This window comes from Sprattus sprattus (genome assembly GCF_963457725.1).
Source record: "Sprattus sprattus genome assembly, chromosome: 10".
Classification (NCBI taxonomy): Eukaryota; Metazoa; Chordata; class Actinopteri; order Clupeiformes; family Clupeidae; genus Sprattus; species Sprattus sprattus.
Window position 1 is genome coordinate 26755323 of NC_137908.1, and position 126582 is coordinate 26881904.

Sequence of the window (126582 nt, forward strand, 5' to 3'; positions counted from 1 at the left end):
AGGGTGGGTAGTATGAAATAATTTATCTTGCTAGCCGACAGCTAGTCAGGCTTACATATAGCCCCTTTAAATCTGCTTTGTGCCATTATTCTTTTTTGGTATATTCTCTAGGATTAGTGTGATGATGAGGAAAGGGACCATACAAATAAAATAAAGGCAACATAAGAGTGATCAAAATCTATTATATTATCTTTGATACCAAAAGCTATTTTTAATTTTCTGTATGACTGACACATTATTAAGATGTAATTGCAGAATCCTAGCAATTAAGGCCATAGTTCACAGCATGCATAGTGCACCTTTAATGAGAGCCACTGAAAAAGAGGAAGGATCACAGGCTTCACACATCACATGCCCATGTCTTTGATTGACTTCTCAAATGTTGTCATTTTTGTCTCTAATGATTGTGAATGCGATCAAAAGCCCTAATTAGACTAGCACAGCAGAGATATTATGCAGCTGAACAACCCCCCCCCCCCCCTCCCTCCCCCAGCCCCAAAACAAAATAATAATCCCATCCACCCACGCATCTTTAAATGAACCAGGATGACAGACGCACTGGCTCTAAAGTGACATGGCTGTATGTACGGTGACTCGCTCATGCCAGGGGCAGCCTTGGAGTGGCTGCATGGAAATCTCCCCCAGTGCCAGGGGGGAGCACTGAAAGTGCTACACTAATTAGCCAAAGGTCCGCAGGGTCTTGGGGAGTAGAGGGGAGAGTGAAAAAGAGAGAGAGAAGGAGAGAAAGAAAGAGAGCGAGGCCGCAAACAAATGAGTAAACAAAGTGGTTGCGGGGTATAATGGAATAAGCAGAGAACATTGACGGGATTAAAGTGGCTGAGGGTTAAATCTTCCCCTGAGAGAGAAGGGATAATGAGCGCTGATGATTTTAAAAGCTCCCCGTCTTTTCACGCCGGGACTGCCACACAGGCAAATTATGCAAGGCAGGAGAAATCAGCTTTCACTCAGAGGAACCAGTGAGATAACCAGGGAGAGAGCGGTGAGGCAGCCGTCCCAGCCCCTCCAAATAGCGCACACGTCAGCCACAGTGGAGCAAGGTGACAAGGGAGCTGTCACTTCCACACACACACACACACACACACACACACACACACACACACACACACACACACTCTCCCGAGCTGTGAATTCAGCTGTGCTTCATCAGACGCTCGCTGAAGAGGGTTGGAGATGCTGGTGATGAGTTTGGGAAGGAGCATGTCACAGCGGCTGAGGAGTGGAGGGACTTCCTCTGGGCACTGTAGCATAATACAAATAAAGATGTAAGAAAACTGAACAGATTAGAGCTTGACTTACTAGCACACTGTGCTTACTGTGACCACACCTGCCTGGCTTTGTCTTCTGAGTCCTGGGCAGACCCTGATAGCTGCCAGGGCAGATATATAAAATATATTTCTCTTTAGAAAAGGGGTTATGAAAAATGTAAAGACAACACTCAATTTCAGGGCAGGTGCAGAGGGCTGTGGAGGACGAAAGATGGAGGGATGGAGAAAGAGAAAGGAGTGACAAAAAATAATAATCTGAGATGAAATTAAAAACATCCCAGGAATGAAATAAAGATGAGTGGTATGTGGAGCTCCACCGTCTGAATATAAAAGACAGAAGTATGAAATATATATTTAGAGAGGGAGCCAGAGACGAACAGAATGCTAAGCTAGGTCTACCTGCAACACAGAGGCTTCTTTCTGCTTGTTCATTATTGTGGCATATTGTGCAGGATCAAGCCTTGAGATGTCATGAAAGAAAAAATTAAACCTCAACCTTTTCCTCTGATTCTCCTAGGCTAGGGCAGGAGGGATGAGAAAAGATTGTCACCCATATTTTAATAAAACAGAATGTTATTTTTCTCTCCTGTAATGCATTTGTTATTGCAGCTCTGGCTGTGAGAGGTATCGATTATGAGATCTATTCTCCATTGCTTCTGTGGTAGAGAGAGGAATAGAGGGAGGGAAAGAGAGAGAGGGGGGAGATCTGGGAAGAAAAGAGCAGGTGATGGATGTCAGCATGGCAAACCAAAGGGTTGGTTTCGGTCCTTCATGAAAAATGAAAGGTTGACAGAATGCGCAGCGCACAATGCAATCAACAGCACTTAATCATTTACTTCACTGAATATCCTCAAGAATGCCTCATAACCCCTCTCATAGAACATGTCCCCCTGTAACTACTCTGCGTCTTCATGCCATGGAGGTTCTCTGAACCTGTTTTCTCAACCTGAGCTATCCCTAGTCAAAATCTCACAAATGAATAAGATTTAAATATTTGGCTTGCTTCACCAGTTTTCCATTTTGTTCCTTCTCTTTCAAAAGAAACTCTGGGCCTCTGTAATGGCTTCTTACAGTTGGAGTTGGAAAAAAAAAATACCACACATATCTTGATCTGTTTTTGAGGACCCAGTTTCAATAGAAAGGGCCTATTTTGGGCCGTGGCATGTAACTAAAAAGAGGGAGAGTAATGATGGGACCTCACACTCGGTCCTGAAGGTCACTGGTCTCCAGGGATGCATCGCAGGGTATGTGCTTCAGTTGGGCCGGGAAGCTGAGCTGCCAGAATGAATGTCTTGTTTGTCTTTGACTTTGCCCCAGAAATCATCACTCCCCTCTCTCCCCCACCCCCCAACACCCCCTGGCAGACGAGTTGGAGGCCCAGGGGATGAAAAGTGAGCTTTTCGAATTTCTCCACCAGAACACCTCCTCACACCCTTATCTCCTCACCGCCACAGTCTCATGCTGCTTCCCACCTCTTCTGTCTCCAAACGTTTCACTTTAGTGTACGATAAGACAGGCTGTACACATATGCTTAGTGTGCTGATGTGTGCCAGGATCTCTCATGTGGGTGAGTGACGGGAAGTATAGTGAGAGGCAGAGAGAGAGAGAGATGTTACTGTAAGAACGAAAGAGAAATAGTGAGAGACAGAAAGTAAGAGTGAAGTAGATGGCTGCCTCCCGTCATTAACTTGTGATCTAATTAAGAGGCGTGTCACTGCAGGACCGTGAGGAATGTGTCAGGGCGAGGAGAGACGCTGTCCTGCGCCACTGACCTGCCCCCGCCTCACTGTCTCACAGCTTGTTAGCAATGACAGATATGCCTCATCCCACTTCCCCTCCCCTCTCCTCCCCTTCCCCCGCCTCTCCGCCATCCATCTGGCCCACAAGCAGAGCTGGCATCCGCCCAAATCATGTGCCCACATTTGCTTATATATCTGTGTGTACATGCGCAGCAGGTAAAGGTGGGTTTCTGTTGGTTTGTTTGAGGAGGTAGCAGTGTGTGCATGTATGTGTGTGAGTGTGGGGAGGGGGGGAAGAGTGTGTGTGTTTTATTGGTTTTACAGGTATGAATGAGTTATTCAAGATGTTATGTTGTTCACTGTCAGATTAAGGAGGGCTTATTGTAAGCTTTAAAGGAAAACATGCACTGGTACAGAGCACAAGTTGTCAGCTTTATGTAGTTTTTTCCTCTCCTTGTACTTTTTATATTTATGTATTGTGATGATTTTCAACCAGAACACGCATTTGTGGAGACCAAAAATCTGTACAAATTTGGTTTACATTCAAAGGACTTTCATTCAAATCAGCTATGATGTCCTTCTGAACCCCCAGACATTCAAAATGTAGTTCTTTTAAACATGGACCATGGGAGTATTTGATGCATGATATACTGGTCTGGAAGCTTTTAGCAGAGCCTTGTTGGTTGGTCAGCCTGAATAAATTAGCTACGGTTGTCCTTTGGAAGGTCGATGCATAAACATCATATTTCATTAGCTTAGCTTACATCTCCTTGAGACAAAAAAGGAAAGAAAGAAAAAAGAGTGATGGCAGTAAACGTCATCCAAGCCGTATCATGACAATAAGAAAAATGATTGAGGACATCGATACCCATCTGCTGTCTCTTTGTTTATCTTGCCTGGACGTATTATTTTGAGGAGAGTGAAATATGGTGGACACTAATGCCTTTTGGCTTTGCGGTTTATTATGCTGGATATTTACTGAGGCCATTATGGGTGACCATGTTGCCCACGGCAACAGAAGTAGTGTCACATTCTGTGATTGAACTAAAAAAGAGGATTTTACCGGTTAAATGTCTTCGTTTTTACACATCTCATAAGGTTGTATCCATCTAACATCAAAGCAAGGAGTGAAAAGGGCATACTGTGTGTGTGTGTGTGTGTGTGTGTGTGTGTGTGTGCGTGTGTGTGCATCTGTGTGCGTGTGTGTGTGTGTGTGCATGTGTATTGATGCCTCTGTGTCTACATGTCTTCAAATGGATATTTGTTTGTGTGTGTGTGTGTGTGTGTGTGTATGTGTGTGTGTGTGTGTGTGTGTGTGTGTGTGTGTGTGTGTGTGTGTGTGTGTGTGTCTGGTGTGTTTGCGGTTGCTGGTGTTTATCGAGCTGCCAGCTGCTGCAGCCACACGTCAGGTCCCTGCCCTGCAGGTAAGATGACCTGAGTTGAGACAGAGCAACTGCTCCATCTGGCAGACACACACACACAAACACAGAGAGGGAGATAGAGAGATAGAGAGAGAGAGAGAGAGAGAGAGAGAGAGAGAGAGAGAGAGAGAGAGAGAGAGAGAGAGAGAGAGAGAGAGAGGCAGAGAGAGGCAGAGAGAGGCGCAGTCTCATACCAGCACATCCATGAACTTCGTTTAATCACATAAACAGGCACAGGTCTACTGGTTCCTTGTACAATTACAGAGACGGTAAGGTGATCCATGGAGTGTTGGCAGAGGAAGAGAGAGAGATGGAATGAAAGGAAACAATTATCCGAGCAGTGATGTTCTGAGCCCCTCATCTGGCCTCATATCTGCTGTGATACTGCGCTCCGAGTGGGGAAGACTGATAGAAGCTGCTAAGCCTTGGGGGCCCTCCACTCTGTTCTGGCTGGCCCATCCTGCACCATTTCTCATGTCTACACTCGTGCTCTCCGTGGGAGTCTTCCTTGCTCTCCACCCAGCTCCTTCACAGTCCTCTCGTCATCTTCTCTCTCCTCCGTCTTCTCCTCAAGAAGTTTGAACATGACTACATGCTTACTCTCACTCTCACCTCCCAGAAGACATTCTCTTGCACCACCTTCTCATCCATCAGATCAGATGTCAGCACACACCTCTCTTTTAATTCCCCTTACCTCACCTTCTCAGCTCCATTCTCTCTCTCTTTCTTTCTCTTTCCATTTCTTTCTCTCTCTCCATTCTTCCACTCTCTCCATTCGTATATAGCTCTCTCTCAATTCCTCCTCTCTCTCTCTGTTCCTCCTCTATGTCTCTCTCCATTCTCTTATCTTTCTCTCTCCATTCCTCCTCTCTCTCCATTCCTCCACTCTCTCTTTCCACTCCTTCATCTCTGTCCCTGTTCCTCCCCCCATCTCTCTCTCCATTCCTCTTCTTTTTCTCTCTTCCTTTCATTCCTCTTCTCCTTCTCTCTCTCTCCATTACCCTTGCTTGCCTTGGTAATCCCTCGCTGCTCTGTCCTTCTCTCTTCTGCTTTCTCCAGTCTTATCTCCTCTCGCCTAGCATGCATACACACTGTCTCCCTTTACTCTATCTACCTACTGTAAGTGTCTACCTGTTGCAGATCTGTTGTCTTTCTATTGTATCCCCCCCACCCCTCTCTCTCGCTGCTCTCTTTCTCTCTGTTGCATCCTTCCTGTGTTGACCTGCACTGCATTGATTACTGTTGCTCCTGTGTGCAGTGCAGTATGTAGCCATGCTCCAGGAGACAGGGGAAAGGCATGGTCAGCACTCTGCTTTTGTTAGCAGATGGTGGATGTTCCAGAGCCCTGTAAGGGGTCTCTGTGCTCTGTCCTTGAACAGGGGTGATTTATCCAGATCAGCAAGGTATGGCTGCTAAAAGTAGCCCACTTCAATAAAGAAACTACAGTAGAATCAAGCCCAGAGTAAATTCTGTAGAAGTTTTGAGGCAGGGCCCAGGGTCACTTTGGTTGCACCCAATGTGATTAATGTGGTTTAAATGCATATTGATTCCATGTCAAATAAAGCAAATGTATTTTCCGTGTTACGAGCTTTAAAGTCCTCACAGATTCTCAGTGCACCATTCCAGGTGCTTTTCCAAGCACAGTGTGTGAGCGTTTTTTTTTGTATTGTCTGAGTGTGAGACAAAGATGGCTCCTAACAGAGAGGCATGCCACGAATACAACGGCTATCAAGACTTTATGGAGCCTTCCAGGAACCTGGAGCTGTCAGCTTTCGGAAATTGTGGTATGGAGGTATGGCTAAGGACCAGGAGAAATAGCGTGAGTCTGAAACGCGTGGCCAGGTACAGGTCCAGGTCCAGGACCTGACTTTGGGTCTGACTTTCAACTGAAACAGTGGTGTTTCAGACAGACTGTCGCACTTACAAAGCTGACTCACAGACTCACAGGGGTGGAATTGCTAATATGCCTTAAGACACTGCAAAACCATCTTGCCATTAATGTGTTGCAAGTTGCAATGTCATCATGGTAGATGTTCCTTTGGTGTATTGTGTATTGTGTGTTGTGTTATATGTAGTTACCTTTCTGATAAGAAATAATAAGCATTATTTAGTTGCACCATTATTTTACTTTTCTGAACAAACATTCTATAAACACTGGTTTAAATTAGATTTAAATACAAGGTATGACTTGAAATGTTATAATTCATTCAAATGGCAACAATGTAATCCCTTTGGAAAAAGTCTGTTGTGGAGGAAGAGTGTGAAGTACTTACAGGCTGTGATATTTTAGTGTTTTTTCAGGCTGATTGGATAACCCACTAAAAGCCATAACCCTTCAGCGCATGTTTTTGGGAAACTAATTGATAAAGTGATTGGTTCCACTCTGCCTCTCTGTCTTTTCAGTTTTCACTAATCACCCACTTATAGCCCAGTCCTCCCTGATGCATCCGCCTAAAATATATCTAAAAGGAGAGATGGAGAGAGAGAGAGAGAGATAGAGAGAGAGTGCGTGTGTTTAAGAAAGAGAGTGAGCCGGAAAGCACAGTTGCAGGTGAACAACACACTTTGACATATGTGCACAGCATCCAGCGCCATTGCATCCCACTGCCCCAATTATCTCCATCAGTGAAAAAGAAGGAGATACGAGGGTGTGGGCAAAGCAAGGAGCTCTCCTCTACCACCTCCCTATCCTGAGCCTTGGGTTTCCATTGTCTAAATGACGGCCTGATCACTTACATCCTGGCCGATCATCCTGACAATCTCACTCTCCTTTTCTTTCTCGACATCCCCCCCCCCTCCATTCCCCCTCCTCCTACTTGTTTTCATTACACGGGTAGGTCGCCACCCCCCCACCCCCGCACCCTTGCAGCTTTATGTTTATTTGTACTTTTTTATTTATTTCTGATATTGCCGCTTGTTTATTTCTCTTTTCTCTCTTTCCAAGCACTCTCAGGTTTTGCGCTGGATAAGTTGCAAGGAGCGTGTGCATCAATCACTGTCACTTAGTGTCATTCCTCCTGCTCTGGACAGGCTGGGCACCGCTTTCTTCTCTTTCCACTATAACTGCCATGAATTTTAAACCTCATCCCAATACATAAATCTCTTGTTGGTGTGGGGGGATGGGGGGGGGGGGGGGGGGGGATGCGGTGTACTGAATGTGGTGGGGGGCAGGGTTGTTGCATCTGCAATCTGAGTCAAATATATGTTTACACGTTTACAAATGAGAAATTCGCCGACACTACGTCAGTTCTTATTCTGCTGCTCTGGCAGGGTGCCCTGCCCAGCCTCCTGTGCGCAGAGTTCTGCAACACTTATTTAGATGAATGATTAAAGTTAAGGCAGAGCCAGGAGTCTCGACACTCTTATTTAAAGAAGAATGGGAAAGCTGTCATCTTTTGATGCATTGCCTACCGTCCTGCATGCAAAAGAGATGCTTTTCCTCTCCCCTCCCCCCTCACGATACACATACTCATAGTGACACACACACACACGCACACTTACTTCGATGCAGCCTACACACTGCCTACCCCGCACACACACTTCCCTGAGTGATTGATCAGGACAGACTGGCATCAGGGAGGAAAATGCCGTCCACCTGGTAGAGCGCGCCTGTCTGAGAGACACCGGACCGGGTGGAGCATGCGTGATGTATGGACCCCCAAGTTCCCTTAAAAAGTGAAGTTTTTCAGCCCCCGAAGTGAATTCTCATTATACCCCTCTGTTTCCTGCAAGGACGTGTCACAAATACAGAATCGCGGAGGCCTGCGAATCGCCCAGAAAATGGGCAACATTTGGTGGCTGATCTCATAAGTAGGCTGCATGCCGAGCAATGAGGCAGCGCTCTGAGATACCTGCGTCCGCCGCGGATGTTGAGAATGACTGTGACTAAATGAAACCCCGAGTTCATTTATTACCGCGATGACAGTCGTTTGGCCCGAGCGTCAGCCCATTTCATCTGACTTCAGGAAGCTAATAACCAGGTAAAGCAGAGAAGCTTTGATGTAGTCCTGAGAGCAGTCGTTTTCACAAGGAACCATCCCACTGCAGAGTATTCCACTCAAGTCTTTTACCATATTGGGTTACATTAAGACCTATCCCCGTAGAGACATTAGCCATGAAACAGGAAGTTTCAGCGAACAGTGTGGAGGATCCAGAATGGCCTTGAATTGCATTACATCTCCTTACAAGGTTCATTTCACATTTGACTGAAGCAGTTGTAGTGTACTGTGAGAGTCCATGGTAAGTATGTCATATCTAAATTAATTATGGGTGGGTTTCTCAAAGGCTTCATAACACTACTTAATTTATTTATTCTTAAGTTATACCTTAATGTTTCGAGGATTTTTCCAGAATGTCCCAGAAAGTTAACCTACTGTAAGAGACATTTTCGTGAGGATGGTCTGGACTAGTCTAAAGTAGAGCCTAACAATGTTGTGTTAGTGTCTGGACGTATACACTGACTGTGATAAAAGACCATGCATTGTGTTGCATTACATTTTGTGCTACATTAAATAGCAAGAAAAAACATTGATATAAATGAATTAGCCGTTCATTTGTAATCCCTACAATCCCATACAAATCTATGAGTAATATCTAGCCTAAAGCCATCCTGATTTGGATTTATTTTATTTTATTTTGACTTGCATAGTATTTCTCGTTGAGGTCCTTTCTAAGATTGATTACCTGCGCTACAATCTGAGCCATGCCCATCATACTAATCTCACACACGCTCAACACATGGATTTAGCCTATTAAGGAATAAGTAAGAGATGGGTTGGGAAGCGTACATAGAACAGTAAACCACTTTAGTTAAGGTATACCTTTCAAGTCTTTGTAAACTAAGTCGCTGAGTAACATAACAGGAAACCCTCCCCAGATGAAATGTGAGTACCTCAGTGATAATTTGATACATAATTCTTCTAGTTTTTTTTACCATAGTGAATGGGCTTACCATATCCAAATTCTTCCTCACACACTAATCAATCTGAGTGAAACATTGCCTAGACGGCCCACCTGACCTATACGTGGCCCACCTGACCTATACGTGGACTCATAATTTCATAAAATCTGTGTTAGCGAGTTATGCTCGGTTTTGAAATCAGGTCAAACCCTCACAGTTACAGGTTAGATGTTCTGTACAAGCAAGGCTGTGCATGAAAACTAGTGCTAGTGGAAAAGTATGCTCAGTGCTCAACATTTGAATTATAAATCTATGTATTTTTATTACATTTATTATTTATTCTGTATATTTTTTATTCTGTGCAGCCAGTGCTTATACAACCACTCCTCTTGGCTACATCAGGAGATGATTGTGAGGTGTTTATACTTATTTAATGATGAGCATTGCTTTTATTGATTACTTCTCCTCTCCTCTGGAAGAATACTCACCTCTAGATAAAAGCTGTTGAACTTATTCCAAGAGTTCTTGAAACCCCACACATATAGCAAGGCCATCACGTGGCTGAATTACCCCTGAAAATAAAGTATCACAACAAAAAAAAGACCTGCGCCATGATACAATACATATGTCACGATACTATACATCATGATACGATATCACAAAAGTATCACAATAATATTACAGAATATAATTGAATGTGTCATTTAAAATATATTTTAATAAAGCTTTAAAAAGATCCAATTCAAAACATTATTAATATGACATATTAATAATAATATAAGGTTGGAATTGGCTGGATCAATGGTAATTTAGTGATTTGGTTTCCGCCTTCTCTTTGCTCAAGATTGGTGTGCCTAAAGAACCAATTTAGGAACATTAGTTTATGTTGTGGTTTAACTGCCAATTGTGTTGACCTTAATGCTGATCCTTTATTTCATGTGTATTTCAGGCCATTTCTGAAACCCTGTTTCTTGTTTTTTTTCAATTTTATTTATTTTTTGTATTTCTTATTTTATAACATTATATTTATTATTATTAATTTAGTTTATTACTTTTTAGTATTACCAGGGTTGTTATTGGTGGTGTATTGTGCTGTCTTTGTTTTCTTGTGTTTTGTATCTCCTCACTCCGGAGGTGCTAGACAAATCCACACTGGCAGTATTTTCAGGGGCCAGTTGAGTCTCTTCCCCTTCACTACATGCTTCATCCGACTAGAGTTTCTTGATGTCTCTTGTAACAACTTTTCATATTCATCATTCCCCAGCCTTCATTACTTCATCAGTTATTAGTCATCCTTCATTACTTGTTCAAAAAATTTAGCATGAAACTCATTTCTCTGTATATTTTTTGCTAATAAGAAAATAATATTGGTTTTGCATCAGTTCACAATGGTATTTCAAACACCATCAATATAAATCTGCCACATAGATATGTACCCATAGATAAGTAGCTACCTGCCCCATATAAATGTATGTTTCACCCCTGTAAATATAAAGTACTGAGCCAGGCTATACCCTTCAGTTTAACATCCTGGCTGAGGCTGAGCCCAGTCTCGTTCACAGCTCCACTCACTCTTAAAATAGAGGACCTTGGCCCGTTGGGTGAAAGTCACGGCATGCTGTTCTGTTTTCACCACACCGCCATGGCATGCTCAGGTGTGTCCACTCTGACCCTACCAGGGTGTGGGAGATGGGGTAGGGGCGGGGGTGGTGAATAAAGGGTTTGGGTCCCTGTTAGTCTGGAGCATGCTGGGCGGCGGTGATTGAGTGATCCGTCCATGGGGCCGGACAGGTAGGAGCTGGAGCAGGCAGGTGAAACACCAGGAAATTGGCTCCAGACTGCAGGATCTTACCTACTGCATCTCTGAATGCTGACAAGCTGCCAAAACCAGCCTGTGGAGATAATGGACTTATGGCCCTTGTGCTCGTATGTGTGTGTGTGTGTGTGTGTGTGTGTGTGTGTGTGTGTGTGTGTGTGTGTGTGTGTGTGTGTGTGTGTGTGTGTGTCTGCACGTGCATATGTATGTGTTGGTTCAAGTCAGCTGTTAGGTCTACGTTCCTTGTGGCTTTAGATCGAACCTTTCCGAGATGATCTATGTGTTAATTATGTAGTGCATGGGAGTTGAGTGTAACATTTCTTTGTACAGAATAGTATCGCTTTTAATGAACAACAAGCCCATGTTTTGACTGGTCTCAACACAAATCACAGAAGTGTCTTTTCCCCACCTATGTCTCACTGCCCCTGAAAGCTACAAGGCTTTGCATGCAACAACCACTCAATTAGAGAGGCTATAAGAGACAGGATACACTTCCAACGGTTCTCTCAAATACGCCCATGGTGCTGAATGGGGCCCTCGAGAATCATTATGTGTTTTGTCGATGTTTGTCTCCACAGTTCAGTGTTACGACAAGGGGCTGCTGCAAACAACTCAAATAATGAGGCGTTTTTCGTTTTCAGCAGGAAATAATGAGAAACGTGCTTGGCATTTCTCATTCATCATATATCTTCATTTACCAGTTACGCTTTCATCTCTCTTTAGCGTGTGGTATTTCATCACAAACACCACGAGGCGCTACCCAACTAAAAGTTCGTTTTGTCCTGTTGTTTTCTACCCAGTCACTGAAGCTTATTTCCCCAGCACAGGCAGTGCACTGTCTTGTGCGGTTTCCTGCCTCCATAACAAAGCCCAGTCTTCCTCTCAGTCTTTTCACTCACACTGTTTTAGCCCCCTTCTTTCCTTTCATCCGCATGTCTTTCTCTCTCATTCTCTGCATCCCCCTTCACTGTGTTATCAGTCTCAGCTCCATTTCTCTGCTCCCTGATACTCCCTGTCTCAGTAGCTTTCATTTTCATGATAATCCAGCGACACCAGTGGACTGCGAAATCACTTTTACTGTCTCTTTTTTTCTTTTACTCTCTCTCTCGCTCACTGACTTCCTTTCTTCACTTTTTCCCTCCCTCTTCCTCCAACTGGTTTATCTCTTTTCCTTTGGGCTTTTTTTTGCTCTGTGTAATTAAATGTCATTTTCATCCATGCCGTTTTTAGAATAAAAAAAAACTGTATTATGTGATCATTGTCAGAAGAAGGAACAGATTTGTCACCCAGTGTTTTCTTATGCTGTTGAATATGTCTGGATGACCTCGAAAACAAATGAATCTTCCACTGTAACCAAATGTAATAACACTATCCAGGCTAATTCATGTGTGACTTATGCATATTAATATATTGGGTCTTTTTCATGCCTCTCAGGTGAAAAGACTATGGCAGCATCTTCATACTACCTATGCACGGATTGCTATTTAAACAATTTAAACGATTGCTATTTTGCAATTTGTTGTTGGAACATTTATCTTTCCTATTTCAAAGTGTCAGGATTAGTTTCACCAAGACGTTTAATGGCCTTTGATTCAGGAGAGCTCGATGACAGAAGCAGGGCCTTCTTTTTTATGCCTCCCTCGAGACTTATACTCTGGAGATTAGTCTCAAAATTAGGAAGCTAGAAAGACACAGAACACATGTCCGAAAGCCCGAAGTTGAAATTGATAGTTGAAAGTTGAAGTTAAAAAATAAAATGCCACACACTGTGCTTCAGTATTTGCTCAGTGGGCGGTGGACTGGGCGTCCAAGAGCTCCCGGTGATAGAGGATCAATGGCTCTGACACAGAGACAGAAAATAAATTGATTGTCACAAATAAAACTCCAATTAGCTAGAGAAACAGCCCGACTTGCACGCACAGACGGCAGGCTCTCATCATCTCATTACTCCTCAGGGTAAGGGCATCCGTGTCAGGCGTGGGCCGACGGGAAGGCCGGGCGGTCTGGATGCGCTCGAGTGAGATAAGTAAAGCGACTAAATATGACAGCAGGAAGAAGTACCGCGACTGTAGATGGAGAGGATCAAGTCGTGGAGAAGCCAATCGATCCCGGGCTTCATAATGATGAAAATACATCTTAATTGTGACTATCTTTGGGCGAATCTGACGTCGCTGTTGGCCAGTGTCTGACCTGTGGATTGATAGTGGATTGTCAAGGACCTCCGCCCAGCTCACACCACGCACCGTGCCCCACTCGCCCCTGAGTGTCTGACTGAGAGCACTCAGCACCCAGCTCCACTCACTCTCTCATAAGAGGCACCTTATGATGCTTTTTGCTCACAGACAGCCAAATGACTTTAAAGATTATTAATGTTTCACATCCTTAGCATAGGGCTGACATTGTTGCTCTATTCTCCTTTCATCTCCTCTCCTCAGTAATGTCATTTTCCTTAGCTTCTCCATTTCCAGTGGGCTGTAATCAAATATTCTTTAGATTAAATTCCCAGAGTGAGAAAAAAAATTACATATGTATACATGATCTGACCAGTAACATCATTCTATCTCCGGTTTCAGCTCCAGCAGTTAATATACTGCCTTGACTGAGAAAGAAAAATGACAGCTTTGGAGTCGAAATTGCTAGAGTGGTATGAAATTCAGAGAAAGACATATTTTATTCAGTGCATGTTTGTGCAGGGCTGCATTTTTACCGGTAATATGGCTTTGGCTGTTAACGATGATGTTTTTCAGTGGACATGTCACAGAAATACTTACTGCATGGCAAAAATGCAGTGCATTTACAAATGGCACCATTTATGAGAGAAAAAAAAGAGATGCATCATTCATTTCACCTAGTTATTGTACACATATTCTGTCAAATGATTAATTGTGTGGTAGAGCTTATTATGCTAAGAGAACTGTGCTTGTCATAGGTTAATTTTTTTAGGTTTCTATGTTTTTTCTCTCTACTATACAGAGCATTACACTTGTTGGTATGTTAAGCAATAATCTTGTTTGCCTATAAAACAATAATCTTGTTGGCATTACCCACTGGTGTAAACACATAGCATATGTTTTGTGGATTTATCTATCTCTATATAGACTAGAGGATGATAAAAGATTTTTGCTGTCCTTTGACATTTGAAATATGTGTTGCTAACTGAGAGAATAGTCCTTGATATGCGGCTAGCCCAGGTGGTGTTTATTGGTCACGTGGGGCTCTTTAGACAAGCTAATCTGAATATTCATCATTGATCAGCCATTTATGGGTCACTGTATCAAACAATGCTTGTTGTTGGTAAACAGCATTGTGCATCTTAAAACATGACAGCACATATACACATGGAGGTAGACATGAAATATCTTTGTTTTTTCTCACCGCTTATGCCCTTTGGGGCCCCTGTTTAAGGAAGAGGGGTTGCCTAACTACCACAGCAAATGGCATGTGTTTAATATGTCTAGTTTACTATGTAAAACACATTCAGCTACACACTGCTGTGTTCTAGATTTATTAACGTGTAACAGTATCATATGGTCTCTCTATCTCTCTTTCTCTCTCTGTGTATCACCTTTGGCATAACCTCTAACAGAAATGTGCTTGTGTGGTGGCATAGAAGGTCCATTTGCCTGGTGCTCCCTAAAAAAACTGACAGACCACGACCAGACCTGACATAGGCTTCAGGTTATTTCTGATTCTATTGTTCCTTTTTTAAGGTATTGACTGAGCCTACATGCACATAGACACAAATGATCTCAGATCAGTATGCCACAATTAGAGGAGATACACCGTGGCAAAACTTAATTAGGAATGAGAGCCTAAAAGAAGCTGCACCTCTCAAATGAGAGCCATTTGGGAAAGGAGAGTAAATTAAGTAAATTGTCCTTGAATCATGACAATTTTAAGTTGATTGAAAAGTTTATTAGGAACAGCAATTTCTTTAATTTCTTTACATACAATAAAGGCATTTCTTTAAATAACACACCTATAGTCCAACACCTACCTCTCCAAATAAAGCGAACGTTATATTCATGTGCCTGTTAACTAAAGCTGACATGGGCATGGGTTGATGTTATTAAGATGTGCACTTGGAGCTGGAATATTACTGACAAACTCGCATCGGAAATGTGCACCCTCAGACAAAAAGGCAATACTGCAAGGGAAATCTGCTTTGGTGATTTCTGCCATTTGCTCCTCCCGTATCTCACAGAGTGAAATACCAGCCAGATAGATACTATGCAGACTATACTGGCCCATGTTCTTATTTTTCAGTCTTGTTTGAAGATAACTAAATCCACATCTGACTGGAAATGAAGGGGACATAATCTATAGCTTGTATAACTAAAACAGCCAGCAGCTTGCACATGGATTGGTCTTTTACTCACATCGAACATTTTGGAAATAATGTATGAAATAAACACATTTTTCTTTTTCATTTAACCTAATCTGATGCCTACCATTGTTTGATGCACAATCAACCAGAAAGAAATGTGACACCTTAAATATAAATATTACAGATTATATTTATATATATATTTTTTCTGCCTTTTTTCAGTACTTAATTAAGTAACCTGACATTAGTATAAACCCAGTCTTGCCTGTCATGCTTCTTAGCTAGTGTTGCGCTTTCCACTCTATCCTGTTGTTACCACTCTTGTGTCTCTGCTCATTCCAACACACAGGGGTTAAAACAGACTGACAGGTGTGGCCTTAACCCACGCCACCTGCTATGACCGGGCACCTTTACATAAAGGACCGCTCCACTCAGGCATCCGATTGTCCTGTTGGGTAGGGTTGAATGGGAGAGCTGGTGATGTGGAGCTGGTGTAGGGAGGCTCATCTGTGCTGACTAGGCAGTGGATCTGAAGGACCAAGACTACATCGGGCCCATAATGAGAATGTTGCTCTTCTCATGGGAGGTAATGAGGAGGGGGGGGGGGGGGGGGGGATAGATAAATAAAAATGTGACGGAGTGTCAGCAGTGCTTATTTACGGTGGCCATAACCTTCAACCCAAGGTGAAGGGCTGGAGAGGCAGCGGTCACACACTCTGCTGTGCGTGCCCAGAGAATACACCAGAGATATGAAATTGTTAAGTCTCGTCATTTCGGGAGTGTTCAACACACAGTCTGTCTGCCTGACGCAATAAAATGTGTCTCTTTCAAGATCCCATACGTAATCTCAGGAGGTTATGAATTGCAATTTTGTAGCGCAGAGGAAATCAATATGTGCCTCGGTGCTATGAGAAATTGATCGAAAACATTTGCTGGCATTTTGGATTGATCAGTGCGTATCTCTGCCCCTCTTCGGCACTATGCTTCAGAAAGCGCTTCAGAAAAAGAAAGGCACTTGCAGGCGCCTTTTGAGTTGTAGACGAGCCTTAATGGAGTGTGTCGTGCCGGTGGGGGGTGCGGGTTTGCGGGTCAGAGAGGCCAGCACTGGCGAGGTGACCCGCTGGTGCTGATCCGATCCTTGCTGGGTGCCCGTGACAGATGGCTGCATCAGTAGACGCTTCAGGGCAGTGCTGTGCTGACTTGGCAGAGCATCAATGCGAAGGCAGAGGAGATGATGATGAGATGTGGCCGCGCTCTTTGCACGTCTCCTAATTGTAATGGTTGTCTGCAGTAACAGGTCTGGGTCCACGCAGTCGTTGTCTCTCTCCCGACCCTGTGCTTAATTTTTTTATGCAGAGTATCCACTGCACGGAGCCTCGTCAGGTTCTTTCACCTGTTTAAAATCCTCATCAAGTCATTAGCCAGTCAACAGCCATTCATCACCAGCTCGTTTTTTAATCCATACAGCCAGCGATCGATACACTTCCAGCAATTTCACCCCAATCAATTCACCTTAAAATCAGCCTCCGAGCCATGTAACGGAATGACCAGTGAAATAGGTACATTAATTGAATGACTGAATACATTAAGACCAGCATTGATTAATGCTCTTACAAATGGCAACATGAATTTGTTATTGGTTACAGTGATTGATGGTGCACATATGGGCGGCACTCTCTGTCACACACACACATACACACACACACACCCACACACAGAGACACACACAGACACACACACACACACACACACACACACACACACACACACACACACATGCACATACATACACACAGAGACATGTGAGCAACCAACCATACAGCTGTTTCTAAATTAGACAAGGAAGACGCAGATCATGCATAACTATACACACTCCTGCAGCTGGAGGAGATAATTGTTGAGATAATTTTATCCCTTGTTTTTTACTAAAATGCTTTTTTTTTAATGCCCTCTATTTTGCGCTGTACCAAAGGGAATGTTTCGGCGGCTTCTGTAACCCTGACGAAAAGCTGCAGTTGGCAGCATCACCTTTTCATGACAGCTTCACAATTGTATATGTGGAGGAGAGACAAGCTTGAAGTCTGAAGTGTCAATATGTGTGTGTCTGTGTGTGTCTCTGTGTGTGTGTGATAGAGAGAGAGAGAGAGAGAGAGAGAGCATGCTACTGTATGTGACTGAATGTCAGACAGAGCAACATAAAATATGTCAATGTGTGTGTGTGTGTGTGTGTGTGTGTGTGTGTGTGTGTGTGTGTGTGAGTGTGTGTTTGGTGCCTGTGAAGTGAGATGAAACAAAGCAGGGAACATTTCTAGTCAGTCAGCTCTGTGAATAAGTACCCAGACTGTGGATTAAAGGACTGAAGAGGGGGGAAAATGACATGAGAACAAACCACAGTGGCGTGTACAGTGTACAGACATCTATTACCCCACATCCCAATCCACTTTGCTGTGTAAAAACAACAGTGACGGCTGAATTAAATGCATTATAAAAATAGAATTGTTACAAAGTGCCTGAGATCAAAGTGTGTGCCTTCAGACAACCTGCATACAGAATGCAAAAGCTATTGTCACCAGCTGCTGCCATTGCAGCTGATGTCAAGACTCGTCTCAGTGGAGCTTCCATGTTGTGTGTCTTAATAGCTCCTCAGCTCATTGCACTCTGATTGGTATTTACTTAATTAAGTGTCAGCGTTCTTATTGTGACTCCGTGATGATGACTCTGATAAATAAATCAATGTGGACATTAAAAGTAATCCTGCCATTCATCAACAGCGACTGTAGCAATACAGTAGAAGCTATAGAGTGTATTTTTTAAGTTGCTGATAGCTTAGCCTCTGCAAATGGAACCTGATACATTTTAACTCTATTGCCAGGATTTAACTTTTGATTTTGTAAATTATAAATCTGTTGACAGATAAAGTGCTTTTAGTAGGCATATTGTAATCAGCTAGTAGCTCTAAGAGGTACCGGAGAAGCATTAGGTTAGTGTTTCACTAAAGCTCATAAATGGCAACACATAATAATGGCCCTTGTATAATGAAAAGAAAGCTTCAGATAATTATTTTCTATTAAAAAGCTATTCTGTTGATTGACCTTGTCCGTGTCTGTTTCCTCAGGTACATGGACTGGAGAAACAAGTGGCCAAATCGCTGGATTACATGGATCTGGTACCGGCCAGTTCTGTGATGAAGCCGCTACCATTTGGGGTGGGTGGAGCAGGAGTAGGACCCCCTGGGGGCGTCAAGCCACCTTACCATCCCACCAGAACCTTCTCCAGCATGGACCACATGCCGGTAAAGCCCAAACCACCAAGCTACAGCCACAACCCGTACGAATGGGCCAAGAACCAGTCCTTGCTCATGGACCAGACAGGTTACCGCCCCAAACGCAAGCCCTCCCTTAAGACAGCTTTGAAAGCCAAGAAGATATTCGGCTGGGGGGATTTCTACATCAACATCAAGACCATGAAATTCAGCGTGCTGCTTACCGGAAAGATAGTTGACCATGTCAATGGGACGTTCACTGTCTACTTTCGCCACAACTCGTCCAGTTTAGCCAATGTGTCTGTCAGCATCGTCCCCCCATCGAAAGTGGTAGAATTTGAAGTGCTCCAACAACATCCACCCCTCCACACCGAGTTCCAGGTCTACCAGCCCCACCAGCCCCACCAGTCCACCATAGACCCCAAGGAGATTAAGACCTTCAACTGCCGAAATGAGTATGAGAGGTACGACAGGTCCAAGAAGCCCAAGCAGTGTCTTTATGACCCATCGCAGACCTGTTATACGGAGCACACCCAATTTTACTCTTCCTGGCAGTGTGCCAAGCCCTTCAAAGTCATCTGTATTTTCATCTCCTTCTTCAGCAATGATTACAAGCTTGTGCAGAAGGTTTGTCCGGACTACAACTTCCAGAGTGACCATCCCTATTTTGGATGAGAAGGGATGCATTGGGCTTGGCTGTTATGTCTTTTATTCAGGAAGGTTTTTTTTGTGTTAAATAATGTGGATTTGAAGGAAATGTGTCTACTCCAAGGTCTGACATATTGAGGAGTTTTCAAATATCTAATGCATTTTTGATGTTCATTTGTTTTGAAGGTTCTTTGTAAATACAGTATTCAAAACTTTAGCTCTGATCCAAGGATAGTTCTTTTCTCCCTCTCCTCTACTTGCTCCTGTCTATTTATGGTCAGGTTTTATTTAGTAAAGAATTGAAAGGGGGAGAGAGAGTGAACTTTGTTACTGTTTCTTCAGTGTGACTAAACACCAAAAAAAAAAATCAACTTGTCAACAAGTCATTGTGGCATTTGATTGTATGTTCTACATTCATTTAAGCCCCTTGCTTTGAAACTTGGAAATCAGAGCGGAGTCTCACCATTAAAAGACAATAGCTCCCCAGATCAGAAGACTATATATTACTTTTATCAGAATGTATGTGAAATGTTTAAGATAGAATATGCACAAAATATATGGCAACCCACATTCAAATCTGTTTGGTTTCATTCTATTCTTTGTAATCGCTGTTGGTGAAAATGTCATAATGGGCAAGGCCATTTTCAGATGTTACATTTCTCAGACCTAAAAGAAAATTGCACTGTATCAAATCTAATTGCTCCTTTTTTGGTATAAGAGGGCCAAAAAGTGTTTGAGTGAAAAGCTATATAGTCTATCCACTAGGCCAGTGCATTACCAAAACAAATCTATACTGTTGTTAAATGTTTATCACACCAAACCAGGATACACCTGATATTTCACATGGGTTATTTTATGGTTACAGAGAAAGAACATATACCAGTCTGTAAAAGGGTATTTTTATAGTATATAAAGTGCTACCTGAAACACACATCAACATTTGTTATTTAATTTATTCTGTTTTTGGTGCATATGTATAAAAAAAAAAAAAAAAAAAAAAAAAAGGTTATGGTTTGCTTGGTGATATGAACTGTGTGAGACTTCCGATAAATCTTGAGGATATCACCAGAAGATGAATTTCTGCAGTGTTGCTTGATATGACATGTAAACAACGTAAAGTTACGTATGTAAATACTCAACAACAAATAAATCTCTAAAACCACCCTGAATTATTTTTCAATTAATTTCCAAAATCTTTTGGCAGTAATAATGAACTTTAAAATACTGTCATTGCACAACATACAATAGATTTTCAGACATTATTCCAAATATGGAAATGCATGTGTAAAGTTAGTCAGACTTTGGACTATTTGCATACACTTTGGCCTCTCTTGTACCTCAGCTGCTGATCATCATAGAATCAACCAATCACAGACAGTTGATCTGGTGTGTGGTTCATTTCCAAATTAAATTTCTCAAATTCAATGAATATGTTTTGGTCCAGTACGCCAATTGCACTGTGATGAGTTGATGTACAACATGCCAAGGAACTCTGAGTGAAGTGGCGTCTTTTCTGATGCTCTGAAAACCTGTTCATCCAGTTAGGTATGAACATCCCTGTCACCGCCATCATGGACATCCAGAGAGAATATAATGAAAGGCCACAACTGAGACTGAGGTTAAGATTAAGGCAAGGGGATCACTGCCCACTGCTAGTTTACCTCAAGTATGAACTGGGACAGTATCCAAAACAGATTTCACATTTATTTGTACACACACTTTCCAGATCTTTCCCTTCGCATTGTGTCCCACGTGATTATCCCTCTTGGCTACATTTGTAGAGTAAATGTATGTGTTTGTGTGTGTATACAAACATATATGTGTGTCTGTAAGCATGTATTTCATGAACACTGAGTACTGAGTGACAGCTTTACCCAAAATCAGAAAAAGTTGGGATGGTATGGAACATGCAAATCAAAAAAGAAAGCAAATTTACCTTCACTTGTATTTCCTTGCAGACAGTAAGAACACAAGATATTTTTTCTGTATTGTCTGGTCGACATTTGATTTGTAAATATACTGTACATCCATTCCTGCCATTCAGGCCTGCAACACAATCCCAAAGTGATGTGATTATACAGTAAACTAGTAATGACAACAGGTCATTGTAATCATGATTTGGTACAAAAGCAACATCCAGGAAAGGCCTAGTCTTTTAGGAGCAAAGATGGACCGAGGATCCCCAGATTGCCAACAAATGTGTGAGCAAATTATTGAAAAGTTTAAAACAAATGTTTCTCAAAGAAAGATGGGAAGGGAATTTGGATATTTCTCCCTCTACGGTACATAACATAATTAAAAGATTCAAGGAATTTCAGTGCGCAAAGGGCAATGGCGCAAGCCTAAGCTGAATAACCTTGATCTCCGATCCCTCAGACAGCACTGAATCAAGAACCATCATCCATCTATAAGCGATATAACCACATGGGCTCAGGATTACTTTGGCAAACCTTTGTTAAGCACTACAATACGTAGCTAACTCCACAAATGGCACTTAAAAGTTTACTGTGACAAAAGAAAGCCTTATGTTAACCATGTCCAGAAGCACTGTCAACTTCTTTAGACTCGGAGACATCTGGGATGGACCATCACACAGTGGAAACACGTATTGTGGTCAGACAAATCAGTATTTCAGTTATTTTTTTGGAAGAAATGGACGCTGTGTGCTCCAGACCAAAGAAGAAGGACCATCCAGATTGTTACCATCAACAAGACCATAAGCCAGGGTCTGTCATGGTATGGGATGTATAAGTGCCCTTGGCAAAGGTAACTTTCACTTCTGTGATGGCACCATTAATGGCGAAAAGTACATAGAGATTTAGGAGCAACATATGCTGCCTTCAAGACGACATCCTTTCCAGGGAAGCCCATGCATATTTCAACTAGACAATGCAAAACCACATTCTGCACACATTTCAAAGGCATGGCTGAGGTAGAAGGGTTCCTGGTAGACTGGACTGCCTGCAGTCCTGACTCATCCCAAATAGAATGTGTGTGGCATTTTGAAATGCAAAACGCGACAACGAAGACCTCATGTTGCACACGTTAAGACTTGTTTGCAGTAAGAATGGGACAAAGTCACACCTTAAACGCTTTCTAACAGTCCCTAAACGTAACGTCTTTTAAGTGTTGTGAAAGGGAATGACAACATTATATAGTCATAAATGCTATACGGTCCCAATTTTTTTTTTTAAATATGTTGCAAGAATCAAGTGTTTATTTTGAAAAAACAATCAAATTCATGAGGTAAACATCAAATAATGTTCTGTTGCATTGTTTTAAATGTAATACAGGTCAAAGAAAATGTACAAATCACTGTTTTCAGTTTGAATTTGAATTTAACATACCGTCCCAACTTCTTCTGATTTGGGGTAGTTGGGCGGTAAATTTCACTGATTTTATCTCTGAATTGGCACAACATATTTATAGTTTATTAAGGTAAAGTTGCCAAAAACTAGAAATGCTTTTAGAGCTGCGATTATATTTCTACCCAGAGGTTATAGTGAAAAGACAATATTCAAAAATTCTACACATATAGCAATGATCTAATATTGCATTGTGTTACCTCTGTGAAATGCACCGTACAAATAAAGTTTGATTTGATTTGATAAATAAAATGCCTGAAACAGAGAAACATAATTACTGTACGTTTTTTATTATTATTATTATTATTATTTGTAACAAAAAAAGCAACCACACCTTGACAAAATATTGTCATCAGTTGTTCATACCTACCACATGTAAATCAATGTAGATGTTACATCACTACACGATTAGACTTCAACTCCCAGACTTCACTGCGGCTAGGTGCTTGAACCTCATGCAAGGGTCATCTCCGTGTTACATATCCCGTTTAAAGGCAGGAGAACAAGCGTGGCCAAGCCTCATCAGTGAGCTGCCTTGCTGTCAAGAACTTCAATCATGCTTTCATTCACAATACGACAACTGGCTAGAGTGAGTATCCAATAACCGATTAATACAGTGTTGTGGACTCTTCTATGGAATGGAATCTGAGTTGTTCAGGGAAGCTAACGTTTGAAGAAGCTATCTTAGATAGATAGCTTACTAGCAGGTGTTGCAGTATCCCTGATATAATAATTTGTCTACAGATTTATCTGGTAATGACAGATATTGTTTTAGCTAAGCTGACGTATTTTCTATCATGAAAACTGCAATATTGTAGCTAAATGACAGGAGTTAACGGTAGGGATCGCCACAGCTACTTGTTAGCAGCGATGCTAGATAGCGTCTGTCAGACGTGGCAAGCAAGTTACGGTAACATTAACTTCAGTGATAACTTTTTGTCGCCTGGTTGAGAGAGACAATGACGTTTCAGGAGGGAACATGTATTTGTACAAAACATTTTAAACGCTGTTCTCTTGTTTGTGGAAAAGGTGAAATCGCCTTATTTGACAAGAAAACTTTAAAAACCCGGTCATGTATGACCGGTCATTGACAGGTAACATTTAATTTGGCTCTGGTTCTAACAGCTACCGTTAAAGTAACTAGATGTCTTTGCATGACTTCTGAATGAAAGTACCAGTGTCTTCGTCCTAAAGTGTAGTTTAACTTAGTTACTAATGCTTGGACACTAAAATGTCCACTGTAACCTAATTGTGGGTGAAAGTAGCTTCAAGCTTCTGAAATATGCGCTTCTAAGTAAAGAGTGAGAGTCTGGATGGAGCAACTGCTCCGGGTCTGTTTCATCATGCCAGCCAGTCAGGTTGGATCTTAAAAGACCAGGCGTGTTTTTTTTGAGGGAAGGTAAAGGTCACAATTTTCTCCCCGAGGTTTTGACTAACGTGACACTTTAAACTGATTAGCAGTGCAGCAAGTTTCTCTAATGGCTTACAGGCGTTAAAATAGCTTTATGGTCTATGGCCATACAATTACCTCGACTAAATGTGTGCTTATTTGCACTATCATCTTAATATATCTTAATATTTAAAATACATTGTCTGTATACACCCTGACAACGTTTGCCAGAAAAAGTTCTACCGCACCAACAGAAGTTTCAAAGATTTGCAAGAGTCCTAAGTTCTGCATGCAAAGTAGCTTGCAGTGCAAAGTACAATACAAAAGCAAGCACGGCAAATATCAACCTAAAGGACACAGTAACTCCAGTTATAGTCTGTGGCTAATGATGATGAAAGGTAGTGGTCTTCTGAGATTTGAAACTTGAACTATCTTTGTATGTGGAGTTCTTTCACAACATGCAGCATGTCTGAAAACTACTTTTTATGAGAATGGACTAACTTATGAGAGGTTGTAGTGCTGTGTCAATTTGAACAAACAAACTGTGTATTTGGATGTGAACTTAAGTATGTTATATTATACCATCCATATTAAAACCTTTTATCCATATTTCAGACACGTAGTTCTGTGTAAATCTTCAAGGATGACATTGCAAAGACCCTCTCTCTACAACGTTTCAACCATTATACTGGAGAGAAAGAGCCTGTTGTGCTCAGAAAATTCAATTTGAAAAAGTTCCCTTGTAGATGATTTGAGGTTCCTTATTAGGATGTTACAGGTTCACATGTCTGCATGCTTGACCCATTGTGTAAATCTGTTCGGCGTGCTCCCTATTGCGACGTGAAGTAACCACTTAAGTGGTAGGCCTCCCTCTGAACAGCTTTCTGCTCTCTCGCTCCCAGGATTTTTCACACACGGTGGAGTTCTCTGAAAGCCGGACACAGGGAGCCTCTGGTATCTTTTGTCCTGGCCTTTCGCAGGGGGTTGGGGGTGGGAATGCTAAAACAACAACACTCTCACGGCAACTTTGTGCAAATCGAGAGAAATCGTTTTTAAACATTTGTCAATTCATCATTCTGTAAAATGTATGGATCAAACTTTAAGGTTAATATGCATTAGTCTTTCACCAATCCGATCCATGGATTGGTATCTGCGCCGATACTGAGGGTCGGGTATTGGTTAGATGTCACCGAGCCACGTCCGATATGGTTACATTTAATGAAATGGTAATTGCGTTATTATGTTAATCTTCATCTACAAGCTAATTTGAACAAACCTAAAACAATGCCAATGTCTGAACATGCTTTGCCTGCTATGGGAGCATGTAAACTGGGGGAATCGATAAGATGAAAACAGTCTGCTAGCTAGCTAACAACAGACATGTCTGTGATTAGGTGCGTGATGAGATGGATTGTCGGCGCAGTGAAGTTAGTTTGCTATAGGACATTTACTTGACGACATAGCTGGATTGCACAACTGCATTGTATACAGCTTGCAACAGCTTGCACATTTATTTTTTTAGCATTTACTTTTCAGCCAAATGCTTGGCTAGTGTTGTCTTTGTGCTTTTTAAAAAACAACTTTATCAATGTGTGCCTAAAATAAAACGAATTTCTTTAGTGGTTTTGACCATCCGTTTGCATCCTTTTCTTTTTGCATTTGAAAATGTGTGTTCTCTTCAGAGCTGGAAAGCTGCTATAAAGTATTTAATTCCTATCGAATCAAAATTGAATACGATTGAATCAAACTGTTGGCTTTGAGTGGGAATCAGGGCATTATAGCTGACTATAGAAAGTTATTACCTAGACCGAAGGGGCTGGATCTGGCCACCCTCCCTCCGCCTTTCTGCCCTAAATGCAGCCGGTTCAGACAGGTCCAGGACCAGCTCAGCCCCCCTTTCACTCCCTCATGGCCCTTATCACACTGTTTCCATAACAACATGACTTAAAAAATTAAATAACTGTTTTATTTGCACCATGCAACTTTGAAGTCAAAGCTCACTAGAGGTGCCCCAGCCAATCAGCAAGACTCTCTCCACTCACACCCATGCCTCCACCTCCTGCCTGGCATCAGATGCCTGAGCCCCTCCTTTTTGTTTTTACGAGCTCAAGTCCAAACCCACTCAGATAGTCAACAGGCAGTTTCACTCTTATTGCCCTGAAAATCTATCAATCTTGTTCTGCCAAGGTTAATAGTTATGAAACCATTAGTTAACTGGCTGCATGCTATAAATGTGCACAGTGTGGAAAAAACATCCCTTAGGTGTTTATCATAGAAGATAGTGTGGAAAGAAACAATATTCGGCTGTTCAACATTTATCTAGTGTATAGTCCACAGTCTTCTTTTATCTTGTTTTTTCAGTTTTTTAGAGGGGTGGTTAAAATATTGTTGATTCAGTTCGTCCTTCTTTTGCTTTTGAAACCTAAACATCCATTTCTAAAAGCAATGGACAAATAACAAATATGCTGACTACACAAATCCTGATCTTCTCAGAATTAATCAATAATTGGAACCTGACACAAATGTTGAGCAAGTTGTTGTGAGACCACATGAGCTTTATTTTGCATCCTCGACAACGTTTGTGCACTGAAAATAACATAAATCTACACATTTGCGTATTCCTTTTCAAATTCTTGTATAAAGTTTCATTTAAGCTCAGATGCATGACCCCATTTTGTGACCCCTTTCTAACCCAAAGCAGGACTGCCTCCTCGGCTGCCTTTGAGCGTTGGTGCTTAAGAGAAGTGCATGCTGTATGCCTATGTCTATTTCCTCTGGGTCCACCTTCTCTGGCAGCTTCAAGTTTCAACAACAACACTGCTTTTAGGCTTCAAAGCTGTTCAAGGGAGTGTTCAAATCAAAGCGTCAATCAAGCATTCAATGGCGTTTTCGAGCTCAATTTGAATTAAACAAAATATTTAATAATTTATCAGATGATATATTTATACTGGAATCATTTCTAATCTGGGGCTTGGTGTCCCGATTTTGAAAATAGATGGGGAGAAGGGGAGGGGGCATTAGATCACATGGGCATGAAGACTCTGTCAAAAGGACTTGCCAAATAAATTGATTTTGCATCTGTTAAAATATGCAAGCATAATCTAGATCCATATTAATTTTTTCCCCCTCTGAAGCTTTAAGTCTCACATAACTTTCAGCCCCATAAAAGCTGTTTATGATTTTTCATCAGTTTAGTTCTGCATTGTAGTGCTTAACCCCTTTAATGCTATAAGACAGGATACCAGTGCTACCATTGGTGAGTTTTTCATCTCTGTTGTCCAGTAAATACAGGGTGACCAGGGGCATTTGCCGTCACAAAGTGCTCCTCCCTCCCGGCCACACCCGGTGGAAGTATTGCCGTGGTAATGTCACCCATCTCTCAGGAAATTGCCTTTCCCCCCTGGCTTGATTGTTCCATGACTCCCTCTTCCTGGGCTCTAAATGGACTCAAGTCTTGGGGAAGCTGAGGCCGCGGTCACACTTCACCCCTTCACCCGCACCCATCCCTCTGGTTGGCTGTGACCCGGCCCCCTGCATCAGGAGGCAATTTGTAACGGCAGCCCTCCCATTAGTCAGTGACCGAGCCGGATGGAGCACACTGTCAGACTGAGTGATATTTCTGGCCTGTTGACACTTTCTCTGAAAGTCCCCTCCATCCTCCTCACTCGTTCTCTGTCTCTTCGTCTCACTCTCTCTTCCCCCCCCCCTCGTCTTCTGTCACCTGTTGTTACAAGGCTGATTGTTGTTTCGCGCACAGCTGATGGACAGCAGTCATCTGTAAAATTGACTCTTTCTTCAGAAGCGGGAGGAGATGGCAGAAATAAGTCAAATTAAATGATTCCCCCCCCCCCCCTCTCTCTCCTCCATCCTCCCCCTCACTCTGTGTCAAGCTGTAATGCTCAAAAGGTTCCCCCCAAATAATGACAATCCTGTACTTCAGTATCAGCTGGCCAAATTGCTAGCCTATCCGCCCAAATTCTTTTTTCATTTTTTACAGTGTCATGCTGTAGTTCAAAAGTTTTGGGTGTGTTTTCATTACACGAGAGGCTCAGTCATCACTGAGGTCCTGTGCTTCAAGAATAGATCTGTGACGAATCGGTCCCCTCTTCAAAAAACCTTATCTCTCTTTTGATAATCATCATTCTCATGGCTGCTCAAGGAGGATTTGTTTTGTGCTGCTGTGCTTTCCTGGGAGGTCCAGCCTCTTCCTCCTCTGCGTTCAGGATTAGCCGTCTGTCTCCTGTCAGCGGACAGCTTGACTGAGCGCTGCTAAACACTCGCTGCCGTCACACCCTGTCGGGATAGTTCCAGCCGAGCGCTCGCTGTGACTTCGAGAGGTGCCTCCAACACACACACACACACACACACACACACACACACACACACCAGCCAGAGCTGTCGGCAGTGGCTCCGCGTGACCAGCCCCTGCGTCCCCAGCAGGCAGAGCCGACAGCAAAGGACGGGTCCCGTCAGCGCTCGGTGACCCGTGTGATTTTCCGGCGCTGCAGACGTGTCTCCTGCGAGGCTGTGAGTGGCCCGTCTCAACAGGCGAATGGCCCTGGGCCCCAAGACTGACAGGAGACCAGGGGACTGGGGCCACTTCGGCACCCATTAATGTGCCAGCTTGTGTCCCCCCAGTGTCTCTCCTCTGACCCCCCCACCCTCACCCAACCCCACCTTCTCGTGTCCTATCACTCCTCGTAGGAATTAAAGAGGCCAAGCTGCTGCTTTTAATCGTTTTTTTTTTTTTATAATTTTGGGCTTTAATTGAGACGCCATCTTCCTCTGCTCTGCACGGAGATGGTGCCAGGTCACATACTTGTTAGCTTAGCCTTCATCTTGTCCTATGGGAAGAAGTGGCTTAAGGCTTTGTCCATGCAAGTTGCAGGTGATGCTGTGATGCACAGGCTTGTTAGGAGTTGTTTATTTGTTTGTGTTGTTATTCTGTGGCGTTAGTCCTCTTTAGTCACAGACAGAAGCGCTCAGTATCTGTTTACTTTCGAAAATTACACTAATGCGTTCATGCATAATTCAAACACTAACGCACTCATCTGTATTATTTACTTCTATGATTTCCTTATTAATATTTGCACATTATATCGTTAGCAACTCCCCACCCTTCCACTTAAGAGGCGCATGGTTTTCCATGTGATGGAGTGAGCGAGGCTAGGGCGTGTCTCTCGCGCGCAGGAGGGGGGCGCAGTCTCCCGTTCACAGAAGCTTTAATTGTTCCCCATCATTGGCCTAATTGGATTTTAATAACGCCATTAAAATGAAGCACGGCGGCTTCGCACTCGTGCACACCCGCAGCGCTTTTAGTGTAAATGCCTCGGGCTCGGAGGTGACTGATGGTGTTTGTGGTTGCGGGCGGCGATGGAAGCGTAACCGTCTTTTTTCGGGTTTTGGCCAGAAGTGGCAGATTAAGAAGGCACCTCTGGACAGCTGTGCTGTCCTAGCAAACTGTTGTTTCCAAGGCTCTTTGAAGTTTCTGCCATATCTGTGTACCACAGGCTGTATAGAGCAAAGGAGGGCTAGGAAAACAGAACTGAATAAAGGAGACCGTGGCAAAGCAACTGAACAAAGGTTGTTAGAAGGAATAGGACAAAAAATGGAGGCAGAGAAGAGAAGAGCTGGCTCTGCCCTCAACCCCTTCTTCCCCTTCTCCCCGCCTCTACACTACCCCACCCACCCACCCCACCCCCCTAAACAGCCGGAGAAATGAACGAGGGAATGAGAGAGAGGGAAGGAGGGAAGGAAGGAGCAAGCAGTTCAGTGCAGTGAGAAAGGCAGAGATTAGATAAGAGGAAGTGCTGAATAGGGGCTCTGTGTTGGCACAGCGCAGCTTAAGAAGCTCCCCACAGAACTGCTGATAGAGGCATAATTGAACAAGCACGCTGATTATTGATATCGTGCAAACATGCAGCTGCCGCTAATTATATTACATGCTAGAGAGTGGGGGAGAGACAGGCGAAACAGCACAAGACGCCCCATCATGGATCTGTGTGGGAATCTGGGAAATGTCACTTGCGCCCTTTGAAAATTCCAAAGAGTGTTTTTATTGAAAAAAGCAGTCATACATGTCATAAATTTGTATTTGCGCACATACACAAGCAACATGTAAGCTAAGGCCTCCATGTCTAAGTGAGTGCAGTAGATTATTTTATTTGTCTTTTGTGTGACCTCTTGAAGTTTCACAAAGGCAAGTATGGGTGTAGTGTCTCTAAGAAGCTGATATCACCCTCCATGGTGGTTTACAAAACCGCAGCAGCAGTGTTAACCACCTTGTGAAAACATCTTTCTGCGTTGTGCTGAAACCTGACCTTAAAAAATTGGGGTCACCTTATTTTAGGAAACGGCGAGATTGAGCTAGTCACGTGTCCCAAAGGCTACAGTGCTGGAAGTCAGGAGCCATAGCACAGGCCTCCACAGTCCAGTGATTATACAGACACTGCGTTGACTGCTATTTTCTGATTTGACCTGTTTGCTACTGCATGCAAAGAAAGAGGTCTTTGGTGAAACCCCTGATCATTTACATTCCCCTGATCACACACACACACACACACACACACACACACAGCACTCGCATGTAATCAGACACATTATTGTAGTAACAAGCTGTAGAAATGCGCTTACCGTGGTCCTATAAGGTTCTGCCTTTGAACCCTCTGATTAGCCAAACCTTAGTTATGGTTTCTCACTCAGTTTGATGTACAACCTTGTGTTCCACAAGACAGTTTTTATACAAGACTAGTAAAAACCAGTGTCCCAGGTTTATATTCCCATAGTGTATGTAAATATTTATATATACATACAGTGTATATATATATATATATATATATATATATATATATGTATATATATGCTGAAGCGCTTATATGCCCTAACCTCACAAGCAGGGTGGCTGAAGTTTTGAATTGAATATATAATTAGGCCTATATGTTTTATTTGATTTTTTTGTTCGATGATGCGTCTGCTTCAGTCTGAAATGTTGGCTTTAGCCGCACTGCTTGTGAGGTTTGGCTGATGCGCGCTCCAGCGCCGACTCTCTCTGCCAAGCCAGGTGTGGGCACGGCTGCATTGTTATCCTGCCGCTCCAAGGCCCCGTCCCTGGCGCGGGTCATCATTAATAACATTTCATAGTTTGGATTGAGCTAATTAACTTCCGCCGTGCGCGATAAATCAGAACGTCTCCCCTAGCCGCACAGCCCCGTAGCATTTGGGTTTGTTTGTTTTCTGACCAGGTGCTCTCACGCCCGCCTCTCATAATTAAGTGGGCACATTACACAAATTAGTGCAATATCTTGCAACTGCTTTGCCCACTGCTCATTTTTTTTTTCTTCTGGTTGGTGTGGTTTTTGGTTTTTGTTGGATATACTCCTCTGCCCTCTAACACACATGCACACACATACTCACAAGTGCACACACATACATGTTTCTACTCCATGTAGTTATTTTAATTATTACAAGGCTCCAGTCTGGCCATTTTCTCACTCTCTGGCTATCAGGAAGAAGGTTAGGTAAGTCCACCTGAGTGGCATTAATCATTAACACAGGACTTCTGTTCTGTTTTGAGTTATTGGATGGGTTTTACAGTAATGGTGCAAAGTTTATTTATTTATTTTCTTATGCAAGCATCCAGGAGTGAAGAGATTCTACGCATGTCTTTGAGAGTGCAGCCCCTCCTCTAGCAAGCTGTTAATTGCACTCTCCAGATGCCAGGATGTGTTACGTTAGCTACACCATGGGCACGATTGGTGCCTGCTAGTAGGAAAGCTGCTCCAATTGATGAAACTAGTTAATTACTTATGGTCAAAAGACTCAAAAAGGCCAAGCGTTCACTGCGTTGCATTTGTGTGGGGTCATCCGCTTAAACCTCTTGTCTCTCCCATGCCAGCCGGTGTGCCAGCGCTCCCCAGCAGCAGCGGCGGCAGCGGGCAGAACGTGGAGGGGGCAGCACTCCCAGCCGGCGTCCCGCAGCCTTGACCAGTATGAACAGCCCTGGACGGGCCAGGACAGCCTGGCACAGGACGACCCCGAGATGTGGCAGCTGCTGACCAAGGAGAAGGACCGGCAGTGCCGAGGTCTGGAGCTCATCGCCTCCGAGGTATGGGACACAAACAAACATGAGAGATAGCAGCTAGCATTTCTATAGTACCTGTCCCAGACAGTTGACTCACTTAAGAATATAAGTCATTTTAGGAGCACAGATGGGTAGCTAATTTGTCCCTCCTTCATACACAGACCTGACAGTCAGATATCCTCATCTGTATCATCAAACTGGATTTCATCCCACTTCACGTTTTAAACTTACTCCAATAATATAGATAGGTAGTTCTGAACACGTCAGGCCTTAAAGTCAGCCTCAGCATTCGCTCGCTTGTGTATTACCACAAAGGTGTATGGTGTGGAGTGATCATGTTTAAACAGCCGTGACTGGTGACTGTGCTGGCTACTGTATGTGTGTTTGGCCAGAGCATGCAGTGAGCCTCCCTCCCTCAGCCTGAGGCTGCTCTAGCTGAAGCTGAAGTAGAGGCAGTGCGGCTGCTCCTAGCCTTTATTATTCAGAGGCAGCACCCCGTATCCACTGTTGTTTTAGCCGTTCTCTTATTCCCTCCCTCCCTCCCTCTCTCCTCTATTTCCACCGGGCATCTCTCTACCTCTCCATCTCTCCTCTCCTCCCTCGCCCGCTGCTCAGTGAGGTATATCAGGCAGCTCGCAGCACTAAGCCTGGCCACTCTAGTGTGAGATAAAGCTGATATCTTCATATACCCACCCACCCCTCCCTCTTCCCTCTCTCTCCTCCTTCCCCACCCATCTCTTTTTCTCCCCCCCCCCCCTCTCCTTCTCCCCACCCAGGCTCAGTGCACTGTCCAACTGCAGGGCCTCTCTTCAACTGCCAGTTGTAAGCCTTTTGTTTTATGGGGAGGGAGGGAGGGAGGTAAGGATAGGATAGGTATGTGTGTGTGTGGGGGGGGGTAAAAAGCATGAGAAAAAGCGGCGATTGCATTTCCAATTCTAATGCTTCGAGGATCTCAGCATGACAGAGCGTCGCGCTAGAAAGCTGTTACCTGAGCCTTTATCGCCCCTGATCTGAGACATCGTATTAGCATAGCCCCCGTGGGGATCTGCGTGCGTGTGTGTGTGCGTGTGAGTGCGTGTTTGTGTGTGTGTGGTACAAACCGCTCGCCAGGTTGTGTATGATGACAGCAGTGTCACAGAAAGCCTGGGAGGGTGAGCCGCTGTGATACTCCAAGAAGAGGGAGAGGGGGGGGTAGTGTCAAGATGCTGTGTGTCTAACCTGTCTCTCACTAACCCTCTCTATCTCTCACTTACTCTCTTCTTTATCTTCCTCTCTTTCTGCCTTTCTGTCCCATATTCTCTCTCTTTCTGACACATTCACTACCTCACACTCTTTCTCTTCACATTTGGTCCTGATTACTCTATTTCCTTCTCCTTCCTTGGCTCTCACCCCCTAGATAGAGAACCTAAATAAAATGTTCTGTACACCCAGCCCCCCCCTCCCCCCCCCCCCACCAACCCACTAGTGGAGGTGTCTTTCCTGCTGTCTCTTAAGTCCACTTGAAGTGAGCCAAGTAGGAGTCTATAAAGACTGGAGCTCAATAAAGTAATGATCAGCGCTGACTGGAGGGGCTTTCTGCCCTAATGGCTTAACAGTGCTTAATTCTCTCCTCTTGTCCCTCTGTCCACTGCATTGATCCACTCACTTTGGCTTTTGGTCTTTTTCTTTTTCCTCACCAGAACTTCTGCAGCCGAGCAGCGCTGGAGGCCCAGGGCTCCTGCCTCAATAACAAGTACTCTGAGGGCTACCCCGGCAAGAGGTGTGTGTGTGTGTGTGTGTGTGTGTGTGTGTGTGTGTGTGTGTGTGTGTGTGTGTGTGTGTGTGTGTGTGTGTGTGTGAGATTGTGTTCCTGACTATCTGTGTATGTTTGTGTATGTATATGTTTCAGCGTGTGTGTGTGGTCTTGTATGTGTCTGAATTCCTGCATGTGTGTGTGTCTGTATCTTAACGTGTCTGTGTGTGTTTTATGATGTTGATCTGTGGCTGCCCACTGATGCCATTTCTCCATGTTGATGAGTTTGCATTTTTTTCAACAACAAAAATAACTGATGTTGTCTGTCTCTCACACACAAACACACACACACACACACACAAACACACACACACACACACACACACACACACACACACACACACACACATACACACACACACATACACACACAAACAGACACTTGGTTTGAGGCTTTTCTCTGTGTGTTTTGTTGGAGATTGATGATAAGGGGATTAGAGCCGAGGCAGTGTTTCATGCGCTCTACTGTGCCTCTTCACATGAAAGGTGTCCTACATTTCCCAGATGGCAGTTTCATCTGGGCCGGTTCTGGCCCACATCTGGCAGATCCGTTCCAGAACTGGGACAGATCAGTTCAAGTGTCCATTGCTGTCTTCGTTTTCAAAGTTCTTATTGTGCCTTCTATGGGTTTTGTGAAGGTAGATGCTGTCTAGGTCAAGGAGCAACCTCAATACTGATGTTGCTGTTTTTTTCAGCTGGATGTGAGATTTTGTTTTGAGCTTTTAGCTTTTAATAATAAGATATTCAGTGTTTCAAAACTACTAGTCCTTGTCAGTTCTTCAAGCTCGGGACGGGAAAGGCAGAACCATGAGAAGACATTTCTTCATGTACCAATAGGCCAGTGTACCTAAAAGCCTATCAAGGCTCATCCATAGTAGATGGGGTTAGGAGAAGGTTTCCTGAATGGGGCCGGATAAGTAATGCTATTTTGGTTCCAAACTCTCAGAAGCTCTCATTCTCCTGGTAAATTATCTTTGTTTGTGCTTGTGTGTCTCTCTCTCCCTCCCTCTCTCTCTCTCTCTCTCTCTCTCTCTCTCTCTCTCTCTCTCTCTCTCTCTCTCTCTCTCTCTCTCTCTCTCTCTCTCTCTCTCTCTCAGGTACTACGGCGGCGCTGAGATGGTGGACCAAATCGAGCTGCTGTGCCAGAAGCGGGCTCTAGAGGCCTTTGACCTGGACCCTGCGCTGTGGGGGGTCAACGTGCAACCTTACTCCGGCTCCCCAGCCAACTTTGCTGCCTACACAGCTGTGCTCAACCCCCACGACCGCATCATGGGCCTGGACCTGCCCGACGGAGGACAGTCAGTACCCACACTACCTATATAATGCAGCTTATATAATGCAAAGGCAGAACTTTCTAGAACAGTGAAATCCAAACTTTGGTCCCTATTCCATTTGTAATTTCTGGTTTCAGTGTCTCATCTGATAGCTCAGTGGTGAGCAGGTTGTTGGTAATTGCAGTCAATGAGATTTGCTGGCAATTAAGCATCTATATATTCATACATCATAATTAGTCTCTAAACCTTAATAGTCATCTACTCCGTAGTCATCACGTCATATGTTCTAACCCTTCCCTCCATAGCCTGACCCACGGCTACATGTCTGAAGTGAAGCGCATCTCCGCCACCTCAATCTACTTTGAGTCCATGCCCTACAAGCTGAACGTAAGTAGAGTGTGCTGGCCGCTTGTGGGGAAAAGAGCTGGTCCTGTTCAGTCCTGTCTCAAGTCACTCTATTCACTGATAAGCATGCCAGATTTAGTGTTTGCCAGGCTCGTAGCAGGAGTTATTTGAGTCGGTGTCAGGGGTGAAGTGCCGTGCAGTTACCAGTCGTTCCTGAACCCCACCTCCTTCCTCATATTGCCTCTGCTCACTCACTCACTCATTCATTCATTCATTTACTCGAGTTAGCACTTACTCTTGGACTGGTCACTCACTAGGTAACACTGCTGACCAGCACTGCTAAAAAGCTTTATGTAAATGCTGTTTATGCAGTTTGCAGTTAGTTGTTATTACAAAAGGTATATCGTCTTTTATTTTTTCATATGTTGAATTTGAGTGTCACCTGCAGCTCAGTTATTTTGCACTTGCAGAGGTTGGATTGCTAATTTGAGTTACTTTTAAAACTTTATTTGCACTTTCTCTTTACTTTTAAAAGCATATTTGCATTTTCAATTTGTATTACTATTTAATATATTTATTATGATGATTACATTTATATTAACTTGTTACTCAAATACATTTGAAATTCAAATTCCAACATTTTGAATCATTATTTAAATGTATGGAAATAATCGTTAGATTAGTCGATTAATCGAAAAAATAGTCGATAGATTAATGATAGATTTAGCGTTCTTTATGTCAATCTTGGCCTTTAATGATAATGTTGGTGTGTTTATCGTCAGCCTTTGTGCACAGGTCTCTACCCCTGTCCCAGCTGGCGGTGGGTTGAGTTGGGCCTGCTGCACTGGTGGTTTGGTGTGTTTGATCCTAAACTGGACCAGTGCCAGAGGCGTGCGACTTTGTGTTGAGATCTGTTCATCAGTATATCAGTGAAGGCCATTCTCTTGGTGTTCCTCCCCTTACCCTCCTTCTCATACACTCACTTCATTAAATCACTCTTTCTCTGACCTGCCCTCACACATTGTCTATGAAGTTTTCTCTTTCTCTCTCTCTGTCTCTCCCTCTGTCTTTCTCAGCTCCTCTCGGTCTCTCTCCCTCATGCTCCCCATGTGACCGTGGCCTCTTTGTGTTGCCCGCGGTGATCAATTTGGTCCTTGCTGTGCGTGAGGTGATCAATGTGTCCTGGGCCGTGTGTCTGTGCTCGTCGTGGTGGGGGAATCGGGGGGTGGACGGGTCTTTGCCGGGGATCGGGGGGATGGCGGATGGTGTTGGTGTCTTGATGGATGAGGGGGCAGACCCCCACTGCGGGGAGAGATAATAGGAAATCGACAGGCCGGCGGGGTCCACTCTGTCCTCCCGAGCGCAGGTAGGGGAGGGTGGGGAGGGGTGGGTTGGGGTGGGGGGGGGGGACTGATGGAATGGAGGAGAGGAGAGGAGAGCAAGGCGTGCCCTGGAGATGAGGCCTAATCCGCTTGTCTAAATAAAGCTTTCCTCACGCAGGTGACACAGCCACTCACTGCTGAGAGGGGAAAGAATAGGAGAGAAAGAGTGAGCAGAGGAGGGAAGAGAAAGAGAGAACAGAGGAGAGGATAGGAGAGAAAGAGAGAGGAGAGGTTATGAACTGGTGAGAAGATGAAAGGCAGGACAGGGCTGGTGCGAAGCCCAGCGAATGTGTGAGCGAGATGGAGGCGAGATGATAAGATGGAGAGAGTGTGAGAGCGGAGAGAGAGATACAGAGAGAGATAGACGGAGGACTGGAGGACCTGCGCCAGACTGGGGAAATTGGAATGGCCAGAATGGAAGTGTGTGTGCAAAGGTGTGTGAGGTGTGTTCACAGTAATAAACATCATGAACCTGGCTAATTTGAGTTTTTCTTTCTCGCTCTCTCTCTCTCTCTCTCTCCCTCTCTCTCACAGCCTAAGACTGGTCTCATAGACTACGATCAGTTGGAGCTGACCGCACGTCTCTTCCGGCCGCGGATGATCATCGCCGGCACAAGCGCCTATGCTCGCCTCATCGACTACGCCCGCATCAAGAAGGTACCTCCTCCATCCATCTCTCCTTCCTTTTGTTCTGTCTCTCTCCCTCCCCCTCCCCCCCACACTCTCACATACTCTCACACACACATACACACTCACACACACACTCTCACATACACTCTCACATACTCTCTCACATACTCTCACACACACATACACACTCACACACACACTCTCACATACACTCACACATACACTCACACCTGTGAATCAGAGGTGACCTTTCCCAAGGATTATTTTGGTCTCTTTCACACGCGTTTGTTTGTTTGCCACAACAAACATTGCAAGCCCACTCTTCCGCTCTCACTCTCACGTGCCAGCATCTTCACACACACACACTCGGACACACATACATAAACTCGCACACACACACACACGCACACTCACACATCCACACAAACACTCACTCACACACCTACACACACACACACACACACACACACACAAACACATCCACCACCCGCCCCAGCCCCTGAAGGAGGCTGTGTGCCTCCCCTGTCTGTGTTCTCTGGCATCCCGTGGACAATCCTCTTCAGGATGTAGCGCCATAGCCCACCTGATACATCACGTCATGCACAGTCAACACATTCACTCGACCACAGCCTCATGCTATATGCCCTCCTTACACGGCTCTGTGGGCAAGCATTCGGACACGACTGTTTCGTGCCCTTAAACACTTCTGCAAGCGTAAGCACCGAGCTGAAGGTTCCATTGGATGTGTGCTTTGAGTTTTTCCAAGTAGTCACTACATTACTCTTGTCAATCTTCCTTCCTGCCACCTGCTCTGACACTCTGTGTGTCTGATGGGATTACAGTGAACTTCAGCTGCGTTCACATGAAAGCAGTCTGTCAGGCTGGCAGCTGTATTGCTGTAGTGACATTGTAATCGGGTGAGATAATGAAGAGGATACCCGAGGATAGGTACAGGTCAGAAATGGAAACGGATGGAAGTAGCATGTCCTCTACACCATTCTCATTTGATAGTAGAATTAGCCGAGGTAATATCTTCAAGGGCGTGTTTTAATCTTCCCCTCGTTTCTTCTCAAACTCGTCATCTTTCTCTCCACAAGTAACTCCCTCTCTCGGTCTCTCTCTCTCTCTCTCTCTGTCTGTCTCTCTCTCTCTCTGTCTCTCTCTCTCCTTCTCTGTTCAATTCAATTGTGCTTCATTTGTATTACAAATTACACATTGTATTGGCAAAGCATTGACAGTAGAACAAAAGGAGAAGAAAAAGAAGAAGAGAGTACAAATAGATCACAAAACATATATTGTTACACTCTGTAAATACACTCATGCATGAGGCTGCATGTGAGAGGAATGTTTCATTTCTGTACAGCCATGGAGGTCTCAGAGAGAATGTAAGTGTGTGTGTGTGTGTGTGTATATATATATATATATATATAAACACTCTCTTTCTGTCTCTGTCCCTCTCTCTCTAGCTCTGTACTGAAGTGAAGGCCTTCTTGCTGGCTGACATGGCTCACATCAGTGGGCTGGTAGCTGCCCGGGCCGTCCCCTCCCCGTTTGAGTATGCTGACCTGGTCACCACAACCACGCACAAGTCCCTCAGAGGAGCCAGGTATTGATGTGTGTGTGTGTGTGTGTGTGTGTCAGAGCGTGTGCTTGTGTGTGTGTGTGTGTGTGTGTGTGTGTGTGTGTGTGTGTGTGAGAGAGAATGAAGAAAACAGAGAGATGAGCAGGGGGGCAAAAATAAATTACGAAGCTAGTTCCTTCATGACGGAGTGAGTGAGAAAGAGAGCTGCAAGTACGTGTTTCTGTGATGGAGAGAGAACAAAATCTGTGTGTGTGTGTGTGTGTGTGTGTGTGTGTGTGTGTGTGTGTGTGTGTGTGTGTGTGTGTGTGTGTGTGTGTGTGTGTGTGTGTGTGTGTGTGTGTGTGTGTGTGTGTGTGTGTGTGTGTGTGTGTGTGTGTGTGTGTGTGTGTTTCGTGTATGTGTTGTGTGTCTTACTATGATATATAGTGAATGAGGAGAACGAGAGGGAGAGATGAAAGTGTTCACTGAATTAAATTTCTCTCTCGGTGAGTGATTCACTGCTCTCTCTGGACAATGATGAATGGCTTTCCAGTTGATGTTGTGTGGGGCAGAAATCCAACTGGAAGTCAACTACTGTGAGAGCAAGGCCTAGCAACATGTCATCTCTCAGTGAGGGCACCAGAATATGGAGCTGAATGGTATCTTAAGTCTCTCTTTCTTTCTCTCGCTGCCTCTCTCTCTCGCTGTCTCTCTCTCTCTCTCTCTCTCTCTCTCTCTCTCTCTCTCTCCTCTATTCCAGGGCTGGTATGATTTTCTTCCGTAAGGGTGTGCGATCAGTGGACAAGAAAGGCCGTGAAATCATGTATGACCTGGAGGATAAGGTCAACTTCTCAGTCTTCCCCTCACTGCAGGGTGGCCCGCACAACCATGCAATCGCTGGGGTGGCTGTCGCCCTCCGCCAGGTAAGCTCAACACACACACACACACACACACACAATCTCCTCCTCCTCCTTCTCACATCAGCTCATTTTAAACCCTCTCATGACTCCAGAGTGCCTCAGATGACAGCTTGGTAGAGTGGGGGAGGAAATGTGTGATTTGAGGCTGAGTCACCTATCCACCTAGTCACTAGTCACCCTACTTTTGAAAACCAAAGTGTTTTTGGGTGTATTTTACTTTGGGGAATTTATGCAAATTTGGCCTTCCTTTGGTTATTACCATCGTCTGAATGTTTCAGGTTGACATACAGACATCTAAGCTCAGGTTTAGGAGGGTTTGTCTCTTGACATTTGCTAATCCATGCAACCTTTACCCTTTCCCCTCAGGCCAACACACCCATGTTTAGAGACTACATTGCCCAGGTGATGCGCAATGCAAAGTCCATGTCTGATGCACTGCTGAAGAAAGGCTACACCCTGGTCTCAGGTACCCCCTTACAAGAGGATCTGAATACCTCACCTTACATTTGCAAGTTGTTGGCGGGGGGGGGGGGGGGGGGGGGGGGGGGGATAGCTGTTGGCTCAAACTTTTGTAGTCAAGACTAAGGTTCATTCCTTTCCATCTTACAAATGTGCTTTGTCACGGAGCCACCTGCTCCCCTGTTTCTATGAGGGCTCACTGAAAACACACCTCACTGCTCTTTACATTAACCTCAATTCCCTTCTTGTCCCCCCACCCCACACCCTCCCCCGCAACGCTCTCAGGTGGCACAGACAACCACCTGGTGCTGGTGGACCTGCGTCCACAGGGCATGGACGGGGCCCGGGCTGAGCGCGTGCTGGAACTGGTGTCCATCACGGCCAACAAGAACACCTGCCCCGGGGACAAGAGCGCCCTGACCCCCGGCGGACTGCGGCTAGGTCAGTCCCAGTCCCTCCTAGCTGCCCTGCTCTCCCCACAGTTAAGGGGGAACACACCTCCTGCCTACCCTTTATGTAGCCAAAGAGAAAAGGGCATGTCATCATTTTTGGCTTTTAATTGTTTGGGTGCTACTCTCTCGCAGGTGCACCAGCCCTCACCTCTAGGCAATTTAAGGAGGCAGACTTTGAAACGGTGGTGGGTTATTTGGACGAGGGCTTCAAGATCGCTCTGGATGTGAAGAAGAAGACTGGTGAGTGTTTCAGTGCAGAGCAGTGACATTTCGAGCTGAAGGTGCACGATTCCCACGTTTAAATAGTAGAACATGTACATTGTTGTCACTGTATTCTAGGAAGCGCAGTGTAAGAAGCAATGTTTAGTGATTTTTATTGGTTGTATCCATTTGATCTCTCTCAATGTGATTCAGCTCCGTAAACCCCATGCATAACCCAGTGTGCAGTTGTCTCATTTTGTAAGAATCATTTTTTTAAGTTTTTTAAGCAACCCTAGACTAAGCTTATGTCAGTACTGATGGTGCAAACGCCAACAGCAATACACCAAGTGATACATTTAACTCCACATATTTGGCTCAGTCCCACAGCAATATCTGCCAGAAATAGGAAATTAAATTGACTTGCATTCTGCATAAGAAATTGGGAGAGTTCTGATGCCACAGTCTCATGCATAGCACATATGTATAATATAAAGCCGCGGAAAAAATTAAGAGACCACTTCAAAATTATCAGTTTCTCTGGTTTTACTATTTATTGGTATGTGTTAAAGTAAAATGTACATTTTTGTTTTATTCTATAACCTACTGGCAACATTCCTTAGCCTGACGATGTCATACTCATAATTCTAGTCAGAATATGAGTCTGAGATCGGACAATTGGGCTGTGATTATGGGGCGTGTTTCAACGAACCAGGAAAGAAAATTCCTCTTCGCTGAATTGGATACCTAGAACCAATCAGCGCAACGTAGTATTACCATCTGACAGATTAAACTTTTACCTGCTCCCGTAGGAAGGACGGCAAAAACATCTTTTCAATCGACAAATGCCTTGATCGCGTTTCTCTGTTCCTCTTTCAAAATGAATGCGCTGTCAATATCTGCTGAGAAATGCCTGCTCACGTTACTTAATTAGCACTCAAGGCTAGAAGCTACCATTAGTTTCAACGATTATTTTGGCCAACGCGTTAGCATAACCGATCAATAATGGTCTAGAGTGCTTTAGTTAGGACCTAAAATCCTCGGCAACACTTGTTTTGCGTATACACAACTAACCGAGTCAATGTAGACATAAAAAAGTCATGTAGATAGCTTAAATCATATAAAATATGTCCCACTAAGCTCCCGAGACGGCGCCATCTTTGTTCGATGTATATTCCGGTATATTCTATCTATATCTGTCCATCAACGTATAAAGCCCGCCCTTACAATTTGATTGGTTTAGATTGCGTTTCAACCTTTTTGAAACGTTAAATCTCTCCCAACTAACTCGATTCCAGACTGAATCTCCCAGCCCAAAAATTTTGTGGGCGGAGTTCAGGCTGGTATCCAGGCTAAACATTCCTACCAAATTTCAAATAAAAATATTGTCATTTAGATTTGCATTTATTTGCTGAAAAATGACAATTGGTCAAAATAGCAAAAAAGATGCAGTGTCTTCAGATCTCGAATAATGCAAAGAAAACAAGCTCATATTCATTTTTAAACTACACAATACTAATGCTTTAACTTAGGAAGAGTTCAGAAATCAATATTTGGTGGAATAACCTTGATTTAAAATCACAACTTTCATGTGTCTTGGCATGCTCTCCACCAGTCTTTCACATTGCCGTTGGGTGACTTTATGCTACTCCTGGCGCAAGAATTCAAGCAGCTCGGCTTCTTTTCATGGCTTGTGACCATCCATCTTCCTCTTGATCACATTTCAGAGTTTTTTTATGGGATTCAGGTCTCGAAATTGGGCTGGCCATGAGAGGGTCCTGATCTGGTGGTACTCCATCCACACCTTTACTGGCCTGGCTGTGTGGCATGGAGCATTGTCCTGCTGGAAAAAACACTTCTCAGAGTTGGGGAACATTGTCAGAGCAAAAGGAAGCAAGTTTTTCTTCCGGGACAACGTTGTACTTTGCCTGGCTGAGGTTTGTAAAAGACCATAAGGATTGAACCAAAGCGGACTGGAGGTCATCTTCTAAGTTCATCTTCTCTGAGTCCAATTTTCAGCTTTGCCCAACACATGGTCGTCTGATGGTTAGACGGAGACCTGGAGAGGCCTACAAGCCACAGTCTTGCACCTACTGTGAAATTGGACTCATCAGAGAAGACGAACTTAGAAGACCCTCCAGTCCGCTTTGGTTCAATCCTTATGGTCTTTTACAAACCTCAGCCAGGCAAAGTACAATCGTCATTACCTTGGTAATAATTCTGGATCCTTGAACATGTTGAAATGTGCAGCTTAATTGTGTATCACGGCTATTGTGTATCAGTCATTTTACATCAATTGGCGAGGCATAATTGTTCTTTCTTTTCAATATAACTTGAAGATTTCCAATCGGGTTGGTTTGTTAAACATCTTACATTATGATTTCGACAGGAAATTACTGACTTTATTGCCAATGAAGATGCCATAATTTTGTGCAGCCTGCTGTATTGAACGCTCCCTTGAAACGAGACCTGTCAGAGACCTGTCAATGTTATTTTCATATGAAAACCCATGTTTATAATTCTTCATAAGTATGTAGTGCCATAAGAAATATCTTACATTTATAACAAACCAACCCGTTTGAAAATCGGTTGAAAATTGAGCAAGTTCTGGTTATTTAAAAAGTGCCACTACCAACACAATGTTAAGGGGGAGTGAGCTATACTGTCCTCAAAATGGCCAAAATGTGCGGACATCCGACTCCGTCGGCCAGAAACGCAGGCAGGATATCTAGCCTTTATCTAAGATATCTATGGCTGTAAAGGTCCACCAGTTCCGTGGGACACGAGAGCTTTCTTCAGACTCTGCAGGAAGTAAAGGTGCTGTCGCACCTTTAAGTTCAGGTTCAGGGACCCTGTGAGATCATCAGAGATGTGGACACCAAGGAATTTGAAGCTTGATAAACGCTCCACTAATGCAGATGGGGTCATATTTACATTTAGTAATTTAGCAGATGCTTTTGTCCAAAGCGACGTACAAGGGAGAGAACAGCATGTGTGTGGCTCCTAGCTTACTTGAAGTCCACAATGATCTCCCTGGTCAGGGCCAGGTTGTTGTCAGCACACCATGCAGCCAGGTGCTGGACCTTGACGGAAGTCATCTCGTCATCCCCTTCTAATCAGACCTAGCGCTGTGGTGCGAACTTGATTATGGTGTTAGAACCACGTACAGGAACGCAGTCTTAAGTGAAGAGGGCTCTCTTGTGACACGCCAATGTTCAGGGTGAAAGTGGAGGAGGAGATGTTGGCCAATTTAACAGATTGGCATCTGTTAGTCAAAGTCCTAAGTCCAGTTGCAGAGGGATGTGCTAATACTGAGTTGGCTAAGCTTCAGAGATCAGCTTGGAGGGGATCACTGTTAAATGCTCAGCTGAAGTCAACGGCATTGTGATGTAAGAGTTTGGACTGTCCAGGTGGCTCAGTGCAGAGTGGAGTGCCGTGGAGATAAGATCTGTTCACCTGTCGGGGCGGTAGGCCAGTGGTGGACAAAGTACACTAACTATGTACTTAAGTGAAAGTATAGATACCTGGTGTAAAATATTACTCCAGTAAAAGTAGAAGTATGCAATTTGAATTTCCACTAAGTAGAAGTATAAAAGTATTTGCCTTCAAATATACTTAAGTATTAAAAGTAAAAGTACCTTAATGAATTATTGTTCTAATGGCCTTTTATCATTTTCACATCAAAGCTCGGGCTCAATCAACTGATATAAGATGAAAATACTAATGCCAATCTTTAAATAGTGTCTTACATTTGACTATTTAAAAGTGTATAAGCACAAAACATTGAAAGCTATCTATTGCCATTAGGTAAGGCAAAGTGGTTATGAAATCCAAGAGAACAATTATTTAATTTTACATTTATTTGTAACTTAGTTGCACATTTAATTATACAAAAATGTGAAGTTAAACATATGCTCCTTTACTATATCACATCTGTCGGTCTGTGTTACCCTTAAACTCATAATTCCTGTAAAAAGTATGATAAATACCATTACAGGAACTAGTTCCACAAAATCAGAGAATGTGGTGTTGTAATAGTTTGTGCTGGAGACTAGTGTTAGCAGTGATATTCCCTACACAACCCTAGGTACAAAAACAACAACACTTGACCTAGTTATGCTAGTTTGTGCTGAAGACTAGTGTTAGTAGTGATACTACCTACACAACCCTAGGTACAAAAACAAAACAGTTGACCTCAGATCAAACGTGAAGAAAAAAGTTGCACAAAATTTCAGAGCATACCAGTCTGCACCGAAGACTGTAAATAAGTATGTAGTGATACCTTTACCGAGGGAGTTTGTCAAGAACTGCATGATAAGTTTGCGACATCTTGTGCCCTTATAAAAGACAAGCATTTTTTAATGTAAGCCTGAGCAGAAACTCTGTTGATTGTATGTTTCTTCCATCATTTAGTGTTACGTAGGCTAAGCTTGAGCATAAAACAGCCCCTAAAATGCAGCAGAATTCAACGTAGCTCACGCTCAACGAACGAACGAACCAAACTGACAAAACCGAAAGGACTGCAGACCAAATAGCGCTAATCCCTGATTGGTGTGATTGTGAACTCACTCTGACCTTTCATTATTTGATTCGCTTTGGGAAAAAGGAACGAGAGGCTTTACTAAATGTAATGGAGTAAAAAGTACGAATTTTCACTTTGAAATGTAGTGGAGTGAAAGTATAAAGTCTCACCAAATAGAAATACTTGAGTAAAGTACAGATACATAGATATGTTACTTAAGTACAGGAACGAATTACATTTACTTCGTTACTGTCCACCACTGCGGTAGGCAAACTGATCCAGGGTCAGGATAGTGAGCAGGCAGGATTTCAGATATGGTAGAACCAGTCTCTCAAAGCACAGGGGGGTGAGTGCAACTGGGCAGAAGTAATTCAGGGCCACTGGTGGCTAACCTAACGCTTGAGGGGACAACTGCCTGGTCCAAATTGAAAATTCTGTGAAGACCCGGTTAGCTGTTCTGCACAGGCTCTGAGCACACGGTCAGGTATTCTATCCTAGCCAGCTGCCTTCCGTACATTCACCTTGCACAGGGTGGCGCAAACATCAGCGCTGGAAAGTGAGAGAGGCAGTTCACCAGGTGGGAGATGCACTTTGAGGGTGACCTACTTGTTTGTCCATTCAAAACAAGCGTGGAAGTAGTTGAGCTCATCAGGGAGGTAGGCAGTGCTGGATGGGGGGTTTGAAGTCTGTCATGGCCTGTATGCCTTGCCACATGCGCCAGGGGGCCGATGAGCTGAAATGCTCTTGGATCCTGTGCATGTGTGCTTAGCCGCCTCCAGGTTGGCTGAGTTGTAGGCCTCCTGGTCTCCAGAGTTTATCCAGCATTTCTACATAGGGATATTCCGTGTACTATAAAGCAATTGAATGCACTCCCACATGGGTAATTATGACCATATTAGTCATACTAACAACCCTTGGGGATGATTTCCTGCATTTTAAAGAATTCCCCCATGCATTTTTTTTTTTGTTTTTTTTTGCCTAGCAACTGAACTTGTGCTAACAGTATCTAAAGAGGTGATGTCTTGGGTGGGTGGCAAGCAGATATGCTAATGGTATCAGAACTACACAATCTGTTGGAGTCTAAAATAGATTTATCCTCCATATTGTTTCCTCTCTGCCTTTCCTCTCCCCCCTCTCCTCTTCATCTCCTCTTTTTACTGGAATCTCATATTCTCCTCTCTATCCTCTTCTCCTCTCCTCTCCTCTCTGTTCTATCTCTTCTGTTGTCCTCCACAGGCAAGCTGCAGGAGTTTAAAAACTTCCTCCTGGAGGACCCAGAGACGATGGCGCGCCTGGCTGAGCTGCGGTACCGTGTGGAGGCTTTTGCCCGACCCTTCCCCATGCCGGGCTTCCATGACCACTAGAGGGCTGCAAGAAGGGGTGATGAGAGAGGGAAAAGAAGAGAGAGGGAGATGGGGTAGAGGTCGGATGACTAGAAAAGAGAGGGAGAGGGGGCGAAAGAGATGAACGAGTGGACGCCCAGTAAAACCAACACCTTGTCCCTTACACACCAGTCTAAAAGAGGCAGACATCGTCTTATTTTTTCCATTTCAAATAATGTTTAAGGCAGTGACCTCTCAGGAAAGGACGATGGGCAGTAGAGTGTCTGTTTTTAATTTTTTATCCTTTTTTTGTTTTTGCTCATTTCTTTTCCTCGAGCTTCTTTTTCTCTCTCTACTTTTTTTTGTTTACACAAATGGCTGTTGTCATGCTCTCCTGCGGAGCTTGAAATGAGACGTAATCTGTGCCGATGAACACACATGCGAGACCACGACCAACCCTCTGGCGCCTCGCTATCAGTCACCAGCCAGGGAGTAGGCCACCGCCAGCAGGACAAACATAGTCTTAAACCTTAGATAGAGTGAGGGAGGAGTGGAGGAGAGAAGGAGCGATACACTTATGTTTCTTAAAAATATCATATCTGAGCATAGAGCAAGATAGAGTGCATACACTGCTGCCACATTTATAATATATAGTGATGATGTTTTCTGTGATAAACTTTATTTCTTACACCAGGGGGTCCAACTGATGATGAATGATTTGACTACTGGGTGGTAGATTCTAAAGGGCAAGTGGAAGGGGATCTCAAGAAAGATTCTCCTGGCATCAGCAATGCCCAATCACTGCCCACTGCAAGGATAGTGACTCAGCCTTAAGTTATATGGCACCTTGCATAGAAAAGACTTACAATCCAGGCTTTTCACCATCTGGCTGTTTAGAACCCAAGAAAGTAGAAGAGATTCAAAGTAATAGAAGTGTAATTACCTCTATATAGATAGGACTAATGCTCAAATGCTTTGTTAATTGTTATGAAACTGGCACTTGAGCACATTGACCAATAAAATGGAACAAGCTATGAATGACTAATGGATCACGTCACTGAGCTGGATGCCAGTGTGTTTACAGAAGGTTTATTCTGCACTGTATCCTCTGCTGAGCTTTTGGACAGGTACACTTTGTTTTTTTCCCATTTTAAGTTGCTAATGGCTATGCCTCAATTTTGTAAAATATTATTTTCATGTGGGCAAAAGAAAATTGAAGTGCTGAATACTTGCTAATACTCTAACCATATGCCAAACAGTGTTCATGTGCAGTTAAGGTGTAGTAGTGCTGGGGTTGGAAGTGTAATTCATGCCACATTTTCTACTCAATCTTCTAAAACAAATCTGTTTGATCTCAGTGTTATGGAACCCATTGACAACAAGTCCTCTACAGTTTAGTAGAAGCACACATCTCGAACCATTTCAACGTTAACACTTGGTACTGATTTTAGTGACAAGTGTATGAACCTGCCCTGGTGATGTAGTGATGACCTTTGCACCTCAAACACTAAAGCTCCCACTGTGCCACTGTTTCATAGCGATGCTGCCACACCTAACACAATTTTGTCTGTAAAGTATTAAATGAGAATTCTCCTTTGTAAAGAAATTTTGTAAAGAAATCTATAATCCTAATAAATATCTCAAGAAGGCATTATTTGTCCTTTGTTTTTTTTTCTCCGCATTTTCAACACTGCTCAATAAACTATACTGTTTCAACTATACACAGTTACATGTGTTGACATTATGTACACCTTAAGTAATTGTTGCTGGTGCTGTTGTATCGAAACATTCAGATTATGTTCATATTACTACCATTGAAACAGGACTAAGACGTTTTATTTATTTACTACAGACGCTAAGAAGCCCAAATTGCACCTGTACGTCAATTCTACCCTGTCATTCTGCCCCAACAGCACAATGCGCTAATTTGACAATAAATCTCTCATGTTCAACAGGGGAGGGATAAATGACAGCGTCTGCAATTAATTGGATTCATTTATTTAGACTGCCACGTTGTAGTCTGTCTGCCCGTCATAATTAGTACTCGGCGGAACATGATGAGGCATTACAGAGGCGTGAGCGACGGCGTAATAAGTGCTACTTCGGAGTCATATTTAAACAGCAAACACTCGCTAATGTACAGTAATTATCTCATAATAAAGTGCGAGCGTCTCTTGCGGGGTAATAACGGTCACTGCCAGTCTGTTCGCCGTGAGGATTGGATAGATGGATTGCTCGCTCGGGAGAGAAAGGGAATGTTCCCCTCATCAATTAGCGGCCTGACAGGCCACCGCCTAAGAAGTGCTGAAGTGAACATGATTCAAAAGGCTGCTGGAGGGAAAAAAAAGAAAAGAGAACGTATTTGCCGAGTAGAGTGCGTGCTGGTGCACTGCTCAATTGTACTACGCTAGTATACTTTACGCATCCGCAAGTACGCTAGTGTTTCATCAGATGGTGTACATGAGGTTCTGTGCAGACGTCCATGTACCCTCCACTGCGCCACAGGGGTACAATTGCGCATGAACTGGAAAACCAAAACGGATGCTGTATTTCATACATAGAATCCCAAATAATCCAGACACATTTATACTGATTTACATGGGGCACTTGTACAACAGGTATACAAGTTGCAGAGTATAAAAGGGGATATAGTAAGGTAAGTATGCAAATATAATGGTTATACAATATATAATGTACTCGTATGATTCCTAGTAATAAAATGAGTGAATGGTAGCGATCAAAGTAGCAGAGAGATACTAGCAGGTTGTAGGCTTGCAATCTGAATGTGTGTGTGATTCATTGTAGGTCATGTAGTAGAATTTCGGATACTTTTGTTAGGTGTGCCTTGGCAGCAGGAAGCAGGGGACAGCATCACCTTGCAGTGGAGTCTAAAATGAGAGGGTAAGAGAGAAGAAGAATAACAGAATAGAATTAGGTAATTTAATAGTTTTAATAATTCCTATGCATACAATGTATTTGCAATGAGTACTGAGCCTTTGCACACCATTCCTAACTGTGGGGAGTAATAAAGAGAAAATTGAGGCTTAAAAAGTAAAGAGGGTGATTGCTTCTCGGATAGGGGGAGGAAGATTATTCCAAAGGAGGTGGGTTTGAAAGCAAAAGGCTCTGACTTCTACCGTTTTTTTATTTATTTTTTTCATTCTTGGAATTACGGGAAGGCCTGCATTTTGAGATTGAAGCGTTCTTGATGGGCAGTATGGGACTTGTAAATTCCTATTATAGTCTGTAGTTAGGTGGTTAAGAGCTTTGCATGTTAGTATTTGGAAAAAGATTTTACTTTTGACAGGGATCTAGTGAAGAGAAACAAGTACAGGAGGAATGTGTTCATATTTCTTTTTCTAGTAAGTGTGCATGCAGCTGCATTTTGGGTCAGCTGTAGAGGCTTTTAAGTGAGTCAGTACTGCATCCACATAGTAAAGCACTGCAGTTGTTGAGTCACATAGTAATAATGCAAGGTTTTGCTTTTTGAATCATGGAAGGTTAGGACTTTCCTGACTAAAAGAAGCATGTTTTCGAGATCTGTTGTATGTGCGTGTTGAGAGAGAGGTTCTAATCCAGGGGTGGGCAATTCATTTCCCAAAGGGGCCACCTGAGATAGCAGAAATGTTGTGGAGGGCCGAAACAATAGGCTGAACTCAATTCTGCCCACCTTCAGACTTCAAGTTTCAGTGACTTTCAGTTACCTTATTTGACGGGACTACATGCGGAATGATTTGGAAGATTTGAATTACCCGTTGCCAATGACAGTAGTCATACATTTTTGGCAGCAGTGAATATGTAGGCCTACAGGTATTTACGTTTGATTTTTTTTTTTCCATTGACCTCCGAGGGCCGGTCAGGGACAGCCAAGGGGCCACAAATGGCCCTGGGGCCGCACTTTGCCCAGGTCTGTTCTAATCGATGATAACACCAAGTTCTTTAAACATTTGGGTTGGATGTCAGGATGGATGTCTATCAAATTGGTGGCCAGATAATGTGCCTCTCAAATATTTAGGGCCTATGATCATAACCTCTATTAAGTTCAGACTTAAGAAGTTGTCAGTGATCCAGACCTTTACATATTAAAGGCAGGCTTCAAGTTTAGTTTGCTAGATTAGTTATTTCATCTGGCTTCATGTATCATGAGTATCATCAGCATAGGAATGAAAATTGATTCCTTATTACAGTATGCTCAAAGAGAAGAGCTGGGTCCAAGTACTGAGCCTGGGGAGACTCCATAATTTACCTTTGCATGACTAGTTGGTTCATTATAGACATGTACAAACTGTCGACGGTCAGAGAGATAAGACCTAAGCCAGGCAGGCACCTCTATGACCTGTATGGTGTTGCGTATGACTGTAGAATGGCTTGGAGGGGTTGATTCATTCAAAGCTAGATATTCTTTGTTTTAATCATGTTTCAGTCTGACAGTCTGAGAACATCAATTCTGTTATCAGTTATAATTAACCAGAGTTTTTGATGTTAACTACTGTATATAAAGGACATTTGATGTTAACTACTGTATGTGAAGGACATTTGGAAATTAAACATTTTGGGCACGGACACCCTCTCTTTGTGGCTTTGTGTGTGCAGCAGGATGGCAGAAATCTGTGTAGGACGGTATTTCCTGCCTCCTGGACTTAATTAAAAAGAAACCTGCCTTGGCCATGTGAAGTGTCAGGTTTAGAGGTAAGAGAACTGCACCTTCCCTTGAGGGATGATTGCCGTCCCTTCAAAGGTCCAGGCTTCCCCCAGAAAGTTCTCCAATGGTCTGTGAAGCCCACGTCGGGCACCACTCCAACAGCCAGCGGTTGAGTGACGATAATCTGCTGTAAATGTCCTCACCACGGCTATTGGGTGTGGGACCAGGAAAACACCACGGAGTCCGAGATCTGTTGTGCATCCTCATTTTCTGCATTTGATTTAGTTTGTCATGGAGTTGTGGTTGTTTAGTTGTGCATCCGTTGGGCGCCAGTGACCTGCCATGGGGCTGCAGAGCGCTCCCTGTGTTTTCTTCTCTGTGTTGGTGTGATGATGTGTTGTGGCACCCAGCGCGAGTGCAGTGGCTCCGCGTTGTGCTGAGGAGATGAAAGCAGCAAGCCTCTTTATCTCTGTGGGATCTGTGCGCCGTGTGTGCCGTGGGCCAGTCAGCAGCATGCCCGTGCCGACATCAACCAGCCTACCGCCGCCGCCACCTCTCCCAGCTCCCAGCCTCTCATTTACTTAGTTATCAGTATTTCTGGCAGCCTCCCATGCTCTCCTTATCTCTCCCATTAAAATTAATCCTTATCTAAAAATACCCCCACCCACCCACCCCCACCTCAGCCAGAAGGCCTCCATCCTGGATCGCCATCCTGCAAGATGAGGGGAAGAGTGAGGGGGGGGAACAAGCGGAAAATACAACAACGGATACATCTCCTGCATAGTGAAGTGGCCAAACTAGCAAGTTTCTTTCTGTCTCAGTTGAGAGAAAGAGTTGAACACGGCACAATAATCCAAGGTCAGTGTTTTTTTTTTTATACAGAGGCGAGAGAGACATTTGAGCCAGCATCATCCCTGTGCTCCCCTGGCTCGTAACGGCCAGGCTGCTTGCACAGAGTGAAGGTATGAGGCTGGGCAGTCAGAAGAGAGGGAGCGGCGGGCAGGCGGGCAGGAAGGGTAGGGAAAAACAGACGAATGATCCTCAGGCCTCCTCACCGGCGCTGCGGAACTGCTTGCGACAGGAGCCGTGCAAACAAGTCGAGAGAAGCACCGGAACGATGAGGAATAAACACAGAGACCGGCTTGCTCTCCTGCGCAGCCTACTCATCCCCCCTCCTAAACACACACACACACACACACACACACACAGACACACACACAGACTCACCCCCCTGAGCCCCTCTCCTGGCTCAGAGTTTGGGAATTGCTTGAGCGCTGGGGTGTGCGAGGCTGTGCAGATTGCCTGCGGCCCGAGGATGAATAGCAATACAAAGAATAACAAATGGAGGGAATGCAATCATGATGGTCCGCGAAGCCTTCCGGTTGGGTAATGACTGTCCCTGTGTGTGTCTGTGGGCCAGTGATTATGCCTGGTGAGAAGCCTCGGCCTGCCTGATTACCTGTCAGCATGTGCTGGGACCCTGACAGGCTCGCTGTGCTGTACACGCACGCACACACACACACACACACACTCACTCTAATACATACACACACTGAGTTTGAGCACCAGTGGTGAAGACCTATGATATGTGTGTGTGTTTTTACCGTGCCGCGCTCCCCTGCTGACTGGGCTTCCTGCTGTGGTCTCGGTTGGTTGTGCCTTTTTGACTGAGGCGATTTGAACAGAGACAGGTTAAAGGCAGAGGCCCGTCTCTTCTTTTTCTCCCACTTTTTTTCTCTTCTCAGGGAGAGTAATATGACATCTGCAAGGAGGAGAGCGTACAGATTGCATGTGGATCGCATGCATTACTTTCTCGGCACCGCCACTCACTTCCAATTGTCTATCCATAATGCAGGAAAAATTTGACACTGTCAGATAAAAGCAGGGGGATTTTTTTTTCCCAGACTGCATTTGGGTCTCCTGAACCCTGCTGTACTCCAAAGCCAGCTGTGTCTTCAATACTTGTCATTCATAATGCACCACAAAAATATCAGACCATGGCAGAAAATGTACCAGTGGAGTGTTTTTGATTTTCGGCTCGGAAAGCAATCACACACTCATTTAAAAATAAAAAAATAAACACATTCTTGTCCATTCGGGCTTGTCCCCCCCACATACACACCGAATTCAACCTGGCTTAATTATTATATTGTGTGCAATTAGAAATTCCAGTGAAGGTTTCTCACAGGTTTCATTTTAATTGCTGGCCAGGAATGCACTGCTGTTCGCTCATATGTGTTCATGAATAGTCTGAGGTATCCCACCTCCACCCTCTTCTTTTCCTTTTCATTGCTGTGGATCGTGTTGCTGCTGAACCATGCTTATACACCAGTGGTGGATATTTCACCCCAGCAGTAGTAAATGTATTGGTAAGTTGAGTGGTTTTCCTATGAACACACACAAAACACTTTTCAGCAGTAATCTTTAATGGCTTTGTGTTCATGTGGTAGCCTATGAATGGTTTATTTTTTATTTATTTTTTTGGTGGTGGCGGCCCTCAAAGCGTTGGGTGACAGCATCATAAGGGAGCGGCGTGAGGCTGCTGCTGGCTGTCGTCATGGTGACAGGGGACACTGCCAGGGTCCGTGCCGCAGGAGCCCGGGCGAGGACCTTTAAAAGTCAGGCCCTTCCTTCTTCAGACTCTTGTAGTCAGTGTTGACAGCCACCAACTGCGAGGGGACGGAGAGAATACATTTAAATATGCTTTGCCTAAATTAAGTTCATCAGTGTGTGTGTGTGTGTGTGTGTGTGTGTGTGTGTGTGTGTGTGTGTGTGTGTTTGTGTGTGTCTGTCCAGGAAAGCTTAAAAAAATGCACACACCCCACTGTTTCGCTATCCCAAAACCAATGGCTTGCAGACATATGAACACACACACTCATGCACATACATGAAGACACACACATACACACACACACACACACATACACACGGTGGCTTGGCTAGGTGCAGAGATGGCCAGTTTCGGAGTCTGATCAGCGGTGTGCTTTGCATATGTCACAGACGGCACTGGCGTTCCCCCTGCCGTGACAGAAGACACGTTCCTCCGTCTGCGCTGATTATTTTCCTCCTGCATATCTGCCCTTGATTGGTTTGGCTGTCAGCTCTTCTCCAGCACACACACACACACACACACACCACTTCCTCCCTCCCCTCCCTCCCACATCTTCATTATTATTATTGTTGAGACTGCTGTGGAATTCCGATGCGTGACCTTTGCCTACTGTTGAGAATTAAACATGCTGTGTTGTAACCTTTTGTCGGCCGTGACTTTCATTACGCAGGCACGGGCCTCTGCCTGGCAGCTGGCCCAACTCTCCCCAGGAGCGGAGCGGAGCCGAGCAGAGCAGTGCAGCACGGTACGGCAAAGCAGTATGGCATGGTGTGGCAAGGGGCTTTGCCAAGGCTCAACTTTCAGCTATGCCCAGAGGCACCCCTCTCCCTCTCTCTCTCTCTATTCACTTTCTCTTCCTCTCTCCCTCTATCTGTCTTTCCCTCTCTCTCCTTCCTCATTCTGTTTGTCTCCGTTTGTTAATATTTTCATCAGCTGTCAGAAGGCGTGTGTTGCTCTTCATCGAAGCCCCTCGTCTCCCTGAAACGGCGAACAGCCAGAACACGATGTTCGCTTGCCGTGTGATGAATTATTCCGTCAAACGGACATGCCTGGATATACTTACAAACAGAAGCAAATTGAGAGACCACACACACAAACACACTCACACAGACGCGCACACACACTTTCACAAATGGATGGATCCACACACTCAGGTGCTTCTTTATTAACTCACTGAAATCAAGCGTAATGGCAGAGGAGTGTGTGTCTGTGTGTCTGTGTGTCTGTGTGTGTCTGTGTGTGTGTGTGTGTGTGTGTGTGTGTGTGCGCACGCGCGTGTGTGAGTGTGTTTGTGTGCGCACGTGCGTGTGTGTGAGTGGGGAGAAGCTGAAGCAAGACTGCAGCCCTGTCAGCCTTGTGTCAGTCTGGAGCTGAAGTGAGCACAGGTTTGACACGCATCTCACCTTGTACTGATAGGTCGGGTCGAGTTTGTTCCAGGGCTCCGGGTTGTTAGTCTTGTTCCAGCTGTTCAAAGAAATAATAAAGCGTATGAGTATGTGAGGATCGAAAGAGAAAGAGTGAGGGATGATGGAGGAGGGGTTACCAGAAGTAGTGAAGGACACCCCGTCAAGCTGGCACCCTGTAGTGCATTACATTGCATGGGTTCTCCTGAAGGTATTGAGATCTACGTCACGTAGTCTGATTGAGCAGCCTCATAGCACACATGTAAACCAAAACCAGGCGACAGAGAGACCTTATGCCTCTTATGACTCCAAACCCAGTCTAGCCTAGCCTATTTTGAACCTACAATTCCACCATATATGAGTTTTTCATCCCATTTATATGAGTTTTTCATCCCAAAGGTCTTGGCATGCAAATGATTACGCCATTCATTGCCCAAACAAACTCTCAGGCTGGTTCCCTTGCTTTGATGTTCATGTATTCATTTCCTACCTTTTTTATTCCCTACTTTACTATGTATGGGGACAGAGGAGACGTGGTTCAGCAGAAGCTTACGTGACGTGCGGTCCCTTGGCCAGGCGGAGAAGATAGAGGCCGGCTCCACTCATGCCCAGGATAAGGAAGCAGAACTGTGGAATGAGCTGGAAACAGAGAACGTGTGCATTAGAACAGTCTGGGCACGATGTGCCATGCGATGAGCTGGAGACAGAGAACGTGTGCATGTTGCAACGCAACAGTCTGGGCACTTTGTGCAATGCACAGCCACTGCGCAGGAACATCGCCAGGCTTCCGTTTGACTGGAATTCTACCGGATACTCAGGTAAGCCTGTTATGTTAGCCCAGGTTGGCTCATATAAAGGCTGTATATGATATATATTAATGTGTGTGTCTGTGTCTGTGTCTGTGTCTGTGTCTGTGTGTGTGTGTGTGTGTATGACTGTGCATATGCATAAACAAACACACACAGACGAAGGTTGTTATTCTTTTCCCTCTCCCTACTGTTGAATATGTATGAGGCACAGGCTGTGTAAGGCAGTTCACTGTCAGGCAGGGTTGAGCGGGCAAGGACACTGTGAAAGAGAGAGATCTCAGTATGTGTGTGTGTGTGTGTGTGTGTGTGTGTGTGTGTGTGTGTGTGTGTGTGTGTGTGTGTGTGTGCTGTTCTCATACCCCCCCCCCCCCCCCCCATCCCCCCCCCCCCCCCCATGACACACACACACACACGCACACACACACACAGCACACACACACACAGCACACACACACACACACAGCACACACACACACACACACACACACACACTTTCCCTTGCCCCCCACCTCTCCCCTCCCAGCCTGTCATGCTGTGTGACAGGATCAGAGGCTCACTTCCGGGGAAGGTAGTGGTGGAAAGCAGGCATGACAGGGATTAGAATAGAAATGCACATTAAGAGAGAAAATGTGACGTGTCCATTCAAACACATAGAAAAGCCTGGATGTCTTTTTCACGGCTGTGGAAAAGGAAAAAGAAAGAAATAGAAATGATATAGCAGAGTGACAGAGCAGACCTACGCTACCTCGTCTGTCCTGTTTTTCTTTTTTTATCGTATTTATTTGGCTTCACAGATTTGAAATGAGCAGAATGAGAGTAAATAAAAGCTTTCAATTTGATGAAAAAAATTCAAACCACGAGGGTGCTATATTTGTGTCCCATGAAAAAGAGATTTGAAATCCCTGAGGATTTCCTGGTTGAGTAAAGAGTGAAACGTTGAATCAGGGTGACATACTGTATGTCAGTGCACCTGCCAGACGGTGGCAGCAGTCATTCAGGCCAGTGGCAGCATGCACTGATGCTCAAGAAGCCTGCGTTAACATCATTACATACATTCTCCAACACATGGCAGTTTTATGTTGGTGTAAGTATAGCAATCCTTGCTTGTGGGAAAAGTGATGATAATCATTGCAAAAGTCTTAGGCTTATGAAGGCCCATTCACATTCAGTATTCTTTACAGTATAAATAAAAATACCACTCTGTTCTGCTTTGCATTACCAGTTAATTACTTACTCATTTTGTTGCTTGTAACAGCAAAATAAACACTGTGCGAAGCAAGAAAATCAACAAAAAGCATTTAATTTAACATTTAAACATTAACAACTTTAACATTAAGAAAGCTAGTGTGTACAAACATGGGGTCCTTTATCTAATAAGCCTTTAACACCTCAGCTTAGATCCGTGAAAGCTTTTTTTTAGGCTATCCCCCGGTATGTTCTTGCACCTGCTCATCCAACACCAGTGAACATCTGCATCTGTGTAAGTTTCTTGGCTTCAATTTAATGACTGAGTGTTATGGGATACTGACCCAAGAGAGATTTGGTCTGCCTGTGACCTGTCAAAGGGCCATGCTGATGATGACCAACGCATGTCACACCTGCCTGCTACTCTGAAAATACATTTATTTAATTCAGCCATTTCCAGTCCTATATCATTCATTGTGTGAGTTTCACTTGAAATATTTTTTATGTCTGTGTAAAGGTCTCATTCTCAATTCAAAATAAGGAATGATGTGGGGAGCTGACCAAATATCAGTGTTCCACAAGTTCTAAGTGGTCGTAGCAGCCAAAAAGGTCACAGTCTGACCTATGTGTTATGGGTTTCGAGGGCAACAGAACTCTCCCACCTCAAGCCCAATACTGTTGCACTCATTTGTTTTTGGTGCTCAGCCAAGCCAAGTTGGCCACAGGAATTTGGGTCATCTGCAGATTGATTTTCAGAGGCACTGTGGCAATTGTTTTCAGTAAAACATGAGGACATGCAGGCATTTTGAATGCCTCCCTTTATTATTATAATACAGGCAAAAATACATATTAGAAAAGGAAATTGAAAGTAAGAAAATGGTGCTATTTCATCTGATTTGAACACAGAATGAACACACTACTGTAGCAACTTTCTGCAAGCACAGCCTTAGGAAGTGAACCGAGCTCATACATATGTGCTCTAATAATCTGAGTAAAGATGACTCATAATCCATCTGAGTATATGCATGCCACTTAGCCACATGCTAACACGAGACATTGTACCCTGGATGTTTTAGAAGTGCGTTCTTTTCCTAATCATTCTTCTGATCATTCATGTCAGTCAACAAAATAGTAGTATTTCAGTTTGATTATGTCTCTAATTATTCCACCTTTGAGTAATATTTCATATCAGTCCTAGACTTTTACTTGAAGTGTAATGAACTATAAGACACTGCCAAATCGTTTTGACATCAAAGCATAAAAAGACAACTTACCCCAGGGTGCTTCTTTCCATGCTGGTACATAGTTCCAAACATGATTACCAAGAGGATGACGACGCCAAAGAATATAAATAACACAACAAGGACTTTTAAAACTAAAACGATGATGTAGCTGATTTGCTGCTGACAAATGCCTGATGACTGACGGATGGGGTAGAGCTGCGCTCCTCTGTGGGGGTGATGGCGAGCCCTCTGGTTGGGACCTGCCAGGCTTGCATGGGTCTGGAAGGAGGTCAGTGGGTATGGGAGGGAGCTTTGTCTAATCCCCGTAATCACATCTGGCACTTCTTGGTGCCAACAGATTGCAAAGCCAATGAGGCCTTACATAAATAGTCAACAGTAAACTTTAGGAACTGAAGTTACCAAGAGTGAATTTCTTTTTGTCTGACATACTATGGATGCGGTGACTAGACGTGTGAGCCTGATTAACATCGGTAGGAAAAGCAAAAAGAAGGCAGGTAAATCTCTCAATATGGAGCCTTTGAAAGTGTGGCACTGTCATATTGGACATATTTGTAAAGAGAACCTGTATTTAGTGGTTTGCTCTTACCACTTTTGTTTCAGATGTATCCCTCTGGCTTCTGCTGTAATGGGATGTTTCTGCAAAAAGTCCAGCCCTCCCTCAGGCATTGACCTATTGTCCTGAGCATAATCACAGGAATTGATTGTCAAGTGGTGCTGTGATTGCACACATTAACCTCCCGCGATTCCTACCAAAACGCAGTGCTGGACGAAAACAATCTATACCGAAGCTGCACTCCTCTGACGATCCTGGTGACTGTTCATTTGACCTTGGGCTCAGCTCCCCTGTACCTACTTGGCTCTCTGTCCTGGTCCCTGGTTTGTCTTAGGTCGGCTTATTGGCCCCGATCTCAATGATTATCTCCTGTCAACGATGAGTTCAGAGATGGACATTGCATTGCATGATACTGTCACGATGGTGGCGGATTGTTTATAGTTGTTTGTTTTTTCCTTTTTTCAGTGGAAGAGCTGGAGATCTTCGTTGCGGCACAAAAGTGTGTTGAATGCAGAGAACTGTAAAATGAGAGCCGTAGAATAAAAAAGACAAAAAAACAATATCTTCCCCTTTCATCCTCTTCAACGATACTCCCAGGGCTCTGCCCTGTCATTGGTACGCAGAGTCAAGAGCCATGATATGATATTATTATCCAAATTTAGCGTGTTTTCACATTGTGCTTGAGTTGTCAGCATGAGTGGCTTTAATGAGATTTTTCTGTAAGAATGGGACTCTGCTGTGCCTCTTCCCGGTGCCGCCGAATCCCTGTGGTAACAGATGGGGTCATGACACGTGCTGTGCTCAGAGACGCATTACCTAGCCCTACACACAGTGCCTTCATACATTTTCGAGCAGACCGGTATTAGCTTGGCAGTGAAGATGTGTGTCCTGGGGGGCTTGGGTTTACCGTACGTGTGTGAGTCCAGCTGCTTGATTCAATGATAACCAGAAATTAAAACAACACCGTGACCTCTATCCGTGCCCTCAGCATGCATCACTGCTAATAATGTATGGCCTGTCAGCTTCCCATTGCCTGGGAAGCTCTCCCTGAAACACTTTGTGTAGCAGTCGCTGATACAAGAAATGATAGCCACCTCCAGAAAACTATTTTATTCATCTTGGCAGAGAGTGCAAACATTGGCATTGTGTTAGTGGTTTGTGTGGAAGTGTGTGGAAACTGAAATCTGTGTGTTCTGTTGGATGTTAGTGATAATTTAGAAGCCAAATAATGTGAATTTTTCTGGTGAGTTCCAAAGCTAGAGATACTCACCGCTGCCATTAGGGTGACACACTTTGCCATCAAAACAAGTTGAGGACACCAACTCAGGGAAACCAACAGGTCCTTATTTACTTAATATTTACTATCCCATGTCCTCTCCTTCTTGTTTCATTCTGTCTTTCTTTGTTTTTGTTGCTTTAAACACGGGCCTCTTCCTCAAGTCAGATATTATGAGAACTGAAGTCCTTGTAAACTCCTGTAGTCAGTAATTGGCTCTTCACACAGGTTGGATGACAGCTGTTAGGCTACAGCTTTTCACCTATGTTGATGGGAATGTGCTGGTGGGATATTCATCTCTCATTCTCATTCTCATTCTCTCTCTCTCTCTCTCTCTTTCTCTCTCGCTGTCTCAGTCTCTAACTGAGTCAGACCCTTTCTCAGTGCAGCAGAAGTATCAGCCCCACACATCAGCCACTGTGAAGGAAGCTCCATACCTCTCCAGGTGCTTACTTCAAATCAGTACTGACAGTTTCATGAAATTTGGAAGCAAGAGCGGAGAGGCAAAAGCAGACATGTTTGGCCTGTATATATTCCTTCCTAGACAGATATGTGTGTGTGTGTGTGTGTGTGTCTACTGGTAGGACCAAAGTTTCTTGGCTTTATCATTACAGAAAATTGTGTTTCCTGCTAGCAGTGACCTTTAGAGCTGTAGTCTGTCTGTCTGTTCACACGTTCTCCCTCCCCCCCCCCACCCCCCCCCCCCCCCCAGCCCCTCTGTGGTGTTTGTTTATGCCAGTTTGTTATTGTTGGATTCCTAATAGATGATCATGACTTCTCATTCTGAGCGCGTCTTGCTCTTGTAGGTTTTTGGACTTCACTTGATCACCTGATCAGCAGACTTTTCCAATGATGTTTTCACAGTGTTCCGGGGGGGGATAATGACAGGGCTTTGATTAATAATAGTACAATTTAAGAAAATGGTAAAAGTGACAGAATCATTGTGCCCTTGTCTTGCATTAGTCATAATACTTATGTCTCGAAGATAGAGAAAAATGCAGAAACGTTGCGTCAGGTTAGGCCTGTGCAGACCCCAACACAATAAGACATCCATAAAATTATAGCATGAATAATATCTGAATATTAAAGGATATCATTGTTGCCTTTTACTATCCACCACGATAATTAATTTATCTCTTTTATTGCAAAATCCATAATGGAATTATCACAAGGTGTGGTGAAGACATTTAGAAAAGTCGTTACTAAAGATTATTTGTTCTGCATGCTCTGTCTGTCTCTCTTTTTCTCTCTCTCCCTCCCTCCCTCTCCTATCCTTTCCTCTTTCCCTGTCTTTTTTTATCTTGCTTGGTCATTAAGGGATGGTGTTATGCCATTGTGAATGAGCACATGTTCCCTCTCCTTCTGTGAGTGATGGTGTGTTTGTCAGCTCCTCACTGCCTTTTGTGGCTGGCATAATGGAATAGCCTAAGGGGCTCCCACACAATCTGATTGGAAATTAAAACTATATTGGTTCTGGCTTGAGGAAACGCAATGATTTGATGTATAACTGCAGCATGTATACATACACTGTTTGTGATTATGTCATGGGTTTCATCTCGATTCATGTTTCATGAACATACACTGTATATGAATGGAAGTATAAGACAACACACACACACACACACACACTTTCTCACAATGCTTCTTGTATGAAGGTTGTATGTTTTTAAGTTTTTTTTGTTCTATATAAGTTCTGTTTTCAATAGCATATTGTAAGTTATATTTGGAACATCATTCATAATGGTGAAAAAGGTAAAGTCTCCAGCTATTGTTTACCTGCTGAAGACCTGCTGGCTGCTGGAGTTCAGTGAGGGACCCCAAAGGGCTTCTGTTCTGCACCTCCTGCCCTGACATCCGACCTGGCTCCGGCCTGGCCTGTGCTCCACCTCCATCCTGCCTATAGTCCCAATGGAGGCGGAGCAGGACATTAAACCAGAGTGCTGCTCTTTAATGAGCAGTCATGGTGAATCAAAGCTGTCTAACCATTAATTATTCCCAAAGATTGAGCTCCATATTTCATAGACATTTTCCCCTTACCTGCACACATTGTAAATTATGTATCTCAGCAGGGTAGAGTAGCACCGTGTCTTCCTCAGCCAGGCAATAGTGGCCTGCAAATAGGTTTCAAACCCCAGGGCAGCCTTGCCATCAGACCACCAGCTACACACCACATTATTAATTCCACTTAATGTTACTGGCAACTGAAAGCTGAAGAAAACACTTGACTTGGAGAGAGAAGCCTCTACGTACGCATTGGAAGCATCCTCATGTCAGATCATTATGACGAGTTCAGAAAAAAAAACAAGAATATTTTGGCTTCATCAAGGAAACTTTGCAGACCCTTAAAATGCTTTTCAGTAGTCCAAGTCCATTCAAAGTCCATTTTCAAAGCAAAGCTCTATTGAGTCCTTGAAAACGGTTTTGTTTTTGCGACTTTTCTATGGTACAGATTTGACAGCCTTAAAAGGTTGCAAACGGTGAATCCAATTCCTTTTTCTCAGAATGCGCATGGGAAACCTTCCACTGCTTTCTCTGGTCACATGTCCATCTGGCCTCTCCTGGCCAAAGCGCCTCCTTTTGGATTGGGGGGGGGCGCGGTGGCTAGAATGTTGTCCGACAACACAGATCTGTTTGCCCCTGCCCGAAGTGAACGGTGATGAATAGCCCCCCTTTAGCTGTGCAGGATTAATGCCTAACGGGGAGAAAATGAATCGGCGTCGCGAATAAACGCATTAGCATTGTGTGGTGCTGCGCGGTCAGCACCCCGGCTCTGGTTAGCGGCGGGAAAGGGCTGTGGAGGCAGTTAAGTGGAAGACCAGCTCAGCAGCGCTCGCCACAGCCATTAGTCTTCATTTTCAGCCTGGACGTGCAACAGGGCCTCCACGTCTGAAGATACAAACTAAAATGTATTGAGCTGCCCCACACTGGCTAATTGAAAGAAATTGTCTGTCTGTTTTCTTTTGGGGCGGGGGTGTTTGAGGAGGTGGCGAGGTGGCGAGCTGAGACCTCGTCGTGGCGTGCTACTCCTGACTAACTGATGTCGAAATCCATGAGTGTGTGTCCCTGATATAGCAAGCAAACGTGATAGCATGCGAATGGTGTTAAGGAAGTCAGCTAACAGGAAGGACGTTTTGGTCTCTAGGCATGGTTTTTGCAGAGCTGTTTTCTCTGAAATTGGCTTCCCTTCTTGGTTGTTGTTGGTGGTGGTGCATGTTTTTGCCACAACCTCCAGAAATAGATTTTTTTAAATTCCCGGGCCGTTCGCCAGTGCCATATTACTTCCTTGCCACCTAGAATGCTGATGCCTCTTGCCTGCATCCCCCCTGCCAAACTCATCTCACTGCCAAGGCCTGCCAGAACCATAGCCTAGCCAAGTCCAACAGACCTAAGTAATCCATCCTTTTGACCATCCGCCTGCTCCATGATGACATGACAGTGTCAGAGACCTAGTGACAGTTTTACTGCCCCCCCAGTACCAAGGCCTCCAGCTGTCACTAGCCCGACGTCAGGCTCTGACCACTGTGATTCAATGCGGAGGACACCGTTGTTTGACAAGTTTGACAAAGTAGAAAGCAGGGGAAGATCCTTCTGGGGGTTTAAAGTTTGTTTGCTCAAAACTGTTTCCTGACAGAATGTTTGAGTGGGCCTGGCGTGGGCGTCCTGAAACAGAGAACTTTCGGTGTGCAAACTTTCCATTAATGACAGACTGACTGAAAAGGTGTCTATTAACTGTTTTTCAAAGTTACTGCTTCACTTACATTTACTAGATGTGTTGTCTTCATGCCCATGTAAACAACAAACGCTGAACAGTCATATAACTCCTGATGGCCAATTTGAAGTGTGAAAGCCCAGATAGTTTCACACTCAAAGGTGTCAAAAACACTGACAGATCACTCTCTCCTTCCTAGTCTCCTCCCTCTGTCGTCTCCTCACACACTCAGGCCTCCCTCCTTCTCCTCCAGCACACGCTCCGTATAATTGCCACATTCAACATTTAGAGTAAATCCTGCGAGGAGAGGGCTAGACAGAACAGAGGCAGAGACAGACCGACAGACAGACAGAAGGAGAAAGAGGATAGCGAGGCAGAATGAAAAATAAATAAATGCTCGTGTGAGACTGGCACACTCCTATTTAAAATAATAAGATGCAGCTGTTGGTAGTGCTGGCTGTCTCCTCCAGCAACCCCCTCCCCACCCTCACAGCCCCGTAGCCTCTCTGCCAGCTCGGTCTCTGATGAAGGAAGACAGCTGACAGCAGTGCAAGGCTGCCTCCACCATCAGGTGCCTCTGCTAAACTTAACTCAAACAGGAGAGAGAGAGAGAGAGAGAGAGAAAGAGAGAGAGAGAGAGAGAGAATGAGAGGGGGAAAGTGAGCAAGCGAGAGAATGAAAGAGAAGAAACAAGAAGAGCGACTGACAGAAGGGAAGGGAGAGACAGATAGATAGACAGGAAGGGGACAGTCCAAAAGGTATCTGGTGCATTTTGAGACAAACCGCAGAAGCACCTGAACTGTTCTTCACTAACTACATTACCTTTGGCTTAAGAGAAGCAGAGGAGTGCAAGTGCAAAAGATCCCGTCCCCCAAAAACATCCATATTTCCAACTTGAAAAGTGACCAGAAAGTGTCTCCAGGTGAGCCAAGGTGCCCGGGACATGAGACCCAAGAACACTGCAAACATTAGTAAACACTACTGCCAATTTAGATGCCAGAGAAGGCTGGCTTGACAGACTCGCCCCCACCACCTCTGACGCACTGAGAGCCAGTCTCTCGGGAGAATCTGAAGGGTACCATCCCACCGGATGGAAAACCAAACACAATGCTTAGCAACCAGCATCCATGCCACAAAATATCTCGATTACCAACCATGACCCATGGACTCAAACTTGAGGTAAACATGAGGCATTTCAATCCAGCTGTGCACAAACTTGATATCTTTTGTTAACATTTCTTAAAACACATGTATGCACACAAAACACAGACACGCACGCACACACACACACACACACACAGGCCCGCACACACAGCCCAAGAACACGCTGCAGTCGTGGTCAGGGCCTGTGCTGGCAGGCTCTCTGGCCGTGGGATTCTGTCACCAATTTGTTTGTAGCCATGGGGGACATCCAGGGGATTGAGAGGTGATGGTTGCACTGGGGCCTCCTCTTCCCGGCTAATGAGCCTCTGCTGGGTGCCAGCTTGTCTCTGCCGCTCAATGCCCACCACCACTTCCACCACCTTGCGCCACTCACACCTGGCATTTCCACTCTACTTCAGATGCTGGCCCCTGTTCTCCCCCTCTCACTCTCTCTCTCTCCCCCTCTCCCTCTCCAGGTCGGAATTATTCATGTAATTCTCCAGGATGAGCACGCTCTGCTGGGAAGCGGAAATGAGCTGAATGCGAGCGTGGCTGCCACAGTGCCTTTGTTGGCCTCTGGCACTCGGCGCTGGGGAGGAGGGCATAAAGAGCCAAGGGGCTTCGATGTTCCCTTCCTCATAGCCGGGCCCAAAGAGACCCTCAGCCTGGGCCCAAAGAGACCAAAGAGACCCTGGCTGGAGGTGTTGAGACGAGTGGTGATGAACGATGGGCGGTAGGGTCGGAGAGCAGGACGGTTCTGCACAGATGCAGATTCGCAGTTCAGTTCACACATTCATTTATTTCAGCATACATGTTTTGTTGATAATGGTTTTAATTGAATGGTATTGATTGAACTAGCCTGAACTGAGTTTGGATTGAAATCATTGTGCGTCGTACTTCAACAGCCTCAGAACTGTCCGTTCTCAAAATTCTGAAACTTACATACATTTCATTTTTCAGGTCACACTCTCTCTATTTCTTTGAAAATAGTCTTCTAATTCTATTTAATTAAATGGTATTGCATTGATACACTGTGATAGACGTGACTCACACACACATGTCATTTTTCAGTGTAATGCATCCAGCAGTTCAGTGAATGTCATGCACAATTTTGCTTCAGAAGACATTTCCACAGTAATTTGTCATGCATTTCAATGATAATATGATTTCTAGAGTAGCTCATCTTGAATGATTTTATTTATGCATTTTCTTTTTAGGCTGGTTTATGCAGCTCAAATAGCAGGTATTCTCTGAACAACAGTGCCACCATGTGGCAAAAGAGGGTTTTTTTTACCGTGAGCTGTTCCATTTAGTAGTCTGAAGTCCCTGATTAGAGAACTGAGATGATTCACATTAAAAGCACATTCTGACTAACAAAGTTAACTATATATGTTTGAAAGCACAACCATATAAGAATAATTGGGTTATTAACCAAAGAATGACAGGCTCCCTAGCTTCAGTGATCATTATTCAGGAAAGTCACGAATCAGGCACTTCATGAACAGGCTGCTATTTCCAATGAGCATTATAACATTTAGAAATTAAAAACTTAAATAGATTGATTTACTGAATAATTGGTTGGTTCATTTAAATGTAAGAACAATTGTGATGTTTCAGATTAAGGTATGGGCTATAAGCACACTGCCAATGAAACTGATCAACTAAACAAGCAACTGCTTTTTTCAAATTTCAGTGAAATACATCTATATAGGTTCCTTCCTGAGGGATTAGCTTCAGGGGAGTGAGATCTGTACCCTTTGGTAGAAACTGACGTCACACAAACACAGCATTTTTCTAGCTAAAAAAATCAGACAATGTATTGCATCTACTGAGAAGTCTGGTATTTTACTTACATGTGAACAGACTTCAGTCCAGTGAGCACAGATGGAGATCAAAGTGTCAGACAGACAGGCATAGTCAGGCAGACAGGCAGTCACGAATCAGGCACTTCATGAACGGGCTGCTATTTCCAATGAGCATTATAACATTTAGAAATTAAAAACTTAAATAGATTGATTTACTGAATAATTGGTTGGTTCATTTAAATGTAAGAACAATTGTGATGTTTCAGATTAAGGTATGGGCTATAAGCACACTGCCAATATATACTACACTCACCAGTCCACAGCAAGCTCAAATACTGGAGCAATGCAACTTTCTCACCCCCTTTTAGTGTGTTTGTGTCATCTGGAGAGTGAAGAAATTTCTATCCAGTTTTGACAGTTGGAGCATTGCCTGAATGTTACAGATTACTAGTTGCCCTGTTAAAAAACAAGCAACAGAATGAATATTATATGACACATATTTTCTCAGAAATTGTAACAGATTACAAGATTTAGTTACGGAACTCTGTTTCAACCCAAATATACCTTTAACAACGCATTTGTTTTTCTCTTTTTAGAGAGCATCTCACATAAATCTATAGTGAGAAAAAAACTAAGTTTTAAATAATACGATTAACAATAAAAGTCTCTCTTCTAAATGAGCGCTTCATTCTACTCTAGATCCACGTGGAGTTAGTTTAGTCACATATCACTAAAAACAGAATAATATGCAGACGAGTTTGATGAAACTGATCAACTAAACAAGCGACTGCTTTTTTCAAATTTCAGTGAAATACATATAGGTTCCTTCCTGAGGGATTGGCTTCAGGGGAGTCAGATCTGTACCCTTCGGTAGAAACTGACGTCACACAAACACAGCATTTTTCTAGCTACAAAAATCAGACAATGTATTGCATCTACTGAGAAGTCTGATATTTTACTTACATGTGAACAGACTTCAGTCCAGTGAGCACAGATGGAGATCAAAGTGTCAGACAGACAGGCAGAGTCAGGCAGACAGGCAGTGTGTAAAAGGCAGGATGTAAAAACACCCTTGATTTGGAAGACATGGCATAAAGAGGTCGAGAAACGTATTTATCTCCCTTTTAATAATTATCTTCATAAAATAAGTACAATCACATCTCAATTCATCCATCAATAGCTTAGAAACTGACCTTGACAACAATACGTTTTACTGATTGATCTCTTCAAAGGAATACAATAATGATAATAATAATAATAATGATCAAAAATAACTTTAGCATGTAATTAAGGGATTTTGTGTGTTTATCCACACTGCATCTTTTATTAAGCGACACCCAATCTGCCTTTTCACACATGGTGGGGGTTTACACGTGTCAAAATTCCTAATATTAGTTCTTGGTCGCACATCTTTTGGCACTTAAAAAAAATTAAAATGAAATGAAACAGAGTGTAACCAATGGCAACAACACCGTCCTTAATTTGTGGAATGCACATGTGACCGATGCTAGCTCATGTTGAACTCTACGCACTACAACTGAGTCATTACTCGATTACACATGGATATGCCAAAATGAGTGTGTATAACATCCAGGTCGTGAATGCATGTAGACTCCTGCATAATGGAGACCAATAGGGGTGTCACAGCAAAGAGAGGAAAATAAAATACACAAAAAACTGAAAACATCAATATTACTCAGTGACAGAGTGATCATCATAGACATGGCCAGGGTACAAACCCAGGCTCAAATCAAAACTAAGTCCAGAACTAGAGTCCATCCTTCATGTACTAGTTAGCTAAAAGCGTGTGTGTGTGTGTGTGTGTCAACCCTCCTCTCAGGGGGAGGATGCGGGGGGCTTGAAGAGACCAGTCTTTCGGAAGTATCTGACGATGAGTGGTACGCACACCAGCGTGATGCTGATGCGGACCGGAGCAAAGAGCTTGTGGACCGCGTAGGCCAGCACAAAGGTGCTCGTGCCCGCCGCCAGTTTGGACTGAACCACCGACTCACTGAAGCCCATCTTGTACAGCACCGCCGCCATGTCGAATCCACTGTGGGAAACACAACAACACAGTCATCAGTGCATCAGTGGTGGAGTGTTACTGCAGAGTGCGGCCGCAACCATGCGATTATGCAACAGTGCTGTAAAAGTTCACAGTAACTCTCCCTTGTGCGACTGGCAGTCATAGTTATGTTGTCATGCAGCTGGTCATAGTTCTGCTAGTGAATGAACAGTGTTGTGTTACAGTCCATAAGGTTTCATGCTATAATAGCATATATTTAGTATGTGCAGAAAGGAATCAAGTAAATGTGCACCCATGCACACAGGTGCTGGTTACATTTAAAGAACAAACACAAACACACACACACACACTCAGAAATGAAAATGTAAAATGAATGTATTTTTTAAAGCTCATCAGCATGTGACAGACTGTTGACAGCTGTCAGTGTATAATTTGTCTCTATGGTCGAAATATGGTTTCTGCCAAGGCATATTTATGACATGATTGTGTTACATTGCTCTACAGAGCAGATGCATTTCAATATTCAGACAGCAGGGGGTGTCTTTTTGTTGCTGTGCATAAATTCAAGGAATTTAGCTTTGCTTATGTTTTTATAGCCAACATCTCTTGTCCAAAACAATTCATGGAAACTAAGAACATTCTTTTGAATTTTAAAATGGCCACATTTACAAATGAATGAAATGAACATAAATAACACGCAACACTGAACAGCAGCTCTGAGGACCGAGCACGTTGTGGCATTTAAAACAGCATTCTTACGGAGCATTTCTAATCCCGTGTTATCTGGGCGCTTAAGAAAGACGCATGGCGCTATTCCAAAACCATGATGAGCCTACAATAATTACCCTAGCCACACTGAGAGCAGCTTAGCTCAGCTAGTCCTGGAATGTTTGATAACTCCCGGTAATGTTTGATAACTCCCTTGAACCATGTCATGTCCAACCATGTACAGGAGGGGACTGATATGTGAAGATTTAAGAACTGAAACGAGACTCATGAGCCAATGAGGCTCATGGTAACATAGTAATAGAAGAAGATCGCAGATTTAGCTTGGGAAGTCATGAGACATTCTGATGGAGGCTGGGCTATGGTCTATGTCTATGTCTATGTCTATGGAGAGGTCCTAGTGCACATCTCACAACATTACCTGGACACCGCCCCGTAGAATATGCCCAGAGACATGAGCGAGATGGCCACGTGGAAAGCGACTCCTACGGCGCCGTACTCCTTGAAAACTTTCTTCAGCTGCTGGGTCTTGCTGGGTTTGTCATCCTCAGGCTGCGGCTGCGGCTCACGGTCTGGCCCCTGGGGGCCCTGGCTAGGCGGCGGCGTGGAAGACTCCGGGTCCTGGAGGAATCAGAACCAAAAAGCATCACATGAAGATGCTTAAGTCATCACAGCCAACACTTCACAGTCATTGCTTAGTAAACAATAAAGTGGTTACTTGCAGATTGAGAGGAAACTTTTTTTTTCTTTCAGAGCGGAGCGGTGGGCTCCATAATGCTCCGTCTGCTTTCTTGCTTGCTTGCTCAACACAAACTTGTGCGAAGGAAAAATCTTATTTTGTTTGTGTAGTTCACTTCTGTTTTTCTTTTTGGAGGGGGAGGTTTTTGCTGATTGCAGTGATTTTCTGCAGACGCACGAGGGAAATCTGCTAGTGTACACTCACCAGGCTTGACAATCATAACATGGGGACAGAGGTTAGAACGTTTTTTTTTCCTAAGACTGAGGAATAAAACGAACCAGCACAGCAAAACTTCCCTAAAATGACTCGACAGAGATGAGGGTAGGACATGACCAAGTACAACAAGGTCATTGTGTTTTCTTGCTTGTGTGTTACTGTGTGTGTGTATAAGGATGTGGCAACTGATGAAAAGGAGCAATGTGTTATTCATGTAATCCTGTCTTGTGGGTGGAAGACTGTCCTGCTGACAGCATGTTGGGCGTGGGGGACCGGGGGGTGGGGTGGGGAGGGTATCTGGGGGTCTCTGATTGCTCCTTTGTCTCAGCAACAGAAAGCTGACCTCAAAGCACACTCCCAGAGGCTTGCTGAGGCCTACACCCCACACACAGAGTTATCCTGAGAATGCTGTGTGGGTAGGTGTGTGTGTGTGTGTCTGTGTGTGTGCTGCTGAGTCAACAAGATGGATGAGGCCCCCCGCATGACGCCCAAAAGCTGTCAGAATTACACCCAATGTGGGAGCTGATGGCGTGCAGAGGGCCTGGATTACAGCGCGCACGTGTGTGCGTGTGTCTGTGGGCCACCCCAGAGAAGAACACTGTTGGGTTTTTGTATATTACTTTCATAGTTGTTACTTATGTGACTCATTATTTAACCTAAGGATCTATTGACAAAAAACCCTTTAGATCAAATATCCACTGTCCTTCCACCACAAGAATGAGACATTTACATGAAGTGCACTAGTTCCAGAAACCTTTACATGTTATTTAAGGTGTTGTGCACGAGGTTCTATGCAACCTCCTGACACTTTGTCAAAGTTGTCATTTGAAATACACAGATTCTCTCCCTGGTTGGCTTTCACAACGACTTTCCTGCCTACTCCATCACAACATCCAGTGTTGGCATTTCCATAAAATACGACAATCTTTCACCAGTGCTAGACCTGTTACAATTGTACCTGTAGCAGAACAGCAAAGCAACAAAAAAAAACAAAAAATTGATTTGTTAATGAAAATCATAGCGACTGAAGAAGACAGAATTTGAGGCAGAATAACGTGTACTATTTTCTTAAATGATGTTCCGACTCCATTTGAAAGATGGCTGGCCCTTCTTCAGCATAAATCCACTTTTTTTTAAGAGCGTGAAACACAATACGTTGTCACAGTGTCTAATTAATTCTTGTTTAGGCATTTGTTAGAAACGACGGGGGAAGAACTGTCTAGTACGTTTGGCGTGTCTGCATTGACTGTTAGTCAGCACACTTATCATCCGGTGCCATTTGTCTTGTCTGAGCACAACAGACTACCCCACCCTACTGATGGAAAAAAAGAGAAGACACACAAGGCCACAGCCGTCATCACGCGAGACTACCAGCCCTGCCAAACGGGTAGTCAAATGCATAAACAAACAACATGCAAACGCATCCAGCCCAGCAGGCTTGACTTCTGAAGACCACATTTAAAAAAAAAAAATAAGCTTCCTGCTTTTCATCCAGCAGGGCCCTAGCCTGGGAGGGGCGGGAGCGGCGTCTTTCCCCCAAAACCAATCAGGATCCATGAAATGCAGTGATGCATTAGTAACAGTGCAGGGAATAACAAGGAAGGGAACAGCCGTTCTAATTATAGAGCCATCTCAAGATGCCAGTCTCCTGCTCTAAATGGGGCGTGAGGAATCTCTCTTGCTAAAAAGGGGGCGATCGGGAGGGGGAGGTTGCAAGAGCGCGATTCTCCTTCTGCTTAAATGTGGATGCCTCATCTCTTCAGCTATAAAAACAGACTAAGGTCTCGCTTCCTTTGGGCTTCTGACACAACAGAGGAGAGGGAGAGAGAGAAAGAGAGAGAGAGAGAGAGGTCGCTTGTGACGTAGGTTCCTCTCTGACGAACAATGGACAAAGAGCCCTGTAGTGGGGGTAAGGCTAGGCCTCCACAGTGTCCCAGACGGGGAACAGCCATGGGGTGGGGGAGGTCATAGAGGTGCTGTGGGTGTGTGTTTGAGTTTGTGTTTGTTTGTTTGTGCGTGTGTGTGCTCAGGGGTGGGTGGAACGTGCCGGAGAGTGTGCAGGAGGGTACAGTGAAGCTGCTGTGAGTGTGTGTCATGAGCTGGGCCCCTAGCAGAGAAAAGCACAACACCACCACCATACCACAACATCTGCGGGCTGGGATTGGGGGTGGAGGCTGGTGAGGAAGGGAGAAGGAGGGCAGGAAGAACAAGAGGGAGGTCTCATGTGTCTTCTGTCTGTCAACTCTAAAGCATCTACGCTACTGTTATTGAGGCTGGGTGGGGCCACTAGAGGTTAGGATTAAACACGAAAACATAATGTAGCCTGATGGGAAATGGAGTGCCAAACAGCAGCACGAAACACATTAACAAATGATGTTGTTCACTTAGAGAAATCAAAAGTGCATGTGTCAGATAAAGATAACATTGCACTGTACAAAGACATGTACAAATGAGAATTCAGTACAGTGTCATGCCTCAACCGCAATACCTCTTGAAGTTTCAGTTCAGTTCTTATTAGATTAAAATGAAACAGATTGAAACAATCCAGTAAATACCTAACCACATCGAAAGTTTCCAAGTCCACCCCAAAAGTGGTAGTCTACCACTTATTCACAACTATCAAAACCTGGTCACAGATTTAGATAGAGGCTTCCTTGAACAACACAAACAAACTACCGGTAATGTCTTTTCCATGAATATTTCTAAATCTCTCTTTCACATGGGTCCGTAACAGTAATACCTGAGTCTGCGAAGATCCATGCTTGTTAGCATGGCCCACTGAAAGTGTTCCTATGCCAGAGTGTGGAGTCCCTTTATAATCATACCACCCAATATGGCCTTCTGTTTGAGTAAGAGTGAAAGGGAGTTTTCTTTGTGGTGTTAAATTGTGTTTGCTAACCCTATTAGCAGTATTTGTTAAGCGTCTCTAGTTTTGTAGGACTTCTTTATCTGTGTAAATATGACCCAATGGAAACTCAATAAAACTACAGGCAATGCAGACTGAACAAATAGCTACAGTTCTCAGGGTGATTACTAAAACTAAATCTGTGGCTGCTAAAAAATTAGCTGTCCAAAAGAAGGGTAAAATAAGTTCCAGCATATTGAATACAGTTGGGGGAGATACATTGGCCATAAACTAATACATGAAGAACGATTGAATAATGCTGACTCATGTTTACCTTATGCGTTAATGTTAGGTAAATCTGCCATTAGCTGCAAGATCTCTATTTTATAATGTTATGTAACTAACGTTACACAATTAAAAACTTACCGAGCCCTAAAAGATTTTTAAAGTGAATCGTACATTTATACAAGAAAACAAGCAGAGGGGCAACTACGTTAACCGGGAATCATCTCAACCATCACAACTATTCGTGAGAACTGGTGATTATGGGCTGCATCTCAGACTGTTGTTTGCACGATACCTATCAGCGTGGCAACGAGGGAGCGCGAAAACACAGCTTTGTGTAGCCCAGCTACGTCAGTAATCAGTCAGCAAGGGGGGCCAGAGATGCTCAAAAGTAGACCAAAAATACTTCACAAGTCTGGCCTTCGTGGGTCAAAAGACCAGCACCACTGCTGACACGAGACCCAGGTGCACTCCTCTCTGGGAAACTAGGTCTGGGAGTCTAGTCTTCCTTGAGATGTGCACCACAGGCAAGCTAATAGCGCGATTACATAAACAGCACATAAATGCGTTATGTTTCTTGGTTCCTTGGTAATGTAGGATACACATATGGCCAAACGGTATGCATAATGTGATGTAATCAACACACCAGTTGAATCGATAGAGACAATATATGTGGTACCGCCGAATCACTGGATCACAAGGTGGCTAAGTAGCTATCTAGCAAGCTAACTTGACAGGCTCTGGCAATCACTCTTCATGTTTTACAATGAAGGTAGCAAGTAAGTCAATCATATCATTTCACCTCTTTCGGACTTGCCGCTGTATGCTCCTCGACACTGGTGTCACGCTTCGGTTGAGCAGCCGTAGACGAAGCAGTCCTCATTTGCAAAGTCGTCGTGGAAAGCCAAACCGCACGTACTTTGGCGCTTGATGACAACCAAAAAGATCCTAATTCGGTCAGTCTAAATGTGTTTTTATTACCAGTTACCAAGAAGGGATACGACAAACGAGAACTGCATTTGGCATGTGCGACAGCTGAAATATAAGCCCGATCAGGATGACTCAGTTGTCCTTTTTCCACCGAGGAAGAGTCCCTGAAGATATTTGTGTTTTCCTCCCGTCCTCCACCCGTTTGTTGACTAAAAATACAGGGTGTATTGTAGGCATATCCACTGCAAACTCTGGAAGAACATATTGTAGTGTTGTTACGCAACGAACAAGTAAGGTTAACGTCCAGTAACCTTACTCTGTTTGCTCTAACTTGGACAGAGTTCAAACACTGAGCTGAAGTCACTGCCGACGGTTTAATTACCCGACAAAGTAGCATCATTTATACGTGACCACTACTGCCTGGCGATCCTATTCAAAGTCCACAAATTTCTGGTTGTTAATGCTAACGACAGCTAATGATAATCGGCTAACTTCATAATGATCCAGTTTCCTCGCGTACGTTCGCTGACCGCTGGTGTGGTGATCGACTATGGCTAGACAGCCAATGGCATAAGACACGCCTCCACCAATAACGCGCAAGTACATTAAAAACAAAAACCCTAAAGGTAACAATGTGGAGAGTGTAAACAATCAGCATACGACATAATTTGGATAACCTGCCGGTCCGGATCTGAACGGAAACTTAAACATTTTACTCTTAATGTAATTTGATGTGTACGTTTGTACGTGGTTTGTCCATTTCCCCTGCCATGCATGGCGTCTTTTCAACTTTAACTCAGCTGGCTCTACGCCAGATCTGGGTCGTATCGCCTACAGCGTTACAGGCTGTCCTAATTATAAACACTGTATAATCATGTCGTTAAGGAGCGTTCATCTTAAGCATTACTGCTTTGTAGTAGGCTGTCTCGTGTGAAATATTTTGAAATACATATGGCCATGCCATAGACTTGCAAATGAGCTCTTCATCATGTCCTCCTATGTTATAAAGGCCTCTCAAGAGGGTTTCTGCTTGTGAGGTTTCCCACATGATATAGATGTGATTGGTATTTGGTCCAAAAAGTGGTCACAATAAGAACTGAACATTGCTCGTTTCCCAGTAGCAGTTGACAGAAAATGTCAAGGTCTTGTTGTCACAATCAATTCACAATTGCTCAGGCCTAGTCTAAAAGAGCATGCAGTGAAGTTTGCAAGTTCACTTGCACGAGCCCAGCAGGTGTCTGTGTTTAGGAAGAAACAACAGGAAGCTGTGGTGTACCATTTATGCGTGTTTTGTACTAATGCAAATCGTGTATAAAAATCATGCATGATCTAATCAATGAGAAAAGAGAACCTTTCATGCACTCACTAAATAGTTCAGTGCTGATTAACACTTCTCCAAGCCACAGCCTTGCAGTAGTGAGTGCCTCTGGAATTCACACGTAGTTAGCGGTAGAAGCTGGCAGTCAGCCATGCAAAACAACCTGCTGCTAAGCATGATATTGCAGATTGAGAGCTATGCTCTTTACAGCGGTCGCCCTCAACTGTAAGTTAAGACCTCAGCTAGTTGAGTAGCTGAAGTGGGAAGGGACACCAGGGCAGCATTTGTCATTTGGTCTTATGGGTGTTTTTCGATTGAATGCATCGCCAAGCAAAACACCATATTAGTGACACGTCAGTTTTTCGTTTTCAAGACATAAAAGGCCACAAAGAATATTGTATCAAACTGAATATACCCTGTGTTTTTACGCTGGCGTGGACAGGTCTTTCAGCATCCTCCAAGAAAGAAACAGCTGCACTGTGTTCAACACACAAACTGCAAAAATTACAACAAAGTCCTCAGGGACCACTGAACAAGAGGCTATCTGGCATGTGACCCAATCCTCTCACTGAGGACATTGCAAAAGCCATAGACAAGGAACACTGAATGGCTATGTGTCCATTTGAGCTCAATTTCCATGACAGCTGAGCCAGCCAATCCTGTGAGTTTCAGTCGCACACAACCAATATCAGTATTCTGTAAATCACACACACTTTATTATCTCCTAATACTGATAGGGTCACACAGCATGCAAACTTAGTTTGTTTATGTCTAAGCAGCTTTTAAACCACCCATAGAGTGTCAGAAGAACAGTCATTAGCATGACAGGTGTTGTGCTGCTGCATGGCGATGATAAGGGGATTTGGCAGTTTTCTCTGCTATCTGACAGATTCTCCCTGGCTGTCATGGGCGTCTCGTTCCCCCGCGCACGGCAGGTCAGTGCAAAGCCCCCAGCAAGCGTGGCAGACTGAGGAGTGGAGATCCTAACAGCTCATTGCCCTCACTATCACACTGTTGTGGGATTTGGGCCATGCCGCCATGGTTGTCCTCATAGCATCAGTTTTCATTATTTTCAGGATTATTGCTAATGACAGACTTAGACACTCACTCACACACACACACACACACACACACACACACACCGAGCATGTATGAATCTGATTATTACCCTTTAGTCATTCTAGCTAGAGTGGAGTAACAAACACATTGCATGCTGATCTTGTCAATCCCTTTAGCGACGATGAGTGCTGTTAGCAGCAGGCATGCTACTGTTTCTTTATGTTTGGAAACAAAGGGCAAACACGATTTGGGAAGTGGCTAAATCCTTTGCCCAGTCATTAAGGATTACAGAAATGAATTCTGACCAGAACTGGACTGATGGTGTAGCTCATGAAAAACAGTTACCTTTGTTGCCACACTAAACCAATTAGCAAACAACCAAAGAGGAGAAAAAAAACCTCGTCAAATCTAATCAGCCTGAGGACTGGGGCAGGGAGAAGTATGGTGTGGGAAACTGCTGGACATTATACACTGTGTAACAAGGAAATATAAGAGGAGAAAAGCTGGTTAAGCATATCCTGTTTTGCCCACTAACCTGGGCTGCGTGAAGAGAAGTGTCGTGAAGCTAAAACCCCACAATCTGGGCTCATCTCTGGGAACCGAATGGGGGTACTGACCCGCTGCCTGAGCACTCATTCAGGGGCTTCCACGGGGGAGTTCGGTAAGGGGGTATCTTGGCGTGGAGCCACATCCTTCCCAAGTGAAGAGCACCAAAACTGGGGTCTCTGCCAGTTGGCCCAGGCTGAATACACTGAGCCAGAGCCTTAAGATAGAGGCTAGCAAAGGCACAATGAGTGGGGCAGCGCTATAAAGATGGGGGGTTAATGCTGTTCAATCATCATGTGATTCAGCGCCCATTGTCAGTGTGTCTGTATGCAAGCCAGTGTTTACGGCTCCACTGCCAGCTTGCATTCAAAGTTTTGTAAGGCCTCCATTTATAAGAGACATATTTGCTCCGTCATGTGATTGAGATGCTCTTGTCCAGCTATTGTGTAAGGTTCCCCACCACATCATGTGCACAGATAATAACAAATGATAAAAACACGTAATAGAGCCAGTTTGCAAAATCACTTCTCCATGTAAAACCACTAACCACCACAAGTCACACGATCTACTTAACTCTTGTCCAGCGGTTATGGCCGAGATTGACACAGAAAGTGTGTAGACTGTTAAGTGGATGACCCTACTGACCCCAAGGCCCTTCACTTGAGTGTATGTGTGTGTCTAGTCGAAAAGAGGGCAGTGAGTCCACCAAGAGCTGTCTCTGTGACAGCTGCTCAACGAAGGGCCCTTAATCTCCACAGAGACAAGGCTGCCATGGAGGCGCCCAGGAATGGAGCAAACAAGCTGATTTCTAATGCGCAACCTGGGCTGGGAGCAAGCAGCATGAAGGCTCTTCATTAGTGACTTATTGCACAACAATGGAACAGGACCGCTGACCTGTATGCTTTCAAACCGATCCCAATTAGTCTGTCAACAGAGATGCTCAACACAGCATAGATCCCAGCCAGGTTATGAATGAGGTCTTGTTAAGACCCTAGATAAACCCTCTCTCCCAATGTCACGACATCAGTAATGTTTTGTGAAAGATCAAACTGAAACAGCTTGAGAACAGTGGTGAAAGTGTGTACATTTATTTGGGGTATTAACTTAAGGTAATTGACTGCTCTCTCAATAAATACTATAGTTTTGTGTCCCATATTATCACTATGATTTCAGGAAATGTCAACAAGAATAAGCACAAGGTGAAACAGGAGGAAACTATCAACAAAATGGGTCATCAGTATGAGAGGCCCTGCTACCTGCAATCTCCAATCACCTCGGTCACCTGCTTTTTGCTGAGTCACTTTCACGTAGCAGGCTACCAAACAGGAATTTCTCTTTGAGAAGTGCAGTCTGCCTCTTCATGGTAATACACTGTAGAGTTTGATTGTTTTATAGCAAAAGTACATGCAGTCAAACTCGAACCACAGCTGAGGTTTCAGGTCTGTGACCTTGTTATCAGTAAGATGCAGGCTGTTCCTCTATTTTTTTTTAAAGAAAAACACTGAGAATTATCAACTGTTTGCTGAGCATTGTGTAAAATATAAACAGGAATAAAAGTGAAAATATCTTAAAATGCCTAGAATGCAGGTGTGGTGGCTTCAAATGACATAGTTACTGAACTATGCGTGTTATGTAGAATAGCAGGGGAACAAAACAGGCAGGTGATTGAGCAAAATATACAATTTATTCAAAATATGTTAATACAACGATCAGTATTTTCCAGTAATTACAAAATCAGTAGTTTTAATTGTATTTCCCCTTAACAGTAACCTCTGATCCATGATCGGAGACAAACATTAGTTTCAGTTTTTTCTTCTGTTTCAGTATTCACACACACACACACAAACACACACACGACTCTTTAAGACAGTGACAAGTTGTCTTTGTGGCTTAAAAGTGAAAGAAACCCCTTTCCTCCTTTTGCAAGTTCTTTGTTTTCTATTGTTTCCTTATGTGTCTGGTGGAATTCACTGGTCTGAATAATATATGACTACAACAAATACACTTCTGCTACAGTACAGCGGTAGAGATAAGGTTGGACTTTAACTTCAACTTCAAGGCTCCGGAGTCATTGGGGAGCAACATTACCACCATTTTAAAGCCTGTATTCGTTCATGTTTTCCCTTCATATGGACACATGTAGTAACCTCATTCTTCCTCTGCCCTCTGCAGTAATACATCCTTATCAGTTACCTTCCATACTTGAAGACAAGGAGTCAAAAGTCAGATAGCAGGTTTGTCCCATAGACCACACAGGAACGTTTCATCACAGCCCACGCAATAACACGGATACAACCATTGCATGTCATTTTCATTCACCCATGAATCAGAGCAGAAATACATAGGGGAACAGAGATACAAATCTATTTACACAACTTGACGGTTTGACACTATACACAGGGCTTCGGCAGAGGTGGGGGTGGATGAGAACATGGTGAGGTCAGAGGTGTTAGTGGGACTAAAAGCTTCACCCTGGCAGTCTCTGCGCGTGGATAGCATGCTCACCCTGCTACGTAGCCCCATCCATCCTTTTTCCTCAGGAAGACTCTTTGGCACCCAAAGAGGAGAGTGAGGGAGTGAAACTGTGGGTTGTTAGTCATTGCTAACACTATGACACCCTCCTCCTCTTCCACACAGTGTGAACAGAAAAACACTGACACAGTATTGCTGTTTGCTACTAGGCTACCTAACCTCTGTACACAGTAAAGGGTTACATTTTCAGTGATAAGTGGAGGTCAGATGATTCTTTCTTTCAGAAATACCTTATGAGACCATTGAAAACATGACTCTTTTTGTGGGAGTCATTTTGGTTGAATGTTAAAACATTCATTCAGATTCAGCACAGTGGGCAATGGCTTGATACTGAATTCAAGTGAAAAGTCTTTATAGATCAACTTTATCAGCTGCAACTATTGGCAGCGAAACACTAAAAATCGCGCAAAAAAATCCTCGAACCTTTGATCTTCGTATACAAACAATTGTAGTCTGGTTTTTTTCTTTACTTACATAATCAACATAGTGGACTGCACATCAACAGTACTCCATAAAATGACAACCCAATGGCCAAAAAGAATGGGTCCCACTAAGGTCAAATTTCTTAAGTGGTGGAAACTACACATCAGTTGTTCCGCTCGCCTCACTCACTCTGGCACGGCCGATAAGCTCAAATCAGATATGCATGAACACACACACGATTCCTGCAAGTCACAGATCAGACAGCAAGTGTATATAAAGTGCGTGGTCGTGACAATCCTGTAAATAACCTCAATACAGCTCTCTGTCTGGACCTGGTCTGTGTGCGAAGAAATCAACCCCCCACCCCCATCACGATCGCCAAAAATGCTAAAAGTTCTTTTAGGGAAGCCTTCAAATATGTGGAACACTGGACAAGTTCATTCTCCAACTATTGCATTCATACGCTTACAAAAATTAGAACTCTCCACAGACAGAAGAAGACAATAAATATACCAAATGGGATTGTGTTCTATACAGTAGCCTCTATACACAACATTTAAATATAAATAACATCATCTGACTGTACAAAAAAATGCTTTTTTAAGACGTCTGCATAAATTAAATTGTGGCAACAGCAAAATTGCTAGCAATAATATCAAATGGGTTTGTTGCTCTGTATTTCAATGCATGGATCACCACTAAACTGGCTTTGAAATGACACATGAGAAAACAAGAGAACAGTGGCTAGTTTGTTAAGCATGTTTTTTTTTTGTCTTTGACAAGAGCACACGTGGCTAAAACAGTGGTTGTGTGATTACATCCCTTTTGTTCCTGGAAACAACACAGCACTTTCAGTGAGGGCAATATCTGAAGTCAGGGTCTCCCGTTTTGACCATTCCTTGACTACTATCAACTGAAGTTGTTCCACACAGCAGAATACACGTAGCAGATTAGCCAGCTAGCAAATGAGTAAAACCCCAAAACTGTCACTTTGTTCATACCAGTGTTTAAGAACTTATTCAGCACAAGTGACCACTGTCCAGCTCCCTCAAAAAAATCTTGCTTTGTGGAATAACCTCCCGCGTATGAAGATGCTACTGGATACACAACCATATTTAATATGGTTTCAAAATTGGCAAAAACAAAAATGATATGCACAAGGACCTTACACCAAGGAGAAAAACTTCCCTTTTGGAGATTGTGCAAAAGTTTCCTTCGAGTGGCAAGACTCAGGGTTCAGAGGTCAGGGAAGAGTTGGGTGAGGTTCCCGGTCTGCTGAGACCGTTTCTGCCAGTGAGGACCTTGAGCGCCTAAGTGTCCCACTTCAGTTCAGGATCTCCTCTTCTCTTTCCTTCTTTTCTTTCTTTCTTTCTTTCCTTCCTTCCTTCTCGCTCTCTCTCTCTTCTCCATATACTTCAGGGTTGCCCCATGTTCCTACGGGGAGGCCTCCAACACCGTGAACCCACAGGAAGGTAGAACTGTAAGACAGGGGGAAATAAAGCACTGGGTTCCGTCTCCAGCTGCCGGATAGCTTTCCTCCTCTCTGGGATCCTGTTCTGGTCCAGTGGCTCTTGTACAGTGCTGTTGCTGCTCCTATCCGATTGTAGTGTGACATCCACACACACACACACACGCCCTATCACACACACACCTACGAGATGCAGCAGCAGCTGTTCCCCTTCAACTCCTCTTCCTCTAAGGGTTGCTTGAACCTGAGGAGTGGGGGGTCGCCGCTGGCCGGCGTGAAGTAGACTGCGCTGCCGTTGGACGACACCAGGGGCATGTGGGAGTCCTCGGGGCTGCTGCCTGGTGAGCCATTGCCCATGTGCCCGTTGAGCAGAGGATGGTTGAGCAGTTTGGCGGCAGACCGCTGCTTCTTGAGCTCGGACAGCGTCTGGGCGCGCTCCCGGGGCCAGGGCTCCTCGGCGGGCGAAGGCGGCACCACCGAAGGCCGCGGGTCTGGCCCGGTCGGGGGCTCGCCATTGGAAGGAGTATGGGCCGGCGTGGAGGTGGTGGTGGAGATGCAGCCGTTCTGCTTGCCCCCGTCCTTCAACAGCCTCTGTGGTCTGGCCTTGGTCTGGAGAGAAGAAATAGACCCAGTAAGACTCAATGAATGCATGGTGGATGAACTTAGTGTCAAAACAGAACAGTTCAACGTTTCTATTATATAGTGAACAGAAGGGTGTCAAGTATCTGAAGTTTCATTCTGCAGACATACAATGGTGATGTACAATGACATTGGTCTTTTCAGCCCTACTCACTGAATGGCTGTTTTCCTGGTCAGACTCCTTTTCTCTCTCCACCTCCTCCTCCCTTCCACCTCTCCACACGATGGCCTCTGTCTCATACTCCTTGCGACACAGGTTGTGCCGGTCAGACAGACTGGCCCTTCTCACTACCTTCCTGCACACACACACACACACACACACACACACACACACACACACAGGATAGGAAACACATAGGATGAAGTAAGGTCAGACCTGGTCACTGGTTCCCTCTCAAACAACCCTTGCTATTTCTGTGGAAAACTTTTGTATATTAGTACAAACAAACACACTGCATATTATTCCATATATGATGAAAATGGGACACAGTGGCTGTCCCCTGTACAAGTGTTATTTTGGGAGTTAGTGACTATGTAACTGTAACTCTGGAAATGGTGCATCACCTGTGCCCATTTTCTCCCAGACCTGACCTACAGGTGCAGTTACAGTTTTTAGCCACAAGAGTGCAGTGGTTATTCACTAAGGAACAACATGACTTGGCAGTTGGACTGCAGTCAATGCATAAAAAATGTCTCCTTGCAGCAAATGTAAGACTTGCACAAGGTCTCAAGTGTAAAGAACGTATAAGAATAAGAATAAGAACGTATACGTGCTAAATAATATAGTCCTATCCTGTCAGAGACCTTCAATCCTGAAGTTCATGTTAGTAAAACATTTTTTTTACCACATTCACAGCTTAAGTTCAAACAGGATGTTCTGAAGTGGTGGAGTGGTTCTAGAAAAGCTGAAGAATTTCCTGAACCATTACACTGTAGTTATAAGGTTTTGCCAATAGGGGCAGTATTTGCTTGTATGGCATTGTAACACCTGACCAGCAGGTGGCAGTCCTTACCCTCGGCTGCCTGCACTGGATGTCCGCCTGCACAGGGAGGTTTTGTGCTTCAACTGGGACTTCATGATGATGTCGTGCTTGTGCTTCAGATCCAGGAGAACGGCCCTAAACTCGTCATCCTCACACAAGTCTAAGGTGAGAGAGAGAGAGAGAGAGAGAGAAACCAGGAGAAAACAATGAGAGCACTTTACTCTCCCCCCCTACCTTCACAATAATAACCATGTCCACTGACATACAGTGAGTCATAGGAAGTAAGTCATTTACCTATGGGCGTTTCATCCAGGAAGGTCCTGGCATTAAGGCTGGCACCATGAGACACTAGCACCTCTGCCACCTGCATCTACAGATGAAAAGGAGAGGGCATGCTGAAGGGCATTTGAAGTCTACACACGACCCAACACTGCACACCAGACTGATTGATGTAACTACTAAGCTTGATGACAATGTGTGCCCACGTCTAGTATAGTGGTATTCTTAGTCTACCTGTAGGTCTGCCATTCTTACCTGGCCCCAGCAGGCAGCGGCGTGAAGCGGCTGCCAGCCATCAGAGTCCTTCTGGTCTGTCCGGGCCCCTCCCTCCAGCAGCTGCTCTGCTGCCTGGACATAGCCATTGGCCGCTGCAATGTGGAGCTGGGGAAGGAGCAGAAAGTACAGGTGAAGACGGCGATTCAATATTCTGGACATGGGAGAAGGCCAAATACCGGGGGACCAAATACCCTTCACCACTCAATTCATTGGAAGACTGGTGGGCGGATGGGAGAGAGCAGCACAGAGAGACCTGTGCTTTTGTTGCCTGGAAACACACTCATATTAATCACCTGGCTATTTCAACTGAGGCCCCACCAACAGGACCAGCAGAATGTCAGAAAAAGTCAGTGACAAGGATTATTAAATTAGATTAAGTTCATTACAATAGTAGTGAATGGTCATTTTCTCACAAAGATGTGGACCTAAATTTAGTTTTTTGAGTCACCTGTTGCAAATATGAATGGCAATGTCGTTCACAATGCAGCGTGGGCTGTAAGACCTCGGCCTGCGTGTTCGTGTGTGTCCTGTGTCGCCACTATGTACTGTATGTGTGTGTTGCTGTGTGTCGTTTGTGTGACAATAAAAACTGACCGAGGTCAGCCTTGTTTTTTTTTGTTTAAGACTGTACTGTCATGGATAAACCTTGGTCATGCCAGGGACCTATCCTACTCTGTCACGCCAGGATCATCCACTCAGCCTTCCCTCCCCATTACCTGGCCAGGGTCAGAGAGGTTGCCCCCTAAAGCCCTTTGTGTCACATAGTGTGCTTAAGATTAGGATCAAACTTTCACAAGGGCTTGTGCACATTTAATCATGTACTTCACACCACTAATGGGTTCTGGTACAACCATCTCGGTGTACAGTCAACTAGTAATTAAAGCAGTGTTTCTCAACTTGTAGGTCACGACCCAAAAGTGGGTCCCAGAATCATTCTGAATGTATTGCAGAGTTTGTATATTCTTTCAGAACTTCAATTACTTTTGTAGAAAATATATGAACAGCAGCGGACGATCTTGCAAGCTACCAAACACTGCTGGCCTCCTTCTCATCCAGCATCACTGCTGCTAAGTAGACTTTTTTCAATGACAAGATTAACGGTGCAACTGCCGTGCGGAAACTATTCTCCACCTTCAAAACTCTGCTCTACCCTCCTCCTCCTCCCCCAGCTACTAACCTCACTGCTGATAATTTTGCCTCCTTTTTACAGAGAAAGTGGCAGCCAACGGGAAACAATTCAACCAACTGTCTCCCCCCCCCCCCAAGGGCGCAACTGTCAATGGCTCATCTTTTCCTTCTTTCATCCCCCTCACTGAGAGTGAGGTCTCCAAAATCCTAACAGGTGGCCGTCCAACTACATGCCCGCTGGACCCCATTCCATCCAACATCCTTCAAGCCATATTGCCTGCCGTCTTACCGGCAATAACACAAGTGATTAATGCTTCATTTAATTCTGGAACATTTCCTTCTTCATTCAAAGTGGCCCAGCCAGGTGACAAACAATCGACCGGTCTCACTTCTTATGCTCCTATCTAAAACCATTGAAAGGGCAGCTTCCAAACAGATCACAGAGTTCCTGTCAAGGAACAATCTCCTCGATTTACACCAACCTGGATTCAAAAGCGGTCACTCCACCCAAACAGCCCTGTTGACTTTGACAGAAGCCTTAAAAACAGCTAGAGCAGCAGCTCAATCCTCAGTTCTCGTCCTGCTTGACTTATCAGCTGCGTTCAATGCAGTCAACCACCGCATCCTTCTGTCAAGTATGGGCATTTCTGGCAAGGCTCACTCCTGGTTTGAATCATACCTCACTGGGCGTTCGTTCAATGTGTCATGGCATGGTCAGTTGTCTGTACCTCACCGCCTCACCACAGGGGTGCCCCAAGTGCCCAAACAGGTCATCCATCACAACATCTGTATCAATATTGACTCCTTATCTCTTGTTCCATCCAAAACAGCAAGAAACCTCAGGGTTATTATTGATGACCAACTGACTTTCACGGACCACATTGCCTCTGTCTCTAGGTCCTGCCGTTTTGCGCTATTCAACATCCGCAAAATCAGGCCGTACCTAATCCAGTATGCCGGTGCAAACCTTGGTGAGTCCCCCCCGCCTTGATTACTGCAACGCCCTCCTAACGCGCCTGCCGGCTTGCTTGGTGAAACCACAACAGATGATCCAGAACACAGCAGCGCATCTGGTGTTCAACCAACCAAAAAGGGCACAAGTCACCCCGCTACTCATTGAGCTCCACTGGCTGCCTGTAGCTGCTTGCATTAAGTTGAAGTCACTTATGCTTGCTTACAGAGTGATTACTGGCTCTGCCCCCAACTACCTGAATGTTCTTGTAAGGGCAAATGTTGTACCCAGGATGCTGCGCTCTTCTAGTGAGCGTAGTTTAGCACTGCCGTCTGTGCAAGCACAGCAGTCCAGACTATTCTCATTTGTAGTTCCACGTTGGTGGAATGAACTGCCTACCACTACCAGAGCAGGGGTGTCCCTCTCTACCTTTAAGGAGCTCTTGAAGACCCAACTCTTCAGAGAGCACCTCCTGTCCTAACTGGCACCATCGACTAGTGCTTAATTTGCAACATTCCTGCACTTCTTTTTTTTTTTAATATGTCTAAATGTAAGGTAGTATTTATTGTTACACCAGGTTTTATTGCTCGTAGCTTGACTTTTCTCTACCTTGTACGTCGCTTTTGACAAAAGCGTCTGCTAAATGACTAAATGTAAATGTACTGTAATGTGAGCAGGGACAACTTTCACTTCAAAGCTGTACACAGGGATGCGACTTCCTTATTATGTTAGAAAAGTCAAACATTCAGCTAATTAGTCTGTAAAGTATTTTCTTGTAATTAGCGGCTAGCCATGTGACACAGATTAGCTGTGTTATATGCAGTTTTGTGAGTGGGAAAATAATCAACATGTCTGTTTGTATAACAAACTAATTTGATGAAGAATATAAATTGAAGTTTGAATCATTAAATTGGGCAAAAGGTGAAGCAAACAGTCCCCGTATAACTTGACAGAAAATCTATCTGCTGTCAGAGCTACGAATGCAGGGACACAAGTAGGCTCAGTGTTTATGTTTGTATTTTTTTCTATCAAATTTGGGACGCAATTTAATGACCATGGAAAATTGTGGGTCCCAAGGCAAGACCAGGAGAGTACCGCTGAATTAAAGGGTTCATCCAGGCCTCTGTTTTTAACTATGCATGCTAGTGCTAGCTCCATTTGAATTACTGATGGACTGGAAATTAGATGATACTGTGCACCACATTGGATAACTGATTGGTACAAAACTGAGCATTTTTTGCACACATTTCATAAATCACTTGGCTTGACCAAAATGCCTAAACATGTTCTAAGATGTATGCCTGCTCTTGAATGCAACATCCCCATGCAATCTCACATACAGCCGCGTAGATTGAGAATCCATTACTCCAAGGTGACGGTGAATTCACCTTTATTTGCCTTTGACAATATCAAAGCATCTGGAGACTTCCAGATGATGGACTTCCCCGCAAAAAATGTAGGAAAGGCTTTCATAGCATGACATCATTGTTGATTATATTGTCAAAAGGCACCAGTTAGCATGCTAGAAAGCTTTTATCAGTGCCACATATGCTGTTGTTGGTGTTTGCAAGGTTTTTGCATGACTTTTAAGTAGGTAGCTTGCTAGTTTTCAACTGAAACTCCTTACCTGCTTTAAATATCTATTTTCATATAAAGAAGTATATTAACCTATGTTTGCATTACATCTGGAGAATAGAATGGAACTAATACAATTGTATTGTATAGTGTTTCTTAAGGAATATAATATTCAGCTGAAGAAATCTGAAAACCATAAAAATAATTATATATGCATGTTCTATGTTTTCAAAGCAACATTACATATATTATATAATGTCAAAACTAAATAGCTTTGCATCAAGATCTGTTCTATAAGCCTTTAGGCCAGGTGCTTTGATGAAATATAGGTCATCACCAAAGGTCAACAAGCGGTGAGTCGAGCACAGATTTGCCCGTTACAAGCAGCCTGAGAGGGGAGCATAAAGTGAACATTTCTAATGACTTCATCTCTGCTCAGGCTCCAGTTCAAAGCTTAACGCGGTTATTTTGAGTGCAGAGCATTACAATGCGTGTATCCTGTATGTAATCCAATTGTAAATTCAATTTTTGTGTTTTCCACTGCTGCAAATCCTCGCTGAGAGAGAATTTTAATACAGCGTAAATCCCATAAAGCAAGAAATTGTGCCAGCAAAATGTATTTAATAAAGTTGGAGGAGCTGGTGTGTCAGATACGGGTTCTTGGGTCATGTTAGCTGATATTCATAAATATGGTTGTGTGTGTGTGTGTGTGTGTGTGTGTGTGTGTGTGTGTGTGTGTATCATATTATTCATAAATATGATAGTGTGTGTGTGTGTGTGTGTGTCTGTGGGTGTGTTTCTGCCTACCAGCGTTGCTCCCTGGGAGTCGTGCTGGTTCACATCCTTGCCGTCTCGCAGAAGACTCTGGATGTCTCCCAGCATCCTCCTCTCCACTGACGCCCGTGTCCCATTGATCATCTCCTGGGTGATGCCTATCAAACAGACAGAGATTAGACATTACAGCTGTCAATCAAAATCACAGGCCCACCTGCTCTCCTTTCCAATAATGTACTGCTTATGAAACAAGAGGACATGTCTGCGGCAATGAATACTAAGCTAGCAGTCTGGCAGAAAAATAAAAGGACAAAAAGAGAAATAGGAGGATTCAACAGTGTAACTTAAATGTATATGCCCTGTGCCAAAATATTAGAGAGAAGGAAATGAAAAAGAACCAAAGAAGAACAGAATGGTGTGGGTTTTATTCTAAAAGGAACAACCATAAAACTGTAAAAAGACGCAGGAGGTACAGGGAAATTCAAAGCATGACTGGGTGATCACTTTCACGCTGTGTCCAGACAGGATTCCAGACAGTGACAACTCCTGCCTTAAGCGCAACAATCCCCTATGGTCTTGATCCTCATGTGCCTCGCAGCCAAATTTGGGGAGAATTAGTTAAGTCCGCTGGGCTGTCGACCAATTGAGCTCATTCATTCCTGGAACCCAGACCTGGATGTCCTGCCTGTGTCTGGGCCCTGCTCTCATTTCCCTCGCATTGCACTGCCCAAATGATTGTGTGTGTATGGATGTGTGGAGGTGTATATCAGTGTACATGTCTGCATGTGGGCTAGTGTGTGTGTGTGTGTGTGTGCGCGTGCATATCTGCACCTGCTGATCTCTGTGTGTGTGTGTGTGTGTGTGTGTGTGTGTGTGCAGGTGTTTTAATTGTTAAGCATGCCTGAGCATGAACATCCAATCCCATATTCCCCCACGTGCGATTTTAGATCCTGAAGACATTTCGACGAGAGGCATCAAGCAGCCCCGGATGTGTGAGATGTGTTAATCATCTTAATCTCACCTCTCCACACACCTGCTTATTCCCCCCCCCCCCCCCCCCCCCCCCCCCCCCCCACATCATCCCCACCTCCCTTCATCCCTTCATCCCTGGCTTCCTTTTTTCTGTGGATGTTAAGCCCAGATAGTCTCCCAAGATCTCCTCTCCTCTCCTCTGCTCCCCTGTATGGAATTATCCCACATGTGCCAGCTCACGGCAGCAGCAATAGAGCTCAGGCTTTTTGAAAGGCTCTCCGCAACGCATCAATCAAAGGTGCAGAGGTGTTGTGGTGGGGTGGGGTGGAGTGGGCTGTTGTTATGGAGATCTTGAGGTGTGAAACATGGGGGGGGAGGGGTTGTCTCACCTCGGTTAGCCATGGCAGTCTCGATGATGTCTAGGGTGGGATCGTCCTCGCAGAGGTCATAGGGCATATTGCCGTCAGAGTTCACCGCCAGCAGGTCTGCTTTACTGCAGGGAGAGAGAGGGGGCGAGGCCTTAATGAGACGGGTTAGGATGACTACTCAGTTTCATTATAAACACATGCAAGCTTGCACACAGATGTGTGTACACACATACACAAATACACAAACTGATCGGCAAACAAACACACATTGATAGACACACACACGTACACACACACACACACAAGTACACACACACACACACACAGACGAATGCTTACTTGTGGATGAGGACCTTAACGAGCCCGGCATGGCCACAGGTGGCGGCGGCATGTAATGGTGTCCACAGCTCATTGTCCTGGGCGTTTACGTTAGCACCGCGGTCCAGCAAGATCTTCACCATCTCCTCATAGTTATCTATGCAGCACTGAGAGAGACAGACAATGCAAACACCAATTATTTACATTCATTGAAGAAATTAAGAAATTACAAAATTCCTACCATTTAAAAAAACACCTTTCAATATCCTCATCTCACAGCACCTATGCCTAGACGCGTTTGGCATTGGCCCAGTTAGGACTCGGGCCGTGGAGCACTTCTGTGGCCATAAACACTTCTGTGGCCATAAACACTTCACAGCAAGCAGGGTCTGCAGCACAGACAGTAGCGGAGCCCCAGAGCCCATCGGCTCACACCCCTATGCCAACAGCTCCCTCCGAGGCAGCAGTCATGTATAAGCAGGTAGGACCTGCTCCGCTTTCACGCAGACCCAAAGACACAGAACTTTATACAGCCACAGCAAGGAAACGAAAGGGAGCGGGCTTATACACACACACACACACACACAGACACAAACACACACATCACAGAATACCCATATATGTCAATATATGCCCCACCCACCCACCAACCCAGGCATGTGCATGTACACACACACACGTACACACACACACACACACACACACACACGTACACACGCCCTCATGCAAACCAAACAAAGAGTAAAAAATGGAAAAACAAAAACCTATTTTCCAGTCAGCTGGGCGTGAGCAGTGGGTGGAGGGATTTTCCCATGTAACATGCAGCATGCCAACCCCTCCACTCCCCACCCCTTCTAATCTGTGATCTGATCGGGACTTTTTGGAGCCACATAATGACGTGGGACCCATGGGGTCAAGGCAGGCATAAACGTAAATGACAGCTGGGGTGAGATCAGGAGAGGGGTTTGGTCAAAAAACAAAAAAAACAAAGAAGCAAAAGCCGCTGCCCTCTCCGCTTCTCTCTCTGCCCTGCTGCACAGGATGTGTGCATGTGTGTGGGATAAGGGGATAAGTGTGTGGTGGTGAGCTTATTTGCCGACGAGTGATGGGGTAAGGGGAACAAGTGAAACAGGCTCGGCTTAATGACTTCCTCCTAGAGCGGTCGAAGCACAGCATCCTCTCTGAAGCACTACTGTTCATTTCTATTCAGCACTTCATCCTTCCTCTCTGTCTGTCAAGCAAGGGCTAGAATAGAAAAAAGCATGAACACACACAAACACAGACGTATACACACACACACAAACACACACACACACACACACACACACAACCCCCCACGTCACCCCAACACAAATGCATACATTCACTCAGATAAACATAAACACAAACACACACACTTGTTGGGGTGAATATTCAGTAGATGAGTAAATCAGAAGTGACGTTTTTGATACTTGTGAATTAAAGATATGTGTGAGAAAGCAGGATGTGTAAGAAAACAGCAGCTTGAGATCAGACGCACTCGGAGGGGAACAGGATATGTAAATTCTTCAACAGACGTCAGAACTCTGCTATGAGTTCGAGGAGAACAGTGCACACACACACTTTAAAGCCGAGAGTATTTTACAACGAAGGTTAACGACCGCTGACTGCAAACTATTATTGCTCCGGGTTTCAAAACGTGCCTTTAAAAAGCATCAGTAAACTAATCTGAGAGGCAATTAGTGATGCATAATGGAAAGGCTTTATTGTTTGGCAGGCTGGCCCATGACAGGTTTCAATTTATGACAAATTTAAACCGTGCTCGACCAGGATCCATGTGCCTTCACTACAGGCTCTAAATCAAGACCCCCCCCTCGAGATTCACACACATGAGAACTCAAACATCCACATCCTCTCTGTTCCTCCGTATGCCTTCACTGTAATCCCTCCTTCCCTCCCTCCTCCACCCACCGATCCCAGACAGAAAGACAATGACATAAAGGAGGACACACTGCTCGTCTTTCATAAGTCCCCTGCTGAGCCGCTGAGACACACAGCTCTTTGCAGAGAGGCCGACCACGTCCCAGGGAGGGCAGATAACAACATGAGCAGTGTTTCTGATGCCTGATAGTGGGCCCGAGGGGAGGGGGGCGCAGGGGAAAAACTGGGGGTGGAAGAGGGAAGAATGGAAAGAGAGAGAGAGAGGGATGATAACCGAGTAGACAAATGGGCTGATGGGAGAACTCGTAAAAAAGCAAGTGAGAAATTATTGTTTTTCACAATTGAAAACAAAGTGCATTACTTCTGCTTTTATTTCAATTTAGGGAAGTTGTCTGGACACTTGCGAAGTGTGTGGTTTCCTAGAGTGTGTGCATATGTGTGTATGTATGTGTGTGTGTGTGTGTGTGTGTGGACGGGGGGGGGGGGGTTCTGATTCAGTGGAGAGTGAACAATCCCAGGCAGGGCCTCTGGTTCTGCCAGGGTGGCCCTGTGCTGGAGCTGGTAGCTGGTGTGAGCTCTCTGAAGCCACAGCTCTATGGTCTCCGGGGCACGCAGTGGACTGTGGCAGTGGCCTGTGGCGGTGGCTATGAAATGAACATGGCTTGGGCTTGTGTTGGCCCACTGTTCTCTGATGCTCCTGCATGACTGTGTGCACCGAACTGTGTATGTGTTTACATCTGCACATATTTAGAAAACACCCGTGTGTATACACACACAAACACACACACACACACACACACACACACACACACACACACACACACACACACAAGGCACAATGACTATGGCCAAATTTGGTTGCAATAAGAAGAACTGTGGAAAACCAAATGTCAACATCTACCCCCGTTCCCTTTGCTTCTGCCTGTGTGTGTGTGTGAGCCACACCTTGGTAACAGTGGCAAACTTTCCCAAGCTGTGGGAATCCATCATGAACACATTAATAATGCTGCAGATAAACTTGCTGTGTCAGAGGCTAATTGTCCCTCCAGCCTAAGGGGAAGAATTCCTCCTGAATGCTAACAACGCAGGAAGTGGTAATGAGGTCTGAGGAACACTTTACTGTGTGACAGACCAGAGGAAATATGGGCTACCATACTAATGTCACATTCCAAAAGAGAATGCATGCCTTCACAAATAACACATACAAATGTGTGTACATATCCAGCATAAGTATTTATTGAGTTTCATATGAAGTATTAACTCATATTAAGCTTTTTATTACAATGGATTTAAGTAAATTATGAAGAATCCTTCTGCTAATCCAGGTGCATACTGTTCCTCAATATAGATAGATGATAACCCTTAACCTCAACCTTAACTCCAAAGACATCTTGTACAACGCATGTACAAACGTACAAATATGCGAGACTAGTACGACAGATAATTATTAGGGATGCACCGATCCGCTTTTTTCACCTCCGATACCGATACCGATATCTGAGGTTTAGTATCGGCCGATACCGATCCGATACCGATATAAAAAAACAGCGCGATACTATGGTAACTGTGTGTATGTGTGTGACCACACGTGCGAGAGGGAGAAATGAGGAGTGCATGACATGAGATCTTGGTGCATTTTTTGCTCATTTGCTACTTAACATCATGTCTAGTCATCACTATCAATTCATAACATAGGCTAAAAATAATCACAAATAATGTACGTTCTAACTAGCGCTAGTGTTCAAATTAGTTAGCAATCATATATCCGCTAGCGTGAACTTTTACGTTACATTGTAGAGGCTCAGCATGGTGACCTGTTAATGTATTTGCTGGTTCTAGTCTATTAAAAGACCCACGATTACCAAAGCAGTATTCTTTATCTCCCTTTAATGTGAATTCATCAATTTCCATTACATGTCAATGCATGTGATCCTACATATGTGTGTGTCTGCAATGAGAATGGGGACTAATTAGCACTGCACTGAATTACTTTAACATGAGTTATTGCTACACGATTACAATTACACAACTAATATAACTCGATACATAAAATTGTGGACATTACACAAGGCAACATGAATCTCATTCATAGCTCATCCAGTCGAAATCTTAACAGGATGAACCCATCTTTATTACAGCGAATCAACATCAGGACATAACTAAATCTCCGCTTAGCATGCTAATCGCTACTAATAGCAACGTGTACTCATAGTACACTACCTATATACATAAACGTACAAAAAAAAAAAATTAATTGTCACCGATACCCGATCTAGAAATGTCTTCAATATCGGTACTGATACTGATACAAATATCGGATCGGTGCATCCCTAATAATTATGAGAGACTAATAAGAATGGGTTATGATTATTATGATTAATTAACAACATGGTACTTAAGGACACTCAAAAGACCACATAGGCCATATATTCATGGTATGGTGAGGGGCTACAATACGGTGGATTTAAAATCATTCTAAACATGCTGTTATTACTCAAACCATCATTCCACAAACGATCATTCGTACATGCTAAAAGCACTTGTTGCCTTTGTTGACAGTGTTGCTTTGTGTTAGCAGTTTAGTTTTGGAGCTTCAGCTTCAGTTTGCAGTGAAACATCCATGTAAACAAATACTTCAAATCAGAGTGACTTGCATTACTTAATCCATTAGCTTGTACAACTGCTCTATACAAATACCATAGACAAATAGATAGATTTGTTTTCGACAACCACTATCAATAATCTCTGCTTAGAATGACACAATGGAAAACTAACCAAACCACAAACAGGCAGACCGACAGAGAGACAGACAGACAGACAGACAGACAGGTGTCCCGACTGTTTTTCTGACTGACACTGGTGGAAGCCAGTAAATGGAAACATGAAAACCAGACGCCACCTCAATTTAGCCCCTGACAACCTTCAGTCGTCTTGAGGTCAGGGAGCGAGGGGTAGAAGAGATGGAATGGCTGGGTAGAATTAAGCAGTCGTCACATGTCAGTCCCCCAGCAATCCCAGCCCTTTCATGACACATTAACCTTCCAACGCACAAAGACAGACAGTGATCGAAATGAACAGAGAGGGATAGAGAAAAGAAATTGAAAGAGTATATAGAGAGAATAGAAGAGGAAAGAGAAAGAGAAAGAATGTGAGGGAGATGAAAGAAAGAAGGAAAGACTGTGTGCGATAAACACACAGACTGGCGATGCCAGGTGGGACAATGATTAATATCCCCTTTCGAAGGAGTGTGGCAGTCTGAACGGCCCCTCCGCCAAGCCTCAGTGAACCGGCCTTAAGCATCAGCCCAGGCCAAGCCACACATTCCCCCGGAGCCCAGCCTGCCACCTCCACCTCCCTGGGCCGCCTCGCAGCCATAACACAGATTGGGAAATGCATTTAAGTGTGAACGATTCCCAAAGGCGTCCTTAATTCCAGGTCTGATTCAATATTATTTTTTCATTTCACAGCGAGCCCCGGCAGTTCACAGCCTGGAGGGGGTGAGCCAAAATGAGGATGGAGAGAGAGAGAGAGAGAGAGAGAGAGAGAGAGAGAGAGAGAGAGAAAGGTGACGGTGTGTGAGATAGGAAAAAACTGAATTTAGCCATGAGGATGACAATATTACATCCTGGTGTGACTTAAATGTCATCTCTCTTTCTAGTTGCTGAGAGCAGACGCAGACATTTATCCTCCAGCTCCCACCATTAATTCAGGCCCTCCCAACACGGATGCCATCAATATCCATGGACTTAGGACCTCGATCAGCCAGCGATTACAAACAAATGACAATCTCAGTTTACATAACACCACAATAACAAAACCTCCTATCTCCTCAATTAAACAAAACAAAACCTAAAAGAGGGTCGTCCATGACTTCCCACACGACAACTTGTCTCATCTCTCAGCAATCAATCTCAGATGTAGCCATGACTGCAGCCAAGCAGAAGCAGACATCGAGATATAGGGATGTATTAGTAGTATAGTAGATGGAGATGTGGGCTTTGCGGAGGCAGGGAGGTAGCAAGCAGTTATCTGCCGTTCATTGAGCCACCAAACGGTCTAAATCTGTGTATAAGCCTGCCACTCACTGCCAAGGGAAAGCCAGTGGATTAGCCCATCTGGCGGTGCGAGGCTGAGGGCTGAAGGTCAATCTGTTTTTCCTGGCTCGTGGTCGACCCGCGCTTCAGCCTGGTCCGGCACCCATCACTACCTCACAGCCATGCAGCGCTATGCCCTTCACTTGCAGCGATACATGAAGAGTGGCCTACCATGCTGTACTCAGTCGATCATTTCATACATCAAAAGGTTGTTTTTTTTGTCCAAAATGTGCTGCAACTAAAGGCCTTTTGTGACCCTTTCCATGGCAGTCCCTGAGGGCATTAATCCCCACTTAGTGAGGGTGTCCAGCCACTCTTCCCCTTCCCCTGGTCATTTGCCCTAATGATTTGGATCATTGTGTTCAGGGAAGTGGGACACTTAAGGTAATGAACTTGACGGAACTACTTAGAGAAGGAAAGCAAGAACATCCAGAATCCTTAAAACATGTCAACATGGACAGAGTGGATGAAACTCAACTGATGCAATACCAACAGGCAGGTGTGAATGTGTGTGAATCGGTCAAGGAAGTGGAGCCTAATGGTTACTGCTGTGATTGAGAGAGCCGTACCTGGTGCAGAGCAGTGAGGCCGTCTTCGTTGCAGAGGTCAGGGCTGACGTTGTTCTTCAGTAGGTATCGCACTGTAAGAGAGGGAGGCAGAGATGCTTGGTTAAGCCAAAGACAATAGTATATATGTTATTTGGCACACAGACCTTTGAGGTTGATGCACACTGACAAATCACAGAGGCTGCGGCCCCAAATGTAAAGGGAACAATTATGTAACAGGCACGATGGTGAATGAAATAATGCATAGTGAGATACAGGTCAGGTACTGTGGTGGTCTGAGGCACAGGGGGGGGGGGGGGATACAAAAACAAAATAAAAAATAAATACAAAATGAGAACGAAGAACAACAACAAAAAACTGGCTGTTGTTATTCTTGGGATTGTGACGTGTGGCTTCTAACACCAATGCATTGCCCACATGTCCCTATGGTGTCCTGAATGCATCTTTACTCCGCAGCTGATACGCTGCTCTTTCAGCCCTCCCACGCCACATTTGGCGACCGGCCGTTTCAAAACACCTTAATTAAGCTGCTCCAAAACTCCCTTTCTCTGGCCACAAAATGAGCGTTTTACCCCAAATCACCTCCAACATGTTATCAAACTGACCTTGGGGAATAAGCACGGCTGATGTGAGAAAATTTGAACTGTGTCTGTATGTGTGAGTGTGTGTTTTTTGTGTGTGTGTGATTGTGAGTGCCTGCATGTGTGCGCTTTTACATGTATGTGTGGGTGTATGCACTCATGCTTGTATTTTGTGGTGTGTGTGTATGCCAGTGTGTGTTTGGTTTTGTGTGTGAGTGAGTATGTGTGTGTGTGTCTGTGTGTGTGTGTGTGTGTGTGTGTGTGTGTGTGTGTGTGTGTTCGTTAAGCTCTGTGTTTGTGATGCACTGCAGACGTGTGTGGAGATGAGCAGACATGCTGGCTGATGCCAGGCTGATCTGCCACTGGTTGCTCTGTGGTGGTGGTGGTGTTGTTTCATCCAGCATCATTATCCCCCATTTTGGCAGCTTGCCCCTGGGATGAAATTATTAGCAAAAGTGAGGACTCAAGAGAGAACTGGGAGAGTGCCCACAGTAGTTAGTTAGAGTGTGTGTGTGTGTGTGTGTGTGTGTGTGTGTGTGTGTGTGTGAGTGTGTGTGTGTGGCCCATTGCCATAGTTGCATTTCCATCGTAGTTGTATGTTGCTGTACCACTACAACAACTACCTGGTGATGCCAGTTGCATAGTGTCTAGAAGAGAATCAGGCATGGATGGGTTTGTCAGTGTTTGCCCTCAGAGGTATGTGTCTGTGTGTGTGTGTGTGACGGGGTGTGTGTTGTGTCTGGGTGTGTGTGTCTTGGTGTGTATGTGAGTCTTTGTGTGTGTGTGTGTGTGTGTGTGTGTGTGTGTGTGTGTGTGTATTAGTGTCTGTGGGTGGATTTGGTCTGCTGCCGACTCCTAACACTGCCGTAATCTCTCAGTGCAGCACAGGACACCAAAGATTTGGCCTGGCAATCAACGGCAGGGAAGTAATCTTCACATCTACACAGATGTCCCATAAGACCAGAGCCCATTCTCCACGCACACACACACACACACACACACACACACACACACACACACACACACACACACACACACCAAGCATATAAAAACTTCTCAACACCTTCTTCCACACACCCACACACACACACGGCGGCTGATTCTAGCGATGGCATTAGGCACTCTGAGGGGCACCAAGGCGCTCAACCCCACTGCTGTGCCAGGACAACCAGAGACAAAGCCCATCCGTCACAGCTCTCCCCCTTTTTCACTCGCTCGCTCACTCACTCACTCACTCGCTCACTCGCTCGCTCAATCACCTTTCTCACTCTCTCAGTCTCTCTTTCTCTTTCTCTCTCTATCTCTCTCCCCTCTTTCTCAGTCTGTCTCTCAATCAGTCTCTCTCTTTCTCACTCAGGGCCTGATTTACTAACAGGATTGCGCCCATTTCAGGCGTAAAATAGCGGGTGTAAACATAAAACGGTATTTACAAAGGAGGCGCATTTGAGTAGAAGTGCAAATTAACGCTTTGTGGGTGTGAGCCGCAAACAGGTGAGAGGGTATAAGGAAACGTGGGTGTGTGCGCAAAGAGGGGCGTTAAGTGCGCCTAATTATGTTTTCCGTGGTATTTACTAAAACTGCCTGGCGAGCGTGCGTCTCTAATTTGCGGGATAATTCTCCGCCTCATAAAAGCACGTCTTAACCAGGAAGCACTATTTTGATTGATTCTGAAAACTTCGATATGGCTGCAGTTATTAGAACAAGGCGAAGACAGAGACAAATACAACACGCAGAAAGACTTTTTTTCAACACGAATAACAATTTCCCAGTTGGAGCCATTGATTGCACCCACATCCAAACAGTCCCACCTTCAATCCACGAACACATTTACCGAAACAGAATGCACATAATTCAATGAATGTCCAGGTCAAATGTGATGCCAACATGACCATTACTAACGTGGTAGCCAAATACCCTGGATCTGTCCATGACAGTTTTATCTTCCGGAATAGTGCCATCTATCCAAGATTGAGCAACGGGGATTTTGGAGAGGCCTGGCTACTTGGTAAATGTATTTGTTTCAGTGGGGATATATTGTAGTGAACCCATGTCATTTGTAGAAATTATTTATCTCCCCATGTACACATTTATATTGCTATATTAGGCAGTTTATGCATTAATGCCACCAATAGCATATTCTTTATAATCGTGTTCTTTTAAACATCTCGCTGTAGGTGATGGCGGGTATCACCAACAGCCATGGATAATGACACCTATACCCAACCCCGCATCGACAGCAGAACAACAATATAACCGCTCGCACATTGAATCAGGTTCAGTGATTGAGCGAACGTTTGGTGTCCAGAAAAGCCGGATGCGGCAGTGTATTGCTTCCTTGTAAAAGGTTAATGTTCGCTGTTACTTCGCGAAATATATCTATCTCCTTTTCGCTGAACCTTCGTTTTCTCTTCCTCGAATCTCAAAGGCGCAGGTTAAGCAGCGGTCGCAATGTTAGTAGATCAGGCCCAATGGGCGGGGTTAGGCGCTAAGGACAAGACGACGTTCTTGTTTGATAAATAGGATGAAAAACACTGTGTGTTAATTTGCACTTTGGCAAAGGCGCAGATTAAGCTGCGGTCGCAATGTTAGTAAATCAGGCCCTCACTCTCTGTCCCCCTAATGCCTCATCAGAGCGAGTGCAATGGAGAACAAAGACAACAAGTGTGTGTGGGGAAAAGTGACGCTGGCCGGGTCCACACCAGGGATAGATAGTTCCTGTTCCCTCCAGTGGAGAATGGGAACTACCTGCCTTCCTCCTTCTCACACTCACACAGGGAGACTCTGGGGCTGTGGCTGCTCTGGCCAATATGTCTACTAATGTAGAGAGGATGACAGGAAGGAGAGAGACAGGCTGGGGATATGGGCACTTCCTTGGGCTCCGAGAGTAGAGAAGACAGGTTCGAGGACAAATGAAGAGAGGAGAGGAGAGAAGACAGGAATGAGGAGATATGAAAAGAGGAGAGGAGATGAGAGAAGACATGAATGAGGAGAAATTAAGAGAGGAGAGGAGATGAGAGAAGACAGGAAAGAGGAGAAATCAAGAGAGGAGAGGGGGTCTTTTGTCTAATGCCAAGGCTGCTGCCACTGGCTGCTTCCGTCGCCTGCTTGACTGTGCCACCCTGTGATTCATCACCATTAGTGCCACACTCACTCTGCCCCAGCTGGATCAGTGGGCACAGATGTTCTTTGTCAGCACCATGGCCTGTGACGGCACACACACACACACACACACAGTTTATGCAGAGACTGACAAAATCATGCAGGTGCATACACACAATATGCACATACAGTATACTCTTTTTCCTTAACACATGCATGCGCCCGCACACACACACACACACACACACAAAACATACAATTTATACAGAGTCCGACAAATTCACACAGGTGTGCACACACTTCCTTCCCCTTCTTCACACACACACACACACACCCCCCTCATTTAATTTCCAATTCAGCACGCCTGTTCCTCTCCTGAACAAGAACAATTGTCCAGATTCGGTTATTTGACTGCTCTTGGCATGGAGGCAAATCACCCACAGACACCTGGCTAATAGCTCATGGCTGGAACATCAGGCCTCACAGCTTCCTGTTCTGCCCTCCCCTGACAACCAGCCAGTGCCAGTGCCACCGACGCCACCGCTGAAACATCACGGCCTCCGCACACTGATAGGAGCAGTCAGGCATACAAATCATACCAGCCCAGTGCATGCTGGGATGGAGGTGGCTCTGAAGGAGGCTCTGGGTAGGAGAGGATTAGAGGAGGAAAGAACTGAGAAAGAGAACAAACAAGTAGGGTTTCTTCACTGGCACCAATGACATGCTGGCTGGCTGATACTTGGCAAACACACATCTGCTAGAGCATAAATGCAAGCCCACACAAAAGTACTGTAAGGATGTGCATGGGTGTCAACAAGACCAGCGAGAGAGAGACAGAGAGAGAGAGAGAGAGAGAGAGAGACAGAGAGCTCTGCTGTTTTAATGAGAGGGCTCTTCACAGTCCAGATCCTCACCCGAAGATTCTGCTTCTTCACTGCGAGCCTTTAATCAGTCATGGAGCACCAAAACACACATACACACACACAAAACACACATGCGGTCATGACACATCACATACATGAACACACAAATTTATCAGGCGCACAAACACCCCTCGAGCATGTACACTCACACAAGCACACACATAAATGGCTTTACATGCGCACACAAATAAAGCCAAAGATGTATGAACACTAACATTCATACACCCTCATAACACACACACACACACACACACACACACACACACACACACACACACACACACACACACACACAAAATTCAAACTATACATGTGAACATACACACATACTCGACCCCAGCATGATGACCCAGGAGAGGACTATTTTAAAGTCTCCTCCCCACCCCTCTCTGGACCTAATCCCATTGATTGAGACAAACAACTTCAGTGGGGCTAATTATAGATTATCCTGTTCGCCTGAAACAGATGCATCAGTTCCATGTGCTAAGCCCAGGGCATTCATCGGGCTTCTGGACACACGGCACAGCACGGCACGGCACGGCACAGCACGGCACAACAGAGCAAGAGGCCCCCAGTCAGGCTTTACACACACTAGAGTGCACTTCAGAGAAACACTCTGACAACCCTCTCTCAGTCTTGGTCTCTCTCTCTCTCTATCTCTCTCTCTCTCTGTCTATCCCTCCCTCCCTCTGTTTCTCTTTCTCGATGGGTTTCAACATCCTCTTCTAAGAGACCACAGCTGGCTATAAATGGAAACCTGTATTTGACAGAAGACGACGAGTGATCTGAGAGGGGCAGAAGAGACAGTGAGAGAGAGAGAGAGAGAGAAAGAGAGAGAGAGAGAGATTAAAGGAGGACTGAGCGGATTCTGTTAGGTTGATTGGTATCTATTTCTTATTTATTCCATCTCCTCCCCAAGCAAGAGACTGACTGATGATCCAGTCCAGATAGCTGTTCCTCTTACTGCTCATAAAAACCAGGTCGCCATGGTTATTGTCTTATCTCTTTTTCCCCTCGATGTTTAATTTTGTCCCCCCCAAAAAAGAGAGAATAAACGAGAGTGCGAATGAATCTCTCTCAAACGACTTCCTGGGCGGGTGTGGCACATACCGAGCCTGGGAGGGGGTCAAAGATGCTTCCCAAAAGATAACAGAAATGTCAATAAACAAGAGCCGAGGGGCGCCGTACCCCGCCCACAGCCTGCCTTTATCGGACAACCGGACCGGCAGCAGCCGGAGGAAGATACTGCGACCAGCGGCCATTACGGCCCGAAACAGATGGTTAGATAGGAGGACGCTGGCGAGCTCACTCAGACCGCTGGAGCTTCCACAATCAGGAAGATATCAGAGCACTTCAGTCTCACCGGAGAAAGGTCGGGTCAGAAGAGGCTGAAGGATACTCAGTGGTGTGTGTGTGTATGTGGCGTGTGTTTGTGTGTGTGTATGCAAGCTGGTGGGTGGGTGGGTGGGTGTGTATGGACATTCACTCAGATGTGTGAGAAAGTGTGAGAGTATACCACTAGAAAGAAAAGTCATTCTCAAACTGTTCCACCTTATTTTGATCTGGGTATTTACCTGTGGTGTGGAATTGATAACCCCATTACATACAAAAATGTGATACAATGAGCCCAAATAACTACTGTGGGATCTGTGTGACCAGGATCCTTACCAATGCATTCTGTAATATACTTAATGGTTCATACACATTTTTGGCAATCATTTTCCATTAAGTTTCCATGCATTTGAGGTCATGACCGTACATTATCTGTAATGTCAAACTAAAAAAGAACTAAGTTGAACCTTTGAATAGAAAGGCCTATAATGTGTTTCCAAAAGGTATTGTTATTTTTTGTAAAGAGCAATTAACAGTTATCCTTTACTACTATTTAAAGAAAACTGAAGACAAAATATACATTTAAAAAATGTGTTGACCATACTGGATCGATATTCTACTTGTAGCACACAAATTACCCTTCAGTACTCATGCCCTTTAAAAGGAACTTTTGTCTGCAGTCATCCTAACTTCACCGGGGACAAGTTATGTGACCCGCCCAAACATATTGTTTAACCAATAGGCCATAGATTTTTCTCAGTCGATCTTAACTGAACCACGTACAGTTTACTCTAATATACAGGTTTGTGTGAAGCAAATGTCTATCCTACACTATATAGGCATATACTGGGAAAATGAATGCTGTGTTCAAATGAAAAACAGCACCGAGTTTTTTTAAACAGGGTAGAGGAAGGAAGTTAGGAAGACTTGCAGCCAGTCAAAATTCCAATGCTCTTAAACATATTCATCAGTAAGCTAGCTGTAGCAATCAATCAATCAATATACATGTCCTGGACTTGTACTCAACAGCACATATATTAAATGCCTTATCTTTTTGCAGATGATATGGTGTTTCACCTTCACATCAGACAAAAATTATCTTTCCAAAAGGAAGGTTTAATCTAACATTGAAAACCCTGGCCAACAAGATATCAAATAGCAAACAAAAATAACATCAACAACACAACTAATATGCATGATATAACATTCTAGGAGGAAGAAATCAAATCAAACAACAAAATGGAAATCTACTAAACCCTGAACAGAAAGTCCTGTAAAACACCATATCTAATTAACATCAAAGATAGGTACAAAAGAATGCAAAAAAATACGTAAGAGTAAGAGTACAGAGTAAGTCAGAGTAAGTACAGAGTAAATCATCACCTACAAACAGAGGTCAGCAGGCATAAAAGAACCAGGATGCCTAGCAATATGCAAACATGTGGATACTGTGTGAAAGAGAAAGAAAATGAGGAACATTTTCTTCTCAACTGCCGAAGATATGCCTCAATACAGGAAGCTATTTTCACAGTACACCTTACAAAATATTGTAATGTCAATATGTAAAGTCAATAACTACGTTCACTCTACATAGTTTCAAACTTGTGCAACAATGAGTTAATTCATTCATGCCAATTAAGCATCAATGATTTGATTTGATTTGAAAGAGAGAGAGAGAGAGAGAGAGAAAAAGAAAGAAAGAAAGAAAGAAAGAAAGAGAGAGAGAGAGAGAAAGAACGAGAGAGAGAGAGAGCGAGAGAAAGAGAGAGTGGAGGGTGGCTCACAGCAAGAGGGTGAACAGTGAGTGGTGTTGATCGCAGCCTATCCACCGACATCTGTTGGGCTTTCATAATATCGCAGAGGACACCACCAAAATTGCCCAGCTTTAGGCAAAAAAAAGCACTTAGGAACCACACACACACACACATACATACACACACACACACACTCACACACACACACACACACACTCACCTCACACACACATTCTGTCAGGGGATTGGAAATTCTCAAATAAGCTGCCTACTCAAGCAGCACCGACATCACATTTACATCACATCGCCTTAATTCCATAAATGCACACCCTTCCCTCCTGAATGAGAAGCAGGATATGACAGCTGTCAATCCCTCCTGCAGAACTTGACATAGCTTAAACAGGACATAGGGAAATAATATAATTAGCCATGTTAAAGTGTGATTTAATGAATGAATCATTAAAGAACTTTTAAAGACCTTGTTTTAATGCTGTCTCTGTGTGTGGAGGCACTGACACTAATAGGGCTCTCCTGTCTTACCAATGAAGAAACAGCTAGTGGCTAAGACGTTACTGAACAACAGGCCTAATTACAGACGCTAACAAAACACTGCACTAGCTATCCAGCCGAATTACTTCGACTTTGCACAGAAACGTCTCGTCTCTCAATCAGGGCGATTTATCTCAGCAGCGACAGTGTGCCAATGAGTCGTTCAGGCACCGATGGCATTTCTATTGAACGCTGAATGAATGCGTAACTCTATGGCTATTAAAAATCCATTTACAGCTACAGCAGTGGACTCATGCAGGCAGGCAGGCAGAACCCAAAGTCCTGCAGAGGAGCAGGAGCAGTGCCTGCTCCCTCTCCTCCCCTCCCCTCCCTAGCTTAAGTGCACTTTGTTGTGCGGATGCTGCAGCAGGGAGTGGGCACAGGGGGTGGTCCCCACCTACAGCTCCCCTGATGACAGAGAGGTGCTGGGGTTCGGCTTATTTACGGCTCCCGCACCACGGCCTGGTGGCCTACTTTCTGGGAGCAGGAGGATTAGCTTGCTCAGTTGAGGTGCTCTGAGGTGTGTGGGTGTGTATGTTTGTTTGTGTGTGTGTGTGTGTGTGTGTGTGTGTGTGTGTGTGTGTGTGTGTGTGTGTGTGTGTGTGTGTGTGTGTGTGTGTGAGTGAGTCAGCAGACCTGCATCCTGCCTCTACTCTCTGTGTGCTTTGTAGGTGTGTGTTTTCTTTTCTTCATAAAATTGAGTTTGTGAGAGGAAGTCGGTATGAGGGAATGTTCTTTCATGTGTTTGTATGCCTGAATTGGATATGAGTGAGTGAGGTAGGCAGACACATAAATGAAAAGAGAGCGAGAGAGAGGAAAAGTAAAGGAGAGAAAGAGAGTGAGCTAAAAGCTGTCAAATGAGGCTTCAGCACACAGATGCTCAGCTGACGCGCCTCTTCCCAAGTTCCCCAGTGACTCTCGCTCCTTTCATGCCCTCCTCTGAAAGGAAAAGCGCGGAGAGAAGAAGAGGGCACTGGGGAGTTTACAGACATCTGCTTGTGGGAAACCATCGATGATCTGTTTGGACATCACTGAGACACAGGCTCTCCCCACTTTTACAACCTACTGTGAACAATTCTGTTCTAAAAAATGATGTTTGGATCAAAGATATTTATCTGTTTAAATGTTTCATTTCTGGCACTAGTTATAATCTCAGCTTGAATATTTAATTCACAAGGGACATTGCAGTGAAAGTGAGCTTCTGCCTCCTGCACAGAAACAACAATATGTCCTTACTTTCTGGGTTCAGAGCAAAATGAAATAATTTTTGAACTCTGAGTTTTGCAGGGAACATGAGACTCCCTTCCCTATCTCCCGCCCTCCGACTCTGTTCAATTAGATACGGTATGCAGACTAACAAGCAGATATCAAAGGAATTAAGATAACCAACCAACCAGCCACCCCCCAGCCCTCCACCACCTCCCATTACAAACGAAAGAGGCATTTCCGTGCACGGAGACAGATGCGTTCACAGGCAAAAGTCACAGTCGAACGAAAGAGACACATGCTAATTCTCTGTTCGCCCAAAGCACTACAGCTTACAGATGGGGGAATGCAAGGAAGCTCAAAGCTCGTTAAACATGACTGCTTGTGTGAGCGAAGTCTAAAGAAAAACAATACCAGAGGACGCCTAAAAATCTCCCTGTGTGTGTAGCTGTTACTGTGCAAGTCTGAAATAAAGAGAAATACTCCTCAAAAAATTGATAATTTACATGTGCAAACAGAACACACAAACCAACACAAATCCACAACAAAGTACATCTAAAATGCATTGCAAAAGGACAAACAGGATTTTCAAATCAATCTTGAAATGGTGATTGGAACACACTGCAGCAGAGCTAATTGAAGGACAATTGCCCCTCTGGCCTTCTCACCATCACCACTTCAATCATCATCGTCATCATCTGCCTGTCAATAAGTCCTTAATAGCCACATTTACACATGGGGCCTCAAACCCGATATAGCCCCGCTGTATTGCCCATAACATGCTGCCTCAATGTAAACAGCATCCATCCTGCCCATTTCACAAGCGAGTGGGAAGTTCAGATTTAGGCATCATGCGATGTCTGGATGCGACCTACAGTTCAGGACAGGAACACCATGGAAACCCAAAGTGGTTTGTTTGCTGTTGGTGATCTTGGCTTGGTGTGATGTACAGTTAACCCTCATATAAAGCACATCCTTCAAGACGTACAGACTCATCAGACTCTTTAATTGCTTAAAATGGTCATGAAATAGAGGTTATTTAGCAAATCACAATAGCCTGAAGACGCACTTTATTTCATTTGAGTTTTGTGCTGAAATATGTTGAGCTTTGATCTCCATACACTGTGTCTGGTCTGCCTGCATCATCTCTGCATCACAGGGCAAATTTGCTTTTATAAGTTGTAACAGACTTTGGTGGTAATTGATGCACATCCTGGTTAGGGGTGTAAATCACACCCATCATGGCGATTCGATTCAGTATCGATTTCCTGACCCAACGATTCGATTATTTTCGATACTCATGAATACACCACGATACGATTCGATTCGATTCGATTAATTTGTTCTTTTTTTTTACCTTACAGGCTAGACAATGTTTCAGATTTGAAATAAATCAATGAAAGCTGTTATATCGTTATGCATTTTATTTGAGAAACAACAGCCAATAACAGAAGTAGAAAAGTTGTACTCCACCTAGGCCTATGACAACCTCATTCACTGAAAAATAATAATGCCCCTGTTATAGATTCTGAAAGGCCTTGCATCAAAAAGTACTGTACAAAGTGTTAAGTAACAAAAATAGGCCTATACCACATTCACTATAGAATAACAATACTCAACAAAATCAGTGCAAAAGTGCACTAGCAGCAAACGGTAACAAAAAATAGGCCTGTAGTTAATTCAATTTAAAATGACAATGCTCCACAAAATCAGTGCAATGAGTGCAAATGTGCACTAGTAGCAGCAAATGGTAACAAAAAAATACCCCTGTAGGCCTACTTCATTCACTATAAAATGAAAATACTCATCAAAGTGCACCATCAACAAAAAATTTTTTTAAACGATACTCTTGCGGACGTGTCGATGCATCGTATCGTCGGCTGTTGGATCGATGCATCGATGCAAAACGATTATTTTTTACACCCCTAATCCTGGTGGTTGTACAACTCAAAATTTCTTATCGTTTATGCACATAAACAAGTCTGGACATCTATCAAAAGTATTACAGTCGTGTTGGTTGCCCCTACTTGATCAAGCTACTATTGCACATTCTTATTAGCTGAAATAATTCATTAAGCGGAGCCCTGTGAGCAGCTCAAACGATTCACCATTTTGTATTATCTGTTATCGGTTATTTGGTAGTGTGTAAGTTATTGGATAGTGACTAGTTGTCTTGTTTTGCCGCTGAACCTTTCTTACCTGACTCCTACCTTAAACCTTCCACTAACACAGCTTTAAGAAGCAGCTAGCCCTGTTTGGCCCAGAAAACCCTGGCCGTTAGCCCAGAGGAGGCATGCTCAAGCCCCGAAAGTGACAATGGAAACGCAGCTGGCCTTGTCATGCACCGGCTCACCTGTGCTTGGCCCGATAGTGGAAACGCAGCTAATGAGACCAATGACACTCCCAGGTTAACTTAATCCATGGCTGTTAGGTAATCCCAATCGCATTTACAGTCCACCCAATCTGGTGATCAATTGAGGGCAGGGGAGGGGAAGGGGGAGGGGTAGAAGGGATGGCGGTGGGGGGATGGGGTTTCAGATCTGCTGAATAGGGAGGAAGGGACTGTAATTCCCACATCATCCAATTAAGTCCCTGGAGATTACTCATGCCTTCCCCCCCAGCAAAATATCCCCACTCCAGAAATGCCACATATGCATACAGAAAGTGGACACAGAAACACCAAGCATTACATTGTGCTCTTGCAAACATGCACTGAAGTACATAGGCAGTGCACACACACTCTCACTATCTTTCTCGCATTTACTTTTTCTCTCTCTCTCGCTCTCTTTTCATTTATGTGTCTGCCTACCTCACTCACTCATATCCAATTCAGGCCTACAAACACATGAAAGAACATTCCCTCATACTGACTTCCTCTCACAAACTCAATTTTATGAGAAAAAAAACACACACCTACAAAGCACGAAGAGAGTAAAGGCAGGATGCAGGTCTGCTGACTCTCTCACACACACACACACACACACACACACACACACACACACACACACACACACACACACACACACACACACACACACACACACACACACACACGATGACTCATACCTTGAGAACATCAGCCTTTGGACAGCCATCACGTTTCCTCAACCACTAGGGAGATGGGTGAAGAAGGCATTTCGATTTGGCCCTTGTGGTGAATCAAATGGAACTGATAAAGCTCATCTCGCAGTACAATTGCCGCACACCTCCAGGCAGGCTTTTCAGAGAGTAAACCCCTGTGATCATGCTAAAACGCCAGCATACTGCTGATCAATTCATCAGGTATTCGGAGAGCACACAGACCTTACCTGTAGGGGAGAGGCTACGCAGTGGCCGTAAATCCCATCAGGAGAGTTTGGCTGAGGGAGGCTGACAGCTCCTTATGAACCCAATTTCCAAATCATTCGTCTCTGCCACCCCCTTCCCCAATCACCCAGGTAAGGTGGATTTTAAACGCTGCTGCACTCATGGGAGGAAATTAACAGCACTACAATCATATGCAAGACAGAGCAAAGGTTGTCAAAGTGGAAGATCAAGATAAAAGGGTCACAGGAAATAAGAGATGGAAAGCTTAAAGGGGTATTTTACGGCATTGTCTATCAGAAATGATCCCCTGGGGCTAAGATGCCAAAATGTTCAGTTCAGCAAGATGGATGGCACGAAGAATGGCTAAGGCTTTGGAATGAATACGCCAGAGCCAGGAGATGCGATTCTCCTAAATCTCTCTCTTTGTCTCCCTTGATCTCTTCATCTCTCTCTTTTTTCTCTCTTCCTTGATCTCTCCATCTCTCTCTATTTGTCTCTCCATCTCTCCGTTGATCTGTCCATCTCTCTCTTTGTCCCTCCCTTGAACTCTGTGTCCCTCTCTCCCTCTCTGAGCGTCTCACTGTCTCTGATTTGTCTCTTTCATCCAGTTTGTTTGTTTGTGGCCCCTCTGTTATTCTAATCCGTTAATTGCCGTATGTCGGTGGTGACTCAACTGGTGGGTGCTGTGGTGGTGTTCTGGGTACCAGTCTATGAGAATCTGTTGTGTGTGTGTGTGTTTGTGTATATGGGCCATTCTACCGAATTTGTGTAATATGCAGTCCCTCAACAATAAAAACTATTTACAAAACAATTAGGTATTAAGGCATAGATATTTAATTAGAAAATGTTATGGTCTATATAAACCCAATGCATTACATGAGATAGTGATAAGCTAAATATATACAAAATCATCATTTATAGGGTACTTTCTATTGGGAAGTAGCTGTCCCCAACCCTGATTTCAATGCCTTTAAATAACACTTTTCAATTTTTTTAGATTTTTTCCAATGATTGAATTTCAAAGATCTTTATGATTGGGTTGAAACAGAACTTGGAATATTTAGACTTATTGTGGGTTTAATTTTTAAATCAATTTACTATACTCAAAAAATCATGTCCCTAGTTTTCATGTCACTACCGAAACACATGAGTTTTAGTCCATTGGCTGAGCCTGTGTCTTAGCCACGACTCTGCATTTTTGACCATGCAGTGACACTGCATCTCTGTCCCTCATGGTTGAATGGTAAGTAGCTAAATCCCATAGTTTTTATATAAATGTGTTCCAAAGTCTGAAAATCGACGTGTAACCTTAAGAATTGTCACTACCGAAACGCATGTTTTCTTCAATTAAGTAAACCTTTTGGGGTTTCATGGAAAATCTTATGTTTGTATGTTTGTTCACCTCTTCGAAGATGTGTTTGCAAGCCGTGTGATTGCTAGAATTCTTTATTTATGCTTAAAGTTAGCTAGAATTGTCACTACCGAAACAGTCACTACCGAAACATATGGTAGTGACCAGATGATTTCGGTAGTGACAAAATGAAATGGTAAGTAGTTCAATCCCATAATTTTTAAATAAATGTGTTGTGTGGACTAAAGGGCGGCCCAGAGCACCTTTTGGATGATTTTGGGAGAGAAATGAACATCCATCCAACAGTGCAGTCACTACCGAAACAGTGCAGTCACTACCGAAACAGATAAATTGAACTTGAAAATTTGGTAAAAAATTCATTTCTATGGATTTCATTGTGGAAACCTTCACGAAATATTTGTAAAAATACTCTTCAGAGAAGGGAAGGAAACACAATCTGAACAGGTCAATAATAATACTTTTTTACTATAGTAAATGTGATGTTTCGATAGTGACAATTTTTGGAAGAGGAAAAACATTCCAACACATTCTGAAAATACAATATAAAACTTGACTGTTCTTTTACTAGATATGTGTACTTTAGATATGGTACAATATATATATGGACAAAGTTTTGGGAATAAACCATACAAAAATTCAAAATATATCCGACATGACTTTGCATCAATTCGGTAGAATGGCCCATATATATGTGTGTGTGTGTGTGTGTGTGTGTGTGTGTGTGTGTGTGTGTTTGTGTTTGTGTGTGTGTGTGTGTGTCTGTGGCAGTAGTGTTTCTGGTAATTCACAAGCCAGGCCTTGCTTTCAGGAATATTCATTTGGCTTTGGTCTGGGAAAACTGGTCCCATTTGGAGCCCTGAAAATACAGTCATGTGATCCTATCCTACAACCTACTAACTAAAGTCCAAAAGAAAGTCCTCAAGGAAGCATGTAGAGACATACAGCCACAATATTATGAGCACTACAACAACTTGCCCAACACTCAAATGAGTTATTAGTATGGTAACAGATGCAGGAGAAGAAAAGATGACAAACTGAAGGGTTAACAGGCATCTGCCATTTTAGAAAGGGACCATTTGTCAGTGCCGGGCCCCCTTCTACACCCCCTTTTTTTCCAATTAGTTAATTTACCAGAGATGACTCCCCTCTCTGATCTCAATGGGGTGGAAAGAAGCCGTTCGTCAGAAGGCCGACACGGAAGGGAAGAGGGAAGAGAACGGGGGAACAGGTCCTGACGTGGTAATTAAAGTTCTAACGCTCTTAGAAACTTGTAAGGAGCCACACGGCCGTAAAATTAGAGAGATGATGAGGGTGAAAAAAAAGGCAAAAAGCAAGTGAGAATGGGAGAGGGAGTGTGAAGCAAGAAGAATCAGAAGAATCAGAATCAGAATTGTTTTTATTGGCAAGTAAGTTTACGCCTACCAGGAATTTGTTTTGGCATATTGGTGCAGACTATAAACATAAAAAACATAATCAGTACTACAGAACATAACATATAAAAAAAATGTCTGTTCTCTTCCTCCCATTCTTTCTCGTTTGTTACTCCTTCTCTCATTTGCTCCTGGTAGGTGTAAACTTACTTGGCAATAAAAACAATTCTGATTCTGATTCTTCTGATTCTGATGAATGAGAATGGATTGAGTAACATAACCAAGGAAAACCTCTTTGAATTGAAAGAACTGTCTCTGGCATAAGAAAAGCCAGTCTATAGCGGCTTGGTAGGATGAGGCAGCTCACAGTGGGGATTTGTCCGGGTCCAGCGCTAAAGACGTCTTGAGGGGTGAAACTCAATGAACTGGACAGGCTCGTGGATGAGCAACAGAGCTGCACTTAGCTTGATGGCCAGCTGACAGTCGCAGTGACAGGATTCCTTCACAAAGATCTCATACAATCAATCACCCCACAACTGGAAAAAAGGCTGCTAAAGTGTTGGATTGAATTCCTTCAGTGCCTTCATGTTTAAGAGAACACTGAGGTCTCTTTGCAAAAACCCAATCATTAGAAAGAATCACTGGTGTTGCTGTGTGTTTTTGTGATAATACTTGTGGTTTAATGTTTTTAGTGCTACCTGACTTCAATGCTTAAAAGAGAATAGAGTACTGCACAGCTGCAATAAATACACTTCCAAAATCTGAAGAAATCAGAAATCTGAAATAAGTTCATACTTAGCACTTAATTTCTTTTTTAGATGTTTTCATATATTTGTTTTGTTTTCACAACATCCCAGCCCATATCTGATGTCTGGCTTCAACCGCTCAAAATAATTCTCTTTTCCGTTTGGAGAAGTTCCGACAGCGTTTCCTCCCAAGGCCATTGCTCTCTTTTTAGTGCCACTCCATTACAGACGTGCGCCAGAGAATAGATAAGCGCGCTAAAGCCTCTGCAAAGAAAACGGGCCCGGCCCCGCCGCGCCAGGGGGAAGATGACAGGATCCCCGAGGAGAGGGCTTTAGATGAGCCCATTCACCTGCAACGACCACAAAAGCAGACACAGTCAAGTCAGCTCCCACTGCCCAACAAATGGAGCCCAATTACTAGATATGAATATTCCATTAGACAAGAGCCACCACTTCTCTCGCTTGCGTCTCCATCCTCTCCTTCTCCAAAGGGGTGGGTCGGACACAAAGCCGCTGATTTGAAGCCAACAGCCCACTTCTTCAAAATGCCACTGCAGGCAAAACATTTTTTTCCATAAAAGAGCCACAGAACAACAATTACAGCTATGGTGGAGTTGTCGTGTGAACGCAAGTGCTCTTCAGGCAGTGAGTGTCAATGGTGAGCCATTAGATGTCAGGGGTTCAGAGGGGGATTTAAACCGACCGGATTCCCTTCCCTTCTAACCCTCTTTGGTGGTTTTACTGAGGTGCTAGCTGTGGGGCTGGCAGCCAAGGTGCCATGGGACGATTACCGTTAGGCCATCTCTCCTGAGACACTACTTCTCAACAGTGAACAGCTGCGTCTGCAATGGAAATGACAGGAGGCAGAATGCGATCACTTCCTGTTGTGTGAAACGGTAGCTAACAGTGTGTGTGTGTGTGTGTGTGTGTGTGTGTGTGTCTAAGGGTCCCATACGTACGAGTCAAGATGTGAATTTAGCCTCAAACCACTAAAAGACCGAATGACAAAGGCCAAGCACCACCTGTCACTGCAGTCAGTTTCATTTTCAGATTGCTAGCCCTAGAACAACATGACTAATTGGCAGGATAGAACACTTCCATCAATGCATCACCCATTTGTGTTCCTCAACTGCCTTCATTAAGTGTTTAAAAAAAAAAAGTAGTTCCAGTTTAAGAATGCGAAGGACTGCAAGTCAAACTAGGCATGGCCTTCTGCCTTCCACAATATTCACATTCACCCTCACCTTGAGCTCATTTAAGTCCATCTCCGCTGCATTGAACAGGGAAAGGCGGAAGAACCCAGCAAATCAATCGGCCTCTATTATGGGGGGCACAAAGGGGTTGTGGGGGCCCCAAGAGAGAGGCAATTTCAGAGTCATTACCTACAATGACACCACGGATGGTGAGGTTTCGTGACTATTCCTATGTTGCAATGGAAGCAACTCAATAATTCGTGTTTCTTCCTGAATGCGAAAACCTTGTGATGATGAGGACTTAACTAAACATCACGGAGATTCAGGGTGAGGATTCCGAAATATGACAATACACTGAATAGCATTTCAGGTATTTCAGAGAAGCAGTGAAATCAAAGGCAATGGTTCATATGGGCTTCCTGTTCATGCAGGAGTGGAACCCGGATGCTTTTTAGCTCTTGGCACTGGGGCAAGACGTCAAGCTTCACCATGCCAAATAATCACAGAAATATCTTCCTTCAATGAAACAAATCAAATTCCCCATTCAGAGGAAACTTGCAAACATATTTCTCTACAGCAGCAAACCTGGGAATGCTGCTGACTTATGCATTCATATTCGCAAACTGCATATCCACAACTGTGTGTGTGTGTGTGTGTGTGTGTGTGTGTGTGTGTGTGTGTGTGTGTGTGTGTGTGTGTGTGTGTGTGTGTGTCTTTATATCAAGGCAAAATGGATCTGGAGGTAAATCCTTGCTGAGCAAATCAGGCACTATGCAAATAGTTCCAGACTCACTTTTCTGGTCCCAGGGAACAAGGGCAACTGTATGCCACACTCCTAAGAATATTCTTCACACGAAACAGGAAGCTGATTGCTGATTACACCTTCTTTTTTTTACTAGAAATAAAAATCTTCCATCAGCGAGACTTCTCTCCAGCACTAGGACTCCGTTGAGTGGCCATCAGGAACAAAAGGGCTGAGGGGAGATTATCTGAATCCCGGGCATGTCAGCTGCCATGGCGACCAAATGGACCGTCAGGCCACTATTGGCTGCCTGTGCGCGACAGGCTAACTGACATTGTCTGCTAGCCCACACGAATGACCCTGTGGCACCATGGTTCAAAATCACCGTCCAGTACAGCCAAGAACACAGCCTCAAATGACACTAAATCAGGGTCATCAGGGATCCATCTGAAATGTAATATTTTAACAAGCACGTTGTTTGTAAATTTGCTGCGAGACCATCTTCAGTGCCAGGGATTAATGACATCATATCCATTGTAGGCGACCAAAGAGGATGTAAAACCATTTTGTGAAAGTGGCATTGCCATCAATCTTAAAACAATTTAATCAGGGCCTCGTGCAAACTTGATTTTTGATGTGTGTTCCAACGATGACTTGAGGTTCTTCACAGTCATAAATAATGGTGCTTATGCGCTACCGTGTGCTGAACTGAGCCAGAGGGGCTGACGACAAGCAGGAGGATGGCACCAGAGGAAAGCCCCAGCTGATATATCGATCTGTCCCGTCAGACGCATGGCAGTCATCAGAGAGAGTACCAGCCCGCAACAAAGGGTGAGGGAGGCTCCTCCTGCGAGGCGCAGAGGGTCAATGAGAAACACACACACACACACACACACACACACACACACACACACACACACACACACACACACACCTCTCTAGCTTAAGGTCAGAGACATTATGTAGGACTACTTCATAAAAAGGAATGGTGGATGCAATGGTGGAGGAGGTGGTGGGGAGAAAGGGGAGTTACTATGAAGCACAACACAAGGCTTTCTGTGAGGTTCATGAAGGTTAAGGGCAGGAAGAAAACAGCAAAGAAATAACAGCAATGCGTCTGCTCTGAGAGTCTCCAGTAGCAGCTAACTAATGCAAGACCTACGCATTTACAGGAATGCAGGAGAAATCTACAAGCTCTACAAGATTTTACACAAATATGACTCTGCATAGTTTTATTTATTTTCACATCGAAGATGAACGCTAACATAACCAAAAGAATAACAAAAAAAGTATGACAAATCTTAGTTTTGTTGAAATACTGCTTGCATTTTCAGCCTTCATACATTGTTTTCTAATCATTTGAATGTGGATTACGTGTTATCTAATAAAATGTTGATGGTGACATGGTGAAGGCCCATATTGTGCATAACATACATTGGCCAGTCTAATTTATTACAAGCTAGCCGAGTTTAGTTTTCTAGGATAAAAACTTCTAAGGCTTATTTGGCGTGAGCTTGACGAAGACTGATCAAACTTTTTGGCGTGAGAGGAATTTATTTCGATGCTAGCCTGAGACAGGCCTGAGGTCGATGACTTTGGGCATCAAGAAAAACTACAAATCTCTGTGAGACAGGGATTACACCAACAAGGTAACAGCCCATGTCACATTCTTTCATAAATAACACTGGCAGGGATGTTTATGATGATAAACTAGCGGCTCGGCAACTTTCATAACACAACTAAACATCAAACAAAGGCAACAGAAGACATAGCAAGACAGCTTATAAGTTATTACGGACTCGTACGACGGCATCTGACTTCAGCCAGCTCGGCATCTCTTTTAGCTCTTGCCTACAGGTAAAAGCTAGTTCGGGACTGTTGTCTCTGATTACTCTCTGTTTTTGTCTTGCTTCCTTCCTCTGACAACGTCTTCCTTGGTTTCTTTGTTGATATGATGTCAATACAAAGAATACTGTGCTAGCTTCGTCTTATAGCTAGCAGAAGGGCCTAGTTGTTGTTGTGGGAGGTGGTGCCATAAAGCATTACGTAGTTCTTGCGCGAGGTGTCATGCCCTCCCTGTCCACCAAAGTAACATTTACAGTTACAGTGCAATGCCAGGCGTACCAGGCATACTGTGGCAGTGACACAGACTCCATTCCCTGTATAACAAATCAGTGTAGCACCAAAATGATTTTGAAGCTGTTTTTCAGTAGGGTCAAATTGTTATACAATAGTGCTTTAAAATAATATGACTGGACGCTCCCCTCCCCTTTTCACAATATGGCTACTAAAATGCAGCTATTTCATGCTATGTCATGCTATTTGTATGGCCATCTTAGTTCGCAACACTTCCATGCTCTTCCAAAACAGACAAAGAAGTGAAGACTCACACACGCAAAGTGCACACAATGTGCATTCAGACATTCAACTCCCCAGTGTCAAAAGTTCTGTTCTCCACACCAAATGCTCAGCTTGGCTTCAAGGGAAAACACGCCTGTGTGAATAGATGGATGAAATTACCATATGCTTCGAACACACGCCTGGCCAAACTATCATTTTCCATTCATACAGAGCAACATGCACAGCAGGTATGGGGGGGGTGGGGGGTCAGCTGCTGTTTTGGCAGCCAGTGATTGCACATCCAGTGGTTTTAATGGCAGCCTCCAGCCCACAGGGTGGAGCTTCCAGTGGGCATTCTGGCATACTCCACGGCTCTCAAGTCATTAAGCACTGTCTGTCGGCCACTTGTGGATTTGAGGGTTTGTTTTTGTAGGGGGGTGGGATAGGGGGTGCGGCTGAGTGAGTTAATTTAAGCATCTCTGCAGTCACAAGTGTCAGAGCCAGAGCTCAATTTGTGTGGCACAGAAAAAAAAGAACATAAATGGTGCAAATGCAGCGCTTTAGTGCCTCATTAAATTTCCGGCTTCTTTCAAGTGTGTCACAGAGAGGCCAGTGCAACAGCTTAAACAGACACAACCAATAAACACAGATTTAAAGAGGTCGGTGTGGGCGAAAAAAAATCAACAACTACAAAGGCCACACCATTCTCTTCCACTACCATGAATTTGAAATGAAACCAATTGAATGAAGAACAACACATAAACTATTAAAAAGCTATTTGTTACAGCATTTGGACCCAATTCATACAGCACCCAGGGACACTATAGAGGTGGTTTTTAGATACATTAACATGTACAGATAATGAGGCTGATTGCCCTTTTCAAAGCAACACAAACACAAATCTCAGAGGACACATATCGTTTCTTACACCTCCATTAGCCTCAACAAATGTGCAGCTATTAGTTGAGCTGTCTGGTTCTGGTGCCTTTAAGGCTGATAGGATGGCTATACCACATAGCTATAACTATTGAGATCGGCATCATCTGAACAGTTATAAACAAAGGGAATTGGTATCATAAGGACAGCTTTAAACATGCTAAGTCAGCATCATCAGCACAAGTATAACCATGGTGATTCTGCATCATCAGCACCACTGTAACCATGGTGATTCTGCATCATCAGCACCAATATAACCATGGTGATTCTGCATAATCAGCACCACTGTAACCATGGTGATTCTGCATCATCAGCACCACTATAACCATGGTGATTCTGCATCAATAGCACCACTATAACCATGGTGATTCTGCATAATCAGTACCACTGTAACCATGGTGACTCTGCATCATCAGCACCACTGTAAACACGTGGAGTCTGGACCCGTCCGAGTCGAGATCTTACCTTCGTCTGCGTCGTTCCTGGCAGAGGCCTCCAGCAGGGCCACGCTTGCGGAGAAGGACACACGCTTGCGGTTTTCGGCGTGCAGGGCACTGAGGCCGCCCCCGCGGCGCTGCTTGTCTGCCTTGCGCTTCTTGCTCTGCATCTCCTTCTCGTAGGAGGCCCAGCGCTTGAGCTGCTGCGCCCGGCGCTTCTGGGCCGCCCTCAGGCGCTCTAGGCTGGGCACCTTGTCCAGCTGCTGCAGCTCATTCAGCAGCTCCATGTGGTTGGCCATGGCTGGGTTGAGCAGGCCTGAGCAGATGCCGGGCAGCAGAGGAGGAGGAAGAGGAAGAGATGGAAGGAAGGAAGGATTCCTAGCAGGGGCCGTTCCTTAGGGCCAGATGTCCTCCCATCTTTTAACCCAGCTCAGCAGCACACCATCTGTTGAGAGATGGAGAGGACGGTCAGTTGGACAGTTATGATATGAGTCTGGCTGACAGATAGAAGACGTGTGTAGGTAGGGGAGACTTCTCCGGCTAGGATAGTATTCAATGAAGAAAAATATATATATAAATATATTTGCAGCTCTAGCTTTTATAGAACTGAACCTCTGCTGTTGGCTCTCTCTTGATATTTGTAGATAAAAAAAAAAGATCTTTGGCATATGTACACTTGTACACATACACATTATGTACGTAGTACAGTAGGCCGATAGGTATGTATGTATAGGTAAGTATGTAGGCCTATCCACAAAGGTGGCATGATTTTCAGCAGTCCCCCATGGTACTTGCACAATGTTACCCCATGTAGAGCACACAACAGAACTAGCAGAAACTTAATAACATTGGCTGCTGGCTGTCAGGCGGTTTTGGGGATTACTATAAAATGTATAGAGGATGAGCAAGGAGGCCTGACAGGCGCGGGGATCTGAAGAAGATGAGGGGTTTTGGATCTGAAAAAGATGATGGGTTTTGCACATAAGCCCGAGTGACGATGGGGGAGACTTGGTCCTGCTTGGTACTACTTTCCTCTCGGTTGCCTCGTCGTAGTGTGAATTTTCCATTTGCTCAACAGAGCCGTTATTCGTCTCTCTTATATCCTGTTCAGACCAGACCCCACCATCACCACAAACACACACACACACACACACACACAAACACACACACACACACACACGTGAACTAGATTCACCACTTCCTGGACTCAGAACATCAACAGCATAGATCATATCTCTGCCTACCCAGAGCCGGGCCGATGCAGAAATGGTGTGAATTGTGGTGAGAGGAAAATGCGTGGGGGAAAGGAAGATGTTTCACAGTCTGTTTCAAGGGCTACTAACATAACATGTCCACTGATAAGCTTTTGTCCTACATTCCCTCTCTTAAGAACTGAATTAAATCCTCCCAGGCAGCTAGTTATATGAAATATTCACCAACAAAGAGAATATAACCACAATTTTGATGTAGCTATGTTAGGCATGGCTGCTTCATTAGCACCTATTAACAATTGCTGTATTAATCACTTGTGAATTTCCATAAAACGTCTGTTTGCACAGCAGTTAATTTGATGTGTGGTCAATAGTAGTGGTAATAGTGATAAGAACAGCTGTTATTAGACATTTGCCTTGTTTACCGGGCAACTGTGCCGTCTTACCACAGACTACTGGGGGACAGGGCTGGTGCTCTTTTCTAAGGAAAACCAGTCAAAATGAATTACATCCTGAAAAAAAGACGAAGAAAACAAACATGTCATTTTGACTAGTCATGTCACATCCTGAGCCTCTGGGGCACCAGCACTGAGGCAGAGTTAAACGCCAGGCCGAGACTCGGACCACGGAGAGGAAGTCACAGGCGAGAGAACTTCCTGTAACACTGGCTGCATGAGGTTAGTCATGAACAGCCTAATCTAATCAGCCAGACAGGAGAAATGGATGAGAGAGTGTGCGATGGACGGGGACAGGGAACTAAGAGAAGGATGATGGCAGAGAGAGAGAGAGAGAGAGAGAGAGAGAGAGAAAGAGAAAGAGAGAGAGCAAAAAAGCTTTTATCACAGAGGAAGTGCTACTTCCATTTCGCCTTAGAGATTCAGCTTCGCTGATAAACTGTCTAGAACTACAAGCACCAGGCATATGTAAAATAATCACCAGCTTCCCACACAAATAAAGCATATGGCATTAGTTTTACTGGAGCAGTCCTCTGGGCCAAAAAAGATGAAGAAACCGGCATTTCTCTTTCAGACTTTTGTCCAGTCTCATCCTCAGGACATACCACAACGTGATTTGTGGGGATGAAGAGACACCACAGTGCAAAAAATGCAAAGCTGCTGCTGCGGCTTTGGCTGCGCTCAGATGGACTGTTAATCAGCACTGAATCCCCCAAACGCGGACAGGCCAGCTGCCGTCCCAGAGGACACGGCTCAGTGGGCCATTTAAAACCCACGAAAAATATGTTGTCGGACGGCTTAATGCTCCAGTGGCTAACGCTCAGCCTCACACTCTGTGCCGTGCCGCAGGGGAAGGAGGCGTGGAAATGTGTGCTAATGCTATTGAGTTACCCTTCAGGGGCCTATAACATCAGGACGTGTGTGTGTGTGTGTGTGTGTGTGTGTGTTTGTGTGTGTGTGGGTGTGTGTGTGTTGGGTGGGGGTGGGGGGTTTGGGGGTGGAGAGTGTTAGTCATCAGATTCAAATTCTGCAGGGGCCTTTTAAAAGCATGGCACAGCTGACTAGGATGATGTCCTGTTTGTGTTTTCCCCTTTCTGCACAAGAGAGGAGAGCAGTACAACTCAGGAAATTAAATGAATTATGAGGTGTAGGACCCTGTGTGTGTGTGTGTGTGTGTGTGTGTGTGTGTGTGTGTGTGTGTGTGTTAACTACTAACAGCATTACCACCAGCCAGATGAGGCCTGTTAATCAAATCAGAGAGCGAAATGACATTACCTACTGCAAACACAGAGACAAACACACACACATACGTACAGACGCACCCACACACACACACACACACACACAAGCAAACAGGACACATTTGACATCTAGCTAACTAGGCCAAGGAGAAAATGACACACACATGTCCATGCAACCTGTCAGTGCTGCTTCAGGCCGTACACCCATACGCCGGTCTCTGTCTCTCCACCTCTGTCAACCTATAGCCAGAGTGCATCAATTAAACATATCACCATTCAGGAAGTCTCCATATTTTAATTTTGCACAAAATAAAACGATAAGAAGTCCATGTATGTGTGTGTGTGTTATATCAATGTACATCAAAGAGAGTGGAAGAGAGGGGGCAGGAAAAAAACAAGGGATAAAAAAAATATATAAATTTGAGCATGGGTCTTAAAAACTCAAAATCAAAACTAGAGATTACAAACGACCCAGTCCTGGTAATGCTCATGCCCAAACACAATCACACGCCATCAGAAGATTACGCAGAATCAATAATTCCATGGATCACACTAAGTCTTGGCATGCTAAAAACTCAACAAAACCGTTATGCAAGCAAGCGAGTGTGTTGGTGACGCTTTTGTTGTTGCACTGTTTAGTCAGCCCTGTGAGAGGACAGTTACAGGGGTTGGTGTGTGTGCCTGCATGCATGTGTGTGTGTTTTTCAACAACGACAACAACAACAACAACAACAACAACAACAACTAAAGGGGGTGCTCTCCACCTGCCAACTTCTGTTTCACCTGCAAGATGGTACATGAAGATGACCTGCACACCCCACTCAGCACCAAAGCACTGAAGCAGCCTACACACCACCAACACCACCTCATCCCTCTACCATCACCTACTTCAAGCCCGCCTCGCCTTCGCCACCTCTGGGCAACCAATAAGACTGATGGAGGCAATTCTCTCGGGATAGAGGGCAAGGCAGACAGCCAGATGGGGGGCCAACTCACTTCTCCCCCCCCCCCCCCCCCCCAACCCCTGTGCATACACTTAGGGATCGATGCAATGCCATATCGGCAGAAACCAAAGGGACTGTCTGCTGATGTGTAATGATCATTTTGCAGCCAGTTTCACTTACAGTTCCAGTCAATCAGAAAAGGGTCATCAGGTAGAGGGCAGAGGCAGAGACAGAGGCAGAGGACAGAGACAGAAGCCCAACTGGAGAAGACTAGACCGAAGGCTAAGGGACTGAGCAGGGCTGCCAAAGCTGCTCTTCCTGCCTTGAGTTCTCCTCTCTCCAGATGATCATGACAATGACATGAAGCACGTTTTTGTAATCAAGGGACATTGTGTAATCACTGACCAAAAGAGAGGAGAAATAACATTATTTTAGCAACAAAGTGAAGCAGCTTCTTTTGTCTGAACAGACATGGCACCGTTGGAACTGGTATATCACTGTGTCACTCAAAATGTTGCAGATAACGCTATCGAAGGCAGTTCATTCCCATCTTTTGATTCGGAAGTGTCAACTTCCACCTTTAGATTTCCGGTTTCCTTACTGAGTTCTGCGAAAATCCTGCCATTTTCGGGTCTTCTGTGTTTTGTTAATGAAGAAGTAATAACATGTTGCTGTCAGGATCCTGCTCTGTCTGTTTTGTGTTTGCCCTTTTTTGTCACGTGTTTCTTGTGTGTGTTTTTTGCCATGTGTTTCCCTGGGTTTGTTTATCAATGCCATGTGCTTCTTTGTGTTGTTCTGAACTCCGCCTCCACCTGCCGTCCACCATGTCCTGTTTTTTTCCATCCCCTACCAAACCTGCCTTGTTAATCACCTGGTTTGTTTCCCTAATTGGTTCCTGATGTGTCTTGTTAATCAACCTTGTTTTAGTTCACCTGTGTCTTGTTAACTAACCTTGTTTTCAGTTCACCTTTGTCTTGTTAACTAACCTTGGTTTAGTTCACCTGTGTCTTGTTAATTAACCTCGTTTGAGTTCACCGGTGTCTTCATGTCTAGTTCCCCCTCTGTTATTTAAGTTCAGTCTGTCCTGTGTTCCCTGTCGGTTCGTAACTAAATGTTAGTCTTCAGTCCAGTTGGAATGGTGAGCAACTCTGTCTTTGTGGTGTTTTTGGAATACTTTTGGAGTTTTTGCCTGGATCTTCTGTGTTTTTGTAAATAAATCCCATGTGTGTATTCATCTGGTCTGCGATTGGGTCCTTTCCCTGCTGAATCCTAACAGTTGCTTGATGGAACTGGAACGTAGCCAGTTTATATGTCTGTCTGAATGAGCCTGAATGAGGTGTGTGTGTGTGTGTGTGTGTGTGTGTGTGTGTGTGTGTGTGTGTGTCCGCACACAAGAGAGAGTTCAGTACAGCTCAGGAGCATTACCACCCGCACAACTCTGAATGAATATGTGTGTGTGTGTGTGTGTGTGTGTGTGTGTGTGTGTGTGTGTGTGTGTGTGTGTGTCCACATGAGCCTGAATGAGTGTGTGTCCGCATGAGTGTGTCTGAGTTGACTGTGTGTGTGTGTGTGTGTGTGTGTGTGTGTTGTTGTTGGGGCCCAGGCTGGCCTGGCTTCAGTGCCCGTGTTCCGGCCCACTGACTGTGTCTCCAGGTCGTTGCTAATTCATGTAATCACCCATCAGCAGAGCCGCTTCAAGCTGCTGCTCCCCCTTACACCCCTACGACACAGCATGGACAGGAGCACAGAGAGTGAAAGAGAGAGAGTGAAAGGGAGGGAGAAAGAGAGTGAGTGAGTGAGAGAGAGAGAGTGAGAAAGAGAGAGAAAGAGAGAGAAAGAGAGTAAGAGGGAGGAGCAGGGCAGGGAAAAGCAGACAGAGAACAGGACGGGTCAGGGAGAGAGGGAGAGAGGCAGAGAGAGGGAGAGAGAGAGATAGAAAAAGGAAAAGTACGCAGGACAGGGCAGATAGAGATAGACACATGGGGGGGGGGGGGGGGGGGAGGAGAGAGATGAGGGTCAGAGAGGTGGAGAGAAAGAAACAGAATGTGGATAGGAGAAATGAAGGGAGAGGGATGGAGAGAATAACAAAAGTGTGGGATTGGGATGAGAAGAGACAGAAAGAGGGTAGAGACAGAGAGGAAGAGGAATGCAGATCTGGCACACAGACTAATAGACAGCAGACCACCTGCCTGCCTGCCCACGGACATCAATTATTCAACTGCAATTTCAATTGGAATCTTTCTCATCTGTTATCTTAGCCTCAGCTCCGCTTAGACGGTCTCATCACGTGACTGGAGAGTCTGTATGTTTGTTCACCCCATGTCGGCTATTTCTGTACACTTTCATGTCTGCGTCAAATCAAATCAGCCCCTTAGGGATTAATTATGTTATATTGTATTGTTAGGCAGAGAGAGAGAGAGAGTATGTGTGCGCATGTGCGTGAGAGTAAGGTATGAGGAAGAGCGAGACAAGAGATTAGAGAGTGGGACAGTGGAGAGAAAGACAGGGAACAGAAAAGACAGGCAGAGATGAGTGGAAAAGAACAGAGAGAGGGGCATAACTGTGAAGAGGAGGTGAGAGAAGAGAGAGAGAGAGAGAGAGAGAGAGAGAGAAAGACACAGAGCTTCAAAGGGTTATAGCAGGGAGAAGGACAGACAGAGGAGGAAGAGAGATGAGCTGATGAGAGGAAGTGAAGGAGAGTGAAGGCGAAGAGGACTGGACAGTCTTTTTTTTTTTCAAGGTCATCTTCACCTTCATGTTTCATGAGGATGGGCTCTGATGGTGTCAACTGATAAGACACTGCTCCATGTTTCTCCCCAGTCAGCGCTGTGTTTGCCCAACACATACTGCAGCAGACACTGCCAACACACCCACTGATAGACGAGTCAGTGTGTGTGTGTGTGTGTGTGTGTGTGTGTGAGAGAGAGAGAGTTAGACAGAGAGAGCTAGACAGACAGACAGGGAGAGAAAGAGAAGAAAAGAGAGAGAGAGAGAGAGAAACGATACATAAATACCGGCTGCAAGTCTAGTAGCCACAGACACATCGTTTATCCAAATATTAGCATAGTTTCACAATGACACAGCAATTACAAATTAAAGCAGAGTGGCCAACGCCATAAGCATCCCTACTATGAGAGGTATGCACTGCTCAGACTGGAGTCCAGTGCGAGGGTAGCCCGGGCAATACATACCAGGAGAACCAGCCACATGTGAACACACAGCCCCATTGTCCACAGCCAAAAATATTAGTGGAGTTGTTCTCCATCCACACTGGCGCTCTGTTTACTGGGGCACTTAACATTTATTTATGAGCTGCACTCACGCTAAACTAGACGCTCATGGTCTAGCGGGAGGAGCTGAGGCCCTGTGTGGGAGTTAAGCAGACGTTTGACCTTTGACCTCTGCCACCCTACTGGG

At 44.4% G+C, this 126582-nt stretch overlaps 5 protein-coding genes across 5 annotated transcripts in view; 2 read left to right on the forward strand and 3 right to left on the reverse strand.

Annotated features, from left to right (window-relative positions):
• The window catches only part of nxph4 (neurexophilin 4), a gene marked incomplete at its 3' end in the record, with an annotated part of 31479 nt that extends 12053 nt beyond the window's left edge, over positions 1-19426 (forward strand). Inside the window, exon 2 of the mRNA XM_080846329.1 lies at positions 18605-19426. Within this exon, the coding sequence (XP_080702455.1) occupies positions 18605-19426 (822 nt within the window). The remainder of the gene's footprint in view (positions 1-18604) is intronic.
• Positions 19427-23267: 3841 nt separating this feature from the next.
• shmt2 (serine hydroxymethyltransferase 2 (mitochondrial)) lies at positions 23268-48709 on the forward strand. The gene is made up of 12 exons (XM_080845426.1): positions 23268-23353; positions 32049-32258; positions 33914-33993; positions 35124-35324; positions 35606-35687; positions 37562-37684; positions 39124-39263; positions 39979-40141; positions 40505-40604; positions 40883-41038; positions 41182-41289; positions 47006-48709. Exons 1-12 carry the CDS (start codon positions 23321-23323, stop codon positions 47131-47133), a joined length of 1524 nt encoding a protein of 507 aa, XP_080701552.1. The 5' UTR covers positions 23268-23320; the 3' UTR covers positions 47134-48709.
• Positions 48710-54345: 5636 nt separating this feature from the next.
• LOC308371079 (NADH dehydrogenase [ubiquinone] 1 alpha subcomplex subunit 4-like 2) lies at positions 54346-59057 on the reverse strand (the record flags this gene model as incomplete). Its single annotated transcript, XM_080845868.1, has 4 exons — positions 54346-54402; positions 55748-55808; positions 56301-56386; positions 59016-59057. The coding sequence occupies 4 exons, from the start codon at positions 59055-59057 to the stop codon at positions 54346-54348; spliced, it is 246 nt and encodes an 81-aa protein (XP_080701994.1).
• Positions 59058-68578: 9521 nt separating this feature from the next.
• Positions 68579-75778, reverse strand: fam210b (family with sequence similarity 210 member B). The gene is made up of 3 exons (XM_080845871.1): positions 75111-75778; positions 70645-70844; positions 68579-69524 (listed from the first exon to the last, which is right to left on the reverse strand). Exons 1-3 carry the CDS (start codon positions 75636-75638, stop codon positions 69308-69310), a joined length of 945 nt encoding a protein of 314 aa, XP_080701997.1. The 5' UTR covers positions 75639-75778; the 3' UTR covers positions 68579-69307.
• Positions 75779-82767: 6989 nt separating this feature from the next.
• On the reverse strand, positions 82768-119613 carry ppp1r16b (protein phosphatase 1, regulatory subunit 16B; the record flags this gene model as incomplete). Its single annotated transcript, XM_080846629.1, has 10 exons — positions 82768-83193; positions 83378-83519; positions 84237-84366; positions 84501-84576; positions 84741-84866; positions 89224-89348; positions 90552-90655; positions 90870-91015; positions 97432-97502; positions 119343-119613. 10 exons carry the CDS (start codon positions 119611-119613, stop codon positions 82768-82770), a joined length of 1617 nt encoding a protein of 538 aa, XP_080702755.1.
• Positions 119614-126582: the final 6969 nt, after the last annotated feature.

What these genes read in the sequence shown, in the direction of transcription:
- shmt2 (XM_080845426.1), top strand. Translation starts at nt 23,321, where the DNA reads ATGCTTTCATTCACAATACGACAACTGGCTAGA. An exon ending in CCATGCCCTACAAGCTGAAC is followed by an intron (nt 35,688 to 37,561) that starts GTAAGTAGAGTG and finishes TCTCTCTCACAG; the next exon opens with CCTAAGACTGGTCTCATAGA. An exon ending in AAGTCCCTCAGAGGAGCCAG is followed by an intron (nt 39,264 to 39,978) that starts GTATTGATGTGT and finishes CCTCTATTCCAG; the next exon opens with GGCTGGTATGATTTTCTTCC.
- fam210b (XM_080845871.1), bottom strand. Translation starts at nt 75,638, where the DNA reads ATGATGCTACTTTGTCGGGTAATTAAACCGTCGGCAGTGACTTCAGCT. An exon ending in CAGCGGCAAGTCCGAAAGAG is followed by an intron (nt 70,845 to 75,110) that starts GTGAAATGATAT and finishes TGATTCCTCCAG; the next exon opens with GACCCGGAGTCTTCCACGCC. An exon ending in TTCTACGGGGCGGTGTCCAG is followed by an intron (nt 69,525 to 70,644) that starts GTAATGTTGTGA and finishes TGTTTCCCACAG; the next exon opens with TGGATTCGACATGGCGGCGG.